This window comes from Chelonoidis abingdonii, chromosome 7 (assembly GCF_003597395.2).
Source record: "Chelonoidis abingdonii isolate Lonesome George chromosome 7, CheloAbing_2.0, whole genome shotgun sequence".
NCBI lineage: Eukaryota > Metazoa > Chordata > Testudines > Testudinidae > Chelonoidis > Chelonoidis abingdonii.
The window spans coordinates 25,181,442-25,325,620 of record NC_133775.1 but is presented as its reverse complement, the minus strand read 5'-3'; the positions used below and the strand labels follow the sequence as shown (position 1 = coordinate 25,325,620).

Here is a 144,179-nt window from a genome sequence, read left to right as displayed (position 1 = left end):
GGCCATTAATCTGTTTTAACATTCTCTCCTTTTCTGTTAATACATTAAAATTAGGGAGTAAGGTCAGGAATAGTGTTGGGATGTAGGTAAATGATAAAATAGTAAGTTTTGTAGGAGGGATTTGAAGGAGGGGAGAGTACTGTCACATGGGACATGCTGAGAAAGACGTTCCAGGCATCCCAGGTGGCAAGAGAAAAGTTGATCAACACTTCAACCTCCGTGGCCACACTTTAGCAGACCTTAAGGTGGCCATCCTGCAGCAAAAAAACTTCAGGACCAGACTTCAAAGAGAAACTGCTGAGCTTCAGTTCATCTGCAAATTTGACACCATCAGCTCAGGATTTAACATAGACTGTGAATGGCTTGCCAACTACAAAACCAGTTTTTCCTCCCTTGGTTTTCACACCTCAACTGCTAGAACAGGGCCTCATCCTCCCTGATTGAACTAACCTCGATATCTCTAGCTTGCTTGCATATATATACCTGCCCCTGGAAATTTCCACTACATGCATCTGACGAAGTGGGTATTCACCCACAAAAGCTCATGCTCCAAAACGTCTGTTAGTCTATAAGGTGCCGCAGGATTCTTTGCTCCTTGAGGTTGAAAACCAGAACAGAAGGAAGAGGAGTTGCTGAGTGTATGTTGCAAGCAAGCAGTTGGGGCTTTATAGACAAAAATAAAATGCCAGCCTTTAAAATAGTTTATATTTTTCTAAGCAGTTTTACTGTCAGTTAGTTCCACTGGTTTCTCACATGATTGTTTGAAAATTTTGTGTTCAATATGTTTTAAATATAAGCATTCACTTTGGAAGGAGAGAACTTGGACTAGTAGAGACATCCCCATTTGATGTGATTAACACATGGAAGATGATGTTTTAAATGAAAAAATACTGTGATGACTGCAATGCCATGCAATTTCATAAATGTTTTTATGGTGCTGCTACTGTAAGTGATCAGTTTATATAGCGTCATTGTTTTATAAGCAAGCACTAAATATGCTGATTATCATTGCATAATGTTATTCATCGAGGAGCTCCTAGTGCAGAGGTTTCAAAACTTCCCTTATTGCGTACACCTTCCAGATCTGTTGGTTGCTCGTACAAATTTTAATATATATTAACACATAATATATAAGACTATAATGATCATACATATCATTTACGGTTTTAGTTTTAATGTATGCTTACATTTGATCAACTTAAACAATGGTTTAATAGTACTACTCACCATTAATGTAATGGAGGAGGTGGTTCGAGCACAGGCGCATAATGTTTGGAGTGATAGTTTGAGTTGTAAGTTGTTTTCAACACAAAGACACTGTCGATACTGTGATTTCATTCTAGTGAGTGATGAAGATCCACTTTCAAACAGGTAAGTTATAATAAATGGCATCAAAACCTTGACAGCCCTGTCTGACAATTCAGGAAACTCTGCTCACATTTCCAAAACTCAGCAAATGGCTTTTGTTGGAACTCAGCCTTGATGTCCAGGAGATTCTCTTGTTCTTTTATTGACAAGTCTTGTGGCATGGGCAATGCAGAAAAATTTGTGAAAGGGTAGTGGACCCATCTGTTTGCATTGAGGGAAGGTACTCATGTAATTGTCTCACCAATTCAGTGAGATGTTGCTTGATGTCACTTTTAACACTGTCCTGCAACTGTAGTTCCTTCGTTGTCAGGAATTCATGCAATTCATGCATGTTTGGGAAAATTTCAGTGTTCTTTTCCTCCACAGAGTGAATCCTTTTTATCACTGACTCAGTTTTGTCCTGGACATTGAAGATGGTTGTATTCAGCCCATGAAGTTCTATACTTAGCTCATTCAGGCGAGAGAATATATTTGACAAGTAGCTCAGATTGTGTCCTGCAGACAGTGAGAGAGTGGGGATGGGTAGTCTGTAAAGAATACCTTGACTTTGGAGTGAAGTTCAAAGAAACGTGCCAAGAGCTAGCCCCTTGATAGCCATTGAACATCTGTGTGGAGCAATAGATTGACATGCTCGTTTCCCATCTCATTACATAGAGCGGAAAAGATTCTGGGATTCAAGGGTCGAGCTTTTATAAAGTCCAGCACCTTCTTCAAGGTGCTAGGCATAATTTTGGCAACAAATACTTCCCTATGTGTACTGCAGTGCCCCCACATCGCATTGGGAGTGACCTCTGTGATACGTGTCACTACTCCACTGTGCCTGCCAGTCACTGGCTTTGCTCCACTGGTGCAGATACCAATACATTGTGACCAGATGATATCATATTGGTTTTATGAAGCTGTCAAGCAACCAGAAAATCTCCTTAGCTGCTGTTCTGGTAGGCAGTGACTGGCAAAACAAAATGTCCTCCTGTTTTATACCTTTGTAAATGTACTGCACAGACACCAGAAGGTGAGCTAAGCCTGCCATGTGTGTGGATTCGTCCAGTTACAGAGCAAAGTACTGGCTGCTAGTGACATGGTTCACTAATTGAGTTAGGATATCATTGGCCATATCATCTATTCAATGTGACACTGTTGTTTGACAATGGCACTAACTGAATTAATTTTGGGGCCTTCTCTCCAAGCATACCATGTCTGCAGCCACAGGTAATATTAGTTATACTCTGCTGTGGTGTGAGGTTTTCCTGACTTCAGAATTCTGTAACTCATTAAGTATGATGCTTCAAGAGCCTTAATATTTTCATCGGCGGCAGCAGCAGAGTACAAAACTTCCTTGCTTGCCATTAGCTCTGCCCACATCCAATATAAAATTCTGATGATTTGTCCTAGTTCGTGTTTTGTTTCCAACTGTCTGCGTAGAGGAGATCGTTTTAGGCTATTATTTGATAAGACTTCACCACATAACACACACTGCAGCTGAGGGTATTCACTGACTGTAGTCCAAGTAAATCCCATGTTGATGTACTTTTCCTCATATTTATGTCTCTTTGATACAGATCCTGTTTCGTCCCTTGTGTCAGTGTTTCTCTTCACAGGCTCAGATCCATATGTTGAGTCATCCCCCCAGCAGTTTCAGCATGCTTCTCATCACTGATACTTTGGGTGTTCTGCTTTAGCCGTGTCTTTAGCCACCTTTCCATATTTCACTCCCACGTACAGATATAGTGCGACATATATGATCGGAACCTTCCCCTCCCCCCGCTCAGTTAGACTGAACAGTTGCTGAACCTGCACTGTACAGCGTCTCTTTGTATCTGTGTTCTCATTGTATATCTTGAAGTAAATTAACTATCATATTTTATATAACAAATTCCCCTAGAGTTTTAAAGCTTGGTCTGAGTAGCCTGTTATGAAAATGCAAAAAATTAAATAAACAAAATCCTCCATTACATAATTCCTCTCAGGTACCTCCCAGAGATGTCTAGCATGCTCCCGGGTACACACATCACAGTTTGGGAACCCCTGTTCTAGGAGATTGTGCTCCATTCCTTTCCCAGGTTCTAGGCTGTGATGTTACAGTGCACAGATTTCTGTATGTTGTGTTCTGAAGGGTCTATGCCAAGGGACCAGTCTTTGTTGTAATCTCATTGTTACAAATTCCAATTTGATATTCTCAAGGGTTTTAACCAAACACAGTCCCTATTGTGCTCTATAAGGGTCTTCAAATGCTGGTGATATATGAAGCGTTGCAGTGTCTGGACCGAGTGATATGCCGTTAATGCTGCTATGGCTGTCTGAATTCCTTTGCCTCTATCAACTGATGTCAGAAGAACCTTTTCTCTACTTAGAGTTGCAAACAAGGGCAGGTTGTGTCTAATACTGTGTTCCTTCAGCGGTGCAGTTGAGCATCTTCTTTGCCCTCATCCTGACAGCAGCACATTTGACTGAGGCTTGAGACTTTTTGGTGCAATAACTCACAGATTTCTTTCTTCTCTGTGCGATAGCCCTTTTCCATTAAGCATATAATTTATTATTTTCATTATTCTTTGCTCCTGTGGGATTCATTATGCTACATTTGTCTGCATTCATCTGCTTTTGTCATTTATTAGCCCAGGTTCTTATTTAAATGTTCTAAATCTTTGTTCCTATTTCTGCCTCGTTCTTCGTTTGTTTGCTGTTCCTTCAAATTTTGAGTCAGAAGAGTGAATACTATTTAGGTCATTCCTAGTGACTTGTCTGCTGTGGGAATAACTGAATAGGTTTCCAGTGCATAATGATATGCAAATAATGTATTTCTGTCTTGCATGGGAATAGACTAAATATATATGCAAGCTCTGTATGACTTTAATAGGGTTGGCAGCATCATAATATACCATGTGCTGTTGTTGTATAGTATCTGATATGTGTACACGTGTGTGTGTGCATGTGTGCTCACTGTAGCTGAGGGCACAGGAATCTATTTTAAATATTTCTCTGTGAGAATTTAATATGTGAGCAACATACTGTACTCTGTAAGGGAAGTGTTAAAGCCAGTGGTAGATCTGATTTACTTTGCTTGCATAAGCTACAGGAATTACTTTAAGCACCAAAAATAAAACTGAAGATTCCTATCAGGTTATCACTCTGGTTGATATCACTAGTAGAGCTTCTCCATGTGTGGAGAAGAAAAATAAACTGAAAAAAAGATGTAAGTTCAGAAGCTTCTTTTTAAAATTACTCGTTCCACTAGATCTTGCCAGCAGTGTGTGTGTGGTAGGGGGCGGGGAGTAAGGCTTGTGAAGAAAAGTACTTTTTAAAATCAAACTCCTTTTTAGCTACCTTTATACTAGTTTCTAGAGCATTTCACAAAACAGATGCTTTCTTTAAAAAGCCTTGTTTAGTGAGCCTTTCTGTGTGAGATAGTACGTTCTTCCTAAAACTTCATTTCACTGAAATTAACTGATATTTCCATTGAGAATGGCTTACATAAGCACAAAGGGAGGTTTAGTGGTTTAGACGTCCATCAAATAAACTGCATAACTAAAAAGAGAGGATGCCAAGCCTCCCGCTCTTGTACTTGAAAGTATTGTGTTCCCTCTCATGGGAACTCAAGATTTAGAGAAATTATAAAGGCTTTGCACAAAAACAGAGAGTTAGAATTAATTTTTGCCTAAGCAGGGAAGTGTCAAAAGCCTATTATGGTAATTTTTCAATTTTGTCTTAACTATTCACACATTTTAAAATAGTTGTACAATTGAGAACAGGCATAATTGATGTGGGTTTTCTTTTTCCAGTCCAGCATAAAATGTAGTTTAGATGCACTTGGGGGTTTCAGGCAAAGTAGGTGTGCTAATTAAGTTGTTGACATTTTTCATATCATAGTGAGAAAATTTGCTTAATGGGTTGAAAATCATATTCCATAGAACAGTTTTCCCTATTGTTAATTACATCTTATGTACAGACATGACTCTGAAGTGGAGACAAATTAAATGCCAAAACACTAGTCAAAACAAAAGTGTATTTCACAGTGCTGGAATTTTCAGCTGAAGAACCTGAGTTATCGTCGTTCTCTCTTAACTAAACAGTGTTGAAAGTCAACATGGAAACAAAACTTTTTTTATCTAGCAATTTTTCTGCTGGAAAATGTTGACTTTTAGAAGCTGAAAACATCAAGGAGTGAAGAGGTTCTAACAGATTTTCTAATAAATTATTTTAGCCATTAATGGCCTAATACAATTAAAATGTTTAAAAGTGTGTCTACATCTCAGCAACACAATGCTGGGGACGAGTTAATGTAGTTAAAAAAACACAAAACTTGATCCATGCAAAAGTTGGAGGGATTTTTCTAAGTAAGGGAAAACCTTCTGATTTATCAAATCTTTTAAATTATGTAATGGAATTGGCTTTTTATTTTGGTGAACAGGGTATTTAGCAATAGAAAAGGTGAAATATACTTATTCCTTCAAAGCTGCTCTTATCATGTGATCCATTTAACTGTGCTGGATCAAACTCTTTCCCATCACTTTCAATGAGACAAACATTCGAATGCTGTTTGTAGTATTAAATACTAAAATGTACAATATTTTAAATTATTTTTGTTGGCAGACAGGATTTGGGAATTGTATATACGTTGTGACAAAGTTCCTCCTCTACCTTGGTGGGTCCTACGCTTATTGGCAGATTTGCTCACCTCAGTGATCTTCCCCACAGTCTGGATCAACTCCTCCTGTGTCTGATCAGGAGTTGGGAGGTTTGGGGGGAATCCGGGCCCACCCTCTACTCTGGGTTCCAGCCCAGGCCCTGTGGATGCAGCTGTCTATAGTGCCTCTTATAACAGCTGCATGACAGCTACAACTCCCTGGGCTACTTCCCCATGGCCTCCTCCAAACATCATCTTTATCCTCACCACAGGACCTTCCTCCTGGTGCCTGATAACGCTTGTACTCCTTAATCCTCCAGCAGCAACCCTCTCACTCTCAGCTCCGTGTGCCTCTTGCTCCAGCTCCTCACCACACACTTCTCTCCTCTGCTGCCTCCTCGCCTGACTGGAGTAAGCTCCTTTTTAACCCAGGTGCCTCGATCTCCTGCCTAATTGGCGGGTAGATGATCTAATCAGCCTGTCTGCCTGAATCAGTTCTAGCAGGTTCCTGATTACTCTAGTGCAGCCCCTGCTCTGGTCACTCAGGGAACAGAAAACTACTCATCCAGTGACCAGTATATTTGCCCTCTACCAGACTCTTGAACCCCACTGGCCTGGGTCTGTCACAACATATAAACTGCAACCTTTCCCTCCCTGGGAGCCAGAGGGCCAGATTTTAGCTGTAAGTCACTGCTTGGAGCAAGGTGAGACGTGGCCAAGTGGAAATTGCTGAAGTTCTGGCTGGCTAAGCCAGAGTTCCTCTGTGGTCTTATTTACACTTGGAAATTATATTGTTTGAAGGGCAAAGATCTGTTGCAGTGGTGTACACAAACTGTAACCTGTAGAAGTGGCAGAGCTTCCATTCCAGCATGCACTGCTGGGGCTTTTATGACATTTGAGGCAAGCCATGGCCCAGAACTGCTTTTACTCTGTCCCCATTATGCACCTGAGGAGAGCTGGCCACATTCTTGTGACTGCACCCTTTCTTTTCCCAAATAGCTGTGAATGGGAGTTGCCTGCCTATTCACCATGTGTTTTTTGGGAGGAGTGGGGCAAAGGGTCATATTTGGTCTTGACCTCTTCCCCATAGGCTTAGTTCTCTTATTAGCAGTGGTATGGGATGTCGCATTTATTTAAATGTAGCCGCAGAATTAAAAAAATGAGCAGCTTTGTGATGTACTTGCAATCTTCAGATGAAGGGTGATGTATATGCACAGAACATCAGTAGTGTTTATCACTAACTTTATTGCATAAATACCACTACTCACATGGGGCCTTAGGATCCAGTCCTGCAAGCTTCTGCACTGGCTTGCCTTCAGACATGATGGGGCCCACTGATTTCAGTGGGGACCATTTGTGTGACTAAAGTTACACACATGCAGGACTGGGACCTTTGTTAATAAAACATGATTATTCAAACGATGTGCAGAAGACTGTCCAAGAAATAAGATATAATTTCAGTTTCTGACTATAATTTAGTATTCTTGCACATTTTCATTACTTTATGTAATAAATAACTTTGGCATTTATTAAACATGCATTTGACTTTATTCTAATTGTTTCCTTCTGTATGGCAGCTTCTGTGATCGGCAATATTTACTTAAATAGGATTTCACTGAACAGTAAAATTAACAATTCTGGCTTTGTTAATTTAATGTGCTGTGCACAGCATTTCTTCTTCTGAGTACGAACAGATACAACAGAAATTGTTACCTGTAAGCCCCCATTGATAAAGTAATGCTGCTGTTACTGTTATCATGTTTTGATATAAATCTCATCAATTTAATCTTGGTATATTTAGCACTGTTGTGATGGCAATTATCTTTTTTGACACTCTCTCAGATGTAGACACTCCTAGCTCCAAGTATATTTACATATTCATCTCACTTAATTGTTGTGTAATTTTAATGAGAGTTATATTGGTGGGTTTTGTGTTAAGTTAATTATATTTTGTTTACCCTTCAGTAGCACCTTGTGAGGATTGTGGCAGTGTAATGCACAAGCCCATCTTGACAGAATTTGATGAATAGCTAGAGATAGAGGTATTGGCAGGCTGCTCACCAGTGCCATGTCTAGAATTTGTTTTCCTTATTAATTCAGAAAGGCTGGAATTCGATAAAATCATTTCCATTTTCAGAGTGAACAGAGAAAGTAAATGAATAAAGACTGCAGTAATGGAACCATTGTGTTTGTGTTGTTGAACAGGCAGGGCAGTGTCACATTTTATTGTTCCCTGTGAAAATTATTTGTGCATGTGGTTTCTTTGTGGAATCAGTTTCTGCTCTGTTGGCTAGATTTCTCTTTGCTGGGTATCACTTTTACCTAGCCCAACCCTACTGGTGGTTATGGGGTTGGCCCATTCCAGCTCAGTAATTGTAATCCACAGTTCGGTGCCCCCGGGAGCAGTTCAAGTCCATTGGCTCTACAGTGTCATTTTGTTAGTGGGGGTGCCTTTCAGGGGGTTCATGCAGAGAATGCTCCCAGTGCCAGCAGAGTGCACGCACATACAAGGATAAAAATGAGCTTGTGGATATGGGTGATATGGGAGTGTCTGGAGGAAGTGGCTGTTTATTAACGGCATGAGTTTAACATGGATATGCAAGTGGGATGGGAAGCACTGTTGTTTAAATTAATGAAAGTGAGGTTTAAAATGGTGCCTGAGGATGAGTGGAGGCTTTGGAGGAGTGAGCTTTTGTGATGGAACAGAGCAAGCTCCATTTTTTTTGTTTAATACAAATAATCTTATTTTGTAGCATTCATAAAACTAATTTTTAGTCAGTTTGCTGCTCATTTCTGTAAGGGGACTAATAGTATTGAAGCTTGGATCAGACATAGTGTAGACAGGCAATGCACACAGAGAACTAAATCCTGACCTGCTACGCTGCTGTGCTTTTCAAGCTGAGGAACTAATATAGTTGTTGCAATTCCAAACTCCTCCGTATCCCTGGGTTACAGTATCCCCAATCTAATACTGAGGGGGATGTAGTTTCACCTTCACTCTGTCCTAGTCCTTAGAGAGAGAGTGTGTGTGTGTACGTACATATGATTGGTAAAATTTAAATGAATTTATATTATAGTGTACAGTATATCCTATCAGTCTAGATGATGATGATATTATAATGAGTTTTTATGTTGGTTACTTTACAGTTAAGTATAATAAAAATAAATATAATAAACATAAATGGTTGTTTATCCCTTTGTATTTAAAAAATGGATATAGATTGTTAGTTTGTGACGTGTTTTTTCTTGTCTTTCTGTTCCTTTTAAACGGCTATAACTTGTTCCTCGATAATATTCCTTGTGCCTGTAGAATACTTACCTTGATCTAGTCAGCGATCTTTAGTGCATTTTACTCTGAAGGGCTTGGTGTTCTACTCTGAATACTTTGAAAACGAGAAATATTTCCTGCCTCTCTCTTCAAGAAATCTGGTCATGAAGGGTGGCAGTTGTTTTTTGAGAGCTGTTTTTGTGCTAGAGCTACCATTTTGGGTTGTGCCTGCTGCTCTCCTTTGGGTGAACATGTAACTTAGGCTGTTGAAGAGACAGGGACTGGCCATCACTGTAGATAGTCATAGATCAGTATATAGAGTTGTGAATGATGTGTGGAGTTTCTAAACTGAGTGATTTCAGAAAGCGGCTGGATTTTTTTTTTGCCAGACTTGCATACACTAAGTTGAGTGAGTGAATGCAAAAATCACATAGTTCGGGATTGGGTGGGATGATATTAGTCTTTTCTTCTGCATTGCTCTTACCACACCAATCTCTATATTCCTCCTATTCTTTATTTTGACAGTCCCCTGTGCTTTTTCTGCCAAATATGCCTAGTGCCTAAGGGAGTGTATGTAATTCACAAGATCCTTGGTCTGGCTGTGGCAAGCGCACAGTTCCAGACTCTTCCACCACAACTTAGTTTACTGCAGTCAGGTGAGGTGAGTAACAGGCAGGTGAAGTGCAGCCAGGTTATCATCATTAATTTAAAAGAGCTGTAGTCTGTGTTTTCTTAAAAGGCTTACTACAGTGGAGGTAAATTGGTATTTACTCAGCTTAAGAGCTCTCCTTCTACAAAGAAGTGCTCTGTATTCCTAACCAGGTAGCATAAAACACTGAATTAGATGAAAAAGTATCAGGTGTATATTCATGGCACTAGGATGCACTGATACTTTCTCAGGTCCTTCCTGACAGGAGCCTGACCTTTGGGTCTCATTGTCTTTCGATGCTGCAGGCATGGCAAACATGCCTGTCTTGGTATGTACAATACATACCTGGCTAGTTTTGCTGCAGCAGACTGAGCCCAGGTCTCATCACATATTGACAATACTTAGGTTCTGTAGGCACTAGAATACCTAGCAGCAGTCAGTTGATTTAAGAATAGTTTGATCTTTTTTGTTGTTGTTTCTTTACACACACGATCTGTTGCTAGCATTCTGCTCTGTCTGTATAAACTTTGTAAAAATCCTGGCTGACCTGTTAGTGGAAAGCAGCTGAATACAATAGCAGGGTGGGGTTTTGAGAAGAAACTAACCAGTCTTTTAAAAAAGAGAAACTACAGTTTTGTCAGTTCTAAGTTGCCTGTCCTGCTTTTTCACTGAGAAACATATGCTTTGCGAGAGGAGAATGGCCATACTTTAACATGCTCACATAAATGAGGCAGATCCTTCTTACCTGCTTTCCTCTCCCCTCTGAGGTGTGTGCTCACTTCTCTCCTCAGCGTAATGCAGTTTGAGAAATGCAAACTAATCCTGATGCTGGAACAGTGAACTCATCTGTTTACATGCATAATATAATGCACAAGACAGGGCAGAGGAGGACTTCTCTAATTCTATGTGTAGAGATTCTGGGGCCATTTTAAAAAACATCTCATACTAGCAATGAAGTTTCCAAGAAGAGGTAATATTTATTTGGATTCTAATGCCTTAAAACGTAGCCATTGAGATGTTTGATTAGATCTTGTACTCAGTATAGCATGTTGAGTAGAAGATCTAATGTTGTCTAACATCTGTTGTTAATACAGCCTGTCACCTGGAAATAAATGGATACTCATGGGATATCCAGGGGAAAATAACTGGGTAGAAACGTCCCTAATCATTTATGAATATCACTGTTTCTCCATGTAAATAAACAAATCTTTATTTGTTTTTGAGTGAATAAATTTACATTTGGTAGTGGATGTTTTGGGACATACAATTAGTTTTTATAAGATTAAAGAAAAAGCATGCATTAAAGATTCTCAGTTTAAAAATAACTGCATGGACTGGCCAAGTGATTCAAAGTGGCTCTATATTGTACTGCTATATATGGTGGATCAGAGGTGGGCTTCTGAGCAGGAAGAAGGGTTCTTCTTCTTAAAATGATAACATGTGGCTGGTAGCTGGTGTAGCCATGACAAGCTAATACGGAAGATGTAATATACTAGCCAAGTGTGTGTGGTCATGGCTGTCTGTAATTGCTGTCACCCACAGAAGGTAACATACTACTAATATAGTTACTCCTTCAGCTCATGTGGCCTGAACAATTTGTTTCTGGAGTCTATCCCCACTGGCAACCAGTTGTTATAAAGCGGTGGCCTTTATAAGAGCAAGCTCCTCTGTATGTCAGACCATTGGGATGAGCTTTCCCAGATGGGGTGTGGCTAACATGGTGTTACACACTGTGTGTAGGTGGTGAGATATAGAGGTCAGAGCAGAGCCAGAGGTCACGGGGTTTAGGAAAAGGTAGAGAATAGAGCTGGAATGGGAGCAGGTGCAGATTGGAGCAAGGGCTTGTACAGGAGGCGGGTCTGGTGAAGCTGTAGACATAGAACTCATTGAGCAGCTGCTGTTGCTACAAGGCTTAAAGGATGATCTGCTAGCTCCTCTGTATAAGAACGCCATACTGGCTCAGACCAATGGTATGTCTAGCCTGGTATCCTATCTTCCAACAGTGCCCAATGACCAGAACAGGGCAACCATCAAGTGATTCATCCCCTGTCATGCCATCCCAGCATCTGACAGTCAGAGGGCTAGGACATCCAAGTATGGGGTTGCATCCCTGACCATCATGGCTAATAGCCATCAATTGACCTATTCCCCATGAATTTATCTAGTTCCAGTTATAGTTTGGGCCTTCACAACATCCCTTGGCAGAGAGTTCCGCAGGTTGGCTGTGGGTTGTGTGAAGTAGTACTTTTTTTGTTTGTTTTAAAGCGGCTGCCTATTAATTTCAGACTCCAGTTCCTTGTGTTATGCGAAGGAGTAAATAACACTTCCCTTTTCACTTTCTCATTGATGATTTTATAGGCCTCTATCATATCCCCCCCTTAGTCCTCTCTTTTCCAAAATGAATAGTCCCAGTCTTTTTAATCTCTCTTCGTATGGAAGCTGTTCCTTACCCTTAATGATTTTTGTTGCCTTACTTTTTTCAATTCTAATATATGTGTTTTTTGAGATGGGGTGACCAGAACTGCACACAGTATTCGAGGAATGAGCATACTGTGGATTTAAACAATGGCATTGTGATTTTTCAGTCTTATTATCTATCCCGATCCTAATGGTTCCTAACATTCTGTTAGCTTTTTTGACTGCTGCTGCACACTGAGTGGATGTTTTCGGAGAACTATCCACAGTGACTCCAAGATCTCTCTCTTGAGTGGTAGACTCCATGATTTTGAATATATAGTTGTGATTGTATTTTTCAATGTGCATTACTTTGCATTTATCAACACTGAATTTCATCTGCCATTTTGTTGTCCAGTCATTCAGTTTTGTGAGATCACTTTGTAAATATCTTGAGTAATTTTGTATGATCTGTAAACTTTGCCACCCCTCTGTTCACCCCCTTTTCTACATCATTTATGACTATGTTTAACAGCATTGGTCCCAGAACAGATCCCTCTCTGTTTACCTCTCTCCATGCTGAAAACTAAGCATGTATTCCTACCCTTTGTTTTGTATCTGTTAACCAGTTACTGATCCATGAGAGGATCTTCCCTCTTATTCCATGGCTGCTTAGTTTGCTTAAGAGCTTTAGTGAATGGACCTTATTAAAGGCTTTCTGAAAGTCCAAGTACACTATATCTATTGGATCACCCTTGTCCACGTTTGTTTGACATCCTCACAGAATTATAATAGATTGGGAAGGCATGATTTGACTTTACAAAAGCCATGTTGACTCTTCCACAACAAATTGTGTTAATCTATGTATCTGATAATTCTGTTCTTTATTATAGTTTCAACCAATTTTTCTGGTACTGAAGTTAACCTTATTGGCCTGTAATTGCCAGAATCACCTCTGGAGCCATTTTAAAAAAAATTGTCATCACATTAGCTATCCTGCAGTCATCTGGTACAGAAGTTGATTTAAGTGAGAGGTTACAAACGACATTGGTACAGCTGTGCCACGGTAAGCTCGCTAGTGTAGACGTAGCCTTAGTCCTTTAGCTCAAGTGACAGAGGCCTGTGCTCTTGCTGCCTAAAGTCCTTGGTTTTATCCCTGGTGTGGATTCTCTTTTGATTCATTAGAATTACAGTGGGAAGAAAATGTTAAGATTTGTCTCAAGGAAAATAACTGTGAGCAAGATGTCCAAATATAAGCATTTTAAATCCCCCATTTAACTGGACACTTAGACTATATATATATATGCATGTAAGTGAGATTCATGTATCTGAATATGGGCATTTTTCAATCACCCATGTCTGAAAACTGTGACCATGGTGTGATGAAAAACATGGTGTATTTGATTAAAATACCGAAAATTAGCTCTGTGGGTCTTGAATAAATTGGGGGAATTTATTGAATAATAAGTGCATTCTACAGAAAACTTCCATTCTTTTGTCTCCTAAACATACACACAATTGTTTAGCATCACTTCCCTTTATCACGGGTGTGAAGATTAATGCTTAATTGTAAAGCACTTTAAAATCCTTACAAGATACCATAGAATTTTGGAGAAATACCTGATTAATAACTTGGGTAAAAGTAAGGAATGAAATTGTCAACAGTGTATTGAACAATCTTTTTGGAACAGAAATTAATTTCATAAAATGGCTTATTGAATGAAAAATTTAGACACGGGAAATGACAAGCAAAGCCATCATGGCATAATTATCATATTTCTATAGTGATCTTTCAAATCTGAAAGCAAATATGTTTGTTTAAGATGCAGTTGTTGGCGTTAACATATTTGTTAAGTGTAGCTAGCATTCCCTCCAGTATGTTGTCTGGGTTTTTGTTGTTCTTTCATAATTATTTTACTCAAAATGTGGACCGTCAGTAATCATTACATTATTGTTAATAAGGAAAAACTGAGGGATAAGATGAAAATGCACTAAATTGTTTTACAGATTAACAGGAATCCTTTATGTTGGAATTCCGTTATGACTTTAATCTTACTGTGGGCACCAAAGAGGATTAAGTTATTACTAGATGGCTGGAATTATTATTTTCCTTAGTCCACAAAATCAAGAATATAACTGACAAATGAGAAGTTCATACTTTCATTAGATGCACTGGGCATGTATATTTTCATTTTGAGAGTGAATTCTGTGCTTTCTTTTCAGAATTATAATGATTACCTGATTTGCAATGTAAAATTGCAACTAAATCTGAATTGCTATTAGAATGTCCTTAAAAATATGTAATATGCATGCTGCTTACAGGGAGTTCTGTGTAGTAAATTCTGATTGGCCTTTCCAATGCGAGTGTTTAATTTCTTGTTCCTCCTGTTGGATGGCGTCTTTTTTTTCTCAGAGCATGGGGCACTTCGTTTTCACTTTCTGATCTGAGGAAGCCTTGCATTTTAAAGATCTCTTTTGAAACGTGGACCTGTTTTGTTTCTGACTTGAGAATGAAATTTGAAATGTCAGCTCTTTAGTGCAGATTACAAAATGTAAGAATGGCAAAGAAGAAAAGGAGCCTTTCGTCCATCAGTGGAGGAGAGGAGAAGATGACAAAGAGGAAAATTTCAGAAAGGAAAATTACTGGGAAGAAAATAAATAAATGCACCCAAAATATTACATAAAGCCCATCCTAATGCTGCCGTAACACAGTTCTACAGTACCGAACAGGAAGCTTGCTTCAATTCTCTCATCTGATTGCTGACCCCCTAAGCTATCAGAGGCTGGGAATTCCACTGAGGCGGCAAGTCCATCATGTAATGGACCCCTTGGAACACAATGCTATTTTGTTTCTGTAACAGTAGATATGGATATTCAGCCCTTAGGTTTTGTGACATAAGGAAATACCATAGGCTGGATTCACAAAGGGACTTAAGCACCTAGCTGCCACTTCAGATGACAGGTTCAACACTGAGGCACCATTGCTCAGTTCCCACTTAACCCTATAGAGGCCTAAATTTTGGCAACTGGGCATGCACACAGTCTCCTTAGTCCAGATACCACCCAGGAGTTCAGTGGCTGAATCATGCCTGTGCTCCAGGAGAATTTTCAAACTAGACATTCCCCTACCTATCTTACCTCTGGAGCCTGATCTGGTAGGTGGGAGGGTGCGAAGTGGTGGTGCCCCCCCTCCCCTTAACCCAGTGGTAGGGCACACAGCTGGGATGTGGGAGTCCCAGATGCCATTTCCCGCCCCCCAGAGATTTGAAGTTGGGTCTTTCACCTCCCAGGAGTGAGCTGTGGGGTATTCTGGGGCAGGTCTCCCTCAGTCTCTGCTGTTGAAGCTACCTGCTTTTGAAGGGTGGGTTACAGGCCATGATTCTCTCCTCAGCATTTCCTACTTCCTAACTTAGGCAGCTCTCTGGGTGGCTTTTGTGAATCTTATTCTAAGGCATCTAACTCTCTCCATGCATTAGGCAGCCTGCAAGCCTAATTCAGGGTTATGAATTCCTCTAGGTGGTAGGGAACTGCCTTTGTGAATTTAGTCCATCTGGCTAGGACTGGGAAGAAACTTTCTCTGTAAGCATGTTATTGCATAAGTGCAGGGGTGAAAGTAACTTACAGGACTTACTGTACTGCTGGAGTCCTGAGGGGGCATGGCCTCAACCGGAAGAGGCGTGGCCTCAAGATTTAAAGGCCCTGGGGCACTGGCTGTGGCTGGGAGTCCCAGGGCCTTTAAATCAACCTGGGGCTCCCAGCTGCAGAGGTGGCTGGGAGCCCCCTGGGCTCAGGGACAAATTAAAGGGCTCGGGGCTTCGGGAACCCCAAGCCTTGCTGGGCTGGGGCTGGGATTTAAAGGGCCCGGAGCTCCTGCCGCTGCAGGGAGCTCTGAGCCCTTTAAATCCCGGCCCCAGCCTGGCCACGGGAGCCGCGGGCCGGATTTAAAGGGCTCTGGGCTGCCTGCAGCCGTGGGAGCTCTGAGCCCTTTAAACCCATCCCCAGCCCAGCCACCGGAGCCGCGGGCGGGATTGAAAGGGCTCTGGGCTCCCCGCAGCCGCGGGAGCTCTGAGCCCTTTAAATCCGTCCTCAGCTCCGTTGCTGGAGCCGTGGGCGGGATTCAAAGGGCTCTGGGCTCCCTGCAGTGGCGGGGAGCTCTGAGCCCTTTAAATCTCGGCCCCAACCCGGCCGCCGGAGCCGCGGGCGGAATTTAAAGGGCCCTGGGCTGCCAGCAGCGGTGGGGAGCTCTGAGCCCTTTAAATCCCGGCCTCAGCCCGGCCGCTGGAGCCACAAGCCCAATTTAAAGGGCTCTGGGCTGCCTGCTGTGGTGGGGAGCCCAGAGCCCTTTAAATCCCAGCAGCAGAAGCCGGTGCGGTCCGGCACGGCGTACTGGCTCTTGCCGGTATGCCGTACCATACTGGCTTACTTTCATCTCTGCATAAGTGAGGTCACATTTGAGGTTTGCTCCTTTTCTTTGACATGTATGCCGCAAGTCACTGTTGAGAATAGGCTACTGTTCTGATCCAGTATGGGAATTCTTGAGTTCCTGACCAAATACTGCTGTAGTTACATTCTGTGAATTGCAGTGCCTACAGTCACCATCAAAATATGGACACACAAGTTTAAGGTAGTCTTCTGGCCAAATAGTTATTCTTTTTCATGCAACGTCCACATTGAAATCAGTGGGAAGTTTTGGCTGGGTAAAGACTAAAAGATTGAGACCTTAATGACACTTTAAAATAATTTTTTCTTTGCATGTGAAATATAGATGCACACTTTTAAATTTGAACTTTTATTCTGAAACCATTTTCTAACCTAATTGCTTCTGTAGCCTTAGTCCATTTTCTTTATCATTCTTTTCCATAAAATGCATTTTAACGGCAATAACATGTACTGTATGTTTTATGAAAAGTCCTCATTGAAAACCTTGGATGCTTTCCATTAGGATCCCTACAGACCCATCCAATTTGAAAATACACTGTTTTATTCTCTCCTTAATTACAATATTTGGAGCAGCTCTCTGTTAACTGTTTTGAAGTTCCATAGAAAAATGATTCTATCAGAACTATCAAGAGGATGACAGAAAATATTCACAGTAGGAAGTTCACTGTTGCTTAGCTACCTACGTTTTTAATTCGGACTCTCTAGCAATTTGATAATGACTAGCCCTTAAGCTACTAAATGTATTTGTTCATGACACATTGTGACATTAGATGTGTGCATTTCACGTTTGTGTTACAGCCATTATTGTAGGAATAAAGAGGGCATTCATAATGGAGTTATAAGTAGTGTAAATCAAAAATCTTAAATACATCAATTATACCAGCCACTCTTAGTAAAGTTCTCATCTGGGTACTACTCAGGTGAAATTGCTAGATAGAGAAACAGTCTGAAATAAAAGAATTATGGGCCTGATCCTCCAAATATTTACCATTACTGTGAATAGTCTCACTGAAAGCAATAAAACTACCCTTATTAGTAAGTATTACACCCAGGATAAATATATGCAGGGTCAGGCTCCAAATCTTTAAGTGCATGCACACGCGCACACACGTACACACACACCTGTCTACATCATATATAATGGTATTTAATTAATTGCAAGTGAAGAGATCACAGCACCCTAATATTTTGTCCATCCAGACTTTTACAAGGAGTGTGACGTGGTTGGGTTTAGAAGAAGCTTTGTTTGAATAAGGACTGCAAGTTAGGATCCATGTCAGTTGGTGTACAACTTGAATGAATGCAAAATACTGGATTTTTAAAGATATCAGGAGGCAAGATTTGTGTGTTGGCAATTACTTTCTAATCCGCCCTCTTACTAATATCTATTCAGGGCCAGATTTGTCAGAGAGATCTCTTAACTTGTATGCACTTGTGTACTCAAAAAAGGTACATTTGCACATAAGTACTGGTATTGCACAAACACATGCTCCCATTATGTGGGTACAAATAGGTATATGAAACTTTTGCTCATGAAGCAGTCCCTTTGATCTAATATATTCTTAAGGCCAGAAAGGACCATTACAATATTCTAGCCTAACCATAGAATTTTACCCAGTAATCCTTGCAGCAAGCTCAGAATTACTGGTTGAGCTAGAATGTAAATCCAGTTATGATTTAAAGATTTAAAATTTGGCCCTTAGCTGTGGGGCACTTTATAATTGCCCCCTTCTCTGTGTGCACCTATTTGCATTCTGAAAACATCTTCTAACACCTTCCTACTTCATTGAAAAAACAGCAGCGTTTGTGACTGAAAAGAAACAGAAATGCTTAGACCAGAATGTTAGTTACTGTAAAATTGAAATAATTATTCTAATCACTGACATATCAAAATTGTTTTGCTTACCTACATCTCTGAAATTCTTGATGTTTTGAGTTTTAAAAAAACAAACCAACCCTCTTCTCTATAAGCTATATCCTGTTAAGTCTCTGTCTTAGTACTTTCAGTACATATGAAGATTACTTATAAGATTGTTTAGGCAATTTTTAGCCATCTTATTGTGTGTTTTTACACAGACTGGGAAATATGGCTCCATGTAAATACATCAAGTTGAGGAGCATGCTCACTTTCTCTGAATAATAATGTGTTTTGTTTCATGAGTAAGCATTAGTGAATAAAGCGAGTGCTTATAACAGAATTTGATTTGACTAATATTTGCCTATGTGGGTTTTTTTCATTGTTTCTATTTGAAATTTGTGTGTGTTGTGGCGGTGGGGTTGTTGTTTTTTTTTCCTTGTGGTTACCTTTTTAACTTTTAAAACTTTAGTGCAAAGAAAATAATGTTAAAGTCAAAGTGATTTAAAACACACACCTGATAATGTTTGGGCAGTTGAAGTCTAGCAATAAAAGAGGTTTTAAATAAATCATTTTTACTGTATTTAAAATGCTAAAACATCATCTAAGTACCTGATTACATTAAACTAAAATTTAAATTATTTAAAAATTCATCCCAGTATTGTTTCCTTGTACTCCTCCGTCTGTCTGCCTGTATCCATCTGTTGTCTCTTGTCTTACACTTAGATTGTAAGCTCCTTGTGGCAGAGACTGTCTTTTTGTTCTGTTTGTACAGCACCTAGCACGATGGGATCCTGCTCCATGATTGACTTTCTTAGGTGCTCGGGCAACTCGAATAGTTAATAATAATAAACCTCATTCCTTCTCTTATGTCTCCGGTATTTGTTATCTCACTCTCTGACATAGAAAGGAAGGGTGAACTCCTGACCGGGTTGAAATTAATGGCACAGCTCCCCTTGACTTCAGTACCGGCTGTAATTCATTATTTCTCAGGATCTTAGGCAGGTAAATGTGTTAAAGTAGAGCACTAATTATATTGTTTTAAGACCATCATAAACTTTTTTTGGAATCTTACATACAAGTTTTGAGAGTTTCAGAAAACTGTTTCAGGTCATCTCACTCATTTATTTCTGTGCTCTCATTTTATGTGTTCAGTAGTTGTGGGATGTCTATGTGACACCATAGTTGAAAATGTTGGTGCATTTAAATATATTATGTACTCAGCAGCATTATTTACAGTTTTAGGCGTGCAACAGAGGCACCTCTTGGACTTGAACAAAGCAGTGGTTTAATATTCACACATAGTTTTAGTCTCTAAATCTGTAATCCTATTTCTCAAGATATATTTATGTTTAAGATAACTGAGCATGCAGCTTCACTACTCCCAAATATTTTCCTTTATGTTGCTTTAGTCTTTGTATCAGTAATATATCCAGTACATTTCAAAGTTGTGCTCCATGGCTTTAAACAGATTATTTTGTGTCCTTGAATTCAAATATAAAAGCATTACTGTACCAGACTCCATTTTCTCTTGGAATTTCATGGGGAAAGCTTCAGTACATGGCATGACAAAACGTAAAACCATACTCCTAGGTCACCTTATAAATATTTATTCATATAAATTCTTTAAAGAAATTAAATTATGTGTTCTGTACAAAATAGAAGAGAGGCTTTTAGTGTCACTGACTGCAAATTGAAGTCATTTGTCTAGAAGGATCAGGGGCCACTTTGTGGTAAGGATTTGTCTCAACTCCAAGAAGAGAAAGATTGATAGTACAAAGAGATTGATGAAATGAGTAATGCAATATGCATACGAAGTTGTGGGTTAATTAGAAGAATTTAAACAAGAAAGTTCCTTTGTGTGGAGAAGTGTTTGGGAGCTGTTACTCTCGGAACTGAGGTGCATTGGCAGCTTGCACATTTAGAGTTGATTTTCCTGAGAAATTTACATGGAGCTGTGTGGTTGTGAATACCAGTGAAGGGGTATCAAGTAGATATGTTTTATAGTTAACGATAGTTTTTAGCAAATGTAAGGATGTATATATTTACTTTCTTTTAAATCTTCTGCTTTGTTGTTGTTAATGTAAATTATAATCTGAGTTTCTTGGTTCTTTCAGCAGGGAAAATAAATTTGATAACATTACATGGGCCTGTTTTTCTGGGTTGTGTCTCAGGCCCTCCTGTTTCCATTTGTTTTGTTTATGCATAACAAATATTATACGTAAAGAGAAATTTTCTGATTAAAAAAAAAAAAACTATACAGATCTATCCAGCTTTAGAAAATGGAGGCAGAGACATCCAAAGGCTTTTGTTGTTGTTGTTGATTGAAAAGCTGTTTTGAAAGAACAGACGCTGCAAACTGCACCTATGGCTTTAAAGTTCCCAGCCACCTGGTGCATTTAGTGGGAAACAGCAAGCTTCTTATAACCAGTTTCATGCAGAAATTGGAACTGTGGAGTATTTTCCATTTGTAATAATTTACCTGAGTGAAATATGACTGTTTTAATGTGACTTCATGCTACAAAAGCAGAACAGCTTTGAACGCTCATGGTATAGAAGGAGAATATGGTTCAAGGTTTAGGTAGAAAATGTATATATTTTATGCATGACAGATGGCTTTTCTAATAACAAGAAGCCAAATCACTCCTCAGAAAATGAACAAAAACTAAGCAAGAACTTCATTACAATATTTGTGCTATTTAGACATGGCCTATTTCTTTAGCAATTCTGTTTTAGCAGCATGTGTTTATTTTTCTTTTAGCAACTCCACCCCCTGCATATGCCTAAGATTGTGCATTACTGTTTATCGTGTTAGATGTCTACTGTGTGCAGGAGGTGTTGAGTTATGCTTCTCATAAGAATTGCAACTCTGATATCTCTGATTTCAGCATGTTTAAATTCTCAGCCAAAATGTTGCATGTATGTAGCATGAATTACACAGATCTTAGATAGATTTTGGGCAGTCTCGGTCTCTGTCTGGCAGAGTTCATTTCCCACCACAGACCATACACGATCTGAAATTTTCATGGTGCTGAGAAGAGAGCAGAAGTGATACGAATCTTACCATTCAGTTTGTATCAGAAGGGGCGCAGCTGTCCTGGATATAGTTCACTTCTCTGCAGATAAAGAGGATTGTTCAAAGGAAGAATACTGGTTGAGGACCAGGCAAGCACAGGCTTTTGGGCTTCCTGAGGTGCAAAGCCTTGGGGAAACTACTGCGTTCAAATCAATCATACTGTGTATTATAGTCATTTAACTATTTATAATTATTGATATATTTAAATAACTCAGCACAGAAGGAACATCTGACCATTTCTTAGATGATGAAAAACCACACTTTCACACTTAAGAATGTATATTTTTAATACCCAACAATGTTTTACCAAATTCTCCCATAAAATTTCACAGTTTGCTTGAGCCCAAGCATGAGAGATTTCACTCCAAACAAATGTGTGAGGGATTTTTCTTCTGGAAAGTTATGTGCACCTGCAAACAGTGTACAACGAAAGTGGTGTCTGACTCATAGCTATAGTGTCACTCCCAGGATACAGATATAACAGGCTGTCAACTCACTTCACGCCAGTTACTTTTAACTTCATTAAAAGGACAGATGTTTGGCACTGGATATCAGCTTTGTAAAGGATGTGCATATTGTCAATATTTTGCTCAAGTGCAAAGATTTTTTTTTCCAGTTGATAAATCCAATAATTATTTAGCATGAAGAACTAACAGTGATACCATTTTTATTTTACAGAAACCAAAACAGAAAGACTGGCATCCTCCAGGAGGTTTTATTCTAGGACTCTGGGCATTGATTATCATGGTTTTCTTTAAAACATATGGAATCAAGCACATGAAATACATCTTCTAGGTTTTCTGAGCAACCAAGATGATTGCACTGACTGCAACATGGGATAAAAATTGGTGTTATCAAAGGTTCTTTATTTGTGTATTATGTCTGTTTGTAGTGACAAATAATGCTGAAACATCACATCTAGATGCTTTTTTGATGTTGTGTCATCTGTCCTCCTTTCTGTAAAAAGCCTAACTAATGGTTATACTATTAGATAAAATGTATTTAAATGAGAAAGTATAAAATTAATGCTGTTTCTGAGCAATTTTTTATCCTGTGTTTTCAGAGAAAGCAGGAAAACTGAAGATCTCAGCTGAATCTTTATAATGTTAAGGCTGTTTATGAATTGTAAAAGGGAGAATTCTTTCCCTTCCACCTCTAAATAAATCTTTTTAAAAGTTATCCCATCACTGGAACAAAGGTCTAGACAGTATGCAGAACCTTATTTAAGTAAGATGTCATTTTATCAATAAAAACTTTGTCACTCTACAGACTTCAGGCATGAAATATTGAAAATCTGCTCAACAGAAACAAAAATATTGATTTTTTTTGTGTTAAATACAATCTGTTAGATCAGTACTTTTATCTAGGGCAATTTTGGGTTTAGGATTCTATGAGCCATTAGAACTGAAAACAAAAATATGGCCAAACAATGACCTAATTGAATCTAGTTGAATAAAAAGCTGCCAAAATGTGTGAAAATGTTATTTCATCTTGTCCATTAGAAATCGGTAAATATCTAATAAGAACGAACCAGTAGATATGTAAAAACAGAATTTACAAGACTTAAAACAATGCAGCTCAGAAACTCTTGAGTATAATAGTACAATTTACAACTATTTTAAATCCCTGATACCAGAGTCAATTTTCCTCTCTGCAAAGAAGATCCAGTGTATTTAAAGCACTGGAAACCCTCTAATCCAGACTGCATAGCCTTAAAAAGACAGTGTTGCAAGGTCTATGAATGGTTCTATGAATGAATGGTTAATGTATGCTTAATTGGGCTTTGTTCTTAGATTTTACCAATATTAGGTGACAGGAGGACCAAATCTGTTCATATACAGGAACAACAAATGCCAGAAGAGAGTTTTCTGAAAATGTTTTTCCTGAATGCCTAAGGGTTCTGCTCTGTATGCCAGATATAAAGATTAGTTATACAGGAAGAGAATAGTCTATCCAGCATAAATCTCTAAAAATCATTAGGTACTGTTTGTATTTGTATTACTAATGTATAGATGCCTGGATCATTTTGTTGGAGAGAATACAGCATTAAACATTGCCACATTGCATAGAAAATTACATAGAACATGTACATTAGATGTTTTTATCATTGTGGTTTTTTTAGGCTTGATCGTAGCATCTTGCTACAGCCTCACGTTAGGTGTGGTGTTGAGGTGCACTTTCCTACAGGCACAATCCTACCCCCAGCTTTGGTGAGCGCATACTTAGTGCTGCTTCAGGAAAGGGTCTGGTGTCTGACCAGGTACTTCTAATGCAGGGATGGGGAAGCTTTTTTCTATCAAGGGCCATTGACCCACAGAAAAATCAGTCGAGGGCCACACACAAGTAAAAAGCAATGGTCTGATCCAAAGCCCATGCTGTTGACTACCGCGTCTTTGGATCAGATGCTGTGATGAGGTTCTCGCTGTAAATCAGGCCTGCCATCCCCTGGTGGTGTTGTGTGGGCAATGATGTGGGAGGGTGGGAGCAGGTGAAATCAGGGCCATCTTCCACCCCTCCCACTGGCCTTGGGGGGTGATGGACACTCTAGCCAGGGGTTGCCTGGGGCTCCAGGCTCGCATCCAGCTCCGAGAGGAGACGCTGCTCTCCAGCAGCAACGGCTCCCGTCCCACCTCCACACATTGGGCCTGGCTCCCGAAGCAGCAGGCCTTTCTTTTTTGAGTATTCCTCTGCCACCACTGGGCTGCCCACTCACTCGCCTGCCACCCTCCTCCCAGTGCTGGATCAGCCACTGGGCCAAGGGGGCATGTCCAGGAGCCCCAGCCCATTGGGGGGCCCCAGAAAAATGGAAACCCACCCACTCTGACCCAGCGCTCTTGCCAGGGAACATGGTCGGGGCGCGGGAGCTTTCCCTGCTCTGCCCACCTGGCGCTCCAGCCGGGGAGCAGGGTCTGGGCATAGGGGGTTGCTGGAGTGCCAGGCGGAGCAGGGTGAGCCCCGGACCCCGCTCCCTGGCTGGAGCGTTGGGTGGACAGGTGGAATGGGGTGAGCCCTCGACCCCACTCTGTGGCCTGGATGAAATTAAGCAATGGGCCGGGCAGTAGGTTCCCCACCTCTGTTCCACTGGCTGGTGCTAGAGACTAGCAGCATCTGCACTAGTCCCACAAAGTCATCCTACTCCATAAGCACAATGTTGTGCTCAGCGCCTGTGACGGGCATAATGTGGGGGGAGGGAGCTGTAGACTTTTTCTTGCGTATTTGCACATGCATCTCCCCTATCTTGGCACTGCCATGAATGAGAGAAATGGGCAAATAGAGGCAGACTGTACCTTTGTATTCCTTTAAAAGAGGAATGTGGTAAGTGAATGGCCTGAGGGGTTTGTACTGGGATATAGAATCTTTCACCTCTAGAACCCTAGGTCAAATCTAGCTGCGGGTCATAGCACTTGGAACTTTCTTTTTCTGAGCACCAGCCATGTGGTTTGATGTTAAATTGGAAACAAAGAGATTCCCTGCACGAAGCACCTTACTGGCTAACAACAGGGTAGACTGTGAGAAATAAGATTAAGATTGGAACTTGCTCTCATTACATTATCCAGATGCCCCCCCCCCCCCAAAACACATGCCACCGAGTGGATGAAATGCCAGTGAATGATTGAGCTTGGAAAACACTGTCCTCTCTTTGCTGGAGGAGGCCTCTTCAAGTCAGAGTGGGACACAGTGGCAGGACAGCAGTAAGAAGCTAGCACTCCATGCTGTACCTGTTCTGTGGCCCAAGAGAAGGTGCATTTCTCCCTGGCGTTCAGTCCAGCACCTTTCACACGCAGTAGATTCACTCACAATAATTATAACACTTGTAAGGAATAGGATTTTTTTGTTCTAAAAATGAAGTGGCATGAGACTGACAAGAATTTAAAATGAAAAGTGCAATCTATCTCTGCTATTTCTAATGCACCTATCAATATAGTATCTATTGTAGACACCCATTAGAAAATTGAGTCAATTAAATTTGTCCTTAAAGGACCTCTGTCAACTTATTGTTCCTCAATTCAGCTGCTGATACATTTTTTTTTCTTTTTTCTCTCAAATAATTATTTTTATCCAGTGATAAATCGGCTTTGGAGGCTGATTTGGTCACATTTTGAAAGACAGCTAAAATGACATTAATAAAGCTTTCAGACCCTGTTTCAACTGCAATTAAATTTTCTTATTCAGATTCCTTAGGCCTTATTCATTTCCCCCCACCCTTTTACTGTCTTCATCTGAGTGAAATGAGAGGCAGGAGAATCAACAGAGCTGGGCTGAATTTTGAGGGTCAGGGAAGAAATCAGTGATGCTGTACTTTTGAAAAGAGAATCTGCTTGGGGAAAAGGCGGCAGTTAGGTGGGTTATTAAAACGAAATTTACGGAAGGGAAAACTCAGTAAGTAAACCCACACAGCTGATTAAAATGAAGTAAGAAAAACAATTAGAATGGAATGCAACAATCGATGCTTATTGCATTTATGGTTGAGATATTTAAAATCAGAGAATAAGAATGTAAGGCTACAAGGGGCCTTGAGAGGTCATCAAGTTCAACCCTCTCTGCTGAGGCAGGACTCAAGTAAACCTAAACTAGGGGTTCTCAACTTTTTCTTTCTGAGCCCCTCTCCCTTTCCCCAAAAATGCTATAAAAACTCCAAGGCCCACCTGTGTCACAATGACTGGTTTTCTGCATATAAAAGCCAGGGCCGGCATTAGGGGGTAGCAAGCGGGCAATTGCCTGGGACCCCACAAAGCTACATTATTCAGGCTTTCGCTTCAGCATTGGGTGGCAGAGCTCAGGGCCCCGGCTTCAACCCCACGCAGCAGGGCTTCGTCTTTCTGCCCTAGGCCTCAGGGATTCTAACGCTGGCCCTGCTTGGCGACCCCCTGAAACTTGCTCGCAGCTCCCCAGGGAGCCTCAGACCCCTGGTTGAGAACCACTGAGCTAGACGGTCCCTGGCTCCTGACAGGTGTTTGTCCAACATGTTCTTAACTTCCAATGATGGGAATTCCACAACTTCCCTTGGAAGCCAATTCCAGAGCTTAACAACCCTGATAGTTATCAAGTTTTTCCTAATATCTAACCTAAATCTCCCTTGCTGCAGATTAAGCCCATTATTTCTTGATCTACCTTCTGTGGACATAGAGAACAACTGATCGCCATCATCGTTATAACAGCCCTTAATGTCTTTGAAGACTGTTACTAGGTCCCCCCTGAATCCCCCCTTATCTCAAGATTAACCATACCCAGTTTTTTTAACCTTTCCTCATAGATCAGGTTTTCTAAACCTTTTATCATTTTCGTTGCTCTGCTCCAGACTCTCTCCACATCTTTCTTAAAGCGTGCTGCCCAGAACTGAACACACTACTCCATCTGAGGCCTCACCAGTCACAAGTAGACTCAGAGACTTTAAGGCCAAAAAAGACCATCATAATAATCTAGTCTGACCTGCACACCACAGGCCACAGAACCTCACCCACCCGCTCCTGTAATAGACTCCTAACCTTTGGTTGAGTTACTGAAATCCTTAAATCATGATTTAAAGACTTCAAGTTACAGAGAATCCACTCTTTACACTAGTTTAAACTGCAATTAACCTGTGTCCCATGTTGCAGAGGAAGGCAAAAAGCCCCAGGGTCTCTGCCAATCTGACTTGGGGTGAAATTCCATGCTGACCCCAAATATGGTGATCAGTTGGACCCTGAGCATTTCGGCAAGACCCACCAGCCAGACCGCTGGAAAAGAATTCTCTCTAATAACTCAGAGCCCTCCCCATCTAGTGTCCTATCACTGACCATTGGGGATATTTGCTACTAGCAGTCACAGATGGGCTACGTGCCATTGTAGGCAGTTTCATCATTATCCCCTCCCTAAACTTATCATTTTCAGTCTTTAATCCAGTTAGGTTTTTTTTACCCCAACTGCTCCCTTTGGAAGGCTATTCCAGACCTTTATCCTCTAATAGTTAGAAACCTTTGTCTAATTTCAAGCCTAAACTAGAGTAAACTAGTCCTAAAGTAGAGCAAGACCATTACCTCCAGTGTCTTACGTATAAAATTCCTGTTAATGCATCCCAGAATGATACTAGTGTGTTTTTGCAGCTGCATCACATTGTTGACTCATATTCAATTTGTGATCCACAATAATCCCAGATCCTTTTCAGCTGTACTACTGCCTAGTCAGTTATTCCCATTTTGTCGTTGAGCATTTGATTCTCCCCTCCAAATATAATACTTTGTACTTGTCTTTATTGAATTTCATCTTCTTGATTTCAGACCATTTCTTCAATTTGTCAAAGTCATTTTGAGTTCTAATCCTGCTCTCTAAACTGCTTGCAACCCCTCCCAGTCTGGTGTCATCTGCAAATTTGACAAGTATATTCTATATCATCCCAAGTCATTAATAGAGAATATTGAAGAGTATTGGACAGGACCCCACTAGATACATCCTCTCAGTTTGACAGCAGAACTGTGGTCTTTCAACAAGTTGTGCACCCACCTTATGGTAACTTTATCTAGACCATATTTCCTTAGTTGGCTTATGAGAAGGTCATGTGGGATGGTGTCAAAAGCCTTACTAAAATTAAGATGTATCATGTCTACAGCTTCCCCCTCCATCCACTAGGCCAAACTTGTTCTGCCGCTTGTACAGGGAAAGCCCCTGGCAGGCCAGGCTGGTTTGTGTACCTGCCACATCGGCAGGTTCGGCCGATGGCAGCTCCCAGGGGCCGCCGTTTGTTGCTCCGGGCCAATGGGAGCTGCTGGAAGTACGTCCCTAGGCTCGTGCCACTTCCAGCAGCTCCCATTGGCCAGAGCAGCGAACCGTGGCCAATGGGAGCCACGATCGGCCGAATCTGTGGACGTGGCAGGTACACAAACCGGCCCGCCAAGGGCTTTCCCTGAACAAGCAGCGGAACAAGTTTAGGAACCGCTGGACTAGGCCAATAAACCTGTCAAAGAAGAAAATTAGGTTGGTTTGGCATGATTTGTTCATGACAAATCCATGCTAGCTATATCTTATCTTGTCATCTAGGTGTCACGATTTGATTAATAATTTGTTTCAGCATCTTTCCAGGTATTTAAGTTCGGCTGATCGGTCTATAATTTCCTGGCTCCTCTTTCTTCCACTTTTTAAAGATAGGTACTATGTTTACCCTTCTCCAGTCCTCTGGGATCTCACCTGTCCCCCATGAGTTCTCGGAGATAATTGCTAATGTTTCTGAGATTGCTTCAGTTAGCTCCTTAAGTACTCTAGGATGAATTTCAACAGGTCCTGGCAACTTGAATACATCCAACTCATCTTTAACCTGTTCTTGCCCTGTTTTGGCTTGTGTTCCTTCTCTCTTGTTAATGTTAATAGAGTTGAGTATCTGTTCAGTGTTAATGTTTTTAGTGAAGACTGAAGTAACACACGCGTTAAACACCGCAGCCTTCTTGATGTAAATTATTAGCTCTCCTTCCCCACTAAGCAGAGGACCTACACTTTTCTTCATCTTTCTTTGCTCCTAATGTATTTATGGACCCTCTTGCTTTTTACATCCCTTGCTAGGTGTAACTCATTTTATGCCTTAGCCTTTCTGATTTTGTCCTTACATTCTTGTACTATACTTTTGTATTCCTCCTTAGCAATTTGTCCATGTTTCCACTTTTTGTAGAATTCCTTTTTAATTTTCAGGTAATTAAAGATCTCTTGATAGAGCCAAATTGGCCTGTTACTAGTCCTATGTTTCTTTCACATCAGGATAATTTGCTGTTGTGCCTTTAATGTTGTCTCTTTGAGAAACTGCCAGCTGTCCTGAACAAATTTATCCCTTACATTTTCTTCCCATGGGACCTTACTTACCAGTGCTCTGACATTATTAAAGTCTGCTTTTTTCAAAGTCCATTCTTATTTTGCTGCTCTTTCTCCTTCCTTTCCTTAGAATCTATCATGTCATGATCATTTTTACCCAAATTGCCTTTAACCTTGAAATTTACAACCAATTCCTCCCTGTTAGTCAGAATCAAGTTTAAAATGGCTGTCTCCCTGGTTACTTCATTTCTGAAACAATGTTGTCCTCAGAACGTTCTAAGGACTTATTGGAAATTTTGTGTTTTGCCATATTATTTTTCTAATAGGTGTATGGGTAGTGAAAGTCCCCCATTACTACCAGTTCCTGTGTTTGGATTTTTTTTTAATTTGTTCTAGAAATGCGTCCACCACTTTTTAACCCTATTTTCCCCCTTTTACCTTTACCCAGAGATTTTCAACTAATCTGCCTCTCACTGCTTTCTGGAATATGTGTATGTATTCTTGATGTATAATGCAACACCTCCTCCTTTTTTCCCTGCCTGTCCTTCCTGAACAAGCTATACCCCTCTATAGCAATTTTTTAGTCATGTATTTTATCCCACCAAGTCTTTGTGATGCTAGTTAAGTCATAATTTAGCTTATCTGCTAACACTTCCAGTTCTTTTTTATTCCCCATATTCCTTCCATTTCTGTATAGATATCTAAGATTTTGAACAGATTCCCCCACTGATATCCCTCTTGATGCTCCTTGCTGACCCTATTGTAATTTTCTATTGACACTCCCCCCCTCCCATCTAGTCCTCTGTTAAGTTTGCCTTTGTTAATGTTTACCTGTGGGCTTTTGTCACCTGTCCTCTTTGAACCTAGTTTAAAGCTCTCCTCATTATGTTGTTGAATTGGTGTTCTTCCCCTTCTTGGGCAGGTGCACTCCATCTCTTCTCAACTGTTGTCCTTCCCAGAAAAACATTCCATGGTTAAGGAAGCTGAATCCCAGAACTCCCATAAGTCAGCCATCTTGCTCATAGGACAGTCTTTTCTTTCAGGTATTTGATTATAATTTTTGTCCCTAAGTACAGTATCACTCAGAAAAGTGACTCTAGAAACACGCCTAAGTAAGGTTCCGAGTAAATGTGCTGTTTACAAGTGAAATTCCCCCCGTCCTTCCCCAACTTCCAGCCATGTCAACTCAACCTGGGATCTAAGAGTCAAACTGAGTACTTTCCATCTGTCACATCATATAAGTTTTGCAGGGAAAATTATACCCTTTGTGCAATCTCAGTGCTTTCTCTGAGGTTGCATATTTTAGCCCTGCATTTGGAATTTAATAAACAATTTTAGTGATGATGCACACAGAATAGAATCCAGCTTTTTCTCCCTCTTGGGAATATAAAACAGTAAAATCTTTTTTCAGTCACTAAAGTATGCAGCTATGAATGACTATAGATAGGAGTAGAACTGTTGTATAAAAATCACTTTTTCAATAGACACTTTTCAGAGCAGAATTACACATTGTATGTACACTGTATGTGTGTACACCCATGCCCACGGTGTGGCCAAGATTTTATTGCTGACCTTCTTGTCTGTAAATCCTTGACCGTATAACTGCACTGATGTATTGTTTTACTGTATAGTACCTAGGACAAATTATGATACTATAGAAATGGTAAAAACTTTTTTAAAAAACCTGAATAATCATCACTCTAAAATCAGCATCTTTATTTCAACATTTTCACTTCTTTAGGATCACTTATTCAAGCGTATTGCCATCATTTGACTAAAGGTATGGTAGCTTTTCCATATGTACATAGCCAGATATGCATGCCTAAATGTCTGTGTACCTTGATTCATGGCTGTGGCTTTAAGGAAAAATGATATCCTGTATGTACGTGCAGTACTTGGTTTTCGCAGGCATGCCCAAATGATTACACAAATGCATGACTCCAGACTGGCAGAAGAGGCTTCAAAATAGAGAGAAACAAGCAAACCTACCTAAGCCCCAGGGCAGAAAGTCCTGGCAGCTATGAAAATAGGAGGGTTCAATTCACCATACAAGCCAATCCTTGTTTTCCTAGGTTATCTTAATGCCTACCAGGAAGCTCTGTCTTTCTGACATGATGGAGGAATATAGGTAAACCAAAGCTGCTGCTATCCCTACTATCACCAGTAATGCCACCCACTTTTGTTCAGAGAGCTGCCCCTCTGTGTAAAGATCAGCCTCCATCAGATTATGGTAACGGTGGTGTTGACACCTGTTCTGCAGGGAGGACATATGCCCCCGTCTCTAAACAGTGAAGTTGAGAGACCATTCCTACCCCTATGTAAACAGCCTTACCTGGATCTTTGCTCTTCGGGGCCAGAGACTACAGGTGGTGCTAAACTCTAAGCTTAGCTGGCATCCTCCATTTTATAACTTGCTCTTCAGCCAGGTCTGCAGCCTAAAACTAAAGATAACAGAGCTGACATCACAAAATTGCATGCAATTGGGCAAAGCAGGCCAGGACACTCGTAAGAAAAACTCTTATTCCTAATGGTCGGTGGACAGTGCAGAAAAAAAACTACTTCCATCATTGTTGACCCCTTTCCTAGCCCTGTTTGCCGTGAGGCATTTGATGGCACTCTCTTGAAACATTTAGGGTCAGCAGCTCCAACCTGGCTAATTGAGTGGCCAGGACTATTGGACTGATTTTTGTCTTGTTTCACCCACTGCAATAGCCTGATAACAGCCGAGGAACCAAATCATTTCCACAGTGCTGGATAATTGCTTCTAAGATATCGGCGTTTTCCCTCAGCTTGTGTATTTGGACTGAGCGGGTCACATCTCATGCCCTGATGCCTCTTCAAGTAAGGATCCACGGGGAATAAAACAAAGCTGAACTGGAAACAGTATTGCCTGCTTATGGGCCCGGTAGGTGATGCTAGGACTGAGGAATCAAATACTGTAAGGAAGAGTGAACTCCAGACATGGTGCTAGACCAGGGGTCGGCAGCCTTTCAGAAGTGTTCTGCCGAATTTTCATTTATTCAGTCTAATTTAAGGTTTCGCGTGCCAGTCATACATTTTAATGTTTTTAGAAGGTCTGTTTCTATGTCTAATATATAACTAAACTATTGTTGTATGTAAAGTAAATAAGGTTTTTAAAATGTTTAAAAAGCTTCATGTAAAATTAAATTAAAATGCAGAGCCCCCCGGACCAGTGGCCAGAACCTGGGCAGTGAGAGCGCCACTGAAAATCAGCCAGTAGGAACATCCCCTTTCTTCCTGCAGAAGCAGAAGAGGTTCATTCACTGAAGCTACTCTAGAGCCACAAGGTCTTCTACACTAACACCCTGTACTGCCACAGCAGCGCCATGTCCCCCTTTCTCTGCATGTTGGCTTCCAGCTGTGCCTGTGTCACACAGCTATGACTTAATAAAATCGTATCAAACTTTCCAAATGAATTCACTTTTGAGGACAAGCATGAGAAGTTTCATCCGAAAGGGTAATTGCTCCAGAAAGTTACAAGCTACAGAAAATAGGAGTGTATATGATGAAAGTGTCTCCTCAACCATAATTTTAGCACTGCTGTGCAATAAAGAGCATATTAGCTGGTTTTTTACAGTGGTGAAAGACAAAGTAAAAAAGAACGGGTAGATGTTTGTCTTAAAAGATAATATCCTCTGCTATTTGCACCTAATTAGCTCTGGTTTGCATTTGTCTGCAAACTTTTAAAAATAGCACACTGTAAGTTAGACATCTTGAAAGCCTTTGTGCTTAAATATGAAAATCTTTTATGTCCTAAATAATATGCTACCAAAATAACAGTGTTTCATAGCACCTGTTTCACTTGCAAATTCTTCAAAATTAGAGTTTGGGGTCTTTTGCTTTTGTTTTTTCCTAAAGTGGATTTCTGTCACATCTAAATGGTTAAACTGGCATGTGCCTTTCAAGTTTTGTTTTTTAACACAGGTACATGTATATATTAAATTTCTCTCCACTCCATCTCTCCCTATACTATTATATATACATCTCTACCTCGATATAACGTGACTGGTATAACACGAATTCGGATATAACTCAGTAAAGCAGTGCTCCAGGGGAGCGGGGCTGTACACTCCAGTGGATCAAAGCAAGTTTGATATAACGTGGTTTCACCTATAACATGGTAAGATTTTTTGGCGCCCAAGGACAGCATTATATTGAGGTAGAGGTGTATATTTTTAAATATTTGTATATGAGGGACACACTTGTCTATGCTAGAAAGGGTTTGTTGATATAGCCTAGTGGAGATGCAGTTTGCATCAGCAAAGAAATGTTCTTTTGCCAATATAGCTTATACCTGTTCCCTGGTCTCTAAATAACCTATGCTTCCAAAAGGATTTTTTTGGCTAGTATAACTATGTCTACAGTAGGGCTGTTTCTGGCACAGCTGGGGTGGGGATGGGGGGTGGGGGGGAAAGGGGTGATATTTTTTTCATATTCCTAACTGACTTTGCTATGCCAGCAAAACTTTTAAGGGTTGATCAGTTAACTGAGCTTTATATTCTGTTGGGAAGATACATTTTCTCTCTGACATGTCATCTTATTTCCTTTTTCTAAAACTGTATGAAAATAGCAACTGTTTCTTCTCCTATCACCAAATGGTTACTGGAATAATACTGCCATGTATTTACTGTTTGATCAGGCCCAGAGCACTGGGGGTGGGCAGGGCTATAAAGAAGATAGTTATAATATACACAGCCACCATTTCAGGATGCTTGGGAAGAAGAGTGACTCACATAGTAACATCAAACAGTTTTGTTTTTGAATTTGAAGTATTAAACCAAAGCCAGATTGCCCCCTGCTCCAGAAAGAGGCTGGTGGGAACAAGCCTTTTGCTCCATTCGTCTTTCCTGCAGAAGCAGCAGAGGTTCATTCACCTAAGCTGCATTAGAGGCACAGGTTCTTCTACCTTAACATCTTGTACTGCCACAGCAGCACCAAATTCCCAGCTACTCAGTAACCTGCCTCTGTTAGGAATCCCTTGCTCCCAGTTATCCCTTGGATTCTCCTTAAATGAGGGTTCCGGGCATGAACTTTCCTGCATGACCTACTTAGCAAGATAGGAATTTTTCTAGGCTCCTGTCTCTGAGAATGACCCCACTAATAGCTGATTCAGAGAAGGGGCTCGAAAAATAGACCCTAATTCTGCAGTGGATAGTCGTGGAATAACCATTCCCTGTGGAATGTGTTGTGCTCATGTTAATTAAGGTGAATTTCCTTTGCAGGGAGACAGGGTTACAGAGCATAGTGAGCAGAGCACTAGACTGGGACTTGAAGACCCAGTTTCTATTCCCAGCTCTGGCCTGTTGGGTGAGCTTGGGCAAATTACTTCATCTCTCTGTGTATCCCCATTTTTACAATGGGAGAAATGATACAGTCCTCCTTTGTAAAGCATTTTGAAATCTACAGCTGACAACGTGCTCTATGATTATTAATTATTCTTGTAGGAAGCATTGTTATCTGATTTAATGTAGCTGTAGGAGGGCTTATTAACCATCTTATTACTTGTTAGTTTGTACTTTTTGTGGTAAGGAGTTGCACAGGTTACAGTTGCATCATGTAATAAAGTACTTCCTTTAATGGTTTAGATTGTATTGTCTTCAGGTTCCACTGAGTATCCCCATGCTCTTGTACTGCATGGAAAGCGTAAATAGGAGCATCCAATTTACCTTTGCTATACAATTTCTTATTTTGTATTGTCACCTCCCCTCTGCCATGGGTAGCCGCGTTAGTCTGTATCCATGAAAACAACAAGGAGTCCGGTGGCACCTTAAAGACTCCTTGTTTTTGTTTTAAACTAAATAGTCCTGATCTTTGCATTCTCTCTTCATACAGAAGCCTTTCTGTGCCTGTATTTTTGTAGCCTATCTAAGTAGCCCGCCTATTTTCTGCATTATCACTGTTATGATGGAATAACTAGGAATTAGAAGATTCCAGGTGAGGGCATAGCACTGATTTACATAAAAGATGGTCATAAAGGAGATACAGTAGTGAGACTGAAAAATAAATACAGCAGTCCTCTGAATACCGGTAACCATATATACAGTTATCTCAGTAGCTACATGTAAGAAGGTGACATTTCTGTCCTGTAACATGCTATCACACACATTAGATAGGTTCCAAACCATGGGTGCAACCACTGTGGGAAAAATATTTCCCTTTGACTTTTTCTTTATTACCCCCTGTTGGGGGTTTGCCTTTATAACAACAGCAAAACCTAAAACAACTCAGCCTTCTGGTTCTCCTGCACTAGGCAGCGCCTAGTGTTTTCCCTACAGAACTTGCAGTTGTCAGCAGGATCTCAGGCTGTACTGTCCTAAGGGATATGGCGCACAGCTGCACTACAGATGTGGTCATAGGCACTGTCATCCGGAGCTTCCCCTGGAGCACTGAGACTCCACTTTACAAGCACTGCCTGGCCCTTTAGAGTCACTTATCTCTGTTACTTTACATGTGTTTAAAGCAACATTTTTAAAGAACCCTGGGATGAGAACCAATATTTTGTGCTGTAAGTGGGGCCATTTCCCAACCACATCATGTTTATATTGTTCTGCCCCAGCTCAGTGGAGATCTCCCCATCGTATTGACTTTTCCAGTTGTTCTTTTATATCTCCTACACATTTTTAAAGGATTCTGTTACTCCAGAATGTTTTCCCTGGACAGTATTACATTTGACATATATGTTAGCTGCACTGCTCTGCTCTATAACACACAGCTGTTAATTCAAAGCTATTTGAATTTCATTTTCTTTCAGTAAAGATTCAGATGCTGATTCCTGGAATATCCCATTTTTTTAGTTACAATTTGCTGATCATACAAATATGCTCTACTTCTGTTTAACTGTGTTTTTACCTGTTAGTTTCTTGTCCTTCAGCTATGATGTTTAATTGAAATAGAAATAGGACTCATTATAGCCAATTAAATATTTAATTTCCATCAGTTAGGGGTGATGATCATATTTTTTCCCTAAGTATCATTGGTGAAGGGTGCTGTATGCCATATGCAGCATTACTGAATTCAAAATGCAAGAGAGGTGTGAAATATTCACATAGTAACCCCCTATAGTACCACACGGTTGCCATTATGCCACCACTGTGTTCCACTCTTTTGGGGCCAGATTACCTTAGCTGCTCAGATTCTATGCTGATGAGTGCCATATACGTGCCTGGGCAGCTATAATCAATTTATGTCCGGGAACCAAAGAAACAGAACAAACATTATTTAGAAAACTTCCCTAACGTACTACTGTTTCCTCCAGAACTGCAGGAATAACTATCCTTAGAGTTAGGTCAGGATCTAGAGGCACAGTTCTCATTTGCTTGTTCATCTTCTGTACGTCATTCTGACATTTTCCTGGAGCTCTAAGCCTCACTGTCCTCACACTTGAGTAAAACGCTCACTGAAGCCCAAGGAAAGATTGCCCGAGAAAGTACTGCAGGGTTGGACCCAAGTTATTATTTTAATTTAATTGTTCTTAGGTGAATATTTACGTATGTAGTATATTGTGAAATGAGGGATCTTTTTTGTGGCGACTGGCGCTGTTTGTGAAGTGATGGTTCCTGACACGAATGATTAAGAGCATCAACTAGTTAACAGGAGTTGTAGTCTCAAGCATGGTGCTAAGTTGTCACATGACTTTAAGCCAGGTTATCTAGATGAAACCCATGGGAATTAGGTGCCTAAATACCTTTGAGAATCTGGACCTTAACCACTATACCTCAATTTCCACGTCTGTAACAATGGGCATAAATAGTACTTATCCAGCTTTATAAAGTGCTCTAAAAATCCCTGGATGAAAGGTTCTTTGGAGTGCACACGATTATTATTTTATATCATAATGCTTTTAGCTGGATATCTTTGTGCTAAAAAAACAGAAACCAAAAGCAGTATTTTTCTAGAGTTGCAGAGATATTTCCTTTGTCATATTCAATTCCAGTTGCACATGTCACACTAGAGTTAGTTCTTAAAGCTGAAAAACAATCACTGTAGTGAAGCTGGCCAGAGAAGAAAAGGTATGTTAGACATTTGAGTTTAAGATTAAATAGATCTTAAAATTACTGATGTCTGTAAACACTGTTTTACAATGGTTTTTTTTAATATCAGAGGTGATGCACAGTAAAGCTACTGAGTCAATACAATCATAGTGACAAGTCTAGAATGACAGTACAGAGCAGGTAAGGACAGTGGTGCCTAGTCGCACTACATCTCAAGCCTGGCAGCCTTTACCATTACCGATCCTTAGTTTAACTATACTCTAAAACCCCACGCCAGACTGGAATGTAACATACAGTTACAACTTTTCAAAATGTAGAAAAAAAGCAGTTTGGTCATTTCTAAATATAAATAGTACTAAAGTGTTTTTTAAAATTAATGAATTCACTAGGTTTTATTTTGTATTCCGGTAATTTTTGCTGTGTGGACTAGAGGGGAAAAATTAAAAACCATTTCCCTATAAATATCCAGTCCCTTCTCCTAAGGTCTTGGCCTCATCCCCATCCTGTGGCAGTGAGTTCTAATTATACACTGTCTGAAAAAGTATTTCCTTAGAAATTTTTGGCTTAAATGCTGAAGCATCCTTAAGAAACACTTCTACATTCTGCTTAATTAGATGGGGGAACTCAGACCCAGATCCTTAAAGCTGCTGATTAGCGTTCCAATACCTAAGCCTTAGTTGCCCTGCCACCTACAGGAATTTTCAACCCCAAGGTTGGCACTTAGGCTTCCCATATAATATAGGGGGAGAGTTAGGGGCTTGATCTACAAAGGTACTGTGCCATCTCAGTCCAACATTTAGGCACCATTGACAGCTCAAAACCACCACTCAGCTGCCATCTAAGTGCGGGCACCTAAATTTCACAAGTTAGGTACATGCAAAGCTGCCTAAGAGCTGATGCTGTTGCAGAGCTGCCGAGTTGCCCAGAGTCCTAGTCCACAGATACATCCTGTCCTTGGCATTTCCTATTGGCTCAGCTTGCTTCCTGCTGTAAATCCTACTTTTAAGTGCCCAACTCTCCCTATACAGTGCATAGGGAGTCTGGATGCCTAACTCAAGGCTAAGGATTTTATTAGGCAGCACTGTGACTAAAATTAGGCATGGCAGTGTTGAGCTAAAACCTCCTTTGTGGATCTAATGCCTCATAGGCACATATGTCTCTTGGTAAAATTTGAGATGCTGACATGGTGGGCATGCACACAGCTGCCTCAGTCCTGACACCACCAAGTGACTTGCTGCTTAACTCATGGGCCTCGGTGGGATTCACAGCCCAAACCAATCTCACTTGTGGGGCCCAACCCAACAGTTAGGCTGAGAGGATGCTTTTTGGAAGTGGTGTATAAACTGGTGGGGGGGGGTGCTTACGGGATGGGGAGAAACACAACAGTGTGGGATGGGAGTGGGATTAAACAAATAGGCTGCAAGCACTATAAATGCTCCCTCACCCCCACCAGCCATTAGCTGCCACTCTCCAGCACCTCCCTCTGAAGGCAGCACCACTGGAGCAGCAGTAAGTAGTGACAATGCCTCCCTTACTGCTCCTCCCAGCCCACTTGCTCCTGCACTGTTTGTTGAATTTTTAGCCCACTATTATGGCAGGGGATCCCAGTCCTGCTGCAGGGAAGAGCCTTTGCCCCCCCCCCCCCAAAAAGTTACAGATTACATTCAGATTGCCCCTTCTGCTCCCCCCCCTCCTCCCAGCCCCTAGGAGGTAGGGAAGCAGAGAATGCCCTACCTACTGGCCTATAACAATTCATTCATATTTTTTCCCTCTCTCTCTCTCTTTCTCCCCCCTGCCCCATTTCCTGACTACTTAATTATACAGTGGAAGAGCAGCAAAAGGAGAGCTCAAGACACTCCCCCCCCACCCCGCCTCCCAAGTACCCCAGTGCTTAGGGCACTCTCCTGGGGAGGGTGGCTGGTCCACAAGGAGGTGGGATTTGGCTCTCACATCCTGGGTAAATGCTCTTGCCCCTAGAATTTCAGTTAAAAGCAGACCCACCACCACCATCTCTGAGGTTTTTCTTGAGAAAGGACTGACTGGCTTAGGCACCTAACCACCAGAAGTGGGTTCATGGCTCTGAATGCCACGTGCAACAAGGCACTGATCCAGCCTGGTGCCTAACTCCCCAAACCTTGTGCTGCCAGGGGCTAGAGAGGGTGAGGCGTAATAGCTCTGGGGCCTTGGGTCCCCCTGAAAAAAAAAAATCCCCTGCCACGGCCCCAGGCCTGAAGGCATTCTTGTGCCCTGCTGCAGCCATGGCAGGGGCACAGAGCTTTTCTGGCCTCAGGAGATGGGGGAGTGGAGGGCTGGAATAGGGTGGGGGAAGGGATCCATGCTTCAGCCAGGGCCAAGCTCTCAACACCTCCCTCCCTGATAGCCCCAACCAAGCTCTCAGCCTCCCCCCTGACAGGCCCCCCGCCCCCGGCCTAGCCAGGGTCATCGGGGGTGGGGGAAGTGGAACTGCTCAGCCCTGTGGCCCTGACAAGGATCTCAGTGCTCCTCCCCTACCCAGTGGCCCTGGTTGGGCTCTCACGGGGAGCAGTGGAGAGCATAGAGTGGGGAGAGGCCCTCGGCTAGAAAAGACACACAGGGGCTAGCCTCCCCAAGGGGATGCTTCACCCGCTGCCTATGGGCAGAGCTAAGGCTACACCCCTCACCTCAGAATGTCCTACAGGCCTGGCTAGCTGGGTGGCATCTGAGAGACCCATTTTTTTAGGGTATGTCTACACTGCAATTAGCATGTGCACGATGGCACAGGGATACACACAGCTGTGCTAGTTTGTTTGGTGAAGCTTCAGCAACACAGACATCAGTGTGGGTGAGCTTGGGGGCCCGGCTGCATGTCTGCAGCCTGCGCTGCCACAGCTTCGCTGCTGTTGCACCTCAAGCCAGCTTGGGTAAAGGTGGTTCAGGTCTGGCTACATGTGCTGTGGTCAGACACCCTGATTCCATCACAGCCATTCCCTTATGCATTTAACTCTGCCCACCCCGTATCTGGAGGAGCCTGGATGCCTAACTTGGCCCTGAGGCTGCCAGTTGCACCACCTAAGTCCCTTTGTAGTGCTAGTCCCTGGCACCTAAGGGATATTGGGTTGGTTGTTTTTTTTTTTCCAGAAACCAGTAAGCTGAGTAGGAAGCCACCTCAGCGAGCTAGGAGGGACATGCCCAAGAAAGAAGCCTGTTTCTTGTCTTTGCCTCAGTACATAAGTGGCTGGCCTGGTACACTTGGCTACTGACCAGAGCCAGGCACACACTCCACTCTGGCTCTTCAGTGCTGAACCCTCTGCTGGCATGAGCTACCTAGGCCAGGCCATCTGTTTGGCTGCCCCAGTGGCCAAAACTGCATCACTTGCTCTCTCTGGATCCTGCTCATTCTTGAGCTGTGTCACATTTACCCCATTTCCCTGGCTGTCTCCTGTGTGAGTGCTGCTCCTGGGCCTACAAGTAGGGTTGCCAGGCATCCAGTTTTTGACCGAAATACCCAGTCGAAAAGGGACTCTGGCGGCTCTGGTCGGCATCGCCAATTTGGCCATTAAAAGTCTCGTCAGCAGTGCAATGAGGGCCCGGGGATAAGGCAGGCTCCCTGCCCACCTTAATGCTGTGCAGCTCCTGGAAGTTGCTGCCAAGGCCTTGCCGCCCCCTAGGCGCATGGGAAGCCAGGAAAGCCCTGTCCACTCCCCTCCCCCCCACCCTGCCCCCATGTGCTGGCTCTGCAATGCCCATTGGCCAGGGCTGCAAGGAGGCCTTCCTGGGAGGCACGGTTAGTGCCCCTGGGACCCCTGTTCCAGCTTCGAGCCCTCTCCTGGACCCTGAACCCCTCATTTCTGGCCCCACCCAGAGCCCATACCCCGCCATGCCCCAACCTTCTGCCCCGGCTGGAGCCCTCTCCCACACCCCCAGTGAAAGTGAGTGAGGGTGGGGGAGAGCAAGTGACGGAGGAAGGGGGGGAGGAAATGGAGAGAGAGAGTGGAGGGTGGGGCCTCAGAGAACGGTCAGGACAGGGGCAGGGCCATTCAGTTTTGTGCCATTAGCAACTTGATAACCCTATCTACGAGTGGCCTGTCTTCCCCCCTGCCCCCAGCTGCATGTTCAGTGTATGCCTATGGGAGCAGGCCCCACTGACAAGCTCGATGGTATCCTGCTGGGGGCGGGACGGGGGGGTACCCAGCCTAAACTGCATGTTAGCTGGGGGGGGAAGGGGAGGGGGGAGCCTGCTGACTGAGGTGGCTTTGTGAATGCTTATTGGAGGACTCATAGGCACCTAGCGGACTTAGGGTTAGAGAGCAGCGAGTGGCACTTTTGAAAAAAGTCAGTGACACCTAAATGGAAGTGTTTGGTAGCTAATGAGACAGCTAGGCACCTAAACACCTTAGAGGAATCACTGGCCATTTCATGGGTAACAGCAGCCACCAGATTATAGATTAGTTACTGGTAACACTATTAAATCTCCTGCTTCAGGGCTAAATCCAAGCTCTAACTATTAGCGATTATCCCACAACTGCCTCTTGCTGGGTTCGCGTTCCTCTCCCCTATCTCACCCCAAAGTATTAGTATTGGACATTGCTGGTGAGTGAGCTGGACTTTGCTGCTAATCCAGGCTGGCAATTCCTAGTTAATATAGAAAAGGGACCAGTACACTGTTTAACCCATATTTAACTACAATTTCTTAGGGATTTTTACTATGGGGGCATGTCACATGCAAGCCTGACAGCCACATAGTGATAGAAGACCTCAGGCTACATTGGCTCTGCAGCTTTTTCATTGCAGCACAGCTGCGGCTGGCCTGGATCCACTGACTTGGGCTCAGGCTCTGGGGCTAAAAATAGCAGTTTAGCTGATCAGCCTTGGGCTGGAGCCTGGGCGCTGAAACCCAGCGAGGGTGGAGGGGCTCACAGCCTGGGCGCCAACCCAAGCCTTAGCGTCTCTACTGCTATTTTCAGTCCGACAGCCTGAGTCACAGTCAATGGAGTGGGCTCTGAGACTGTGTGCTGCCCATTTCTTTTTGCAGTGTAGACGTACCCTAACAGTGCTATATTTTACCATGTCCCAAATCCTTTTAGCACTAAATCAATAATAAAGTAACTAGAAGACAGGTCACTGTGGCAGCCTAGGAGCCATTGTAATCTATAACAAAATCTTTTACAGTGACAGTTAACATGCTCTGTAAATCAATTTGACTAAAGTTCACCAATTTTAGCACTATGTGCTGGATATGCCACCAGTAGCCAGGGTGAAATGGTGCTTCACATAGTCATTAGTTTAAATCCATTCTTTTCTTTCTAAGGTGCCATGACATAACATGGGAGGAATAAAACACAGTCACTAAGGACATGCCTTCACGGCAGCTGGGACCATGCCTCCCTGCCCAGGTAGACAGACACAAGCTACCTCCGCTCAAGCTACTGTGTTGAAAATAGCAGTGTGGACATTATGACACAGGCTAGTCACCTGTTTAGGGATCCGGGGTGTGTGTGTCAAGAGGGCTTGTACGCAGGTGGCTATCCCATGGCACTGTTAGTGCCACAACATCCTCGGTGCTCATTGTTTGTGGGCTACCTCAACTTGAGCTAGTGTGTGTCTGTCTACCCGGGCTGGGAAGCTCACCCAAAATCCACGGTTCTCAAACTGGGAGTCAGACCCGCAAAGTGGGTCATGACCCCGTTTTAATAGGGTTATGAGGGAGCTGTCTTAGACTTGCTGGGGCCTAGGGCCAAAGCTGAAGTCTGAGCCCCACCACCCCGGGCCAAAGCTTGAGCCGCATGGCCTAGGACAGAAGCTGAAACCTGAGATTTTCAGCCGTGGGTGGCAGGGCTCAGGTTACAGCCCCTTGCCTTGGCTTTGACCCCGCCCCCCCTCCCCCCCCCGGGCGATCAAGCTTGGGCTTTGGCCCTCCACACCCGGGGCAGCAGGGCTTAAGCTTTGGTTCCCCCCTTATGGGGGTATGTAGTAATTTTTGTTGTCAGAAGAGGGTCATGGTGCAATGAAGTTTGAGAACTCCTTCCCTAAATGGTGGAAATTAAATATCAGCTGGAAATTGGCCAGCGCATGGGGTTGAATAATTGGCCAAGTAGTGTAACTTGTACTAGTTTTGCATTCAGGGGTTGCAGACAGAAGGGGTAAGTAGCAGGGGGGAAATACCAACTGAGACAAAGGAGAAGGACTGCTCTATCCTACTTGCTGCATCCCTTCCACCTCTTTGCAGTTACAGTTTAGATTCTCACAGAATCTTAAATTGGTGCAAATTATGCTATACGACCCATTACACCCATTTTCTAACCAAGTGCCACTACTGGTTATGTCCTGGCTGAGTACGTTGCAGAGACTTCCACAAGAGGTGCAGCTACTCCCATCAGGTGTGAATTTGGGCAAATTGTGTACCACTGCTGCAGTGTATTGCACCTCACTTTTGAGCTTCCTGACTTTTGACATTTTAAGATCAACCATTAACAATAGCTTTGGTTTCACTCTTTGTACAATGAAGTAGCTTTAGAGCCTGAATTATAGCATTCCTGTAATAAATAAATTACTCCCTGCAATTACTTTGAAGAAGTGATTGAGTTTTAGTAGTTGCGAGGTGAAAGCACAAAGCACCGGAAATGAAATCCATCTTTATGCATAAGCCATTATAATTGAATAAGACCCACTGTGAATTTCCATATATTGAACTATTAGTGTCCACCCCTGTAATTCACAGGAACTAGTCACATGTGCATCATGAAGAACCTGCCATGTTCTGCTACTTTTTGTCCTTAAGGGGACAGTCCCAGAACCACTGAACTCAAGCCGCTCAGGCTCCTAACCTCTCTGTGACCCAGGATCTATGAGAAGAAAGTTACTGGGGGACTGGATGGGAGAGAGTTTGGAATGGTAACATTGTATCTCATGTGACTGATGCCATATGATTTCTATTCGGCTGGTTGGTGTAGACTTAGGAACATCCCATAAGTATCTATCGTAGGGGAAGGCATCAGTTCATATACTCTTAATCCATTGCAGGCTGTCTGCAGATTGCAGCTGGAAATAGGAGGATTACAGAGTTAGTGGGAAGTATAAAAGGCCAAACAAAATAAAGGAGTTACTGAGAGTCCTCTGACCTCTTGAAGTGGCCCTTCTCATTGCTCAGTCTTAATTATATGCACAGTGCCACAGATGGTGGCGATATCCCAGAATACAATCTAGTAAACCTTGCCCTGCCTTCTACCCCGTCTCCATTAAGAAAGAGCAGCCTGACATCATAGCTGCAAGTGCACATTTACATCAAAAGGAATTTTCTTTGCCATTTTCACATTAATGTGAATGTCAGACGGTAGTATCTCACACATGATCTTCACATGGGAATTTTCTTTCTGTTAAAGACTCTACCTTGGAGTAAAGCCCAGCCATTTAAAAAGAAATACAACATTTCCAGATCAAATATTAATTACATGCTCAATAGAATCATATTTTCAAAGGGAAAACTTATAAACAAGAAGCTAGGCCTTTCTATACGACTAGCAATACATTTTGGATTTGAAGGCTTATGAAAGATAATCACATAATTGTGAATTAGAAAAATACTGGCCTAGCCTGCATAAAAACCTCCATTAAATAAGTATTTTACGTTTTCACTATGAAAATTCAGTGGCAACGTGCTTTAAAAAACTATAATGAATTAAACATCCCATTAATGATAGTCAAGTTGCTTTTTACAGATCACATACTTATACAGGAGGTGAGCTGGCTGGACAACGTTAATTATTGGATTATAATACAATTGGATACAAAATGTCCTTTTATGTATTCCTGCGCAAGAACTTCCTGAATATTGTAGCGGTTTCCACCCACAAATCCTGTTACGCTTGCTTTTTTAGATTGCCTTGCTCTTCTGTGAGGTTCAATACCCTGAAGCCTGATACAGTAGGTGATTGTGATTGCAGTCTTGTGCATTCATTCCTCAGAACACGGGTTTAATCTCCAGGTGATTTATCATAAGTGCTTCTGGTTTCCAGTCTGGTTGAAAAAAGTGAATATTGAATGTCCGTGCCCAGTTCTCAAACACTCGTTTCTCTGTAATAAAACGATGATGGCTGCCCTTTCGTCCCCGCTCGTGTGAAATGTACATTGTACATTCATCAGGTCCCAAAGGTTCATAATAATGATAAGGTACTGAAGAATGATTAGGATCCCTGTGGAAAAAAGAAAATAGATGGAAGCCCAAAATGTTCTTTGTACTGATTGAAAAAAGATGCTATCTTAAATAAGCTGGTGGGTGCAAATCATTTTTTGTCCCAGTTAAACTGAATTTCCTGCCGCTGGTATTTTTCTAGCATAGTTAAGCTGTATCTGAATGAAGCAAAGGTGGTTTTCTTTTCCCTTCCTGTTAAAAGAGTGACTCCCCTGGCTCAAAAACAAGGGAGGGCATGCGCACTGCAGTGCCACAGTGCTGCACTGAAATTTGAAGCATGGTGCTTAAAAGAGATTTATATTCAGTTTGTAACCCGAGAGGAGAGGTGCACACTGTATTGAACTGGGGGAAGGGGAGGAATTGATCCGTCACTTCATTCCCTCACACCTGCTTGTGTGAATATTCTCACTTCCCACGCATATCAGGTTGATGATGCAACCCTCTCTTGCTGATTTTTTAATCAAATGGAACCAATGCACAAATGAGTTCCTTCTATTACAGTATCAACTTTCATATACGTAGGGGGAAAAATTAAAGCCATTCACACAGGGCAGCTCTTAGACCTTGTAACCCCATCACATCAACCTGCAGGGATGCCACAGAGCACAACATTTTAAGTAGAGAGAGATTTATATGAGACATGGATCATTTTAACAATTTTCAACTCACTGATGGTACCTGCTACAGAAAAGGTGTTTGGTTTTAATTCTCACACCACACTTTGGTTGCCCTGTTTGCTTTTCTATATCAGCCAGTATGTTGTTTTGAAAAATACACATATTACCTTCCCAAATGCCTTTAATATGGGCAAGGCTAATTTGATCTCACAAGAAAACATCCAAGCCAGGGTTACTACTGGAGCTTAAATGGAGCGTATATGGCCAATCAAAAACAAATCCAGTGTAGGGCTGTTTTCTGGCTGATGCAGAGTCCCCATAATTCCTCTGTGCCTCACTCCTTCCTGCCCCCAGGATTGGCCAGAATGCACTACCCTGACTATTGTGCACTGGCATAATGGGCCACACTAGGTTGTTCCAAGTTGTTGTTGCAATTCAGAGGAGCTCTGAAGTTGCTCTAAGCTGTGCGCTGAGATGGCCCCCATATGGCACATGAAGAGACCAATGCAGAATCAGCACTGGTAGCTGTAATACCAAGCTTATTACTTTCCATTTTAAAAAAGAACTATTTAATGTTTGATCTCAATTTCAATCAAATATACAAAAAAAATCTAAAGTATTTTGGTATTGCCCATTATCTCTATTGTATAGCATCTGTCACCTGCACAATTCTATGGCTAATTTTCCTTATTTCACCATTCTCCATATTGTATGTGTAGCAGTAATGTAAAAAATTGCTGCTGCTTTCCATTTATCCCTTAGATTAACATTTTAATTCAATCAGTCTAGCTTTCTAATAACACAATACAATACTGAGATCAATCCTCCAGCACCACACTAACCATAAAATTACATTTCTAAAAATTAGATTGATTCTGTTCTTATTGTACATAGCCTCACTGAAATATGTATGAGAACAAAAAAAAAACAACAACAAAAAAACCACCACCAAGCATTAGTACATCATCTACAGACCCCGATTTTTTTTAATTTTAAAAATCTGTGTTTATACATGTATTTAATATGGATGGTTTCATCTGTCACCAAGGTAGATTTCTAGATCTCTATTTCAAATGAATGTCACACTAAGTTTATTATAAAAGGTCCAATGTATTAAAAAGAAAAATAAATCTCCTAGCTGAGTGGTTTATACTGTTGTCATAGATCGAACAGGGTATATTTTTAATGTGGTATTGAAAAAGAAAATCAGAACTACTATGTACATAGGCATGTGAATATAATTTAGATTATTGCTCCTTTACATGTAATCCCCTCTCTCTTACCTCCCCTCCCAACACACACTTTCTCTACTGTAAATCTCCCCCCCCCGCCCCCCAGTTTCTCTACTGTTTAAATCACTGGAAATATTCTGGTGTAAAATCAGTGTGTGTGAGAGATCAGAATCAGGTCCATGTTATCCATCTAGCTAATACTTTTACTGTGGTAACAAATTAACTGCTTAGGGTCCATGCCTGATAAAACTTCCAGGCTTACTGGCTCTGGCACTTCCTAGGCTTTTAAACAGCATCTTGGCGGCTGCATCATATTAAAAAGGGTAGGTATCAGCATCTTGTATTAGACAGAAATTCCTTCTTCTCATCATATAGAAAGATAAAAGCCTATTAGAAAGATACTCCCTATTTAAAGAGGTTAGTTCAAAGCTACAGTTGTAGACACAAATATAGAACTTCAGGGTCTGGAGTTGGGACCTGGATGGTCCCAAAAACTTGCAACAGAAGAGCAAATGAAGCAAATAATGTATTTGTATTATGTCTCTTCCCTCTCTCTCCTTGTGCCTGTACCTTGAATTTAACTCCCATGGATCCTATTCTTTGCTTTGTTTGACGATTTCCATAGAAGGCCAAACTTTCCTATGTGCTGGATGGGGCTCATAGTTACCTCATAACAATGTAAAAGCAGCAAAGAGTCCTGTAGCACCTTATAGACTAACAGACGTTTTGGAGCATGAGCTTTTGTGGGTGAATACCCACTTCGTCGTTCATAACAATGTGTTATTTTAGACCCAGATCCTGTGAATAACTCCACACTGGCTTCAGTGGGACTCTGTACGGGTACAAATGTCTATTCATGAGTAGTCAGTCACTTCCAGGATCGGGTTCCAGAAATTCCAGGTTATTCCATTTAATACAATGGTGACTACTAGAAATGGGTCTGAACAAAAACCAGTTATAGGAACGTACCAAACTCAGGAGAAGGGAGCATCCAGTTTTGTATCATAACAACTTTGGCCCAGATCTTCAAAGGGATCCCCAATGGGAGTTAGGTGTATAAATAAATTTGAGCACCTGGGCCTTTGTGTTTAGTCTCTTTTTCTCTCATATAAGCCAAACCTAAATCCCAGTTCCAAAGACCCCTGAACTTCAGGAGAGCTGGGTTTGGAGCTGAACTCAGTCACCCAACTTAACTGTACCATGTTCTCTTCTAACTGCAATTAACTTGTGTCACCAGCAAATGAAATGCATGAGTAATCTCTATCAGGAAATTGCTAGTCATCTCATTTATTAATATTAAAACAGATGCTATTTTACCACTGCCTGATACTGGCATTAATCAGTATTTTGTCAGTTAGTATGCATATTAATATCACAGCTGGGAGGGAACTGTTGGATGGCAGTTTGTAAAATATACTATACTTTCCCACTCATTGCATGCCAGCGCTGATACACAATAAGCACTTGTATCTGGCGTCAATCATTTACTTTTTGCCACTTCAGCGCACATTTTTCCACAGATGGTATCCACCCACACTGGTACCTCAAAATACAGCAAACACTGTTTGCATTGAAAGGAATGAAGCAGAAAAACAAGGCCATCCCATCTCCCGCTCCAGTCAATCTCTTCCTTTACAAATTAAAAGTGGCTGTAAATCAGCCTAGCAGAATTATACTTGCTCACTTGGGGTGACCACTATATATATTCTGAAGGGCGAATAAAATGTCATTATTCTCTATCATCGTCAATCACCGCGTTGAAGTATGGACAAGCAGATTTTGTGCTTCGGCTGTTAAGTTTTCTGGACAATTTTGCCTCCTCTCTCCAGTGCCCTGCCCCCTTTGGAATCTAATTTCTAGCTCATTAAAATTGTTCCAAATACCTTTATACATTTTTCTCCTGATTATATAGGACGGAATTGTGCAGCCTTTACTGAGGCAGTGCTCTCACTGAAGGCAATGAGTAAGGACTGAAGGAGATACCCCACTATGAACAGTGGCCATACAATTGGGAATAAAATGTCTATCTCCAGACAACATAACTAGGAACAACAGCTACTTGATTTAAGGCAGTTGTGGGAGGGACAGAGTAAGAAGCCAGAGTCAGAGGTGGTGGCCAAAGGAATAAATTACAGAACTTTAAACACCAATTTGCCTAAATTTCCACAAATGAGAAATGACTTGACAGCCAAACAAGAGAATTCTTGATAGGAAAATATCATTTTTTTACCTGACTAAATCATCTCTATGTATATGCCTCTGGTGTAAAAAGACTTAGTCATGTTGCGCAATTAAAACAGTGGTCAGAATAAGCTCTAGTGTGGGAAGATCTCCATAGATCCATGCTGGGGCTCTCCTCAGACAGAGCTCCTCCCCAAATGCAGAAAGCAGCAATATGTATTGTGCCAGCCTCTCTCACCCAGCAGCTGTTAAGTGCAGAAAAGGTTTGGCAGCGTTGCAAGTGGAGCAGAAGCATGGTGGCTCTCTATGGCACCATTCTGAGATTGTCTCAGATTTCCTATCAGGAGTTAATGCTGCCAGAAATAACATCAACCCTCTTGTGTCCCTCCAGCAGATGCTACTGGATAGCCAGATGCTTGGGTATACCTGTCTGCACTGCAGACTAAGACCAGGCTGAGACTCAGGTTTGAGCCCAAGCCCCCCTGTGTCCACACACAAATCAGTCTGACTTGCATCAGCAAGCACTCAGGAGCCAAGGCCTAGGACCCTGCTAGGAGGGTTCTCAGAGCCTGAATCCCACTGTGACTTGGGATAAACCCCGTCATTTTGCAGAGTGGATGCAGGTCAAACCACCGACCTGAGGTGTAAGGTCTGTATAGTGCAGAAGAGATGCATTAGCACAGCTGTGAAACCCGGATCCAGCAACTGTAAAGACAGGTTTACAATGCAGTGTGGATGCTCAAGCATGGGCTAGGAAACACTAGTCCACCTGTGAGTCCACAAGTTTGGGTCCCACAGACCCAGGCTTAGTGTGCAGTGTAGACATACCCAAGGGGATCCAGCAAATGGCAGTGCAGCTCCTGGAACTCGGTTGCAACGGGAGCCAGTAGAGACAGGAACATCCGCACAGAATGCCTCCTGTCTCTGGGGAAGAATGACACTTCCTTGTGTGCCCAGGATCACAGGAATTAGGAGATCTCACTTTCTGTGAATTCTATAGGAGCCCAAATCCCTCACTTTGGAAGGACAATTAAAGGAAGCACTGCAAAATGTGGCGTATTTCTGCTCTTCTGACTTCTTCCAAGGGCTTATCTACTAGGGTGACCAGACAGCAAATGTGAAAAATCAGGACAGAGGGTGGGGGATAATAGGACCCTATATAAGAAAAAGACCCAAAAATAGGAACTGTCCCTCTAAATTCGGGACATCTGGTCACCCTATTCTCTACAGAAGAGGGAGATCTGACCCCAAGTCCATTATGGGCTGGAATTTACTTCCTGAACACTCAAAATCAGAGTAGGTGATCTTCCTCAATTTTCTTTTGGGGCAACTTTGCTATGGGGAGTAAAGCAGGTTATCATCTTACTACTGGAATGCTCAATAACTTCAGCACGTCCCTATCCAAGCAGCACTTTGTAAGTCAGATACTCACACAGACTGGCATAAGAGCAACATCAGGGCACCTTAGGGTATGTCTACACTGCAATTAAAATCCCACAGCTGGCCCCTCTCAGCTAACTCAGGCTTGTGGCAGTTGGGTTAAGGGGGTGTTTAACTGTGATGCAGATGTTCGGGCTCAGGCTGATGCCTGGGCTCTTGGACTCCACAGGAGTGTAAGATCTCAGAGCTCGGGCTCCAGCCCAAGCATCTACATCACAGTTAAACATCCCCTTATCATGAGCCCCTTTGTCCAAGTCAGCTGACATAAGCCAGCTGCAGGTGTTTAACTGCGGTGTAGACAATTCCTTCACTGTTGATAAAATCGAGTAATAGCATGACCAAGGTGAACTATTCTATCTTACATATGGATCTATTGCATAACACCAGAAAATCACAATACTCGGGTCGACCATTCCACTTTCAATTGCAACTACCAACACATGCAAATATTAAATTTAGTAAATGTACAAAATGATTTATACACCTAAGTGGTGTTCGTGTTGACAATGAAAATCTTCTCATTCTGTAGGAAAAATTCCTTCAAAGAGAATTTGTTTCCCCCTGTCCTGATAGAAAGAAGTTTGATTAATGATCTTAAGCTAATAATTTCAACAGAATCAACTGTGTAATATTTATGATTCCTCTGAAATGTCCTTCACATTACAGATGTGATATTAATTTAGTTCCATGACAGTGATCACCCAGACTCATTACTCTGCTAATTAATACTTAAAAAAATGGGTAAGAGGAATAGTAAATTTGGTTTTATTTTAATGCTGAATATAAATATGAATATTAGACATTAAATTTTAATATATTTGTATTTGCTATTCAACTAAATAATCAGCAATATATTCAGAGGATTTTAATCTGGAAAATAATGAAAACATATTTTAATGCAAATTTTTACTGTGTTGGACCTAAAACACATTGTTCCTAATGTACCACAGGAAACACAACTCCCAAGTTCAGCCTTTTGTGCACATTTCTAGTGGTAGACAATAGTTAATGACACTATACTGTATTTTGTAACCATATATTTGAAAATAAGTATCACGCTTTATTTGCTACAATATTTTATAATTTAATGAGCAGACCAAGGACAAACCAGACAGTTCAGGTTGTATTTATAGGAGCACTGGGTTCTTCTCAAGGGCCTTTGTAGATGACCTTCCCCAAAGTTAGTCTCTACAGCACAGATGTAGCCTGTGCCCTTTAATAAGGATAGATTAAATTCTACTGCTTATTAAACTGATTTTTCCCATCTTTATGAGCAGGTAAATGAACCGCTGTACTATAATTTGTTCACTGAACTATAAATATTAGCCATGTATATAAAAGAGGCTAAAACAACATGTATACCCTAAATTTTAAAAAAAGAGTAAGAGGACCAAAAAATGGCACTGTGGCTAAACAGAGAAAAAGAGGCAGTTAGAGACAAAAAGACATTTTAAAAATTGGAAATCAAATCCTACTGTGGAAAATAGAAAAGAGCATAAACTCAGGCAAGTCAAGTGTAAAAGTATAATTCGGCAGCCAAAAAAAGGATTTGAAGAGCAATAAGCAAAAGAGACAAAAACTAAACAGCAAATGTTTTTAAAGTCCATCAGAAGCAGGAAGCCTGCCAAACTATCAGTGAGGCCACTGAGTGATCGAGGTGCTAAAGGAGCAGTCAAGGATGATAAGGCCATTGCAGAGAAACTAAATGAATTCTTTGTATTGCTCTTCACTGTAGAGGATGTGAGCAAGAGTCCCACACCTGAATCATTATTTTTAGGTGACAAAACTGAGGAACTATCCCAGATTAAGGTGTCAATAGAGGAGTTTTTGGAACAAACTGATACATTAAACATTTATAAGTCACCAGGACCAGATGGTATTCACCTCAAGAGTTCCAAAGGAACTCAAATATGCCATTGCAAAACTATTATCTTTGGTATGTAATCTGTCACTTAAATCAGACTCTGTACCAGATAACTGGCAAATAGCTAATGTAACACCAATTTTGTAAAAAAAACAAAAAACAAAACAAAACTATAGTAAAGAACAGAATTAACAGAAACATAGATGAACATGATAAATTTGGGAAGAGCCAACATGGCTTTTGTAAAGGGAAATCATGCCTCACCAATCTATTAGAATTCTTTGAGGGGGTCAACACACATGCAGACAAGGAGAACAGGAATTCCTGTGGCACTTTAGAGACTAACAAATTTATTTGAACATAAGCTTTTGTGGGCTACAGCCCACTTCACCGGATGCACAGAATGGAACATATAGTAAGGAGATATACAGAGAACATGAAAAGGTGGATGTTGCCCTGATGGCATGGCGGGCTCATTCACCTGCACATCTACCAATGTGATACATGCCATTGTGTGCCAGCAATTCCCCTCTGCCATGTACGTTGGCCAAACCAGACAGTCTATGCAAAAGAATAAATGGACACAAATCTGACACAAATCTGACACTTCAACCTCTCTGGCCATTCAGTAACAGGTTGAAGATTGCCAGGGGATGATGTGAAGTCCAAAAGTATAACTGGGTTTAAAGAAGAGTTAGATAAATTCATGGACCATAGGTCTATCAATGGCTATTAGCCATGATAGTCAGGGACATAACCCCATGCGCTTGGTGTGCCTAAACCTCTGACTGCCAGAAGTTGGGACTGGATCATTTGATGATTGCCCTGTTCTGTTTATTCCCTTTGAAGCACCTGGCACCAGCCACTGCCGGAAGACTGGACACAGGATATGGACATTCTTATGTTCTTATATAAACAGTAGAGAATCATAGAATATCAGGGTTGGAAGGGACCTCAGGAGGTCATCTAGTCCAACACCTTGCTCAAAGCAGGACCAATCCCTAACTAAATCAAATATAAATATTATAGTATCTTATAATTTAATATTTTGCCACTTTGTTACAGTACATTAATTCTTATGAACGGTCACAGTGAAGATGTTAAGCTCTCTGGACCAGGGATTGCCCTTTTTTTAAAAAAAAATCTATATGCACATACCCCAACAAAGCAGACTTAATCTCTCCGGCAAAGGGGTTGCCTTGCTTTATACTGAATTAAAGTGGTACACAGATTTAAGACTTATAAATTCATAAGGATCGCTTCACTTACTGCCAGAATGCAACCACTTCTGGGATAGGAGATGGCAGCCATTATAATGGTGCCAGGAACTTTACAGTTTTAGAGTAGGAAGTGAAGAAGGTCTTATCCAATTGAACTGGCAGGAGAGCTCAAGTAGGCAGAGTGTAATGGAAGTTGGTTATGATATCCGTAGTATCTGATCTCGTCTGATGCTTTCCTTGAAGAACTCCTTGTGAAATTTAGGAGCTCTGGTAGGGACAGCCCAAGTTACAGTCACTAATGTTCTGTTAGAAATACATAAAAGATTCTCACCATGTACAATCGGTGTTGAAATTGCCTATGGTAAAGATCCTGTCAGTAAGCTGCTACTTCTTCATGGTCAGCACAAATGCAAGGTCTTGAATGGTCATTTTTAATGCTCAAAAGAATTAACACAAAAGAAACTCCACCTCCATGATACAATGAGCCAATCCATCTCTGTAATCTTGCTTTCCTTGCCACTGAAAGTTATTTTACTGATAAACCTGACTTCAGTGAGGTCAGTGAGTTAGCAGCAGAAAATTCAGTGAAGTACCCACTAGTTCAAATGGGGAGTGAGCGATGAAAAGTTGTACTCAATCCCTTCCCCTTGTTGCATATGAGCACTGAATGTGGCCCAAGATAAACTGTAGTTGGGAAATGGCTCAATATCAATTTTTGTAGCAAGTTACCTCTCACTGAACTTATACCTGTTACCAAATTTTCTAACACTAACCAGTTTCACTGGCAAAAATCTGAGCGCTGCCTCTTTCACCTGCAAACCACATTTGCATGCACAAGATAGCTAATAGCAAGATTAATCATCCATTTTATATGCGCAAATTCAGATTTTGTGGGGGCAATGTAGGTGGCCAGTCTTTCAGATGTGTAGGGCTTACATGTCAGGGGAACCGGGATCTTAATTTTGGTTTAATAAATCTTTCAGTTTAGAAACCAGTCAAATTGTCAGAGCTTCCCTCCTTCTATAATGAAAAATCCCTTCAGAGGAGGATTGAAACTAATATTTTCCAGATTAATTTCATGCCAATTATTGCATTAGTTTTAGCTGATAAATATTCAAAGGCTAAAAGATACCAACAAGATGGATTAATTCCCCCACTGCACGAACAAAAACTTTTAATATTTTATATACCAAAATTAAATGCTGTTTGTTGTTTCTTGAACCAGATCCTGCGACATGTTAATTAATTGCTTCAAGAGGACTGTAGACATATTTCTTGGAAACAAAATGAAACATTTCAATATTTATCTCCAATGTTCAACCGGGCTAGCAAATAATGCTTCTGAAATACATCTTACCTGCAGAAATCTGGTGGCACCATGCCATAAACATTTATCCTGTCACAGAGTTCTAATGCGATAGTCATTGTGAACCATCCTGTGCTAAGCCAAGTGTTGGATATCTTCCTAAAAGTAAAAACATAATTAAGTTTCCAGGGTGACAAATCATGCTTGAAATATCTAAAGTAATTTCTGGGCAGTTTTCTCCATTCTTGTGAAAGGTTATGAAACTTGGGCAACCAACACCTCTTCTTCTGTCCTTAATTTTGGGCACAGAAACATTAATATTTTTGTGACATTTACCTTAAGCAACTGTAGCCTCCAAACCTGTGTTTATATTCTGATACCAGAAAAATACCCTGTATTGATAATTGCTTAGTGGAAGCCATCACCCAAATGCATGGTGACACAAGATGCCATTTAGAGCCTAATGCTGGTCCCACTGTGTACGTCTACACAGCCTGTGGCAGCAAGCCTCTCAGCTCAGGGCTTGCACTAGTGCTCTAAAAATAGCTGTGTAGACAGTGCTTTGAAGTTGTGGCTGTGGGACTCGAGCACGTCCCCACCCAAGCAACTTCAAAGCATTTTCTGCACAGCTATTTTTAGCACTATCCCAGATATGTTGATCCCAGAGGCTCGCTGCCGAGAGCTGTGTAGACATGCACAGAATTTCAGTGGGACCAGGATTTGGCCTTAAGAGCTCAATTCAGCCAAAATGAGCTTTTGCAAGTGTGGTCTGTGGACACGCCTCAGCCACTTTGTGTTCCATGCCTGAGAATTCTACTTGCGATTCTTAGCAGAGAATTTCCTTTCTTGAGGGACTAAAGCCATTGCCATCTGTTAGCCATAACAGGAAACCTCTTGCACAAGATCAGAGACTCTGTCTTCACCTAGCCTGAGTGTCATTAATAGCATCTAGGATCTCTGAACAACAAGGCTTCCAAAGAACCATTTATGCCATCTATTAGCCTCAACCCCTTACTATTGATGAGGAAGCCAATGGCTAGCTTAAATTAGTCTATTTGACTCACCTCAGGAATGGACCTGTCTGCTATGGGAGAACGGTAAAGACAGCAGCCCTTCCTTCCATCCATGTATGCACCCATCATCATGGTATTTGGGCAGAGAATTTCATGCCATTAAAAGGCACTCTCCCTCCAGCTAAAACTCCACAGCTATCAGGGCTCACTTTCTAGCATTCTACTGCTTCTGGCACAGGGGGAGTGTTTTAAACAACACTTAACCACCCTTGAAGTGTATGAGGTTGGGACTGCTGGAGTCCATCCGTGCCATCCCACACCTCACTCCACCAGCAGCTGATCATGAAGATTATTGCAGAAGGAGGACAGTCTTCTAGTTAAGGCACTGGCTGGAGACTCAGGAGATTGGGGTCAAATTCCTGGCTCTACCAATGACTTCTTGTGTCTCATTGAGCAAGTCATTTAAGGCAAGATTCCAAGCCCCTTATTTGTATTGGTAGGCCGATTTACATTAAAGTTTACTGGTGCAAAAATCAATGGGACTGCTCATGTGAGGAATTGTTCCTCAATCTGACCTTTAATTTCTCTGTGCCTTGGGTCCTCATCTGTAAAATGGGGATAGTCTAATACCTCCTTTCTCCTACCCTCCTACGTTCTGCCATGTCTATTTACAGTGTAAGCTCTTTGGGGCAGGGAGTGGTTTCTCACTATGTGTATAGGCAGCATCTAGCACAATGGGGCCCTAATCTCAGTTGGGGCCTGTAGGCACTACTGCAATGCAAATAATAATTTTCCAGCTCAGAGGTGGAGGGGGAAGGGATAAGGACTCAAGGACGAGAATTTGTTTGCATGGCAAAGAAGTGAGAGATTGGAGGGGAATAGATTGTTCTCAACAGACAAGATTCCCCCAATGTCTAGGGTTTGCACAGCTCAGAAAACCCAGGGCATTTGTCAAAAGGGTCTGGCCCCTTTTAAGTTAGACAATTATGATGTTAGTTACTGTAACTCTCAAGGTTTCAATAAATAGGAAAAATAAAGGAATTTAAACAAACTTTAAATAAAAGAAAATCAATGAGCATAAAGAATTTAAATATGAAAAGCTGTTTAAGTACCACTGTTAATGCTTCCATCTCTCTAAATGCCACCTCTGCAGTATTACAATATAGAAACAGGGTTACATTGTCTTGCCTTTTCATAAAAGATTTTAACAAGAGTCCAACAAAAGAATATCTACTGTTTTTACTTCTAATCAGCTGTAATGAAAGAATACAAAGAGCTGTCATGTGCTTATTAGGGGGAATTATCAGATATTCTTTTATATGATGAACTAATACACTGTGCTGATAATTCTGTAGTGCACACTAAACTACAATTAAAAAGGCCTTTCTGCTCCACCAAAATCTCATTTATAATCTCTATGGAAATACTCTTCCTGAAGTTATTTCATTTACGCTTCCTTTATCTAATTACTGTAATATTGGTTCTGAATCATATTTTCTTAACGTACCCTTATTCAATTACAAAGTTATTTTCAAGTACAGTTACTTTGTAATATCAAAATATATTGCTCTGCAGCTCTGTCATTTGCCATACTATTTCATAGTGACATTTTCTGAAGGTTCTCCTTCAGTTTTAAAGATCAGTCCTTTTTTTATAAAGCACAATACATCCAATTATCCTTTTTCTCATAATACTAAAGACAGAAATGGATGGCTTGATTATTGCTTCCTTGCAATCAGATTTCTCCCCCTTTGTTTTTTTGCAGTCAATAACTCAGTAGTACTCAATAGAAAAAAAAAAGTACACTGAGTAGAGAACATTCTGGGTTAACACAATGTTCTGTTCCTGCACCCACAGCTCTGTAATTGTCTTTTTTTTCCTACAAATTCCTTCCTGCCCATGTTTCCTTTCATCTTCCTTCCTCCTCCTTTTGTGCTGCCTTTTCATTTATTTTCATCTCTTGTTTTAATCTTCTTAGTCCTTCAAGTAGGTCAGAGGTGTCCTCTAAAGGAGCATTTCTTGTACAGTGGCGTGTGCACTTTCTTATTACCAATGGAACCTGTTTGTAACACCAAATGCTACAAGGATCCCAGTGCCCTTGGTTCCCACTGGGAGCTGAGGGTGCCCAGAACTGGGCTCACAATAAACTCAGCTATAGGGTAATTAAAGGACAAAATTCCTTGAGGAGGTTTTCACTTCTCCTACAGGACAAGACGGAGCTCTGAGCAGATGTGACTGCAGAGGCATAAAAAGCCCTCACTCTGTGCACACAAAGAGGCTGCTCAGATCCCTGCTGCGTGCAGGATATCCCCACTGCAAGTGAGGAGGCATGATTCCATCCTCCCCCATGTGTAGCCAGCAGAGCTGGCCAAACAGCAGGGCAGAAGTATCCTGCATCTTAAAAAAGGGTGCTACATCTTACTTTCTCTAGAGTAAAAGCGGGTCAGGGGAGGTATTGTGACTGGGAGGATACAGCACTGCACTGCCCAATAGGCAGAGTCTGAACCTAAATGCCCCATCTAGCCCACAGTGACCCTTCATTACACTTGCTGTTATGTTTCACTCCCTTGTACACTGGGGATGCAGCTAATTCCATACATCCTCCAAAAAAAGTGTTAAATGCACAATTCCCTGGGGATTGTCACCTTCCCCTTCTTCTCTGCTCTGGCTGAGCAAAGTAGGAGAGGGAAGAGTTTTTTCTGTGCTGGTAAAGGCCCCTCCCTCCCAGCTGCAATTTCCCACCGCAATTACAGTGAATGAAGAGAGGCCCGCCAGCACTTCTAAGGTGAACGTGAAAGGATCTTTAACAAATAGGTCTAGACATAGTTACATTATGCTTATACCAGCAATACCGGTCCACACCTCCAGAGCGACTGAGGATTCCCTGACAGTGGAGCCAGTGTAGGAGGGGCAAGATTTAGGGGGCAGTACTGCATGCCCTGTGCAGAGGTCTAGCCTATGGGGGATTCTCAGGTAGCAATGCACAAGATGGGCTGGGGCCAGAGGATACATTGCATCTTGGTTGCAGTGGTCCTTTACCTTACAATGTGGGTTTGCAAAGGGCATGGACAGCTACCTATCATTGTTATTTATCATCTGTATTGTGGTAATTCCTAGGTGCCCCAGTCATGGACCATGTCCCCATGATGCTAGGTGCTGTACAAACAGAACCAAAAGACAATAGGATGTAATAGTCTGCCATGGAGTGGCTCTGCCTCTGCCCTGAAGCCTGGAAGACAGGACACATCCCCCACATCCCTGTGGTTGCCTAGTACTAAGATCTGCTGCATGGGCTGGACTTTGCAGAAAGTTTCTAGGTGAGGAAAACTGTTCACAATGACTTACTGCACTGGATACTCACCTCTTTGTTTGTATCGAATGAGGACCTTGTACCATATTTACTGCTGTATATTTAATGTGTACAAATATAATGAGCTCATAAATATCAAAATAAAAACAAATATATTTTTCTTGAGAAAGTCCCTGGCTTAAAAGTCCATTTACCTACATTATGCATATAAATACTCCAGTCCTGCGGTGGGTCACTTTTTAAAAATTTCATTTGAAGATCAGTCTATAAATTACAGATACATCTTTATGAGACTAACTATCATAATAATTTCTTTTTTCCCAGCTGTAAATGGAAGATGAACTGTTCAGAAGCAAGTAATATATGAAAAATGTGTGTATTTGTTTTACAGGAAGCTGTACAGCAGCAAGGTTCAAGAATGCTTAAATTATATAAAAAATAATATGGAGATATACCTATCACCTAGAACTGGAAGGGACCCCAAAAGGGCATTGAGTCCAGACCCCTGCCTTAACTAGCAGGACCAAGTACTGATTTTGCCCCAGACCCCTAAGTGGCCACCTCAAGGACTGAACTCACAACCCTGGGTTTAGCAGGTCAATGCTCAAACCACTGAGCTACCCCTCCTCCCCTTCAATAAATAGCCATTATAATTCACAGAACAGTAGCATTCCTCCATAAGAAAGTAAAACCTATCAATTCTGGTTTTTCAAAACCAGTAAAAAACTACTTTCAGGTTTATTAGCCCAACGTGAGATTTAAAACACAGTGTATCTTCTGGCTGTTTCTTTCTGCAATTCCCTTGGTTGATGGTATACAACACACACTGTTTTTAGTGTTATAAGTTAATGGACAAATATTCAATATAAATGATTTTGATACACATTTTGGATTTAAGTTACAAAGGCTAAGTGTTATTTAGCATGTAAAATCATATTACAACCATATGCACATTTAACGGGCATGATGTTCCATCTGAGTTAATCTGAAGCTGATGAGTATAAATGCCATTTTTCTGCAGCTATGGAAATTTCCCCAAATGTACCCTCATAAATTTCCTCACCTGTCTTTGCCAGTTTCCCATTTGAAGAGGTCGTCAAATTGAAGCATCTTGTGCCGAGAAACCATATATACTTTTAATTGAGGTAGTATCTGATTCATCAATTGCAGATTATTATAAACCAAACCTTTTCCATCTCGTCTCATATAGCTGCTGGGACCCCAGAAGATAAACACAGTACCTTGACTCATATTTAACAGTTCATTGCGGTTTCGCAGAATTCTCTGGATACTAGAATGTGCAATGACTCGAAGGCTAGTTTTGTTTCCAACATCTTTTCCATAACCTCGAGTGGGTGCATCGTTCATTCGTATTACACATTCAGTCTGGTCGATTCTGTTGCCTTGTTTGCTTCCCAAAAGGTGTCCAGAACTGGTTACCAGTGCACAACTCTTGCAATGCATTTTCAAAGGCTGCAAAGAAATAAACACTTCAAAATTAACTGCAATCACTTTTTCATCCACTAGGCAATAAAATAATTATTACTAATTAGTTTACTCATATATTGCACCTTTTAGTACAAGGATCTCAGAGTGCTTTCCAAACACCCTCTTGGATAGGTAAATGTTTTCTGTTAACATTTTTATATGTTATAACAGATTCTGTTACTTAAAACATTGCTTTGGTGAATGGAAATAATATTTTAACCAGGTTTCTCTGGTGCCAAATGTCAGCAAATTGTCTCCCTTGGGTTGTCGTCTGCAGTATTAATGCCATACAGGTTCAGCATGTAACTACACTCATTTTAAACAAAATCACTGTCAAGGTTATCACAGTGCTTTATTAATAAATTTCTTTGTCTTTAATGCATACACATATTTTAAAATCGCACTGATAACACTGCTCTACAGCCAAAATGCTTCTGAAATAAATGTAGTCAAACTTTACTAATTCTGGGTCACTGAGAACGAAAATGATGCTTAAAATTGTTGATTGGCTCTAGTACTACTGGCGCTTCTTGGCTTGTCTCTTGTATTCATTTAATGGAGCATCTCTTTTTTTTTTTTTTATTGGCATCCCAGGGTGGGCGGCGAAGCCCGCCCACTTCTAAAGGACCTTCCCCCAGCCTAAAGGGAGGATCCACAGGGCTAGAACACCAAGTGATTCGGGGACAACGAATGAAAAAAACAGGATCAGGAGTGAGGTCAGAGGGTAAACTAAGGGCAACCGGATGGGGACACCGAGCAGAGAACCCCGGACAACGCCCACTGCTCCTCAAAGGCGTCAAGGGAGCCAGTGGCGCCGCCCAGAGAACTCCGCCCGGATGCGGTGAGCACGGCAGGAACGGAAATAGGCCCTACAGTCGCAGAAGTCCGTCGGCCAACACTCCTCTCCCTGGTGTTGTAGATGGCTAGTTTGGCCAGGGCCACGAGGAGGTGAGAGGAGATCCCGCGACTGGTGGGGCCACGGATGGGGAGTGCATAGATAAAAAGGTGAGGGGAAAAGTGCAACCAGAACGTAAAAGATAGTCAGGAGGAGCCGGAACAGGGGCTTGCAACCTGCGCACTCCAAGTAAACGTGCGCCAAGGTCTCCTTCACGCCACAGAAAGGGCAGGTGTCGGGGACGGGGTGAACCGCGCCAGTACACACCGTGCTCACGGCCCATGAAGGAGCCGCCAACTACATCCCAGCGGGCCGCGGGACCAGGGCAGAGTACAAGCTGGCCCACCCGGGGCTTCTCACCCTCGAGAGTGGCAGGAGGGTCCGCCATTTGGTATCGGGGCGGGACGCGAGGGTGAGGTAGTGAAGGTGTGGGCACCGAGCGTGTACAGATGTTTCCGTGGCGCGGTCTGGAACAGAAACCGGCTGCACATCGTGGCAGCCGGCTTGCAGAGAAAGGGTGAGGGGCCGCATTGGTCCACGGGGCAGGGGCCCTACAAAAATGTCCATGGGGCCCGGGTGAGAGGGTGGGCGGGGCTGCCCTCTCGTAGGACCGGTCGAGGTAAGCCCGAGCAGCAGGCAGCAAAGCGGCCTCACCTCCTGAAGTACACGCCTGGGAGTATGAGTCTGGAGAGCCCTCATGCGCCGGGCGAGCGTCAGGGGATCCAGCCAATCTCCCCGTCGTAGTCAGGAGGTCTCCGACCCTGGTGACTCCCGCCAAGACCGACTCCGGCGCACCGCGGGGACTCCGCCAACCTGCACACGAAGCTGGGATGTGTAGCAGGGGCTCCGCGAGGAGGTCGGCCCACGGTGGCCACCACGACCTGGTGCGGAAAGAGCTTCCAGGTCCGGAGGAGGTCTTGGTAGAAGACCGGCAGCCCGGAGAGGTCTCGCCGAAGACCTTCGGATGGAGGTAAAGAGCTGCCGTTATTCGGAGCCCTCGCGAACGGCGGGGAAGCTGCGCCAGAACGCTCCACGCCGGACTACCCGCACCATACAGGAGCCTCTGCAGGGCCTGGAGGCGGAAGACACGGACCTGAGTGCGAAGGCACTTCAGGCCCTGCCCCCCTTCTCTCCAGGGGCAGGTGGGGACCCCTGCAGAGACCCAGTGCGTCCTGGCAAAAGAACTCCAGAATCCTCGTCCGGAGGTTGTCAGGAAATCCGGGGCCGGACCAGCATCTCTTGTCACTGTCCAGCAATAGTCTGCAAGCATTGATGGGCTCCATTGCCTGATAGCGTTCTCCATTGTTGCAATGTCCTGGTGAAATCCGCTCGCCGTGCTTGTCGCTCACTGCTCCGCAGTTTTGTGGAAAAAAATCTAGATGAGTACAAAAATGTATCTTTAGTGACTGTTGCAACCAAAGGCTTTTGTTATGCCTGAGGAGGTTTTCACAACACACCTGTAGTTGTCTGCCTTGTTGTTTCCGAAGAAAATTATGCCACTAAACTGGAAGGTTTCTATGCCGTCTTTTCCTTGCCAGCTGCAATGGTCAAGATGCATCATCTCGAAGAAGTTCATGAATCTGAGGACCAAACAAAGACACCTTCCTTTATCTTAGCTTCACTTACTTGGAAATTTTTCCACGGGGTACTTGAAAGGTGCTTGTGTTTTGTCATGGCTGAACAAAGTTCTTCATCAGACCCAGCTTTGTGTAGGGTGGTAAAAATCATCCCTTGATTCAACAAGTGGTGGATGCTGAACACTTTTCACTCCCAGGCTCCAATGACTGTCGGAGTGGCCAGTCTTTTTGATAGTAGTGGGAATGTCTGCGACAGTTATCCCATTCGCAGAGAAAACAGCAGTACATTTGTGCATCCAGTCCTGCAGACCAAGCACAGAGAGCAACAACCTTCAAACAACCACACAAAGATGCCACTGATGTTGGTCATCCAGTTTATGCACCTCAAAAGTGTTTTCATGTTGTCATAGGTTTCCTTCATACGGACTGCATGACCAACTGAATTGATGGCAAACATTGCCATTATGCAGCAAACAGCTTTAAAGACTCGTCTTCGATGAATCAATGTAACCAGTCTCCACTCATCTGGATCCGTGAACGATGTTTGAGGCTGCCATCATCCATCGATGTTGTTGTCAGCTTACCAAAGATCACCTTACCATGAAGAACGAATAGGACAAGATCTTTTGACGGTGCGAGCGGAACATGGAAACCCTAAACATCACCTGCCAGGAGATCTTGCACATGCTGTATGTCTGGTGCCCAAACATGCTCTGCTTACTCGTGGTAGTTTCCGGAAAAGTCCTGACAAGGTCATTCACGCTTCACCTTGTGTTATATGAGTGTGAGTGTGATCACAGAGGATGGGGCACGGGAAACCATTGTGGTCCTGTGACATTGTATGGATTCAGTGACCGAAAAAGTTTTCATCCTCTTGCCTCTTCCTTTGTCTGACTCAGTGAGAACTGATTTCTGGTGCATACAGGATATTCTGGCGTCCTTCTCCGTGGGGTCTGGGCATATAGCCTGATGGGATATGTTTGGCGAATGACACAGTCCACTTTCTTCTTCTTTGACACACCTTCCCAAGTGGAGTAACCATGCAGAAGTAACAAGTTGCTGGTATCGATCTGTTGGCTCTCTCAAATCATTTGGCACTTGCACAAAGGCAAAGATGATTCCTTTCCCGTTTCAATACCACTGGCAAGATTTGTTGTCCTTTCAAATCATCATTTGGGGCCCTTTCCCCTATATTAGAAAAAAAGACCAATTTTTTTTAATTTTTACATTTATTAAGGCCCCCACCATCAAAAGAAAAAAACCTAACAAATGTTTTAACCCTCCTTTCCCATGGGGAAAACACCCTAGAAAAGTGGGGGGACCCAGACACCTCCATTTAGTTATCTTGTCATGGAAGTCTTTTCCCCTTGCCCATATTTTTCCCAGGTTGGAAAAAAATTTTCTCCGTCAACACAACAACGGGGAAAGGGAAAGGGGGAGGAGAAAAAAGGAGAAGAAGAAAAATCCCAACTGGAAAAAAAAAAACAATACATTGCCCAGGAAAACTCCAATGATAGAAAAAAAAAAAAAAATAAAACCTTATGGAGCTTGGGGGTTCCACTGGGGTTCCCCACTCCTAGGTGTTTTCCCAATGGGAAAAAAAAGGGGAGAAAAGGAAAAAGTTTTTTTAAAACAATTTGGTAGTTTTTCTTTTGATAGGGTTGGGGGGACGCTTTTAAATAAAAAAATTAAATAAAATGTTCTTTTTTCCCTAAAATTAAAAAGAAAGCCACTGAAATTGATGGAAGACCATGGAAAACAAAAGGTTCCCAAAAACCTCTCAGTTTTAAAACCTTAAAAACGTGTCTTTCCCCCCTTGAAAAATTTAAAAGTGGAACCTTAATATTGCCCCAGAAAATTACAGCCAAACTGCGGAAATATTGGGCCCAATGGAAAATTTACAAGAAAAAACCCCTTAAAGGAAAAAGAAAAGGGGGAAAAAAAGAAAAGACTTAAGGCCGCTTTGGGGGGTTGTGTTAGACCTAACTGGAAAGGAAAAAGGCTTGAAGGGGAAAAGAATAATTGCGCTGGCTAATAAAAATAGAAAATCAAACGAAAGGGATCAAAAAAATCAACAAGAAATTGGAGGCAATAAAGGGTTATTTAAGTTAAAGTTTTTAACAGCGGGCCCCCTTTTCTACAAAGCCAAAAATACAGCCTGAAAAATGCTTCTGAAATAAATGTAGTCATAAACTTTACTAATTTTTCTGGGCCTCACTGAAAAAGAATCCGAAAAATGATGCCTGCTTAAAAAAAAATTGCTTGAAAATTGTTTGATTGGCTCTAGTAGTCTAGCTGTTGGGCTCCAGACCTTACACAGCAGTGGAATCTCCTGGCAGGTGATGTTTAGGGTTTCCATGTTCCGTGACCATCAAAAGGATCTTGTCCCATTCTTTCTTCATGGAAGGTGATCTTGTAGCCTGCAAACAACATCGTTGTGTGATGGCAGCCCTCAACATCGTTCACGATCCAGATGAGTGGAGACTTGTTCATGGTGATTCATCGAAGACGAGTTTAAAGCTGTTTGCTGCATAATGGCAATGAGGTTTTTGCATCAATCAGTTTCCAGTTGGGTCATGCAGTTGGTCAGTCCATATGAAGGAAAACCTATGACAACATGAAACAACTTTTGAGGTGCATAAACTATGACCAACATCAGTGGCAGCCTTGTGGCGATTTGAAGGTTGTTGCCTCTCTTGCTTGGTCTGCAGACTGGAATACACAAAGTACTGCTGTTTTCTCTGGCCCAATGGGATAGTCGTGCAAGAGATTCCCACTCTCTGACTGCCACTACATCAAGAAAGATTGGCCACTCCGACAGTCATTGGAGCCTGGGAGGAAAAGTGTTTCAGCATCCACCACTTGTTGAATCAAGGAAGATTTTGTTACCACCCTTACACATCAAGCTGGGTCTGATGAAGAACTTTGTCAAGGCCATTGACAAAACACAAGCAGCTTTCAAGTACCTCCATGGAAAATTCCAAGGTTAAGTGAAGCTAAGATAAAGGAAGGTGTCTTTGTTGGTCCTCAGATTCGTGAACTTCTTCGAGATGATGCATTTGACCATGCACTGCGTGGCAAGGAAAAGACGGCATGGAAAGCCTTCCAGTTAGTGGCAATAAATTTTCTCGGAAACAACAAGGCAGACAACTACAGGTTGTTGGTGGAAAACCTCCTCAAGGCATACAAAAGCCTTGGTTGCAACATGTCACTAAAGATACATTTTTTGCACACTCTCATCTAGATTTTTTTTTTCCACCGAACTGCGGAGCAGTGAGCGACGAGCACGGGCGAGCGATTTCACCAGGACATTGCAACAATGGAGAACGAAATGCGCTATCAGGGCAAATGGAGCCCATCAATGCTTGCAGACTATTGCTGGACAGTGACAAGAGATGCTCCATTTAATGAATACAAGAGACAAGCCAAGAAAGCGCGAGTAGACACTGAATAGGACTAAACTATGTACATAATAGTTTTTTGCCTTTTGTTTCATAATAAATTTTATTTATATAACCCTTTTGCTGATTTTTAAAGTGTTACATAAACAGGACAGGTGAAATATTATCATGTAAAGCAACCATAAACACATGAAAAGACCTCGGTTTACAATTTATGATTAAAACTCTACTATCTACACAATATACATAGACATAAAATGTAAAACCTGAAATATCTTAGAAACAGTAGCCAATCAGTTGTTTTAATTGTCATATTTGAATTCAGCACATCAAACTACATAATAAATATCACATTTTATCTCTGAAGCAGACAACTTCTTAAAAATTGTAGACCAATGTAACTAGTGCTTTGCACTTTTTCTAGATTGTCTTTCAAGTCATCTTCAAAAGATACACAGTAACAGGAGATGGAGTACATCCATACAAGGTGTGTTTACGAGGCAATGGAAGAGAGAATAAAACCATAAATAAGCCAGGTTAAATAAACCAGGTTATTAAATGATGTATAAACCATCATTATCAATCTGTAAGTACATCTTATCCCATTGTTTAACAGGAGAATTAAGAAAAAGAAAGGAAAGCTAAAGATAATCAAATATGCAGTATGCAACAAGGTGCAGTGATAATATACTGGACTAAGAAGACAGGACTGTTTCATGATGCAGCCCTTAAATAGGCTCCTGTGGAATGATGATATCTTGCAGCATCATTCACAATTTGTTGAACGGGTTTAGATTGTCTCTCTTCGATTAAGGAGAATGCAGTAGCCTAGATGTCTCCTTCCATTTCCTGTGCTGTTACAAGTGCAATGACATTAGAAATGTCTCAGAAAATGAAGACATTTTGAATTATGATAGCAAAATTTCCTATAGTAAGTGGTGCCAATAAAATAACTTTGTTAACTGTAATGTTACATTTTACAGCTGTACATGAGAAGATGTACCAAGCACTTAATCATTAACAGAGTGACAGCTGTTGAATAATAGTTAAGAGAAAAACTGAGCTTCTGTTATAAACCTGATTTCAGCCCCACCTTTTATGTATATTGTTCTCAAAACATGTAAATTAGATTTTTTCTATAAAATCTGAAGCAAGTCTGACAACCTGTTCCTGAACTATGAGATCCTAAACTAGAGCTGTTAAGCACAAGTCCAGACGTATTCTAATGATATTTGTCTGTTTCCCACTTTATAGCAAAAAAGGCAAGTTAACCGACTTGCATGCATTTCCTTAGCTGAGATCTAGTGCCCCGGAGCAAAATGCAGACGATTAAATTCAAATTACCAGAGCAATTAACATTGTCTTTAGTAACACTGCTAAGGAATATCAGTTCTGGTGACCTTAGTGCACAGTTCATCACACAAATGCTTAGACCTAAGCTGGCCATGTTTAACAAACTAGTCTCTAGCCCCTTTCCTTATGCAGACAGAGCTCACACTGTGTAACTCCATGACTCGGAAGGCTTGTCAATGGAAATGAGACTTTGTCCTTACAAAAAACCTACAATGGGGCTGAGGACCTCATATAGGTTTGCGGAGGCAAGTGGGAGAACTCAAAGAACCTGGTCAGCTTCCTGAGCTGGGACTGAGGAGACTCAGTGGGGGCTTCTCCCTTCCTGCAGGTAGTGGGAAATGCCCCCACTGATCTCCTCCCCCTGCCCCTCAAGCTCCACTCCCATCCATCTCCCACCTCGTGGACCTCAAGAGGTTCTCTGATCATGCTCTGTGGTTCCTCTCTGATGAACGACAGGAGGTTCCTCAGGGAAAGGTGGCAGTAAAGATGCTAGTGCACCCCACAATGACTCCTACATGCAAGCTGCTCATGCGCACCTTCCATATCTGGACTCCTCCTTCATCGGGCAGGCTGCGCCCCAAGTCCTTTAGTTTCTAGGGGGTGGAGTGCAGGAAAGAGGACATAGGAGCATGAAGACCTAACAGGCGACAGGTCTCTGGCTGGGGCTACTGAGGGGGAGAACAGGGCCTTGGGAAGAAATGAGGATTAGGTGAGGCGTGGATATTTGGGGAAGGAGTGCTGCCACGAGCACAGGATCCAGGTGAGGAGAGGGATACTCAGGAGCAGGAGGAGAAGTCAAGCAGGAAGCATTAGAATTAGCACTTCACTGCCTTTTTCAACAAACCACCTGTGGTTCATCAGCAGGGAATCCCATTGCTGTAAACAACAGGAGATTCCTCTTTTGCATAAGCCAGAGAAGAAGGTACTTTCCCTTTCCTTTCTTCTGCAATGCTAAGCTCTCCTGCCTTGCCCTCACTGCTCCTTGCAGCCCCCTCCCTAAAAGCCATGAGCACAAATTCACTCTCCCCAGAGCTCCCTGTAGCCCTGCTCCCTGACTTACAGTCACCACATAGGTCTTAAGGCTCATGACGGACCCACAAACCTCAAGGCCTGTGAGGGAGGAAGTCTGAGGACCCTAACAATCATAAGGATTATAAATGTTTGTGAGATTCCTCACCAGACCACTTGGCTCTCCCAGCAGTTGATTCCCATACTCTTGTGCACCTTATAAGGCCTACAAGAGAGAGGCTTCCCTCCCAAGATTCACAGAAGCTGTAGATTAGTGAGTCCCTTCCTGCAGGCTTCAGGAAGCCAGGGTGACAAAGCTCCCCATGCCCTTACCTAGCCACTTCCATTCCCCAGTCCAATGACCAAACCAAGGAAATCTCCCTCAAAACCCTTATTAAGATGGAGTTACGGTTGCAAGCGCGTATCAGTGGTCTGACATAATAGTGCTTTTCAAAAATGGTAAAGTGAAAAAACAAAATAGCCCACTACCATCCGCACAAACTGCCCCAAGATTAGAATGCCAGGAACTGCAACGTCACAGTTGCACTTCTCAAGCCAGGCACCCAAACGACTTGCACCCCCAGCAGTGCCTAATAGATAACCTTAGCTATCCAGGTCTACCATAGTCAGCCAGTTACTTTTGATCACAGACCATAAAAGCTAGATTGTTTTAATTGTAACCGTACAGAGCCAGATTCTGCCACCCTTTCTCACAATGAGTAGCCTCATTGATATCAGTGGGTCTATAGTATATCCCCATTTACCTGAAATCCTATTATTTTAAACTCTGCATCATCTGAATCCCTTACTTGTCCCTCAGCATGAGACACATGCTACAGAGGGCAGCTCTCTCATGGTGGGGGACAAGAAAGGGACTCAGATAATGTGGAAACTTGGATAACAGAGCATAGATGCCCGAGGGGCATTACTAGGAGGATGACAACATCAAGCTCCCAGAGGCAGGGGAGGAAATCCTGCTGCTGAATGGCTCCCACCTCTCAATTATCCTGCCCTCTGATTATCCGAATAAAATCCATGTCCACCTCCCCCACACTATTTGGATAATCAGGAATATACTGTATTTGTGGAACAACATACTACCAATGTAAGTAAAGGTGGCTGGACTAATTTACAGCTTCCTTTATGGACTTCTACAATGTGCACAAACACACACACACAGACACTTGTATTATTATTATCAAATTCCGACATAACATGCTAAACGGCCTGAAGTAAGGGCCTGATCCTGCAAACCACTAAGGGAATTCAGGCCCAGACACTGAAAAGTGTTTAGGCAGCCAACTCGCCTAAGTACCTTTGAGGACCTAGGCCTCAGTGCCTCACAGGAGTGCTCAGTGCCCATGAAATCTGGCCCTGTGGTAGCCAATTATCCATGTCACTACACACATCTCCATACATAAATCTCATATTCCTATTAATATACATGCACAAAAAGGGCAGAAGTTAGTGTGGTGACATTAATACAGAGACATGTACATATAAAAAACATTATAAAAGCGATGTTCTGTGGTGCACATCTTTGACATGGTACATGCTAGAAAGGAAGACGGAGGCTGGCATCAATATGGAGCAGAGTTATGCCTCGTCTACACTGGCGGGGGTGATCAATCTAAGTTACACAACTTACACAATTAATAATGTAGCTGAAGTCGACGTACTTAGATCTATTTACCGTGGTGGCTTCATTGCAGTAAGTCGACTATTTACCGTGGCGGCTTCATTGCTCTCCCGTCAACTCCGCCTGTGCCTCTCGCCCTGGTGGAGTACCGGAGTGGAGGAGCACATGCTCGATGGTCGATTTATTGTGTCTAGACTAGCCACGATAAATCAACCCCCGCTGAATCGATCACTGCCCGTCAATCCAGTGGGTAATGTAGACAAGCCCTTAGGATAGTTTGGGACATCCTAGGTTTCTAACAATTGAGGGTTTATTTATTCACTTATTTCCTCGTCCATTCTTGGAAGGTAATATCCACTGAAACCACATATAACTGACTGCAATCTCAGCTTCATCTTAATGAAGATTTGTGTGCAGAAACAGCCACTGAAGAATGATTTTTTTTATTAAGATAATCTTAACAAAAAAACAAAACAATCTTTTCAATGGAATTACTAAAAAAATTAAACAATTTGTGTAATGGTATTTCCAATGGGTGTTACAGTCTCATTTTTCACATAGAGCTAAGTCCATTTTCATTCACACACATGCATTACTATAATCCTGAGGGACCTAATGATATGGGTAGAAATATTCATGCCTTTGTGAGTCAGGTTCCTAATGAGTATTTACATGCATTTTCCTTCAAGCACTCATCTGCCACTTTGATGAATTACGTACCAGAAGGAACTAAGGTGAACTAGTTGCTCCGGCGTCATGCATGGGAAAGCAAGATGAACTGCTAATGAGGTTAAAAGAAATGTAGTCAGCACCAATGTTAGCTCACACACTTTTAAATATCCACATAGCAAGGCATTTTCACCTAAAACAATTTCTGCTGGTTTCTTGCCTACTGAGCTACAACTTATTTGTTTCTTTAGAAAGCCTGCCAAAGAACCCATCAATTGCAAGGAAACAAGGACAAACATTATTGGAACCATAAAAACCTTTTTTTTAAAAACAAAAACAAAAACAAAACAGATATTCTCATGAATGTTGACATATCTGTTAACATGCCCTCTCACTCCTGCTCCCACCCAACTATTTCCTTTGTGAAACAGGTGTCAGTGATTTCTCACTTACTTCCTATGCAATACTTGGAACCTGATTTTTTGCAGCTGCTCCTTGCAAGCGACTCCCGTTGACTTTACTGGGAGTTTCATTTACTCTCAAAACTACAGCTACAGACTGGGGCCCAGAACCTCCAAGGTACTGAGGAGTTGCTCCATTCGGTGATATGATGTTTAATTCCTAGGTGGTCTCCCGCCCAGTGGAATCCTCAGAGCCCAGCAAAGTACTCGGGCTCCCCATACAATGCATGGTGAGAATTAAGTGCCTACAGAAGGGATTTTCAGAAGCCAATAAGGTGAACGGGGTGACTCCTAAGCTAACCAGCAGTCAAACACCAAGAAGAGTCACAGGGAGAGGGTTTTAGGGGCCTAAGCAGCTGACCTCGTCTCCCTCCTTCTGCCTGAGTTAACTGCCTTTCTCTAATTAGAAACCTCAGCAGTGAACACTCTCCCGTAGACAGGCACTGAAGCCAGGTCAACTGCTTAGGTAGCCTGTGCCCTAGCAGTCGAAACCATCGCTCTTTCTCTCCAGGCCCTGCTCATGTTCGACAGCTCTCTAATTATTATAGCTGCTTAGTGCTGGAGTAAACCAAACCCCTACGGTGCCAGGAGCATGCCAGCAGTACCATGACTTGGAGGCGAGCACTGAAAGCGCTTCAGCCGCTCGGCCTAGTAGGCACTAGCCCTAGTGGGCTCAAATAACCACTCAGACTCATGGCTAACTGAAAGGGTATTTTACTACGGTTGGCAAGAAAGGCAAAGGTTGCAGATACTCTAAGTACAGAAGCTTAACAGTTACAATTCAAAGTGAGCGACAGTGGTAATTGTTTGGGTTCCTGGGGTGGGACAGTTAAGAAACAAGGCTCTACGGGCCTAGTGCCTCTCCAGTCCAGTCAGTATTCCAAGCAAATTGATGCTTGCAGGCTTCCAGGCCAAGCTCAGTTAATGTCTCTCACTAGCACCCCTCTGTGCTGGTTTCCTGCCCTGACACTGCTGCTTGCGTCTCTCACACTAACCCTACGTGTCCCTATGCCCTGGCTAACTCTTGTGTGGGTGTTGTGTTGTCCATTCACCTGGCCTGCATCTGGCCCTACTGCTGCAGGATCTGACACGTATCAGTTCTTAGTCAGAACTGTCCCTGCCATGCAACACTTGGCCACTTCCCTCCCCGAATATAACCCAGCCACTGGCTGCCACCCCCCACCCCAATATAACCCAGCCACTGGCCGCCACCCCCGCCCTCCCCACATAACCCAGCCACTGGCGCCACCTCCCATCCAATATAACCCAGCCACTGGCCGCCATCCCTGCCCTCCCAATATAACCCAGCCACTGGCCACCACCCCCGCCTCCCAATATAACCCAGCCACTGGCTGCCCGCCCCTCCACTAACAAATAGCAGCCACCACTGGCCTTCCATCCCCAACCAGCTGAAAGGACCCAGGGCCGATTAATTATTACTAAACTAGGTAATTACAATTTTTTTTTCAGTAATAGAGAACCATGTTACAAAAAAACCCAACAAGATACACACACACCAGACACAACCTCTCCCACCCAACACCACAACCCACCCACAATACATGTCAAGTGTGGCCAAACTGTGGCTCATGAGCCACGTGTGGCTCTTTCAGTTAAGGTGTAGCTCCCGGAGGCCCCCACACACGCTCCCCCACCCAGTCTCCACCTACTGGGCAGGGGGGAGCTCGGGGCTTCTGCCCTGCAGCAGGGTCGTGTGATTAGGAGCTTCTACTCTTCAGGGAAGTGTGGCCTAAGGGTTTTCGCCCAGTGCGGGGAGAGGAGGGGGCATCAGGACAGAAGCCACAAACCCAGTAGGAGCTGCCCCGTGGGGCAGGTTGTGTCTCTCTTGTGGGTCTTGAATGTCTGAAGATTATTGTATGTGGCTCAGAGGTTCGGTAAGTTTAGCCACTCCTGATTATGTATTTTTAATATTATTTCATCTTTTTTTGTACCTTATCTTAAAATGACACCACCATTTGGACTACCCGGGGGTGCGAACTGCAAAGCACTCTACCATGTCCCAAGTTTGTTTTCTGTTTTGTTTTTTTAAAAGGAGCAAGGTAGTACAAAACCAGCCAGGTGGCAACCCTGTCTTAGGCGCACTCAGAGCACACCTATGGGATCAGGCCTTGCTGAAGAGGCAGATGATCCCTGTCTAGGGCTTTGTCTACACTAGCACTTTTGTCGGTAAAACTTGTTGGTCAGGGGTGTGAAAAATAAACACTCCCCTGATTGACATAAATGTCACTGGTAACAGTGCTGATGTGGACAGCACTATGTTCCTGCCAACATAGCTAAGGCCCCACCCATTGCAGTCATTTAATTATGCCAGCAGGAGAACGGCTACACTGGAGACCTTATAGAATTGAGAATTCTGCAGAGAATTCTGCTTTGAGGCCTCTGAGGCTTTGGCTTGAGCTGCTCATTAGTTGCGGAGTGGCATCAGGCTTAGGCAGCTTTGCAAATGCTGGTGGGAATTAGGCACCTACAGAATTAGGTGGCACTGGTGCCTAAATGGTGAACTCGGGTGCCTAAAGAAGCAGATAGGTGCCTAAATACCTTTGAGGAGCTGGCTCTTGGACCCTGAAGGTGTTGTCCTAGGCAAATCTACAGCCAACAGCCTCATCATTTGGGATACCAGTTGTGTAAAGTGTCTTGGTAATACTGCAGATAACTAAAGTGAGAAGAAAGAAAGTATCAGCTGTAAAATTCTCTCATTGGAAGAAATAAGGCATCAGTTGCAGCAGAACTGTCACCTACCTAAGCAATAACAGTAGAGGTGCAGGGCATTTCCATGGGATGGATGGCCAGATGGGAAAAGCTGATGGCCTGAGACATAACCAAGGGCCATTAAACCTAGGCTGTCATTAATTCCATGCAATGCTCTCTGTTAAGGTAATTATCGCTGTTATCAATGCAAGATCCTAAAAACCCAAGCAAATCCTGACATATGGATTTTTTAATTTTTTTTAGGAGGGCCATTACCCTCATCTCAAGACTCATTTTTGAGAAGCCCACAAAAAAGGACAGACAGTTGGGATAGAAGAGATATTTTTATTCATTATTGTGAAAGAATATATATAATGCATAATTAAAATGTATATATTTAATTGTATCCCTCTCCCTCAACTGTCTTCTTAGATAGCAGGCTTTTTCAGTCGTGTTTCATGGCTTCCAATGTGCATACGCAGATCCAGCACAATGTGGCTGGGGCACTTGAGCACTTCCACAACATAAATAAACATCACACAGGACATTTTTAGACTATGAATGACTCACAGATCAGTCATACCAGATAAAGAAACAGATCTAAAGATGGTTAAAGAAAACTTAGTTTGATAGCATCCTGTCTGTCCAGAAACCATTTATCAATACTTGTAGTTGTGAAATCCTCATTTCTTTATTGTTTTGTCAGTATGGTCCCCACTTTCCTATTGTTTATCTGTATGATCTCTATCTGGTTCTTTAATTGTTTCTGTCTGCTATACAATTAATTTTTCTAGGTGTAAATTAATTAAGGTGGCGGGATAGGATTGGTTAGAGAATTTTGTTACACTATGTTAGGATTGGTTAGTAAAATTTTAGAATACTGATTGGTTAAGGTATAGCTAAAAAGGACTCAAATATCACTATATAAACTGGGGTATAAAAGGAACTTCTTTGGGTACCAACTCCAAGACACAGCCCCAAAGATCAAAGCTGCCAGACCTCAACACTCTGCCAATGACACCGTGCAGAAACGGGAGGCCCCCAGATGGACCTGATCCTGACTGGCCATCAAAAAAAGTTCATCTGTCTTATGGGAAGTGGTAAACACTGTATGTGTAGCGTGTGTAGTCTGTTTTCGGTGATTGTTAATAAATAGAGGTTATGTAGCATATTCCCAGGTAAGGCTCTTTCACTGGTAAAAGACCCTGTAAACCCTCAACAGATTAAGCCCAGAGTCCACAGGGAAAGGGTGTTTGCTCTGAGTCCACAGGAAAAGGGTGTTTGGCCGGAGTCAGATCCTGGAGCCCACAGAGGCGTAAAGTTAGGTGCTTTTCGCCTGGAGCCCTAGGAACTGGGAAAGGGTGAGGGTACCTAAATTAAGAGGGTTCTGCCTTGAGCCTGGAGTCCTGGGTAGAGTTTCAAAGTTTTTGACTTTTATATGTAATTAGTTACCTTGTGATAAAAATCAAAATATCTAATAACGTTGATATCCATAAGGTCTCACATTCAACAACATAGGAGGCAAGCAAACAAACTAACATTGGAATTATACTTTGCTAGGAAATACTACAGTTATTTACTGAGCACCTAAGGTCAATAAGTAACCGTACTGAAAGGCATAGGAAGAGACATAGGTGTTTGAATCTGCTTGTTAAGCCTGGGTGCAGATCACAGTGCTACTAGCTCTGTGAACATTTTCTTCCTACAGGGAAAAATTAATTTCTGTATATTGACAATGGTGACCTGTAAAAAAAGACTGAAACATATTCTGGAGTCAAGAGTAGCTTATTACTGAGTTCACTAGAGGGAGTATGTCAGTTTAGAATCATTAGCATCCCTAATAGATATCAACTTCTGACATATTGGGGCCATTTAGCGAGGCAGAGAAGGGTTAAACAAAGTTTCCCAAACCCTTTTCGACAAATCATCTTCAGCTAAAAATCTGAGACTGTAAGGGCAAAATATCAACAGATTGCTCAAGTGACTCTGCAGTGTGATCTCTGCTAGAAGCCCATTGTCAAAGCTAGAATTCTTCACAGACAGTATTCCCTTTTGCACTGCAATATTTCCACATATGTGGTATTTCTCAGTGCTGGCAGTGTTTGTTTAAAACAAACAAACAAACAAAAAATGAGGCTCAGATCTGAACTGGAATGAAAACCATAAGAATCCTCAACCCCAAAGATTGACCTTTTTTGCTTACGAACCATACCACATCAGCTGCCTGCTCTCCAGAAGCACCCAAATCAAGGTAGAAAGTAAGAGCAATATAAAAAATAAGAGCTATTATTTAAAAGAAGCCAAAAAATGCCTACCTTTTAAATTGGGGCATAATAATTTCCCAGTCTCCCTCTGTACAGAATGTTGGAGATATCAGTATTATTTTTATGAATATCGATATTTCCATCTATTTCATAACTCTCATAATGAGAGTACTACATTGGTGCAAAGGATTAGTCCTTGGGGGTTTACATGTCTGCAGCAAGGCAGACAATGGGTGTAGATAGCCCAATCACTGATACTCAAACAAAAAATACAGGTGTCAAGAGCTTTTGTTGATTTGTCCACAGGGAGAGGATTGGCCAAAGAAAATTGACACTAATGACTCTAATCCACTGTTACAAGAACAAGGTTTGGATAATGGAAAAACCCCAATGGAGATACAGGAAGAAACATGGGTTTTAGAGTCTGCTGTTAAACAAGCTGCTAGCAAGGAAGAGCAGACCAGAACCAGAAGACAAGACTAGACAGGAGGCATGGGGAGAGGGATCAGCTAAGGAAACTGAGGCAGGGTCTTGCATGCAGATGTTTGTTATTTTTCTGCAAATCTGTACATCTCTCATGCTTTGTCTGAGTAAAGCATGATTGGTTTAGAAATTCCTTTGCAAACTGGTGTGTCCCTTGCTTTGTCATGGAGTCTCTGAAGGCTGGAACTGTAATCCAGCGTAACCATGAGGCTGGAGCTCTGGAGAGGCCGTGCATAACATACTGGGGAGATGTGGGGGGTTAGCACTGAGCATGGAGACTAGTGATGCTGAACCACAATTTTTGTAAATGTTTATACATTTTATTTTTTTTAAACAGACAACTGGGGGTTGGCTAATGTCTGCTTTCCTAGAAATTTTGAATTAGTTCATCAGAAAAAAGAAAGCACACAACTTGAAAATTGCTGGACAAAAAGCACAAAGTTTTGGGACAAGTTCTCAACCTAAAATTTTCAGCTGTTATCTGCCATATATATATATCTCTCCAGGCAAAACAGTGCTGGAAAATGCCCAGCCCTGTTGGTTTTCGGGTGAAAAAAAATAAAAAATTTTCTTCAGGGAAAAAAAGGGAACCAAAACCATTTTCTAATCTGTTCTGTTGTAGATGTACTCTCCTAAGTTCCTGCTCCTCAGGTCTCATCTCCCTTCTTAGCCATTTCAGACTATTTTAAATTCTATTTTACTGGCATGAATCTTGTTGTAGCATTCCAAAATATATCCCAGCTAGTTGCCTCTTTTCCCACTGTGAACATCCTAAGCATTACTGAATATTAGATAGTTTTCTATAACTCACTGCACATTACTTCAATGTCTACTTGTCTAATGTGCAGTATTTTTTAATCACTGCCTTTTCCACAGAACCTCATAAGCATTTCACGCTTGATGATAGTAGCTCCTAAGTTCTCTCCAAGTTCAGTGTAGTTTATTATGCCTGCTTTACTCTCAGCTGTTAGGTCTAGAATAACCTCTGTCATTATTCGTTGTTCAATGATTGTATAAGCACATAATCCCAGACTGCTCCTAAAAATATGTCTCTGATCTTCGTTTTCCTAGCTGATTAATCAATTAACTCTAGAGCCAAGTTCTGCTCTGTTACATGGATAAAACTTCCACTGAATCATGTAACAGAGCAGAATTTGACCCTCAAAGCTTTATTTTTCTAAAGTTCATTTTCTTCTGCTCTATGAGTCAATGTAGCAAGTCATGTTGTTCAACTTGTTCTACCACTCTAGAATTTATTTCCAAAATACCCAATTATGTGCCCCAAAATGCTTGCAAGAATAACCTGGAAACCCCTATTTGTTTATTTGGGTTTGCAATATAAGGATGCTGCTTCAGTCCTCTCAATAACATGGAAAGAGGGGATAGGTGGGAAAAGAGAGAGAAACTCTGCCTTAAAATTCTCAGCCTTCATGCACCTGAATATTTGTTAAAACATGCACCAGATCTAAGCAGCTCTGAGTTGTGAGAAAGTTCAGATCCTGATTTGAATTTTTTACCCAACCTTTTTTCATATAACAAGCTGCAACCCAAACTCCAGACTAGAACACTTACAAATTTCTGTGTAAGTCTAGATCCGGGTCGGGTCCAAGTTCAACCTTTTGAGGTATGTGCCCATCTCTCTCCAGTCTTAGGTATATGATGGAATTGCTTTCCAGTTGTGAGTTCTGATCTCAGCAATATGAGGTTGTTTCACACTGGTACCTGGCTTCGCTTTGACAACACAGTTGTTATGCTTTGCACAACTCTCTGCAAGGATGTTAATTCCAGGGAGGGCATATAGCTTAATTTACAGGCTGTGCACACTAACTCAGACTATCCCTTGAACTTTCATTCTATAACTACTACGCTGATAGGTATTGTGAGGTCCATTGTGTAAAAGCAGAGAAGAGCAAATATAATTTTATTTTTTGTTGAACTAGATTTTGGAACCTCAGAAAGTCTGCCATAAAAAGCTGTATTGTTTATCCAGTAAACGGTGAACAGTGACAGAGACCCAATGACAGACATTGAGCAAAGAGACAAAGGTTAGGAGATACCACTTCTCTTGATAGTGTTAATCCTTATGCACAGCCAAACAAAAAGCATTTGCAGCAAAACTTTGCAGTTCAAAAAAGGTCTGGCAGGCCTATTTTTAAAGATACATGGGTCTGTTTATAAAGTTAAAAGCTAAAACAAAGCAACTGCTTATTATTTGTCTTTGTTTCTTGTGCTGCATAGCTTAAACATGCAAATGTTAAAGAAACACAAGTATCTTCAATTTCCATTGAGAAATCTATGAGTTCATTACATAGCTGGACTCTGTCTTCATTTTTCTAATGATAAATATGACAAGCAGTGAAAATAAAAATATAGTGAATAAACTCACCCACAGCAGTCACTATTCTCTTGGGTTTTAATACTGATTTGATTTCTCAAAGTCTCTATCAGCCTAACGTCACAGTGATGGGCAGACTTGAGCTAGTTCTGAATGGTCTTCACACAAATATAGTTCAATTTCAAAACATGAGCCTACGTCAAGAGAAAATAAAACCATATGCACTCCATATAGCTTTCAATGGGACAATTTTCTTATGGAAAGTACTGTTAAGCACTTTAGTCAATGATGAGTCCTTTGCTTGTGCAAAGCGTTTTCTGCCACATTAACTTTTTTCAAGGGACTGCCTGCTAGTTAAAGCTTGCGTTAAACTAATTAAAATAGGCTCCTCTCACTGGAGAGAAAAATGCATGAGTTTGGTTCCTGGGAATTGACCAGCTATACAAAAGTGGCCCTTACTAGTCACTTAAAATATAAGCCAGCACAGCACATGATCCTGAATGAAATAGTATATGAAACAAATTTCTGTTTCATTAGGAAGTATGATTACAAGGTATGGATGCTTCCCCCTAAGCCAACTGAAGTGAATATAAGATGAACTCTTGTAAATTGTCCGCACATATAAAGCTAAGGTTTAGAGAATAGTTTCCATCCTGTATCCTATAAATGAGTCCCAGGAGGAAGATTAGCATCAATCATAGGCTTATTGGAGAGGGAGATAGGATACAATGATAACCTGAAGCTATCAACTAGAGTAATGGTCTAAAAAGAAAAAGCAATCAAAGAAGAGAAAAGGATATCCACAATGAAAGACAGAACTGGAAAATCAGGGAGAAATGTATCATGTTGATGAACATGAGCTGTTATACAAGAGAGAGAGAGAATCACATGAACAATATATAGGCTCTAAAGAAATGGTTATTGCCTAATGTTTATCTTACAAGGAGTGCAAATAGACATCCCTATTACATCAAACTGCTTTACTTTTGTTCTTTAGCTTGAACACTTGCAATGAAATGCAATAAAGCCACAAATGCAGTATCTTAACCATGCAAATTGTTATTGCTGAAGTCTCAGGAAAACAGAGGTTATTCCAAGGATTTCTAGACAAGGTGCTTAAAGAGTTTGGTATTTTTCTTCATAAAGCCATTGAAGCCAGCCAATTCCCCCTCTGTAAAAGTTGGAAATGCTTCAGGATTCTATTCTGCCCTCAAATACCCCCTGTGCAGCATGTTTGAAGGGAAGAGTGACATTACAGCTCAAGTTTTTATTTAAATAATTCCAAATTTCACTCCTAGAATTTGGTGTAAAACCTGTGAGCTAGGAGAGGACAACAGGAAGAAATCAGAATGAGTTGGAGAATTTTTCACAATGAGAAAGATGTTCTACATTACAGATGTCTGGGGGGGAGGGGAAATCTTTAACCCCTTCTTGTTTTGGTTGCCATTTAAGAGGCAGTTTGGTTTGGGTTTTTTTAAATGGGAAAAGCTGGACACCTAACTTAAATCTGTCATCAGAAAGCTTTAAATTATATAACCAGCACTTCCTCATCAGATCCCCATACAGTAGCTCTCCTTGATTCTGGCAGCTGTCCAGAACCAGTTTCACATGGTTGGACTTTTATTGAACAGTTTCTTCAGTGCAGTAGGCATACCGGAAAGTAGCTTTCCTGCATCAGGCACGTAGGTCATCTTTCCAACTTTATTGCTCCAAATAAAAGGGATGATTTAGTCATCTAAACAGTAGTTTTGACAAACCTAGACTCTAGAACCACAACTTCAAACCCAAGCAGGGCTAGTGCAGACTTTCATTCTTCTGGGACAGACAAAGTGAGATGCACAGAGCTTACTTTATGTGGATCTTTCAGCCAAGAACTTAAAAATAAGGGGCCAGTTCCTCAACTGGTATAAATTGACTTACTTCCATTGAAGAAAGATCTGACATTTGAGATCCTGTGCAGCTTTTAAAACCACTTCATCCCTCATACTGCAGGAACAGGAATGGCTCCTACTTACTACTGCACCAATTCCACTGACTACCTGGTGCTGAGAGACATCTACAGTCCTTACTGGGAGCTTGTCGTTTCCCTGTGGTCTGTTGGCTGTTTCTAAGGGATGTGCATATAGGCCATGCTTAGAAGGATGGTGCATATTTCTAGGATACTTTCCTGTTGCTAAGGAATAGCTAGGGGAAGTCTCTCCCCCCACCCCCCAATCAACACTTGAACTCCATATTCAAACATGCCTCCAGCTAAACTCTGCTCAGAGCCTAGTGTTTAATGTTAGGGATGTTATTTAGACAGAACTTGTCACTGCTGCCATATCTCTTCTGTCTCTCAGAAGATCCAGAATAAGAAAAATGTAGGTGTTCCTAGAAAAACAAGTCAGATGACTTCCTCTAGCATAATTAAAAAGCAATTAAGTTGTATTCCAGAGACTGGCATAAGTACTGTGCCAGTAGGTTTATCTTACATTTCATTTTAAATTATTACATGTCATTTTGGAACAGAAGACATATCTACCTTTTCTAAGCTACCTACACTGTACCCATGAGGGAAGGGAGAAGGAGGGAAAGAGATCGCAATGGGTACACTGTTTTCATCCAATTAAAAAACATTGAACAAGTGGCTGAAGCAGCTAATTTTAGTGCAACATGTGTTTGGTTTGCATGCAGGTTTTTTATTTTTTTTAAATGTTTGGAAATCAGGTTTGTTTAAACAGAATCCTGAATTAAGCACTGGATGTCTGGCAAAACAATAGCAGGTTGATATATTTTCAAAAGGCACTGAAATGGTAGTGTACATCATAGAAGTTTCTTAATGCAAAACCACCCAATAATGTGCATTTTAGCCACCAATGGATATTTTTGAAGTGTTCACTATTCCCAGAGCAATGGACCAAATGGCCAGTGTAATCAGAGAAACAATACCAAAACTTTTCTAAATAATAAATGACCTTTCTCACATGTCAGAAATCAATGCATCAGAGAAAGTTACTCCTCATGCATAAACAGCCATGCTTCAGGGCATAAACCAACCTGTAACTGACGGGAGTTAGGAAGTAACATTACTAAGGGTACGTCCACACTACCCGCTGGATCAGCGAGTAGCGATCCCCGAATGCTGTGCCGTCGACTCCGGAACTCCACCAGGGCAAGAGGCGGAAGTGGAGTCGACAGGAAGTCACAGCCATCGATCCCACACCGTGAGGATGGGATGTAAGTTGACCTAAGATATGCAACTTCAGCTACAAGAATAGTGTAGCTGAAGTTGACATATCTTAGATCGAGTCTCTCCCCACCCCCCAGTGTAGACCAGGCCTAGGGAGTAGATTATTCCTTAACTGCCTATTTCAGGGTTTCTTGCACCTTCCACTGCATCTGGTGCTGGTCCCTGCCATACACAGGATGCTGAACTAGACAGAGCACTGGCCTGTGTTGGCATGGTAATTCCTATGTCCCTATATTCTGGAATCATTATAGGAAACATTGTTTTAATCATTCTTTGAAAGACTGTAATAAATCTATCATGAACACCTATTAATTGCTAGTACATCAGCAAAGTTGCGAGTGTCACAAGCCTATCCAAAAGGAATCAAGGTGAAAAGCCTAACATATTAAAGATCTCTGAGGGCAAAATCCTGTCATATTCCAGATGAGCTTGTAGTCTATGTGACAGTAAACGATGCATAATGATCACCATATTTGAAATCAAGCCTCCATGTGGGGACAATCTGACAATGTTAGGCAATTTGGGGACTATGCAGCAGCAATTATGGAATGGACAGTTGTCCTCCTTCCCTTAAAAACTGCAATAATTCTGTATTGCTTCATTCACTAACATCAAAGGATACTTGCTTTCACTGATTAGTCGGGGGGGGGGGGAGTCTCAACAAAAAGAAGGGAGGTGTGTGCCCAAGAATGACTGGCAATGATCCTAATTTACCATTCCAGACACCATTTGGCCTGACAGTTGATGGGAAATGAAGTGCGATCAATTTCAGTCCATTGTACATGGTTTCCCTTTGACTGACCTGCCAAATCCTTGACTGAATAATTAGTTAAGGTATGAGTATTAGATATTTTGCACAGTGGTCTCAAGGCAAAATCCCAATGTCCATTTTTTGTCATGACAATCACCACAGAGCTGTGATTCTGATTAATTTTTCTTTCGCTTATATGACTTAATGACATAGAGGCTTAAAATATACAAAAAACAATGTAATTGTACATGAAATAAGAAAGTAAAACACCCACACATGAAAATCTAGAGGTTAATACAAGTTTAAGTAATAGAACACATGGATTTCATCTTATGGATGGATGATAACCTCATCAGAAAGAAGTAACACAGCAAGTTCCTATTCTGGGTATCAAGGATACAGTGGTATCCCAAATACTGTGTGGTAACTGACAGCAATAATGACATTTTAATAGCAGCCATTGTTTAAAACAAAAAAGCAAATCACTGGGATTCACAGAGGAAGCCACACCCTAGTGGTGTTTTGGGATGGGAAAGCTTTATGGCTCAGGTCTTCTGTTGTGAGGGTGGAAAGGCGGTTAACTAAGCTCACCAATCCCTAATCAGATATGCACCAAGTTATTCCACTGGCATATCAGAGCAGCCTGGGGACTGCTCTAAATTACACCAGAGCCAACAGTCCCTTTGATATACCAGCTAGAGATTGCTATGGAACAGGAAAACTACTTGACACCTCTACATTTTCTCAGGCCATCTGTCCTACAGTTACTGTAGGGACACTTGTGTGGGGAGAAGAGATGTAGGAGCAGCTACACCAGCTGAATACCACCACAGGATGCTCCGACACTAAGGTGATGATGGCATGGTATGTTCTGCTGGATTTGCTGAGTCAATGTGGCCCTAAAGGAGGAATATATCTGGGCCAGTCTCTCCAGAGAGAGATTGCCAATTGTAATTTTACCAGAGAAATATAATGAATGTTCACTCTTTGTTCTTCAGTCAGTACATATGATATGTACAGACCCAAAATGGAATTGTAATGATTTGTGGAATACTGACATAGCTGTGTGTGAAAACTGTGGTTTTTTTGTCCCCTCTTCTTCCCTTATCCCCAAATATTTTCAAGGTTTAACATGTGTTCATGTCTTTTTAATGTGTTTATGTACAAAAAGTAATACCTTGAAAGGCACAGTTCAGACATGATCAATGAACTACTGATTAACCAGTGCTCACAGCAATGTCATTCAACTGCCAGGCAAAGCTGTCCTAAATCTTCTCTCTGGGCCAGATTTCTAGACATGAGTCTCTATTTTCAAGGTACAAATAACTGCAAGCAGGGCCGTCCCTAGCCATTTTGGTGCCCTATGCAGGTCCCCACCATGGGGGGAGAGGGTGGCCAGGCCTCCATGGGGAGCAGTAGCAGGCTTGGGAGCAAGGGAGAAACCACCCCCCAACACGAGCTGGCGGGGCGGAGCGGGTTGGGGCTGAGTCACTCCACTTCCTGCCGCGCGGCGAGTGCAGGGCAGGCCCAACTCACACTCACAGGGCAGCGGGAAGTGGAGTGACTCGTCCCTAGCCTGCTCCACTCTGCTTCTCTGGCTCCCAGCCTTGGGACTTGGGAGAGCAGGGGGGAACTTTCCCCCAGCACTCACCTACGGTGCAGAGCAGGCTGGGGCCAGGTCACTCCACTTCCCGCCACTCAGTGAGTGCAGGGCAGGCCCAATCCCTGCTGCAGTCCTCAGGGGAGGTGGAGTGGGGACGGGGCTGGGGCCATGGGGAAGGGGTGGAGTGGGGCGGGGCTGGGGCAGAGCAGAGGTGTAAAGAGGCAGGGCTGGAGCAGACTAAGAGTAGGGGCTGGAACAGCACGCAGCTGCATAGGGCAGTTTCCTGGTGCCCAATGCAGCTGCGTTCTTTGCATATAGATAAGGATGGCCCTGACTGCAAGTAACATTTAGGTCACTTAGATATTGAGTGTCCCCTCCCCACAATCTGTGAGTGTACTCACAGACTAGGACATGGAAGTGGCTTAAATTCTAAACAGTAATTTTTTTGGTGCAAAACATGGAAGCCTGGTTAAGCTGGAGCTGAAAATTTGGCCCTTTGTGTTGCAAATAAAATTTAAATGCTGAGTCCATATGCCTGGATTTCATACGTCTTTCATTGCCAAGTACCCTGGCAGGGTGGAGGAATCTAAAAAGGCCATCTATTCTACCAGTACTCCCTCATTGTTGCCATGGAGTCCTGCCTATCGCGCCCCACCTCGACCCCTCCCTTAACAGCCAGTGAAGAGCAAACATAAAAGAGAAAAATAAGATTAAAAACTTCAGCAAGCAAATGTCCACTAATCTGCAGGAAAATGCCAATGTTTTACAGAGCAGCAATGAAGAAGCCATCTTATTCCACCTATCAGACAGGTGTGCCTCATTCCTTTACCTGTTGTATGTTGTAACAAATCTTAGCCTTTGCCAGCACAAAGAACAGTGAAGGTCTTTTAGAATTAATAAAATAAGCCCTGCTTAGTAGTAACTTCAGTATGGATGAGAACTCTAGCTTGTCAGCGAACAGCACCTGAGATAATCCAAATAAAAAAGGTTTATTTGTCTGATGTGTTAATAACAGATTAAAGTAGGTGATATAGCTTTGGACCCACAGACAGAAAGTGTCATTCTGGACAATTATACCATTCCTGCCTCAACTCATTGTTTTTAAATTGTCAGGAAATATTGTTCCATTGAGTTCCAAGCGAAAATGCTTGCTGGCTGATTGTCCTTTGATTCCTGCACTTGGCAGATGTGTGTAACAGCCACTACATGCCACAATGTATTTCCATGGTTACTGCTGTAGTTCGCATAACACTTTGAAGTGAATGTTCCTTAAGAAAGGAAATCTGTATGACAGAGGCAGAACTTGTAAACTATATGTTCAAGTTCAATGCATATTTTTTCATGTAGAATCAGCCTCCTTTTGGAACTGTGCACCAAAGGGAGATTGTTATATTCATGAACTGCAAATAAGGAATGTGAAAGAAGTTGGATGGATAGCCATCCTACACTGTTTAGGTAAAAATGCTGAATTACACGCATGAGTTATATGCACTCTAAAAAACTTGAATATGGGAATTAGATACATATTTATTATGTGCAGGTAAACATAGTCAGTAGGAATCTGGTTCTGTGTATTTTATTTTAAATACTAAAATAGCTTTTCCTTACATATTTTAAGTGGTACCCCTTTACCCTAGATGCGGATCTGGTCCTCTGATATTAATAGTTCATTACAACACTTATTGCAGCTGAGTTATATAGTACAGGACTACCAATGCTAACCCATGCCTATTTAAAATAAATACAAAAACAAAAAAATGCAGCCCTCTTTGCTAACCTTCCTCTGATTATCCGGTGCAATGTGTCTATACAGCATAATCTGTCCATCTGTCTCTAAGAGCACTAAACTCTTTGTCCATGTTGTGTTCAGGGCTGATCATACTGCTGATGTACTTATTATCATTGAATAAACTATAGTTACTGCGACGTTGTGCAGTCTATATGATTTTATAAAAATTAAAAAATAAGTTAATATAATGTAACGAATATGCTTCATGCAAAAGGTCTCTTGTAAGGTATTATAAAGCTTATAATCTACTGAGTGTATTCATTCTTTTTGTATAAATGTATCACTCTTGCATCTGAAACTAGAAATATGAAATATAATTCTGAAGGCCTATTATAATTATGTAAAATGTGGGCCATTAATCAGCAGCGTAGCCATTTTCTAAGTGCAGGGGCAGCAAACATAAAAAAGGAGCCCCCCTCCCCCCCAAGTTCCTCCTCTGGACACACTCCCCTTGGCTCCTCCTCCAGCAGCTCCATGCCCCCCACCCCAGCTCCTCTTCCACGCTGCGACCACGCTGTGCCCCCCTCCCAGACACCCCCGCTCATTGGGTCCGCACTTACCTGGCTGCCCAGGTGCCTCTGATGAGCTACCTCCTCCTCCTCCACAGCACCAGGGCCCCCAGCTCCTGCTGGTTCCCGCTGAGTCTGGCAGGACCTAGAAGCCGGCTCCCCACGGGGAATGGAGACCAAGCCCCACCCGCTTGCCAGAGGCAGAATGCAGCGCCCTGCATGCCGCCCGTTTACAAGGGCGGCAAACAACACCAAAGCGCGTCTTTACCTTGAGGTGCTCGAGCGCTGGCCGTCCAGCGCTAGCGGGAGAGCGGGAACGGGGAGGAGAGGGAGGCAGCTGCAGCTAATCCCCTGTTTGTGACCAGGTTTCCCCTGCAGCAGCTGTGCGGGGTGCGTTTGCCCCGTGTGGCAGTGCGCAACCTCCTGGCCAGGCACGGGCGTCTGCACTGGAGTCTTGCAACGTGTGGCTCTGGCGGTGCCCATGGAGAGGAGTGAGGAGGGATACTCGCCGCTTGCACACCCCCACCCGTGTGTGCACGTTAGTGCTGCTCGGGAGAGGAGAAGGAGGCTGGAGCCCCGCACTCCCTCACCCACCCACCACAGCGGTCGCTGTAGCCCTCGCTGCTGCTGGCCCCTGCACCCGCGAAGCAGCCGGTACATCCCCCTGCAGGCGGCGCTGCTCAGGGGGCACTTTGCACCCCACCATCCAGAGAGCTGGAGCAGTAGCAGCACCTGTGCCCGGGCAGTGGCAGCGCCTCCTCCTGTCCCTCACTTTCTTCTCCCGTGCTCTAAGCCAGGCACCCCGCTGCAGCCCCTCCACACCGTGAAGCAGCCGGCACTCTGTCTAGTGCTGGAATGTCTTGAGCTGCACCATAGCAGCTTCCTCACTCCCGCCACCGAGCCGCGCCGCACTGCACAGGGACCCAGAGCTCCGGCAGCTCCCAGACACCCCGCTCAGGTGCCGCTTTTGAAAAATGTGCTGAGGGGAAGCAGCTGCTTCCCCTGCACCTCGCTAGCTATGCTACTGCCATTAATGGTGGTTTGGAATCAGGAACGGCTCTAGGCACCAGCAAAGCAAGCAGCTGCTTGGGGCAGCCCATTTGCAGGGACTGCAGCTGGCAAGGATCCATCCTAGGAGCTGAGAACCAACAGGGGGCCCTAGAAGGTGTAGTTCCATGGTTAGCACCCTGCCTATAGAGCCAGCCCTGGAGCAGGGAAAGAACTACATTTCCCAGCATTCCCTTGGCTGCAATCAACAGGAAAGGGGGGCGGGGAGAGAGTATGGTAGTTACAACCTCAGGCTGCAGCTTGCTGTGAATAGAGAGCTTACTGCTAGAGCGGGGTGGCACTGTGAATGAGGAACAAGTGTGCCCAAGGAGTAGAAGGCTTTCACCCAAAAGACATCCCCAGACTGGATTAGGGATACTGGTGTGACCTCACCTTGTAGCCCCCAAAGAAGGAATTGGGTGGACTCAATGGACAGTGCCCCTCTCCATCTGAAGCCTAGCAAGGGAGGTATGTGGATCCCACTAGAATTTAAAATGAGAAGTAAGGGAGGGGAGGCACTTAGGAGGATTTCCACGTCTGAGCCATGGAAGCAGAAATTGACTTTTCCTTTCCAGATTTAGCTAATATTCAGAAAGGGAATCTAGCACCTGCCTTCCAGATTTGAAGGCAAAATTCAAAATTCAGAAGTGCTCAAGCTCAATTTGGGCAGCTGTTACTTCATTTCTCCCAAATCAAATATACTGATCCACTGTAACTTGCTGTAGAAAAAGTAGGATAAAATTGAACAAGAAATGCCTCCCAGTGGTTTTCAGGGCTGGAATTGCTATTTTCAACAGCCATTGCTGCATTTTTTTTTTATTTTTTTTTTAGTTTTATTTGTTTAAAAGGAAGACAGTGATGTTGCATTGGTAAATTCCCCATAGAAACAAAGAATGGAACAAAAGAATAATAAAGGTATCTCAACTTTTTCTCATTTATGGAGGACAGTCTTATAATATGCATCCAGATATCCTCCAATCACACAAGCTGAAAATTGTTCCATTTTACTGCAGTTCTGTAACCATATGGGAACCAATCCTGTCTGGGTTCTGTGTACATCCAAAATTCCCACTGAATGACCCGCCCTGGGAGCAAGTTACCGTGACCCTGGGCTGGGGCAGCAGGAGGGTGCGGGTAGGGGGAGACCCAGAGCTGGGGCAGCACGGGATGTATGTGGGGGAGAGCCCAAGGCTGGGGTGGCAGGGGGTGTGGGTGAGAGGGAAGAGAACCCAGGGCTGGGATGGCAGGGGGGGTGTGGGTTGGGGGGAGGCCCAGAGCTGGGGCGGCAGGGGGTGCAGGTGTGGGGAGGGAGAGCCCAGGGCTGGGACAGCAGGGAGGTGGCTGGGGGAGCCCAGGGCTGGGGTGGGGGCAGCCAAATTTTTTTTTGCTTGGGGCGGCAAAAAACCTAGAGCCGGCCCTGTTTGGAATCGTGATGACTCCCATTAACTACGCCCATTGTCTGCAAATGGCTGTGTTTACCTGTAAGCCTGCCTGTATAGTGTGTGCTGGTAAGTGGGTAATGAAGTCTTGCAGTGATATGAATCCATCTTTCCATTGAGAAGGAGGGAGTGGGAACTCAGAGAGGGACAAAAGGATTCCCACCTTATGCAAAAGATATATAATGGAGTGGAAGAGAACAAAAAGAGGAGAGGAGCCATCATGAAGAATCCCCTAATTACCACCTGAGCTTGAATAAGAGCTGTACCAGGGGAAAGAATTGTGTCCAGGCCTGGAAGGTGTCCAGTCTGAGGGAAAAACTTACTGAAGTATCTCTAAAGGTGAGATTATCTGTATTCAGTTTGATTAGACATAGATTTGTGCATTTTACTTTTATTTTGGTTGGTGACTTACTTTGTTCTGTCTGTTACTACTTGGAACCACTTAAATCCTACTTTCTGTATTTAATACAATCACTTTTTACTTGTTAATTAACTCAGAGTATATATTAATACCTGGGGGAGCAAACAACTGTGCATATCTCTCTATCAATGTTATAAAGGGCAAACAATTTGAGTTTACCCTGCATAAGCTTTATATAGGGTAAAACGGATTTATTTGGATTTAGACCCCATTGGAAGTTGGGCATCTGAGTGCTAAAGACAAGCACACTTCTGTGAGCTATTTTCAGATAAACCTGCAGCTTTGGGGCAAGTAATTCAGACGCTGGGTCTTTGCTGGAGCAGATGGGAGTGTCTGGCTCAGCAAGACAGGGTGCTGGAGTCCTGAGCTGGCAGGGAAAACAGGAGCAGAGGTAATCTTGGTACATCAGTTGGCAGCTCTGGGGGGTCGAGGGGGGTCTGTGATCCAACCCATCACAGCTACATCTTTAGAAAAATGCCTTCTTAAGGAGAGAGTTGTAACCAACTGATGGGGTTTGTAAACATTCAGCTCCTCCTGGATTAGCCCAACACAACGATTGCCACAATTCTATTTGTTGTTCTTAGCCAGATCAAATGCTACATAAGGCTCACATAAAAAAGTTCCATCTTTAGCAAAATAGGAATCAATCAACTTACCTTCTCTCAGAAGAGCTAGGCTCTCTAGAATTTTACACCGTGAAAATGGTTACTAGGCATTCAGTAATATAGACTAAATGATGAGCTGACAAGACTTCAAAACTATTTTTTTCTGACATGGTAAAATTCTGATTCTGCTCAGTAACAAATGTAAATTATTTACAACTTAAAGACATGGTAAATATTGTACAGTATAATGCATATAGGTACATAATTCTTATATACATGTACAGTAATGGTATAGTATATATGCACAGATAAAATAGAAAGTAGGCAGAATATTTCTATCTTGAATAGTTTTCCGGTAACCATTCAAAACTAATAGCATGGCTTCTCTTATTTGATGGTGTTATTAACTATTGACAGTTTTTCATTCAACTAAAGCTTCTCAAATGAAGAAAAATGATAAGTGCTTAGCAGGTCAGATAAAACGGATACAGTGGGTAAAGAAAATCCCAGTATTTCACAAGAAATCTGCAACCTCAGAAATAACATTTACTAGATAGATTTTCTCAAGCAGCAATTTCCATTTGCCGAGACGTAGGTAAGTGTAGAATTATAAAGTCCAAAGAAAGGTAGTGTATGTTCTCTGCAAAAATTAATAATACAATGGAAGAGAAGGTTCCTCTTTAACCAGCACCAACTATATTTTGCTGTCTCCTCAGCCAGGAGGAAATCAGATTTCTTCTCTATGGCCACTATTTCCCACTGTCTAACCCACTTCATCAGGCATTCAAAGCCAGGCTGACTGAACTATTCTCTCCTGTTTCTTGTCTGACAGTCTGCATTGACTTTACCCTCACCTCAGCTGGGTCCAAGTTTTATTCATTTCTCCCATGGTTGCTAACTTCCCAATGTAAGTTTCCTTTAGGGGGCAAAATCTCTCTGCCACAGATTCTGCCTCAGTAGTGATACACATAAGGATGCACATCTAGTAAATGTCAAATTCATTTAAATGTTCTTGAAAGTCATTTTGTAGGACACAAGAGAGTTAAAAATCCATGAAAATCCAGGCTCTCTCTTAAATTTCAGGATGGTAGTGAAGGCAGGCAGGCATACTGTTCACAGTGTGCAACTTATCCAGTGAACTTCAGTCTTTCTCCTGTTCCCAAATTATTAATCAACAGTTCATGACAAATGCGCTTGCTATTTGCAATGAGCTGCTAAATGCCTTATATAAACAATTTCAGCTTATGGATTGTTTGAATTGTGTTTCCCATAGATATTAACCATTTGTTAAGACAATTGCATGACGGTCACCTATCTGCTCCTTGTTTGGAGGAGTATAATAAATAACAGGAAGGCATGATCCAGCCAGGGTGCCCTGATTCTCTCAGAAAGAGGATGGAAGCAATTCCTGGAATAAGACGTCAAAATTCAGAGACTTTTTGGACCTTTTTCTTTCTGGGTATTTGCATGAGGCCTTCCTTGCCCGAGGCAGCACTGCTAGAGAATCTAGGTTACTGTAACACTGTAGTCTAGGGTTGGCTCTAAATGTTGCCAGCTCTTGTAGATTTTACCACAAGTCTCACGATATTTGATTTTTTTTTAAAATCCCCAACCCTCAGAGTTGTAGACGTATGTGAGAATCTCAGCTCTTATTAAAACAACAACAAAAAAGTACGTTTCTATCCCTTTTGCAAAGAAAAAACTGGAAAATGTGACCCCAGTGCACCCTAAACATCCAAATTATTTTTAAAATGTTAAGATTTTTAGCCAATCTCATGATTTTTGAGCACCTGTGTTGGAAATGTTGTTATCACAGTTGTAGTAAGGCATTTTGCATAATCCTAGCCGTGATACTGGAGTCACATACCCTCATGGAACTGTTTGGTGCCAGGACTTTTGTCTGGGGTTTTGGAAAAAACAATCCCTCACCACTGGCTCTCTCTCACCAATTAATTAAATCTAGGCTCTTACTCTACCCTAAATTAATAAAGTTTGGGCTCCCATCTCCCCAAACTCAATTAAGTCTGTCCCCCGGTAAATAAATGCTCCCCATATACACACCTCTTTGCAGGACTTGTCTGGAGCTGCTGGGCTCTGGGGGACACAGTAAATCCTCAGCAACTCATCTCCACGTGACCACTCTGCTTTCCTTGATTCTCCCCCCGACCCTGCACTGCTGGAACAGCTGCAAGGGCTCCAGACCCTCTCCCCCATTATAGAGAAGCAGTGCACCTGAGCCTATGTGCCTGCCTAACTCGTCCCCATCCAACATCTCTGCTGTTCTGCCTCTGCAGCTCTGCCCTGAAACAGAGCAAGGAATGCAGTGGCCTGTCTCTCTGCTTCCAGCCTTCCCCTCTTCTCCTGTTACAGAAGCAACTCTGCTCCTTTCTTCCTTCCTCCTGCCTTCCCCCTGCAGGGAAGAAGCCAGTGGCTCCCAGTCCAACTCAGCTCACTCCCTCCAGCACAATTTCTGCTCAGCGTGGGTGAGAGGATTTTTTGAGTCCTGGCCTCTGTTCAGTTCCTCGAGCTCATTTGGGGCAATCAGGTAGTGACAATTTGAAAGAGGGGATTTTTAAAAAAAAAACCTGAATGAGATTTTAAATGTCTTATTGAAATACTCCCCCTTCATGCCAAATGTCAGATATTACAAGCTGCCTTAAAAATTGATCCCAAATGAGTGAGTCACCTTCTTCTCAGTCACTGAGACTTGGCAAGACTGCACAAAACCCCACGGCCTTCTGGCATCACTCATGGCAGCCTCAGTGGTGAGGCTAAGGACTGAGTGGATAAGGATGCTAATTAAAATCTCTCATTGCTAGGATATGTCTTCAGTGCACAGTTATCCCAAGGCCTAACCCAGGTGTTGCCCAACACCCCTTGCTGTCCAAACAGAAAAAAAACTCTCACCTAGGCCTGAGGTAGCTTTAAGCCTGGGCTAGCATACACAGCTGAGATTACAACCTTGAGCCCAGGTTTTGCATCCTACTTTGCAATGAGGACACTGGTTAATCAAGCCTGTCTGCTGAGGGTCCTCCACCACCTTCCCACACCTGGGCTGTATTTTCTTGCCCTCTACCTCTCTAGCATGGGTAAGGCTTTGCAATGGGGACTCAGGATAAACCTGAGCTCATTCAGAAATTATATACTTGTACAGGAGTGAACAGAATAGAAGCCCATTGGCAGGCATGGGTGCCAGGTTTGTATAATTTTTGGTAGTGCCCAGAACGGGTCCAAGCAGAGTCGTCCCATCTCTAACGACAGCTCTGAAAATATAAGCCCAAACATTTGTGGAGCCAGGCCCACATTACTGAATATTGGTGAACCATGGGCACCACAGGCCCATGTCACTCACTGCCTATGTTGGCATGATAGTGTGGGGAAGCTTCCTTGCATCTCTCGGTGCTGTTAACGAGCAGAGAACCCCACGTCTCAGTCTCACACCCGTCAAAAGAACTAACTTCATTTTGGCATAAAAGAAAGGTTATCCTCCAGGGAGCAGCAGTTCTCAATGGGGTCACCAGGGCCAGCATTAGACTTGCTGGGACCCAGGGCTGAAGCCTGAGCTCCACCCCCATCTGGGGCAATGGGGCTTTGACTGAAGCCCCCTCTCCCCTCACCTGGGGTGGCAGGGCTTGGCCTGCAGCCCCCACCACCTCCAGGGCAGTAGGGCTCCAACTCTGGCTCCAAACCACCCTCTTCCTCCCCCGGTCATGTAGTAACTTTATTGTCAGAAGGGGAGTCGCGGTGCAATGAAGTTTGAGAACCCTTGATATAGGCCTACAGCAAGGTACACAAGTATGATTCATTTTGAAACCAATAATACTAGTGAGCTTCACCTTTTACTCTTAGTGGCTTATGAAATTCACGCAAGCTTCCAAGTGTGACAGGTGTTCAATGATATACTCTTCATGATGGGCACTCATGATATCATTTGAGTTGACCCAGCTGCGAAAGTAGCGCAGATTTTGGGCTAAAACAAAACAGACCACTAAATAAATCTGTAAGGATTACCCCTTTATTACATTAAAGTCTTTACTCACCCCTGACCAGAGAAAGAGGAAGACAGACTATTCCCATATCTTCAACCTTTGATATTCTTAGATTCCCTCCCTCCAGATAATAATGTTATTTCAGTCAGACATGTACTAAGGGAGCCTGACAATTTCCATTGCCATTTCAACAGTGCAGACTGGATCAACCACTCTGAACGGCACAAAACTTCCAGCTTCTTAAGTCTCCCTGTTCCACAAATGAGAAATCATGTCTGGTGCTGTACGATCCCTTTGATTTGCAAACGCTAGTTATAAAATAATTTTATATTGGCCAATGATATTTTTAAATTCTCTTTTAATTCTTTCTTTGTTTACACTTTATGCTGGCATAATTCTGCCTGATTAGTATTGATGCAAATTCTACCCCGTCAGTTACAGCTCTGCTCCCAAGTACTTTCTATGAGAATGAGAACTGTAATATTTCATCACACATATTGGCCCAAAAATCCATACTTGTCTGGCACATTTTCAACTTCTGAACTCCCAGGTCTCTTATCTGTCATCTCTCCCTGCCAGAGAAGATACATACAATCACAGCCCACAATAATACATAAATTAAATACAATAAGGTTTTTCAAGGATATTGCAGGAAATTGCCTTTTCTGTCACAATACATATTAAACAAAGCCAGGGAAATCAAAATCAAGAGGGAAAAAGCAGCAAGACAGGGAGGAGAAGGTACAAGGAGGGAGCATATGGATTTATCTCCTTTCAGCCAGGCCTCCTGCAAGGATCTTTAGTTGACCAGTTTTAGGAAACTGTCCCAAATTAACTCCAATTTTTCCAGGGTTAGCCATCTATTTCATGGGATCCTTTCCTTTGCAGCCATGTCTGCCATTCCATTATACCAGTCTTTGTGCACTGGAAAGGGGGTTTACTTTTTCAACTGTCTTGCACCCAGTAAAGCTTTAAGTAGTCATCTCCTTCAGTATTGCAATAGCCTACATTTGCTGGGTATATGACACAAAAGTTGAGTGAAGTCTCTAGGATCATGTTCATTCTGGTTTTAATATGATCCCAGAAGCTTGAAACAACAGGGAATTATCGAAACATATGTGCAGGCATGGCTCTTTCACCTTCACCCTTTCAGCATCGATCACGGAGTAGTTTTAATTCTGTAAAGTCTTTGTAGTGACCAGTGCAACTTAACTATCATTTTTTGTTGAAAGAGATACAATCAGAGGTCCACAGTCAATTCCTTAATTTCTCGTATTGCTCTACACCGTTGCAGGGGTGAGATATTTATTGCCAATTCTTTGTTTCATTTTTGTCATCATTACATCAGTATTATCTCTTCAGTGGGTCATTAAGAACTCATACAATGTAGCTGTCAGTCTGGGGAAACTGTAAAGCTTTCTACAAAATTCAAGCTGTTTTGGCACTTTAGACAGTGCAAGTGCTTTCACACCAAATCCTGAGTTGAGCAGGTGATAGATTTGAATAGGCTGACATATTGCATTAATTTGTGGGTTGTATTTAGAGAGAAGTAGATGTATGATCTGGTTCCCACTATCCTTAACTGGGATATATATAATATGCTATATTCCATCCAGTTTTTTCAGATTATCATTTCCCACCCAAACTTTAGCATGGGATTTCCCCAGACTGGGGCCTCTATATGGGATGACAGGTGGAATTTATGTTGGTGTGCTATACTGGCCCATCTCTGATGGTCAATATAGATGATGGGGTTTCGACCATTTTGGTATCTACAGTATCCAGAGCTTAGTATAGACCCCAGTGGCAAAGGATGGGACAGCACCTTCTTGATACTCATCCATATAGATTTTTTTTACAGCATTTCTCCATTGCATGGCCTGGTTTACTCCCCAGTGGGTCTGGGAATCCACACTGGGGACAAGATCCAGACAAGAGGAGGAGCTGAAAAGCTAAAGACAATGCTGGATCAAATACGCATCATCTCTCTAATGGACCTGCCATGGATCAGCAGGAAAACTAATAAAGGGTATGTTACTTTTGTTCTTAAATTCACCATTGTAGTTAGGAGGAAGTCCAGAGTGCAGCTGCAGCCAGAGAAAGTTCTGGAGCCACGCTGGCAGGAAGTGGGAAAGAGCACCAGAATCAGCACAAAGGTACAAGACCTCCATATGGATGACCCTTGCCTCCTGCAATCCCATAGGATATGTAGATATTTGGAGCTGTCCCTGAGTCCTTGTTAGAACTCACAGGGCTGGAACCTTGGCCCGTGGGTGTTTGAGGATGCTGATACCTTCACATAGCCATGGGAGGCTTAGGCTGGGCTCCCAGGAGGGGACCCTGTAAGGTTGGGCTCAACAGGAAGTACCGCACAGCAGGACCTGAATCGCGACCCCTCACAGCGTCTGATTGGTGAAGGATCAGTACTTAAACTGGGAGCTACAAAGGGGAATTGTCTGAGCAACAATACAGACTACTTCTCTGTCTCTGCTACAGACCCTAGACTACCTCCTGACCCTGGTTTGTCCTCAGCTTCGCTATTTGATTGCTATCTATAACTTGGTGCCCAACCTTGATCTCCTGGTAACCTGACCCTGCCTGCCTCCTGATGTCTGACTCTCAATTCATCCTCTGGCATGTCTCAGACTCTGACCTCCCAGTACTTGACTCAGCCTGACTGCCGACTCCTGCTCCGACCACTAGGTCTGACCACCTCATCTTGGTCATGACAGGCTTGTTCCACGGCAGCTTGGAGACTGAGGCATTAGCTCTCTTTCACAGCAGGGCAAGATCAGCACCACAGTTACTAACCTAATCACCAGGGTCTTACAATTTCCATAAAAGGTTCTTTCTTTACAGTTTTGCCTTTTTTCATTTTTGTAATATATATAATTATATTGTTTGTATTATAGGTTTAGAAGGATTAGATTTTTAACGGTAAATTTTGATTTCACTGTACGCACACAACCCCCCTCTTCCCCCTAACAAAAATATTCCATAGATGATGGTAGAAACTTACAGATAGGTAAACTAAGAAAAATGTTGCTTGAGAACTTATTAGAGTTTGATTTAAAGATTTTTACTTTGTATATTTTGACATGTAATGTGGACAATTTGTGTTTTAACAGTTATAAAGCTTAACTATTTGAATCCCAATATCTACTGTCATCAAATAACTGCCTGAGTCTCCATAATTTCTTGCAACTGTGAAAATCTCAGAATTGATAAAAACTGGGAAAAAAGCTTAAATCCCATAATTTTGCACAATTGTGAAAATGTAAATTGATAAAAATTGGAAAAAAATGCTTAAAGACAAACACTGATATTATAAAAACTGAATTCTGCCAAGCCTAAATATATATAAGGACAAATCTCCATGGTTTAAGCTATATTAATATATTATATTTTATATCAATGTATTATATATTGCTGAAGCCATGGCAATTTGTCATTAAATAATATTTTCAATGCCCAATCTCCATGTACTAAGCAATATTTGGCAAAATGTTTGGGACATCCAAAAATATTTTTGTCATGAAGGAGAGTAATGGAAGTGTTGTGAAAATATTTGGTTCACACATGTAGCTGAATGTATCATAAATTCTTCTTCAACAAAGAACTAACATTGTTGACTACTGTGGAGGCCTTGTGAACATCATGGGTACAGTTATAGAATATTTTGTATATATTGCTTGCATTACATCCACCTCATCCTTATTTCCATCACTAATTCTGTAATTTGAAGTAAGTCCAAGAGCCCATCTCCAGTGAAGATATGAAATTCAGTATTCCACTCACATCTACAGGGCAGCCCTGATATGTCCCTGTTTTCCTGAATCTACATTTGAATGGACTGCTCTCAGAGAAGTACCCACTGTATTGATCCAAGCAGTATCTGAAAGGCAACACTTCAGCAATAGTTTAGCTCTTAACAGGAGTCACAAACACTGACTCAGCACATTTGGAACTGAGCTCTTACCACCCTGCACACAGATACATAACTAATTTCATAATTTAAGAGCAAAATCACATCAAAGCAGTGACCTAAAATTACCTGCTATGTATGAGTCTCATATTCTTTCCTAATTACTTATAAAATGCACCCTAAACACTATTTCACAAGGAGGAAAAATCTATGCGGTAGAAAATAGGATAAATAACCTTATTGGACACATGCATTCCAAGATGTTAATTCTACTTCAATTCCTGTTTAGCTTTCTGCTAAACAGGAATTGAAGTAGAATTAACATCTTAACTTTAATTAACATTAAATTCTTCATCACGAGCCTGACCTAGGAAAGTAAATAAGTACTGTGCTATTCCCCGTCAAATCCTGAGTTGCTAAGAAGGAATTATAAATCTCCAGTCACTTTGAAAAACAACCAAATATATCACAAAGTGAAACACAACAGCAGAAGTTCTGTATCTTTCATGAAAATGAGACTGAAATGGAAGACTAAAAGCGTGATTTAGTTTTACAGACTGTGAATTAATACCATATTACTTCAGCTTTTCTAAAGTGCATACATCTCCTTTCATATGGCAAGAGAGGTGATTAGCCATGTTCAAATAACCGAGTCCAGATTAGTGCAATGTTATTCACCTTGAGAACTCCTGAAAGATAATCAAGAGGGCAAGACTATAACCTTCATGTGGTGCTCCTGTTACATGCTATTGATTAACACAACAAATGTAATCAAAAGGCTACTGGACATCGATTTGTTGATATGCCAGTATGATTAGCAACTATAAATATACACAACTGGGAATGAAAAGCAGGCAATTTCATTCACCAAGCCCAGCCTGCTGCTTCAGGTGCTCGTACATCATTTTTTTCCTAAAAATAGCTAATCACTGCACCTACAAAGCACCTTTCATACACAGATTTTCAGCACTTTATACAGATGGATAGGGAGAATTAGCCCCATTTTACAGGTGGGGAGAATGAGGAACAGAGAGAAAAAGAGAAGCATAAATGGTTAACACGTGACTTAGCAAAAGTCATACTGGAAGCCAGTGGGAGATTTGGTAAACATCCTGGCTCCCTGCCTCCTACTCTAGCAGCTAGAACATACTGACTTGATCTTGATCCAGCAAAGCATTTAAATTTAAACTTTAAGTACATGATTAATCCCATTGGAGACATTTGTTGGATCAGGGCCTTGGTTTCTATACACATAGGATGAAATGAAACCCTAGTGAAGCCAGTGATAAAACTTCCATTAACTTTAATGGGGCTAAGATTACTTCATGCTTTCTAAAGCATGCTCTGGATTTGCTAGTCTTTAATTTGATGACCTCAGTTATATCATCCAGAATACTTCAAAAATAGTAGCATGAATTGTCATTAACTACAGCGATTAATACAGTGTCTTATAATTAGATCCCCTTCAATGTCCTCTTGACTTGCAAATGTGTGTTTCTGACTTTCCTTTATGCTGCTTACCATTTGATATTAGGATTTCTCTGGTGGTCCTTCCTGGCTACAGTGTGTTTCCTGCAGGTAATATGACCAAAATTGAACACCACACTAAGCAGGCATTGTTTATAATTATGTTTGCTCTCTCTTGCTATAAAACACCTTCTTAAACACCCAAGCCCCATTTCCAAACCTTCCTACTGTAGCTTCTTCCCACTGATTTTGCAGCTGTCACTTGGAGCACTGCTTTGCAGTTCAAGTATTCTGTATATTGAGATTTCAGAATATTTATTCCATCCATGTAAACATGGCATTTGGAAGGATTTTGCCCATATTATGAATACTATTTAAATAGGTGTTTATGTTCAGGCACTCAGATACCACAGTAATGAGTATAGTATAAATGCCTAAATAGACATAGAGAATGTAGCCATTACTATCAAAATTAAGATAATTTTCAATAGATGAGATTTGTGCACAAACTCTGACCTGCAAGGACCCTGTCATTGTTAGACACAACCTCTCTCTCCTTCACTTTCCTCAGATGTAAAATGGGTACATCTACCTATGTGAAAAGCATTCTGATATCCCTGGAAGATAGAGGGAATAGTTTACAAGTGTAAGGTGGAGGGAATGGTTTAGAACCGTAAACATCCGTTATAAAGTACCAAGAATCTCTGGAACAAAAAGGTCAGACGTGGTAAGGTAAAATTCAGCCTTTTATCATTCTGAGTTTCATGTGGTTTACTACATGGGGTTCTTTCAGATGAGGTCTTAAAATCCCAGCTCCTGTCTGCTGTGGACAACAAAGGTCCCATGCTACTTTTCACAAGAGCAGGAATTTGACCTGTACCCTTGGTCAAACTCTCCACTCTCTCCACTTCTTGGTAGTGTGCTATCTGGTTGCTACCCTCCCATTACAGAGGTGGCTGTGGTGGAAGGATGTTTGTAATGCAGTTTGGGATCCTTCGAGATGAAAAGTGCTTGAAAAGTCATAACGTAACAGCCCAGTTTTAATTTTATCTGATGTACTTAAAGTGCTGATTTTTAATTTTCTATTCATCTTTAGACCTCCGACTGCACTGTTAACTGCATGGCTGGGATGCTATTACCTGTGTGAAACTGAATGAAACTGCTAAACTGAGATTGCTTTCAAGAAGGTGAGGCCTACCCTCATTAGCAATACAAAAGGGCTGGTAATTGAAATACATGCAAGAAGCTATTAATTAAACTGGTCAAGTAACCTGACAGTTGCTAAAAGCAATCTTTACCTAGACAAAGAGAGGGTTAATTAGAGATATGCAAATAATTTGATTTCTAGTGTATCAAGTCTGGAAGGTCTAAATGTTCTGTTTCAATAGGTGATCAAACCACAGTGGATGAGCCCCATGTAAAATGAGCAATAAATTATAATGGAGGATGTAAAATAATCATGTCAATACACTATGTGCCAGGGAGATGCAAATAAACCGAATCTGCAATACTTCTCATGCCGCCAGACCTCGCTTAAGGCACAAACAAGGCTCTGTCATTTCTGTCATTCCTGGGCTGCTCTGTGCATGTCTCCTATGTTAAGCCAGTAATGTGCAACAGAAGGAGTCTTCCGGTCATGTTCCTGCAGCTGCCCAATGGCACGCCTGCCCTGGCAGACTCTCGCTTCATTCTTAACACATGGAAGTTATAATATGTTATATTTGGTCCAACTCCCAAAGAAGGAATATCTTGCTCAAAAGTCAGTACATATTTTGGCACACTGGGGAAATAAACCTGTTTTGTTACTATGACACTTCCACATCAAAGTCAGAAGGCCCAGCCACTGGTGTTGGGGGTTTCCTGGGCACATACACAGCCTTTCTAAGGAGGCATGTCACATTCCTCACAGCTCTGACAGAAAAAGACAGCTATGGCTTTTGGGCTGTAGGAGAGCCAAGATTTTACTGCTATGTAGTGAACTAGCTAAAATCTACCAATTATTCTGTAAACCAGAGAGTAATCTAGCTAGTAATACTGGACATTCCATGTTTCCACTTCAGGTGGTTTAATATCACCTATTTTTTATTTGCTGTTTTCTTGCATCCTGTAAAACACTAATAAATCCGTCTTTTCTTTAATCTAAGCTTAATTAGGTTTTTGGCTGTTATCAGAGGAAATTACTTGCGGGCATTCCTGAGGGAAGCAAAATGCTGTCCTCAGGAAGGCTGAAGATAACAGTCAGTGCATTGGTTAAGGGCAGGAGAAAAGCTGTTATCTCTTTCAAAGCAGTGCCTCGGCGGGGACAATGGTATCATTATGAATACAAGGACGGCCACATGACTAGAGGATGCAGTGCACCATCAGAGACTGCTATGCATGTAACATAGTACTATTAGGGCATGGTATCATTATGCAGGAGCAGGAAAGAAATGAGATGGGTATCTTTTAAAACAATTTAAAAGCAATGTGTCGTCCTAAAATGTAGCTAAGGACTTATCTGCACACAAATGTCATAGTGCATTACCAGTACAGTTAAACTAATACCACTCTCCCAGAGTGAACGCAGTCAGTCACACCAGCATAAAGGTACTTCTACCGGGATTGCTTTTTCTCATAAGGGAAGGGTAATAAGTTCTACTGGTATAAGGCACTTTTACACCAGTTTGTCTGCACCTACACTAGGAGGTTGCACCAATTTAACTCAGAATTTAAAATCCAGAGGGATCTGGATCAATTGGAGAACTAGGCTCTAGACAACAAAATGAAATACACATGTGAGGTGCTACCCTTAGAGAAGAAAAATCAAATGCACAGCTACAGAATGGGGGAAAACTGGCATGGCAGCAGCACTTCTGAGAAGGATCTAGGAGTTGTGGTGGATCACAACCTCAACATGAGTCAGCAATGCGATGCTGTTGCAAAAAAATCAAATACATTAACAGAGGCATAGCATGGAAGTCACGGGAGGTGATAGCACTGCTCTACTCGGCGCTAGTTAGGCGTCAGCTGGAGTACTATGTCCAGTTTTGGTCACCGATGTATAGAAAGGACATAGAGAAACTGGAAAGGATCCAAAGATGAGCAACAAAGATGATCAAAGGGATGGAATGCAAGTCCCATGAGCAAAGGCTGAAGGAACTGTTAGTCTGGAAAAGAGGAGATTAAGGGGGGATACAATGGAAGTCTTTAAATACTTGAAAGGCTGCCATAAAAAAGATGAAGAAAAGTTGTTCTCTCTTGCCACAGAGGGTAGGGCATTGGGTTCAAACTACAGCATAGTAGATTTAGATTAAATCTCAGGAAAAACTTCCTAGAACAGTAGGACACTGGAACTCTGGACACTGTGGAAGCTCCTTCACTGGAGGTTTCAAAGGAGGCTGGAAAGCCATCTGTTTTAGATGGTTTAGACACAACAAATCCTGCATCTTGGCAGGAGGTTAGAATAAATGACCCTTGCAATCCCTTCTAACCTACGATTCTATGATTCTAACTATTTCAGTAAAAAAATCACATCTCTGATCAACATAGTTAAATTGGTACAGAAATTGTGTGCAGGCCAATCCTCACTGAGGAGGCATTACACCACAAGTGTATCAAGAATCAAGGTCTTAATCCAAAATAAAGACTGACACCTTTCATTTGCACATGCAGGACTAGAACAACCACTACAAACACACCGGGAACATTTCTTCTTGGTAAGGGCCTTCTGCTTCTGCACACCTATGACATTCAACTAATCGTTCTCCACATGTTATTACAGAACACCAGAGGCGGATCCGATCTGGTGAGGTGCTGAGAGTTTTCCAGGAGGTGCTGAGGACCCCCTGTTCCACCAGAGTTCAGCACCTGGCAGGTCTGAGTTTGAAATTTGTATTTTTGCCTCGTGTCACTGTGCTGTTTAGAATATTTATTCAGAATGTGTGTATTCCAAATACTTCCATTTTTAGAATACAGTTTACAGAATAGACAGAGTAGCAGCCTGTTCCCTTCCCAACAGCACTGATAAGAGCCAAAATGTTTACAATGTAAAACTATCTGAGAAGCAAAGCAGCAGATCTCTATAGGGCAGGCTTTCAGACAAGGGTATTTGGTAGTCAGTCTGAAAGAGGCTTAAACCAAGTTATCCTACATGCCCAGAAGTGCTCCTGAAACACCAGACTTATTCTGGAGTACACCAAAAAATGTAATGTTAAATGTACAAAATACTGGATGTTTCCACTCCATGGCTTCCAAACACCCCATACCAAACTCTATCAAAGTAATTTGTCCTGACACTGATGTATAGTTAAGATCTTTTCCTCCAAGATCTCCTAGCAGGAGTACATTTCCAGCCAGTGTGTGCGGCAGGGGTGGATGCAACTTACTGGATTTACCAGTACTGCCTGAGTCCTGAGGGGGGCGTGGCCTCATCCGGAAGACGCGTGGCCTCTCAAGATTTAAAGGCCCTGGGGCACCAGCTGTGGCTGGGAGACCCAAGGCCTTTAAATCAACCAGGGGCTCCCAGCTGAAGAGGTGGCTAGGAGCCTCCCGAGGCTCAGGGGCAAATTAAAGGGCCCGGGGCTCCGGCCGCCGGGGGAAACCCCGAGCTTTGCGGGGCTGGGGCAGGGATTTAAAGGGCCCAGAGCTTCTGCCACTGAGGGGAGCCCCGAGCCCGTTAAATCCTGGCCCCAGCCCGGCCGCCAGAGCCATGGCTGGGATTCAAATGGCTCTGGGCTGCCCGCAGCCATGGGGAGCTCTGAGCCCTTTAAAACTCAGCTGTGGGCGGGTTTTAAAGGGCTCTGGGCTGCCCACAACCGCGGGGAGCTCTGAGCCCTTTAAAACTCAGCTGTGGGCGGGTTTTAAAGGGCTCTGGGCTGCCCACAACCGCGGGGAGCTCTGAGCCCTTTAAAACTCAGCTGTGGGCGGGTTTTAAAGGGCTCTGGGCTGCCCACAACCGCGGGGAGCTCTGAGCCCTTTAAATTCCCGCCGTAGAAGCCGGTGCGGTCCGGCACGGCATACTGGCTCTTGCCGGTACGCCGTACCAGACCGGACCGGCTTACTTTCACCTCTGGCGTGCGTGTTAGGATCAGATCAACACACTCACTGTATAGTCTGATTGGATTTTTTTCAAAAAGAAGACAGCACAAACACTGGAAATTTACCTTTGCTTTTGTGCTGTCCCTAGCATTGAGTATTGTTATCCCTAGCTGTACCCTTAGCACTGACTCCTGCAATGCAAACCCCCGAGCCACAGTTCCTCTCTTCTGCTCTAAACCAGACAACTTGGATAAAGACTATAATAGCCATAATTCTATTACTGCTATTTTAGAAGAGGGCTCGTGGGCAAATAAACAGCCCTGAACTAAATTGTGTTCTATGAATTATTCTGATGCATAATTTGTGTTTAAAACACTTTTTGTGTGCCAAAAAAAATCAAATGTAAATAACAATGGATATATTTTGATCTTTGGATTCACTGAGTCTATCATGAAAAAACTGATTAACCATAACCCACATCCAAACAAACACTAATTTAAAGAGACAGCTCAGAACTAAAGAGGTGGTGAACAGCTCACCAATATGTTTCCTTTAGGTACAGAGGGTAAGGGTTTATGGGTGTTAATTTCCAGTATTTTTACTGAATGTAGTGGATTTTAACGTATTTTGTGCTTCTCCGAGTGGTTGCCTCCCAGCCACTATATCATGTTGTCATTCCAATTGTCAGTATTTAGATATGAAATACAGTACTTAAATTCAATTACAATATTCACTAATAGAGGTCACTAGGAAATTCCTCATAACAGAAATAATTTGGTTTAGAACTTGTTATTAAAAATGATAAACATTTCCAAAACAGTGGCATATTAATTTTTAAACAATTAATATGTACTCTTAGGGTCTGATTCTGAGCTGTTTTACATTAGTTTTATAGTGGTGTGACTCTGACCTTAGTTTTTTATTTTGCACCAGTGTAAATCAGATTAGAATTGGGCACCCAATTATCATTTTTCTTTTTCAACATTCTGATGGGTTTGATAACACACCAGAATTATAAATCTGATGTCTTGTTTGCAGATCACTGTTTTATAATAACACCAACTGAAGGAGCTTAAATTTTTCATTCTCAAGAACTTATATACGAGATATCAAGTTCAAGTGCCCAAGCTGTCATCTGGATCAATTTGAGATACCATTGATAATTCAACATATGAAGGGTTAATTCTAATTTAAGCCCTTTAACATTTTCTAAAAACAACTCATGACCTATCTTGCAAAAAAGTCATTTTGCAATTTGCGTTGAAGGATTTTTTTCCCCTTCATCTCTTTCAAATGCAGCTTTGCATTAGCATGTTCAATAAAGCAAGTAGCACTCCAGCTCTATTAGTTAGAACCAGTCTTGACCCTCATTTCGACCTAACTGGAGATAATTACTTGATACTAATGTAAAGTGTCAAAGCCATTCTTGAATTTCATTGAGTTATCATTAGACAGATTTTGGTTCAAATCACTCCAAATACTTCAGTTTACTTTTATTACTCTTTCTCTTTTGCTGACAGGTCATCATGGCCCTTCTTTGCACATTTGAGCAAAACTCCCAAAAGACTTCAGGACCAAATCCATAATCTGGTACACTCAATATACATATTGATCAGTTTGTACAAATTCTTCCAATATAAGATGTACACCCGTTAAACTGAAACATTTTAAAAACTACATTTATCATAGGTGGAATGTATGGCATATTGTGTTCTGAGTTCACTACTATATCTGACATATCTCAGCTATGTAGAAAGCAGCGACAGCTTCTTGTTTGGGTATGTCCTATGTGCTGTCAACAGGGAGCGTTGTCAAGCAGTAAGAGCAAATATCTTGAAATTCAGTTCCATCTCAGTGGATGGCTGCTTCATTTTATGGAGTCTGGGTTAGAAGTCTGAAAATTAACACGCATACATTTAAATGAATCATTTCTGTGCATTAAGTAGTCACTACATTACTAATATCTATGGTAAGAGGACGAGAGTTATTCTTTGAGGCTCTTGAAATATCAATAAAAAGAAAGGCACAAAAGTCTACCTTTCAGTGAATATCTAAGTGGCTCCACAGCCGTTAGTCCACAAAGAGTGAAAGGGATACATTCTTATCTTTTTATATGGGGGAGTCACACGGTCAACTCCCATTAGTATAAGTGGTGGTCACGGGGGTAAAGCTCCAGGAACCAAGATTAGAATGTGCACCACAATGCTAGCATTCCACATGTTCCAGAGACTGGCTAGATTTTTACTAATCAGTTTTGAGTGCGCCCAAGGCTCAATGATCTTTTCATCAACTCAGGTTTGTTCCAAGTATAGCTCATCAGATTACAACAATCTTACAGATGTTAAAGTACTTTACAGTGTTAGTTGATGAGCACAATGTCACAACAATAGAGCAAAATGGATAGACAAGCAGGATCTTTCTATTCTAAATATATACTATTAACTATCAGGATTATTCCTACGTGCTTTAAAAAAAATAATACCACCACATAGGTTTGCATTAATGTTCTGAGACAGAATCTGTATATATTGAAAGATGACAAATATGACTTTTTGTATTCTTAATATATAAGAACCAACACGAGAACTGACACTTGATCTGAGACAGAGAAAGGCACATACCTGTGAACTACCTGGGTGCTGAATAATGTACCTGAGATATGGGGCAAAATCTCCATTAAGTGCTTCCCCAGACCTCAGGTATGTATGTTACTTTGACAGTGGTGCTTCACAGAAACATTGTTCCATTCTCCTACAGCACAGTAACTTGTTGATCTCTGAAAGCATTAATATCACTTGTTTCTTAATTTTTTTATTATGCTTTTACAGCTTATAAAACATTTCATTTTCTGTCACATTTCCAAGACATACTTGACACGACGAGGACTGACACAGGAGAGCACAGACATGCACACGTAATGCACTGTTAATTAAAACCTCAGTTTTACTGGCACAGAAGTCACTCTGGGAAATTAGAGTTTACAACCACTGAAATAGCATATGGTCAGTGATTTCCTCTGCAGATGCACTTGTAAGAAGCACTGAATATTTCAGTAATTCAGTTACCTAGTCTATCCTGTGATGCTCTACCTTTCTCCTTGACTTTTTGCTGGTATATGATATAGTTAAATTATCTGCTTTTCCCATTATTTGAACATCCAAGTATCAGGTTGGAATTAATTATAACAGTCTCCTCTGCATGATGCTTCCAAAAAACTCAGCTCATTGATTGCAAGTCTCCTTTTTACCTTGTGCTCCCCCGGTCTGTTTGATCTATCCACTTGTCTCTCATATTACACTTAAGCTGCAACTCTTTGAGGCAGGGACTGCCTATAATGTTATATGTTTGTACAAGGTCTAGCAAAAGGTAAAATAAATAAATGATAACAATAGACAATACACATTTCTTATTGATTTGACTCATCTACAATGCAGCAGCTCCTTTTTGTGTTTCTGATTCTCTGGCTGGAACAATTAAAACGTTTCCTTTTCATCCATAATCAAAATACTAATTCTATTAAGGACAAAAAATAGCAGTGAGACTACATTCATGGAACTGAAATGTAATAACCAGAATTAAATTACTCTTCCAAAAATCTTTATAATCTACAGTTTACAGGATCTATATTTCACTTGGTGGACACAGATTTACTCAATAAAAGGACAGCAGACTCCCAACACCCAAGACAGTAAAGACTGTATTCCTCCTCTCTGAGCTAAAAAACATATTTTCAAACAAATGGATTCTGATCATTACTGCACAAAAAATGCAAATGTTTCTACATGCTGGAAAATTACCTTATTACTGTATGAAATGAGAAAAGCAGGGGGAAAAAGAGCTTTTTATGTCAAGGGTTTTGTCACAGGCTCAATCACTAGCTTTATGGATTTCACCATAGTGATAATAACTAATAAAGGTCCACATATGCACAAGTCTCAATAGCTGCTTATTCCCAGAGGAAACTGAATCACTTCTTGAAAGACCCATGTTCTGTTCTACAGTGGTTCAAGGTACCAGGAAGTTAAAACCATTCTGGCATTGGACTGGCACAACAAACAGCTCATCACTCATCATGTCCCCAATTCAGCAAGATTCTTAACCATGTGTCTAACTTTAAGCACATAAATATTCTCACTGAAGTCAACTGGAGTACTCACGTGCTTAAAATTAGGCATGCGCTTAAGTACCTTTATGAACTGTAGACTACAGCTGTAATTATAGGTCCACTCTTTCTGCCAGTGACTTTTTGGTGCATCTGATGGTGGTGTTGCTAGTTTCAGGTCCACAAAGTGCCTCGTCTGCTCAGGCTTTAAAGCCCAGAATGGCTATGGGAAAGGGAGAATCATCCAATAACTTATCAAAGATAGCCCTTGTGTCAGTATTCCCCAAATCAGGCAGACTCCTGCCCAGGTTTACTCAGATGAGTGGAGAAGCACTGCACACCTACTGAAGGCATCGTTTCCAAAGCACAGTAGCACACATTCCTTGGCTGAGGTGTGTATGTGCACAGTGAAGGGGACACTAGAAAACCAAACTGGGGCATTACAACTATTCTGATGAAAGCCATTTCTTCAAGTTTCCAACTGTGGAATCCGGTAAGGTTTGCTCTTCAATAAATATTTCATGATAAACACAATCTTTGGAACTTGAATACATAGTTAAGTATGGTAGTTATGAAACATATATAGAGTTTGAATAGTTCAGCATAGTTAAAAATACCAAATATTTTACATGCAGAGTAATCTCACTTTCCCTGATTACCCACTGAACCCCCTTGAATCTCTTACAGTGCTACCCAACTCCTGGATCACTAGTTATTGTTCTTAGTCTTTTGGGAAATGTATTAGTGCATTTCAGGGATAATTGCTTAAAAACAGTTTGGGGGACTAGATGGTTTCTGGAAATGATCATTATACCATCCAGATGTTGGTGACTGATGTGATTCCAGGTCTTACTGGTAGTGACCCAGAGCTGTGACCATATGCCAGCAGTTAGACAGGCAACGTCAGATCAGTGGCAGTGTAAGTTGAGTTCTCAATCTTTACACCACACATTAACTCCCCATCATAATTTTTACCAATTAGTCCTCATCTGCACTCTAAATAGAAAAGCCAGATTGGAGCTGCTCAACATTTTTTCAACAAAAAGTCTTTTAATAGAAAAATGGCCTTTTTAATAAAACATGTTTCTGTAAACATTATCAACATTATAGAAAGTTTTTATTTTTTCAAAAAAGTGTGCTCTTCCAATATTTTACAATGTTTTTATTGAAAATATTCTCAGAATGGTCATCAACACTTTTATTTATCGAAAACTGTGGTTTTGGGACATGAAAAATGTTGATAACCATTTTATGTTTTTAGTAAAAAAATTGTGAAAAAGTTTAAAAAATGAGAGAGGGATTTGTTTCCAATCCTTTGAAATGAAAATAACTTTGTAATTTTGACATTTTTCACAAAAAAGTTTTCAAACAGTTATATCAAAGGATGGAAGTATATTCACGGACACGGAAACTGATTTATGTTCTGAGCCCTTCAGGCTAGTCCCTCCCCAATCAGAATTGAAGCAGAGAGCCAGAAGAGAGAGGGAAGCTTACGCTCTCTCTACCTATGCTACAGCTCTCTTGCAGACGCACAAAGAACTTCAGCCTCCAAGGCTATCCAGACAGCATCCTGCACACATGCTCCATTTGCTTCACTTAAAACAGAAATAGATGATACACTCTTAGCATGCAAATTACTTCATATTAAATTGCTAATTAAACAATGCTGAATTTAATTTGGGGATCATTTTATTTCAGAGTGAAATAAGCAAATAGGACCCCATTTGTTTTCCTGATTATGGGCTCTTTGATCTACAAAATACAAGGAATATATTACACTTTTGAAAAACATTTTGCATATTCAACCCCATTATTTCTTACTAACAAAGTCCCTGAACCACAATCTCAATTGAGGAACATTCAGAGATTGTTCAAAAAGAGGGATTGATCCCTTTCTGGTATATTATTTATAAATCCCCATGAAAAACTGCAAAAATGCAAACTGCACATTTATCCTGTTAATAACAAAATCAATATTCCCTGACCTTCACCACTTTTCCTATCATCAGTTTTTAGAATGCAAGTCTTATTCTCCACGCAATTACCTCTATATGAAGCAGGAATCTTTCCAGCTGTCACAAAATATCTACAACTTTCTACAAACAAACATATTTATACTAGTACTTGACCCTGCCAGCAGGTAGGGGATCTTGGGGGACAACTACTGCACTGGTGGGTGCAAACTAAACTTTATCAAGAAAATGCAAAAAACAGGGAAAATTCAATTGTGAGGGGTATGGGGTTTGTTAAGGTAGACAATTGGGGAGGGGTTTCTTTTAGTAAATAGTATAGGGGGTTTCAATAGTGGGGTACAACACAGTGGGGTACAATACAGTTGGTAACCGATTAACACTGAAATATAAATGTAACAGGTAGCTAATAACAATTTCTTATGTAAAGGGTGTGTTACGCAGCATATAACCAACTAACAGTTATGGGAAATGTTGTAAATGTCCAACAACTCTAGGTAAAGTGTGTCACAGTGGTATTAAATGTAAAATGTGAGGTGGTGTGTTAGAGAGAAAAGAATAACCAATGGGGTTTTATGCTAGACTTTAGCAATACAATGAGGTTGGGGCAGTGGAGGAGCGGGTGAACACCGTGGGGGCGAAGGGATTAAAGAGAGAGAGAAAGAAAGGCAGTGGTAGGGGAATGAGGTTTGGGGGATGGGGGAAGAGGAGCACGTGAGCAGAGAGCAGAGGGAGGTTTAACTCAAGGAGACACAGAAGCAGACAGGCTGCAAGTTTTAACAGTGACTGGGAGCTCGGGGGGGGGGGCAGCGGGAAGACAGACTTAACCACAATATACAGAACACAGCAAATCTTATCTATGATCTAACTTAACCAAGACTACCAACAAATTAGCAAGTAACAGAACACAATGCAACAATTTTTTTAAACCTAACTTACAGAGCACAATACAAACAATTCTCTAAACCTAACTTAACCACAGCTATGCAAAATGAAATTACAACTTATCTAGACTAAGAACCTGATTCTAATAGGTGCACCTTAGCAGCAGTGGGGGGAGGGGCTGCAGCTGGCAGACCAGGATCCAGCTCCAAGGAAGCCAAGGGATGGTGGCTGCAGCAGTGGATACAGCTGAAAGCAGAGCCCCGAGGCAAAAGCCACAGGAGCAGAGCTTAGCAGCAGCACAAACTTATTTTTAGCGGCAAAGGGCCGCGAGTTTAGGAGAGGTTTTAAGACACAGACAAGGTTTAGCTTGAAGTCTGTGTGCTGGGCAGACAGAGCCAGCAGCTAAAATAATAAAATAGCACGACCAGTATAGAGAGTTTCACAGAGGGATGTCTTACCAGCCCCCAAGGAGCAGCGAAGCCGAAGCAGCAAGAACATCAGAAGGCTAGGTATCGGTCTCGCTAATCAGGAGATCTCTCAGGCAGCAATTCGTTCTTCGTGGAGGGAGTTTAAAAAACACGGGGTATGCTCAAAAACAAACGAGAGCGAGAGAGAGGGCCCCCCAAAGACCCCTAGCTGATCAGACCAGGTGGCAAAGAAAGGACTTCTCTGGGGTTCTGATCAGAAAATGTCTGGTTTAAAGGCAACTTTAGGCAGTTTCCACCAGTACTTTTGATTGGCTCCTCTTGATACAGGGAGAGAGAGGAGGCAGGGAAAACCTGCAGGTGAGCACAGAGACATGCCTGGGCAGAATCCTGTGCAAAGGTGACTCAAAAGGACATGAGGCCTATGACTCATGCCCAGGAATCTTAAAAACACAATAGGATCTTGCAGCTCTGGACATTGCCTACCCTACACGGAGCCCAGGTTAACAAGGTGATAACAGGACTAACCCTTTGAACAGGGCAGTGGTCCCACTACGTAGCAGCACAAGTGTCCATCCCTTTGAGAAGGGCAATGGCTCTTGGTAAACAACTTTAAGGGGCCCTCCCTTTGAAAAGGGCAGTGGCCCTGGTAAACAACTTAACAGCCAGGGAGGGGCGGCCACAGGAGGAGAACAAAATGGAGTATGGGGACAGCTGTAAGAGACAAAATGGAATAGGGGGATAGCTGTAACAGACAGTACCAATAATCCAAAACCTCACGCTTAATATCAAACAATATTTATTTCTGAACATTACTGACAAAGGCTGGGTTTGAGTGTCTGATGTCAAATATAATTCCAGTTTTATTATAGTGCAGATGTCAAAGGGATGCCATTATTAACTGGTAATTTGTTCACCATTCAAATTCAAACCATCCTTTTTTAGAATTAAAGTTTTCTAAGCCAAAAGTAATTCAATTGTAGCTGCACTTGCATTAAGAACATAGGCCTAAATGTTCAAAAGTGACTAGAGATTTTGCAAGCCTCAGTTTTTGGGTGCCCGACATGAGACATGCAGAAGGGGCCTGCTCTCTGAGAATCAGGCCCCTTTAAGGGGCTTCATGTTGGGCACCCAGAAATTGAGGCATCCCAAATGATTAGCCACTTTTGAAAATTTAGGCCATAAGCAGTATTTTAATTACGGATATGGTGTGTATTCTCTAAAGTTACTGAACGTCAAGCTCTATTTCCCAGTTGAAGATATTAGCCTAAATCTGAATCTTATCCAAATATTTGCACCCTCATTATCAGTGATGGGTAAAAGTGAATTATTACAGGCCATGAATACTAATCCTAAGCAGCACATAACCTCCAAAATCGGACTTAGGATAGAAGTAAGGATAGAGTTTAGAAAGATGAAAACATTGAGACTGGAATAATAATGTAAGATGATTATTGACAGACCGAGGAAGTAAGTAGCAAGAAAGGGCATCAGGCAAGAAAACATGGAATTTACTTAAAGCCTGGTAATTAAATTGCAACGTGACAGAATCAAATGACAAAAGACTTCAAAGTAGGCAAGTCTCTAAGAAAAATATCACAGAGGACATCAGAAAGTACAGTCTATGGAGAATGATCCAGACTAGTTTTGTCTATAAGGGGGCTCATGTGCTCCTTTCAAAACATGATTCGATGCGTGACTGGTAGAGAGGATCAGAAAAAGAGATGACACTCATTAACTTTTTTTCCTGACATAAAAAACAGGTTAAGAAACAGAGGGGATCAAAGGCACACCCCACATATCGATAGACCAGCTAAAGCAAGCAGTGAAAGATGATTATTGGAGAGAAAATGCCTGAGGAAGGGAGAATGGATCAACATTAATCCCACAAAGGATGATTCCAGAGAGTAAAACTGAAATAGTAAACTCCAAAGCTAACAACCTCCAATCTGATGAGCACAAAGCTTTTCTTAAGAGGCTGACCTGCTGCACTGGATTTCAGCCTATAGAGAGAACAAGAAAACTTTTGATTAAGATCTTCTATAACAAAAGACCATCAGGCGGTAAATGAGTTACTAGAGACGATGAATGCATGTAATCTATCATTCTACAGAGAAAGTTTTTGATTCAAGAGTACTAAGGACAGACAAAAGTTACATTTTGTTCCTGGAAAACGCACATAAAAATTAGACCTCCAAAGCATTTCTGTACAAAGAAAGTAAAAATATCAAATAACAACGAGCATGAGAAACAGAGGGCAACAACAGAAGGTCTTGCATAAACTAGGAAATTTAACAAAGACTTTTCATACACAAAAACAGATGACCCAACAACTCATGCAACTGAATGGGAGTTGCATTAACTCCACTGATAGGCAGAAAAGAAAAACCACCTGAATAAAGAACATCAGTGGGAAGACAGTATAATATAGTTGCCTGAACTGTGCTCAGATCATCTATGAACTGAAATGGTCACCATGCAATTAGGAATAGTCTACTGCAGGAGTATGTGTATGTAAATATATATGTATGTATATGTAACCTGCTGGTGAATATGTATTACAGATTCCCCTCTGTGCCTGATCTGCTGAGGATGGGAGTCTGTTACAATTCCAGCTAGAGAAATTTGGCTCAAGCTGCACAAGCATGTGCTTTTAGCACTGGAAGTCCCTGCTTCAATTCCTAGTGTTGTCCAAGATCATCACATATACATATGTTCACACACACAACTAAATAAAACACAGACACGTATGAGAATCAAGCAACATTTAGACTCGAATGGGGCTACAAATATTCAGCATATCTGTATGTGTTTGCAAGGTAGAAACCTGAATTTCTAACTCCAGAAGTTCAAGTTCGAGGGGAAGAAGGTGTATCTGCTCATTTTCAGGGGCAGGGAAGGGGCCAAACATGAGGGAATATGGAGAAACTCTGCAAGGGAAACTTACAAAATTGTCCTCACCTCTGATAACCTCCTGCCATTTTTTCTGAAAGAAAGGAGCCCTCTGCCCCTAAGTAAATATATGCAAAAATTGTTTGTAATGGAGAGAGTAAACAACTAACATATTACATATTTCAGCATTTATTATATATCCCAGACAAATCTAAACAATTATGGTGAAAACTTGGTCCTATCAAAATTAACAGGAGTTGTGTCATGGACTTCAAAAAGGTCAGGATTTCACTCTTGACATTTTACTTCCCAACACGAGTTGTCTTTGTTTAATAAATTTTGGTTGTCATGAGATGAATATGTACATTTTAATTTGTTTGATACTACGTTCTACACATTAGGCTATCTGACAATCTGCCAAAAAACAGAGCTCACCCCAAGGGAGAATTTGACATTCCAAGAGGCAATCCTGCCAAGGGAACATGTTTCCTCAGACACCACAATTTCAGCCAATAATGTTTGCAAGACACCACTGTTTTAGAAGAGCACCACAAAGGGGGCTGGATATGGCTGCATGTTTTTCTGCCATGACTGGTGAACAACTAAAGTACCAACAGTCTCTGAGAGGGTCTGAAGGTAAAGATCGTACAGAAGGGCTAGGTAAAGCAGTGGATTTAATCCCACTCCCATTGGAGTCAATGACATATTTCTTCTTGACCAAATAAGTACATTAGTAGTAATTCATCCTTATGAAAATCATAATGTGTCTAGTCAATCCTGGCTATTTAAATTCAAGTTGACTAGGCTCTAACTATAAGACTACTGATTCTCCTCACTTCTCCTCTCATCTATTAATTTGACTCCTCCACAACCTTAAATACAAAGGACAAGAGGAAGTAACCTTGCCTTAGATAAGTAAATTATGCTACTTTAGTAAGATTTCCAATGATTTCAGAGGGCTTGGGATCAGACGTATGCTGAGGGAAATACTGCATATCCATATACCTAACGCAAAACTGGCAAGGCTTTAAGGGTGACTGCTGCACATCTCAAAAATGCATATCAAGTAATCAACAAAGCCCTCACCAGCTCTAAATAGCCAAAAACGTTAAAACAAATGAACACGTTGAATAGTCATATACCCATTTCTCATTGGTTTCAATGGGACTCAATTTTTCCATACCTGATAAATTATATTATATAGCTGATGAAGCATTACATGAATACAGCATTATGTGAATAATAATGGATATTTTTGTTTATTTTTAAGTTCATAATTCCATAAATACTATTTTATATGTTGTATCGATTTTAGGATACAGAGAATACATCACATCCTATTACAATCAATGAGGGTGAACATACAATTATTGAAAATAAAATTCAGATAAAGACAAAGATGGTGACCTTTCAGTATTTCTTCACAATTTTCAATAGAAAAGGAAGACAAGGAAATTTATGAGAATATAGTTAAAGATAGGAGGAAAAAGAGATGACAAAATGTATGACATTGTCCAAAAGTACAAGATGGATTTAGAAATCTAATAGCATAAATTATTCTTGGATATTTTCAAACAAATAAAAAGATACAAGAAGGTAGCTAGCACTTATTTCTTACTGTTTACTTGATTGTGCCCTATCAAGCTTAATTTTCTATCTATAAATCAAACACTGAAATCAACACCACTCTCCATTCAAAAACTGAAATCAAGGTTCTATAAAATATGGTTAATCTTCTGGAAAACAGCATTAATACTGGCAAGCACAGTTGTATCAGAATCACAAATAAACAAATTTAATAGACTTCTGTAAGACCTGCATAGATAAACTCATCAATCAAATGTAAATGCTTGAATAAAGCAATAATGCTCATTATTAAACGTGTCTACAGAGAGCAGGTAGATACTACAGTTGCCAAAACCAGCAAAATGAAGTTGAGTATAATCGCAGTTCTCAAAAGAAAAGAGAGGCTGTGCAATACACAGAAAGGGGGAGGAAAACAATTATTATGAAGAAAATTAATATAAATGAGAAAAAGGCAGATTATAAGGAGTGAAACATATCAGTATGCTCTATTGTGAGTTACAGTATGAACGTACAGATTTGTCTTAATTTAAAAATCTGAGTTCTTCCCATGGTCTTCCACAATAGTACTATTGAGCCAACATAAATCTATTGTTGCTTCTAAAGAAACATTTTTCCTTATTAGTACCATATACTTAATCATGCTCTTCTGCTTCTGGCTTCTTTAGAGCACCTAAATGATACCGGGTGGTTCTTGCGAGTCAATGAGTTTAGAGTAGAGCTGTGTGAGTAACTGGGGTTTTTTGGGGTTCACTGTGCAGTTTAAAAATTTTTTAAAAAAAGAAAACCTGTTTGCTTTTAACCAGTTCTGAAACTGGTTGGGATTTTAAGCAAATTTTAAAGTCTATTTCAGGTCACACAAAATGGTTAGTTTTGTCTCTAGGCATTTTTAAAAGGCAACATTCACAAAACAGCCTGAGAAGGAGTTGCTGCTGCCAGCCCCCTTATAACTGTTAGCCTGGTGGTTAGGGCACTCATGTGGGATGTGCCAGCAGGGACTTTAACTCACATCTTCCTCCTTAGGGGAGTGCCCTACCCAACAGACTAGGGGTTATTCTAGAGCAGGGGTCGGCAACCTTTCAGAAGTGGGGTGCCGAGTCTTCATTTATTCACTCTAATCTAAAGTTTCACGTGCCAGTAATACATTTTAACATTTTTAGATGGTCTCTCTCTATAAGTCTATAATATATAATTAAACTAACGTTGTATGGAAAGTAAATAAGGTTTTTAAAAAGTTTAAGAAGCTTCATTTAAAATTAAATTAAAATGCAGAGCCCCCCAGACCAGTGGCCAGGACCCGGGCAGTGTGAGTGTCACTGAAAATCAGTTTGCGAGCCACCTTCGGCACCCGTGCCACAGGTTGCCTACCCTTGTTCTAGAGGTAGATCTTTCTCAGGCTCTCAAAGCTAGTCCAAAGTTCCCTAGGAAATCTAGCCTTTTTTTTTTTCAGTCTGAAACTATTGGGGCAAATTCATGACCAATTCACAAACAGTTCCATGTTGACCAAAACTGCATTTTTTGGCAAATATAACTATTCATTCACGAAATGTTGCCTTGCTCTAGTTTAAAGGCTATCATCACAATCTACAAGTTAAAGGAGGAATGTTTTGCACTGAATTTTGGAGTACAGGTTTCCAGTATCACATGGTGTAGTGCAATATTGTGTAGTCCAACTGAGCATTGCATTGAACATGCACTAAAATGAGGAAATGAGGATCTTATCACAAAAATATACATCACTCAGTAACGGTATGCTCCCATTTAAGGATGGATTGAGTTGATACATGGTGTTACAGGATATTGGCACTCATTGAGAGCATGAGTTTCTTCAGAATTTAACCTTTACTGAAAGAAGATTATGTCTCTAGCCTTTCTGACTTGAAAGACAAACTTCCAAATGAGACCCAGTGACACACTGGCCTCCTGAAACCCTAATCTCTGAGAGGTATCTATGGCCCCATTTACCTAAACAGGGTTATCTCTAAAGCCCAGCAGCTAAAGTACTGAGCAGAGCCAAAGGCAACATGCAAAGAATCATCACCACTGAATGATGTCACAGATATATGAAATAATATGCGATAGCCTGACACAGTGCAGCAATGCTTTCACTGTACCATTCATCATCCATAACTGATGAGAATGCTTTGCCCTGATTCAGCAGCCTCACAAAGTTATACAACTTCACAATGCAAATGTTGCAAAGGAGTGGTAGGATGAGAAAGAAACACTTTCCCACCTCCAGCTCATGGTGGCTGGGATGAAAGAGTTGTTTTCTTTCCCCACCCTATACTCCCCATCAGGTCTAGATAGTGGGTTTTTTTGTTGTGTCTGTTTACTTTCCTTTGCCCCCTGCTTCTATCTGTTAGACTAAAAGCGGTTTGGGGCTTCTCCAAGAAGCACACAGGGAAGGGGGGATCCAGGATTTGCCAGACTGTTGGTTTGTTTCTTTGATGCTTTCATCTCACACAAAACAAAAAGGAAAGATTTAAGGTGAATCTTGCAGAAATATGACGTCGATTTCATTCTTTTAGCTGTGATATGGGGGTAATAAAACTGAACTTCTTGTAAAAGGCTTTGAGAATCTCAGATAAAAAGTGCTGTGTAAGTGTCAAGTACTATTTTATACAAACAATTAATAGAATATGAAATAGATTCTTGAGATGTGTTCATATGTATCTCAAAGCCAACTAGTTCATTGCTAGTTCAATAGCAAAGTTTGCTAACAGGAACCTGTCTGCTTTTATGGTCCCTAAGTACAGAAGCTGGTATTTGGAAACTGCCATGCTATTTGTTTACAAACTGCCTATACATTTAAAAAAATCCTTGCCACTAAAGACAAATTAAAACAGGTCTTCTTTAAATGCTTGGTTTTAATATGCGGTAACTGGCGTTTGATGGAGATGTGTCCTGCGCTAAACATCAGTCCTACAAGTACATGTCCCCAGTGAGAGTTTAGAGAAATGCTTGAACAAATTGCTTAAGACAGGAAAATGAGTATTCGGCTCTCGGGTTATTACATTTCTGGTTAGATGTAGGTGCTGATAGTATTTGTTCTATTTCCTGACTCTTTCTCAATAGTCCCTGTAGGGATGAGAATTAAGTGCTAAAAAGTGAAGCAAAGATTAGAGGATACCACACTCATAACACCTGTTCTGGCACATACATGAAAAGGTTTCATGTGCCTATATTTTTAGAAAGTTTTCACATCTTCTTCTCCTTGGGAGCAGCTTGTAATACCTGAAGGAGTGGAACCCTACAAACTCTTACAGCTGTCTCTCTTTAAAGCAGGTGGCTATGTCTTGGAACAAATGCACTGGGTTTGAAATTTTTCTCTTTTAATATTTAAAGATAATTTCAAGCCAAAAACAGATTCAATAAACTTGGTTGTCATTTATGCTCAGGCCCTTTCACACTGCTCCAGCAGCATTAACAGCCTGAAAATGGATAGAAACTGCCTCCTGAGAAAGCTCCTGTACAGAGGACCTGGCAGTAAGAATTCTTCACAGCGACCATTCTCTCAGCTCCTAGTGCTGGGCAAGGTCGGAAAGGACAGCACAGCACGGAGGCTTTTCTCTGCTTCCCAAGGACCACAGGGGGCTACAGGAAGCAAAGTATAAATGAGAACAGCCCTGAGGCAGCTTTAACCCACATCTGGGGCCAAGCAGGGCTCTGCATGGTCCAAGAATACTTAGCTCCTTGCCAGCCTCCATCTCTGTCCCAGCCCAGGAACAGATAGAATCATTCCCAGTGTAGCCATATTTACTAGTAGGGGTTGTATTTACTGAAATATTAAAATCTCAGAAAATTAAATATGCGTAATATATGATCCCACACATTTGCATTTATAAAGGGAAGGTTTTTGTACTAATGTCTCAGGTTTCAAGGTGAGTGACACATCTTTCCACCTTATTCAACAAATGTATTCTTTTCTGTTCCGTGCACTTTTATTAATATATCCCTGAATGTGAGCACTCTTCTCCCTTCGGCGGATTTATAATAACACATTTAAAAGATGTTCAGGACTCACATTAACATCTAACTGGCAGCAAAACTGTCGCTTCCACTTCAATCCTCTTGCTCCTTGATTACAAAGTTCTATTAACTGAAAGACAGCACCAGTTCACCAAGATAATCAAGAAGAAAGGTCAGTGGCTTATGAAAGAAAGTTCTGGCCTTTCAGTGAACCTCTGGGACTTCAGCTCAGCACTAACCTGAGTATTAAAAGGCAGGGTTTCAGTGGTCCCTTAGCACTGGACTATAACCTGACACCACTCATAACATGGCACTGCTGCCACTGCTGTTAAATAAAGGCCAGAACTGAGAACTAATGATGCATCAACTGTCAACCAGGCAAACCTCACAGGTGAAGGCTGAGAAGACATTATGAGGGGCATGTGGGTTAGCCGGCAATGCAGAGCTTGTATCTTTCCTTAAATATGGAATGTTTATAAAAGCAGGCATCATATTTGAACAATCTCAGCCCCTTATCTCAGGGTCCATAAAATGCTTCAAAATTAATAACAACATAATGATTTCCTTCATTCCAACTATGCATTAGCATAGCAACCCCCATTTCTGTTACAGTATACCAGGTTTCCCCTTCTATTTTAACAATGAGACCCCTTGAAGGAAGCTGAGAGCTCTCAGCATGTCGCAGAAAGAGATCAGTATCTCACAGGACTGGACCCTATTACAGTGGTTCTCAACCTTTTCATCAAGCTATATGCATTTAGCAGAGAGAGGACCTGATCTCCTATTGATCTCAATGTAGGACGGGAAATGATCAACATGCTCATGCAGGAGTGGAGAGTGCTCAGCACTTTACAGGCAGGGTTGAATGTCTCACAGAATTGAGATCTCAGCATTGAGAATCCTTCCTAATGGCATTTAATCAAATCAGGCTGCAAACTCAGGTTGTGCTTCTGCTCCCACTGAAGTCCAGGGGAGATGTGCCACTGGCTATGGCAGAACCAGGATTGGGTCATTTGATAAGAGTGATTTTTTTTTCAGGCTATGGAGGGCTTCCACATCATCTGTGCACCTCTAGCTGTAAAAAGGTAAAAATGATATTATTCTTCCAATGCTATGCTTCTGTTCTCCTAAAATAAACAAAAAGAGAAAAGGTTATAAGAGTCTTTGCCAATATAAGACTGTTAGACGATGCACAACAAGTGATGGATCATAATATAAGAGAAAAAAACACAGCTGTGGGAGGCAGGCTCTCATGACAGAGACTCAGCATCACCTGATGGATTATTTGTCAGGGTTCACCATTTGTGAATCATGTATCTAGCTTAAGCCACAAACACTTGCAGCAGATCTAAAAGATGTGTTTTCCAGGGTGTAATCAGAATGGTCTGTTTTGCTGCAGAGGGGGAATGCACCCTTAATTCTAAAAGCTGGCCGATGCAGCAAAGCCATTGACAGTATTACAGAGTTTACAGCTTTGCTATCTGTGATAACCAGAGTTTGCTATTTCTCATTTCTTCCCTATAACTATTTGGGTTTAAATGAAACAATTTCAATTTTATCTTAGCTTCACTTCCATTCCCTGCAATGGAGAGAAGGGATGAGAAAGGTACCTGCTCCTGGTCCACAGGAAATAAAACTGAAATCAGTCCTTAAATTTCAGTTTCATCATTTACAGACTGGAAGAAGACCTTAGTTTCCTCAATGAGGATTACTGCATAAACTCTGGTTTTCCAAAAAAAGAACTGTTCCTATTGAATTCTTGCTGTGCACCACATCTGGTAGTCTTTTGGAATGAAACGCATACAGTATGTAACAACTAATTAAGCAAATTCTTACAGATGTTTATTTGCTCACTGTGTTTCCAAGTTTCAGTCAATGGAAGTTCAGGTTACACAAAAATATTAACCCATTAGTGGGGCACTGAGTGCCCTAAGAATTTTACGGACTGCAGGAGCTTGCCACCTTCCAATGCAGTCCATCTTAGTACTGACTGAAAGTTGTTAGCATGTAATGGCTGGTAAAGTATGTGAAATCAATGTGGTGGTTTAAATCCTAAAACAGCTCCCATTAAACAATGGTGGCCACAACTGAATGACAATTAAATCTTTGGGACTTTGTACTGAGATCAAGAATTGAACTGGCATGAAAAATGAGCTACCCTTTCACATTCTTTAAGGTGGTCCCTTCAGGAAAATGCTGGCACATCTTGGCAGCAAAGCTTGCACTGCCACTCCCCATGCTGTCCCTGTCCTATGGCAAGATGACGGACTTCAATCTCCACGGCTGTGAACGCCAATATCTTTCACAATCACGCATTCATATTTCTTTTGCATGCTCATTTTCAGAATTTTCCTTCTGGAGTAGTGTATAGTTTTTATTTTTAAAGATAAATTATAAAGGGGTTAGTTAAGTCCGCAAGGCAAAAGGGGAAATAATTCAATAATCTGCCATGCAAGATCATATTCTTCCTCCTTCCACATGAATCCACTTATTTGCTTCTCCAAATACATTAAAAAAAAAAAAAAGACTTCCATTACCATGTAAGGGGCTGGTGAACATCTGACAAGAATAAGTAGTTGGTCTGCAAAAGGGTGACTTGCCCCTTTAAGGGCTAGAGGCCTGGGGTCAGACAACCCTGATTACTGAAGAGGCACACCTCAGTGAGGTCAGATGATCCTGCTATAAGAGCAGTAGGATTCTGCAGAGAGGGGAGGGGGACCTCAGGAAACTACAGAGAGTAAGAACACTCTTGCAAGGAAGATCCTGACACTAAGGGAGTTTTGGCATCTGCAAACAGTAAAGGAACTATAATCCAGCTCCAGGAAGGAGGGCTACCCAAAGGAAAAGAGATACTGAGCTGGGGCGAGGACGTGGAAGGCCAGTGGGTGGCAGGATTAAATAAACTGGATCCCGGAGGGGGAGTGTTTCATTTATCTCTGGACTGTGCTCTGGAGTTTTGAGGAGTCCAAGAAGAGGAAATGGAGGGACTGCAGAGTGCCCTCTGGCCATGAGGAGGAGCCTGGGTGGTAATCACCCTGCTACATGGTCCTAATATAGTGAAGTGATCCAAAGTCCGCTCAAATCAACAGGAGTCTTCCCATTGATATTACTGGGCTTTGGATCAGGACCTATTTCCTTTTTGGTTGTCTGCGCTTGCTTACTTTAAGTCTGTGAGTACCTGTGTTCTCAAGCTTCATTTATTAGACTGCAGTAAATTATGTGGCCCATGAGTGCACACCAAAATGCCAGTGTTCAAGAGGTTAGCCTTCCCTAGGCCACTTTAGTCATTGGGAACTGCATGTGCTTAACACCTCCAAAAATCAGGCCACTTATTTAAGTGCCTGGATATGGGTTTAGAGTGGGATATTCAAAAGTGCCTGAGTGACGGAGGAGCACAAGCACCATTGCCTCTCCATGGGACCTGTGCTCCTAAATCACTTCAGCGCATCAGAAAATCCTGCGCTTAGATGCCAAACGAGGCATCCAAGTCTGAAAAATTTGGCCTGACCCTTTTTGTGCTTCAGTTTCCTACTATGTAATATGGAGATAATACCTCCCTATGTTACCAAGATGCTGTGAGGCTCAATTTTTAATATCTGTAAAACACTTTGAGATCCTCAGAAGCACAGTGATATGTAAGTGCACACTATTATTATTTAATGAGCTGTGGAGGAAGATAGATTATTTCATAGACTGTGGTGGTTGCATGCGCAACATTTCTAAAACATACATCCTTTGTTAGTCTCTAAGGTGCCACAAGCATTCCTCGTTGTTAATATACCTTTGATTATACTTGCAGAAGAGCAAAAGAGAGAATTTATGATTCTTCAGTGGCTTTCTCTGTTCCTGTTAACTCAAAAATCGTAGACTGATTGGTTTTGACATTTTAGAAAAATAATATTTTTAGACAGCTAAGCTACTGTACCTAATATCCTCTGCTTCGCACGTGCATTGCATTTTTCGTCAGTCATAAAAAGTATACATCATTAAACATTTAAATGGTATCATCACATTTGACAATTACTTCTTTCAATTCTGTGATTACATATATTTACACAAATTGCATAATTACACTAATTGTACATTAGCAGACCACAACTGATTAAAAGACACCTATGGAAGTTTCCATTAAGACAACATTAAAATCATTAAACAGACCTGTACAAGTAAGGACATTCACAGATGAGATCTAAACCTCTAATACAAGCATAACACAGCTGCCCCTTAATATTATTGTATTATGCCCTGTTGTGTCTAGAAATGGAGCTTTAATCCCTTAACTGTGGATTTGACTTTGCCTCCCAATCTCACCATTTTCTTCATGCAGTTTTGTTGTAAGAATACTTAATGTCTTGCCTTGTCTAAATATGCTGTAACTACAGTACATTCTTTCTTGGTGACTTAATGCTGTAATTTGAAAGGAAAATGTAAGGGTAATTACTGATGCAATAAAACATGAACATACTGTAGACAACTCTATGGAATTTTAATTAGGAAAAGTAGGCTGTGTTATGATTTCCCTGTCCTCCTTTCAATAAGCTGTCTCCAAGTGTAGATCTCATTTTCATGGATTTAAAATTTTGAACATTTTTGTCAACTTCAGCCTCATCTTTTAGAAGCATAAACATAAAGCAAATTATCATGTAGCTAAATATGGGCTCCGAATACAATCTTCTTATGGGGAATGTATGTATAACACAACTTCTCTTTTTATTCCATGCTCTGTGCAAATAAGCTAAAGCATAAATATAGCAAAGGTTGATTCTTTAATTTCTTTGCACACAGATTCTGCTTAAACCAAGGCCATAGCTAACCAGGCTCTGACAGTAGAAGATTAACACCCCTGCCAGACCAACACGCTTGACAAAGGAGCTTAACTTTATCCTTACGGCAGTATAAGACGTTGTATTACTATATACAAACACAACTTTAATAAACACAGAAATGTAATTTTCAGTACTCTTATTGATGACAAAATATGGGCTGTGAAATTTAAAAAGCACAGATCTCTATTTGTATAAGAGAAACAAAGAAATTACTATGTTCATGTCTTCAAAGCATTACTTTATATTTTGAAGTCCAAAGATGCAGTGCTTTGCACAGACTGCTACACAAAAAGCACTTCCGGTAACATAAAAGAAAGACACATACAATCCTTGTCATCCACACTTGACAGGATATGGAAACACAATTTAAGCTACAGTACATGACGGAAGTCTTACTTGATAATAAAGATATAACCCAGTTAGCAGTCACAAGGTTTTCATGCATTTTCTGTCATCACTACATTGAACAATTTTACAAAGTCTTTGTTGAGGGTTTGCATGAACATATTTAATGTGGCCTTGTTTAACTCTGCTACTTTCAAGTGGCATTAATCCTCTTTTCCTATCTGGGTAGACTCTCCAACATAATCATATCAACAGTTCTGAAGTTAGGATATTGTCTTTTTAAAACAATATTTTCCCTTTGTGCAATACAAATGAGATATGGCATCGTCACATACACTGAAAAAATACCCAGGAAGAGGCACAATTAAAACAAATCAGTTATGAGAAACTTTAATGAGAGCTGAGTCTCCTTATCATCCATCACTTTATTCTAGAAGTGTCTGGGAGTACCACTCGAGGTATTAGGGCTTTGTCAGTGTTCTGTCATAAATCCTATTTCTAAGATGCTTTTAAGTCAGCACTTTTACTGTACTCCACAACAGTATAAAGACAGGTTTTCAGCTCAGGTGTGAATTTTCTTTCCAGATTTTGATGTAAAGAGATATGGCCCCTTTTTTTTTCCTATTAAAAACAGATGGTGGAAGGAAAAAAAAAAACAGTATTTTAGTGGCCTGTAGTTTAATTTTTGTATAATACACAGCTTTGTCTGCATAGATTCTTTTATACAAACTGGATTTTGAAATCCTTAGGAATGTTAAGAGGTTACATTTGCTCCAAACACAATTGGTAATTCTCCAGTGGGGAAAAAAAAAGGCCAGGAGACATATGTTTTCAGGGTCGGCTCCAGGCACCAACATTCCAAGCAGGTGCTTGGGGCGGCAATCTGCAAGGGGCGGCAGTCCGTGTGTTTTTGCGGCCCCAAGCAGTGTGCCGAATTGGCGCCGTGGACGGCAGGGGGAGTCCGTGTGCCGTTAGGGCGGCACGTGCGTTTCCGCAGCGGCAGCAATTCCGCAGCAGCTTCTGTCTTCAGCTGCCCATGGCAGCAATTTGGCGTGCTGCTTGGGGCGGCAAAAACAGTAGAGCTGGCCTTGCATGTTATCATTCCACACTGAAGTCAACAGGAGCGTAGTGAGCATATTGATGGAAAGATTCAGGGCCTGCTCCTACTGAAGTACAAGGATGTTGTGCCATTGTCTTCAATGAGAACAGGAGCAGGATTCCCAGCTGTGATGAGTTTAGAGTCAGATGAGTTGGGAGTGAAAGGTGTAGAACTGATAAATGAAATTGTTTTTAATTGTTCACTTTATTAATGTAAGTTCTGTTCACCATTCACTACACTTGCCTGCATTGTAACTTCTGTTTCACTGTTTGGATTTTGTGTTTTCATATGACTTGGCATTGGTGCCTCTTCATACACTTTGTTTAGAAAATTGGTAGCAAAACTTTGTATCAAATGTTATAAGCCCTAGGATAGTATAGTTAAAGAGAAAAGTACATTCCTTTTGCTAGATAGAGAATAAATCTCCCCCCCCACACTCTGTAATCATTGCCGCATGACTGAATGAGGTTGAAATGAGAGGCTGGAAGACACCCACCTCCGACAAGCTAACGAACAGTTGAAAGGGAAATGGAAGCCCAGAGCAAACAGGACCAATACAACTTGTCAGATGGGGCCATAAAGAAAAGCCAGACATTATTGACGACTAAGGGATAGAAGCAAGCACGCTTTTTTAGAAAACGCCCCTTGAGCACACCTGGGACAACACCCAGAAAAAAAGCAGGCACAAAGACCAACGGACACAGACGCCAGATTTGAATCTGGTCTGGCTTTTGCATAAGAGTGGAAGCTGCTATATAAATACAAGGTTCTTCTGCAGAAGGACCCTGGTCTCGTCTTGTCACCATCGAATGCGGCGATCCGGATAGTGCAGAACCGCGCTCCACCCCTCCGCCCATCGTAACTCACTCTGCCAGTGCAGTTAAGGAGGAAGCAACCTATTGGTAACAACACTAAGAGCGCGAGTGTGTGTGTGTGGTGTGTGAACGCATGACCTGTAATATATCATATGCATATGATAGAGTATTAATTAATACCTGTATTACTAATAAATGTGGCGTTTTGCCTTAATCCCCCTGAAAAGATCCCGTATAGTACTTTGAGTACAACAAAGGTGCTTCTGAGGCATCTTTCCACTCCCTTGGGGCCAAAGTAGTCCCTGGCAAAATTTAGAACAAAGCTACTACAAACTGCACCAACTGCAGCAGTCCCACTGGGTCATCCACTGGCTGGGTATCAGGCACAGCAGCAGTCACTCCAGGCCCCAACCCTCTTCATCAATGCCGTGCCTACCCCCAGTGCTACAAGTTGCAGGAACCTGAGCTGCTTTGGGCTGCTGCAGAAGTGCAAAGCAGACATAGGTGAGGCCAAGAATCTGGCTCTAATTTTTTTTTTTTAAACAAACTGTGGCTATTTGGGTGTTCGTACAGATTGAAAGAAAAGAGCTATTTAAATCTAATAAGGGGTTAATTATGCATGTGAATATGTATGTTTCCTAATAGTATTTAACATATTTCTTAGCAGGCCTCAATTAGGTGGACTGAAAGGTTACTACCAAAACGTCTATTGTTTTTTGGGGGGACTTTGTGAACTAAGACTTACATGTTGTTGTCAACCTTTTAAAAGGATTTTACGTCGTAAGAACACCATAAGGTGTATCGCAAACTTTGGCAAAGGAAGTGACATGTTAATACGTAGAGTAATAACCTAGCTGTACTGACAATACTCGGCCAGAATTTCAAACTTGGGTGTTTCAAGGAAGACACCTAAAAAGCTGTTTAAGACACAAATATACAGATGTAGGTGTCTAAATCAGGATGTCACTGTCTCTAACAGTGATTTAAATGCCTAAATTCTGATCTAGATGCCTATCTCTAGGCATTCAGGTTTGAAAATGTGGCCACCGATGCCATTTGTCAGTCTCAATCCATGTCATTAGGTGTTACAGAAATGCAAAAGTTAGACAGATGGTATTTTAAGTAAGTCTATCAAACATTTGACACACTGTTCTCATTACCAAGATTTGTTTAATAAGACTACTGAGACAAGTAACATTTGAAATATGTAAAATCCTAGCTAATGGAATAAGGTATTGCTGCACGGTTTGCATGCTGCATGGAGCTAAAGCATTGCATCATGTTCTCCTACCGCTACACACATGGAACTCCCAGTGGCATGGAGGAGGAAGAGCCTTACCAACACTCTCTCAGACTGACACCGGGTCAGAGTGCAAAACCCTTACTCATATCTGGCAGTACTCTACTCCACAATCAGTCCCGTTGACTTCAATGGGACTTCGTAGTCAATGTCTACTATTCAATGTAACTAAGGTTACAACAAACTGGCCAACTATTTGTAATAGTTGCAAAGTAAACATTACAGTGCTGAAAGGCAAAACTGGACAGTGCCATTCAAAGGCAGAGCAAGTGAGGCAATATCAGAAAGAATGTGCGTGTGGATGAGGAACTAGCAGGGCAGGGAGTTATGACACGTTTTTAATTTTTAAAATGTATTTTGGATCAGTATCAATTAAAAAATGACTAACAAAGTGATCTGAACACTGGAAGAGGGATTTTTCCTAAGAAGGATCCCAACAAATAGCCGAGCACAAGCAGATGAGTTGAGAAAAGAGTGGCAGTTTTAATTCAGCATTTGAGTTTTTATTTTCCTATTTTAGAGACAACCAATATACCGATGCAGCTGGAACCAACCCTTTTACAGCAGCCTTAGGAATAAAATGGACAGCCATATTTAAAAGTACAGGTGTAATTGTTATAATGTCTGAGGGCGAGTTCAGCCAAATGTGGATGGCTCGCACAAGGACCCCTGTGCCCCTTAAACTCTGCAGTGAAGCTCAGATGAGAAATCATAGGTTCTATAGCTGCAGCTGGTGCCTATGATCCTCTGTGTTCTGTGGAATGGGGATAGGCTGGCAAGTACGGGGCTGCTGCGGGATGGGAACAGGTCGTGAGATCTGTGCTTATGTATAATAAGTGGCCCAAAGCCCTCACCTAAGGAATGTGGAGGGGCTATGGTGACTACCACAGTCCATTTTCCTGGCACTGGGCTGCAGAAGTGCATTCTGTGCCTCTATATTCCTCTTATGTTTTTGTGCAGGGTTAGAGGGCGAATTTCATCATTACTGAATAGGTGTCTGTCCATAGAGAATGTAACGCAAGGAAAAGAAAACACAAGTTCAGAAGAGTAATGAGCCTGAGTATAACCCATGTCACTATAGAGGAGGCATATCCCGGAGCCTCCAAACCAGAAGGAAAGGTTTTATCACTATGTGGGGAGAAACACATTCTTGGTGATGAACGCAGTCCCAGAAGGACCTGGTCCTTTTATTCCTGATTATTTCTCAGTGAACAGTTTTCCAAGAAGAGCAGTTTCCCTTAATCTTCCTATATGCTGTGCCTGAAGTGTATGTACATGTTTGCACAGACCTTCACTGATGAATTTTTCTTTTCTTCAGAGAAAACTACTGGGACGGATGCTCTGCTGACTATTACTATAACTGTTCTCTCTACTCCTGACCTCCCACAGCTGAGGGCAAAACATATTCTACATTAATTTTGGCTAACAATAGGAACTTTATAGAATATTTTGTTCTTGAGTATTAAAGCCATGGCAATATCTAAGGATGCTAATAATGTAATAAACTACAAACACAATATTATTTGGTATGACACTGTGAAGTGTTGGCAAAGCAAAACATTAAATATTGGAATTAAAAGGAAAGCCAATTCAGAGTTCAGAGACTACTAATGGAGAATCATTATCCTTTGAATATTCCACACTATTTCTTATCAAAGTATCTCTTCTGTGATGACTATAACTGGAATGGTATTTTAAAGGGGCACATGTAAGTATAAATCGTGGGGGTTTTTTTAGAAATTTCTAACCTGTGTTATTAACAACACTCTAGATGATTAAAACTGAAATTAACCTATGCCGCTTGTTTACCATTTATGCCATGGATTTACTCTTTACACTCCCCTTTTCTTAAACAGTGATGCTACAACTCCTGGTTCTTATGGACTAGCACAATACTGTTGTGTTTGGGTTCAAAACACACCAGTGGAATGTTTAAGTTTACTAATTATATATAATTGATTTGCAGCTCACTTATAAAATAATTTAATTGTGTCCTACATCATAACTGACTATGTTTCTTTGAGAATCCAATATTTATTAAAAAACAACAAGGAGTACTTGTGGCATCTGAGAGACTAACAAATTTATTTGTGCATACACGTACTCCTCATTGTTTTTGCTGATACAGACTAACATGGCTATCACGCTGAAACCTGTCAATATTTATGATTGTACTTAATACACACATACCTAAAACACAGAATGCACTTCTCTTATGTATTTAGGGGCCAACTCTCTCCTCCAGAGTAAACTCCAAGCAGTAGCAGGTTCTCATCCCAGCTCCACCTTCACTCGTCCCATCCCCTGTGCTAACATGTAGGTTTTCCCGAAAGAACAGAACTCCACAATGCACATATCTGCTGTGTGGCCCCTACCCCACCATTAGCACCAAGAAGCTCCACCAGTTCTGCTGCAAGAGGCTCTGACGACATGAGGCAAGGGTAAGATTGCCCTTAGGGTTTCATGGAGGTCAGGGGAGAATCTGATTCTTATCTACAATTAAATTACACAGGCATTTGGAAATTTCCAAAAGTGAGAATTTGAGAACCGTTAGTAGGAGTCTCTGAATTTAAAGTATTTGCTTTTTTACCTGACAGGAAGCTTCACTAATTAACCTCATCTTAAAGCATTTAATGTTAACTGTTAGAACAAAATAGCACTGACTAATGGAGGTACATTACTTAGGGATGAAGTGAGACACTATGATGTTTAATCTCACCTTGAAAGTGACCTTTGGGCTGCCACGTCAGTTTATATCAGCACCAAAGCTCTGCTGATTTGATCATAATTGCATTAATTAGAACTGAAATTAATACACTGAATTCCTTACTATCAATGCCACCTCTGCATCAAGAGCACAGCACACCGTGCTGTACTGAACAAGGCAGGTTGGATTAATGTAGAAGGTCAGTAACAAAAGGAAAGCTCCACCTGTAATCAGATGTTCTATAGATTTATAGACATCCCCGTAAATTCTGACGTCCAATTTCCACTTAAGTTCCAGTACAGGTTAAAAGAGAAAACTTAAAGTGCCTTATGGAAAGTCATCAAGCAGAGGTGGGCAAACATTACAGTTTTCTTCATGGCAAGTCTCCTTTGGCTCAGCCTTGCTACCACTGTAATCAACAGAAGCAGAATTGGGTCTGTTTAGAGGACAGTTTGCCTCTGTTGAAAGACATGAAATAGCCTAAAATGCCCACAAGTAAAACTCAACATGTGAGAACTGTACAACATGACAAATTTAAAAGTATATCCAATATAATAGTACAGTACAGTGCCTACTACAGGTACATATAAGAAGACTGAAACTAATGATGAAAAACAAAGCATTTTGTGAACCTTCTGAGGAAGGGTGTGTGTGATGCTGTTATTTATTAATATATGATTATCTTAATATTCACAATGGAGAGATATTTACCATAGCTTCACTGTTCACAAGTCACAGTGAGGGTCATAACTAGGATCAATGGAGAAACCACAGACAAAAAATGGATCCTGCATTTTTAGAGTCCTTCTGAGTTCTGCTATTTTCCACAAAGCCCGTAAAGAAAAAGAACTTTCTACCTTAATCTGTTGTAAAGAAGGGATCAGTGCACTATGGTACATTTCATGGCTGTCACATAATACACATGAAATGTGACATTTTGAAAGTGTGAGAAAAAGCCTAGATACTTTTACAGCGTTTCAAACCAAAAAGGACTGCAATATGCAAATTAACCACTGTTAGATGAATTAGCCTGAGTTATCTCTGTCTCAATCTGACCACTTCTCCCACTGCTCATAACTGTACTGAAATCAATCTGTAGGACTAAAAAAAAATATCTCCAAAGTAGTTTCGTGTTGTTTGGGTTTCTATGAAAGAACATTTTAAAAACACTGAACACGTGGATGAGTTCGGTGCAAACCGATAAGTTTAATAAAAACTAGTTTTAGTTGTTAAAATTCTTCAAATATTTAAAATCCATCAAGCAAAAAAAAGTGAATGAAGCTACACACACATTTCTGAGTTCTGATGACATCCAAATTACTTGAGGACAGATCCTCAGATGCTGTAAATTGTCATAGCTTCATTGACTTCACTGAAGCTGTGACAATTTTCTCCAGTTTAGGATCTGCCTTTGATATTTATGATCACAGTAACTGAGGATGTTATCAGAATCCCATTATTTGTGTGTGTGTTAATATAAGCTTTTACATGAGGAGTGGGCAAACTATGGCCGGCGGGAACAGAGAAGCACAGCCAATGGGAGCTTCAGGGGAGGTACTTGCAGCTGAGGGCAGAGCTTAGAGCCCTCTGCCCCGCCTCTCTCCCCAGGGGCCACAGGGGCATGTTGCTGGCCACTTCCGGGAGCAGCATGGGGCCAGGGCAAGCAGGGAGCCTGTCTTAGCGCCGCTGTGTGCTGCTGCCACCCCAGAACCTGCACCCTGAACTCCTCCTACACCCCACACCTCCTGCCCTGAGCCCCCTGCCACATCCCTCCTGCACTCCTACCCCCTGCCTGAGCCCACTGCTGTACCCCACACCCCTCCTGCACCGCAACCCCCTGCCCTGAGCCCCCTGCCGCACCCTACACCTGTCCTGCACCCCAACCCCCTGCCCTGAGCCCCCTGCCACACCCCACACCCTGCGCCCCTCCTGCACCCCAATCCACTGCCCTGAGCCCCCAACCCCCTGCCCCAGCCCTACATTCATGGCCCTTCATACAATTTCCCCAACCAGATGTGGCCCCCAGGCCAAGAAGTTTGCTCATCCCTGTTTTACACATTGCATGGTGTGAGTTTATGTATAACAACTTCATACCTTAGGTGCATAATGAAATAAGAGACCAGAGACCAAGTTTCTTCAGCTACGCTAGATACTCAGGCTTATCAGGTAGCTACATTTCTTTAAATGTGTTTCTGCTTTGATAAAAATGTTCTGCTAATGTATTTTATCAATCAACTAAATTCCTGGCCTTGTAATTATACTGCATATCCATAGTCAGTATCTCCATCAGCCAGATTCCACCTTAGATAACTCTTATTTTATGAAGACTTATACTTCACACAGCTTTCGGTGCTGCATTCCCCTCGCTATCTTACACTTTCTATTGTCAAATTCTGCTGTCCACACACTCAAGCAAAACTACCAATAAAGTCAATGGAAAGTTTGCTCAATTAAGGACAACACAAATCTGACCCTGTATTTTTAAGTCAAAACCGTAAATGCATAACATGCTGAGCTGTCTGATACATAATCAGCAATAGTAATGTGTACAGTACTTTGAGAGATTACAGATGGTAACAGTGCCAAGCCAGAACTGCTGGCTGTGTCCAAAGTGCCTGCTATCTGGAATACAGCAAAAGGTACCATTTTCTATCCCTGTTGCATGCTCTGTAATGCAAATTGAATGTTATCACTTACTGCACACAGAAGCTGCTAAAAACTTTAAACAAGGATAATCAAAATGCAATAAACCAGTATTATGATTTGCTAAGATGAGAAAAATAGAGATCACTGCTGGTGGCACAAAAGCAACAAAATATAAACACAAGATAGTCAGCATCCAATTAATTATAACGCTTTCAAACAGCTCCAAATGTAAGCCTGGTAAAACACATTTCTCTACTATGTGTATATATTTTTTCACCCAATTAAATCTTTTCCAAGTCTTGTTAACGTCAAACACTGTATCCGATTGTACTCTTTCTTCTCCCTCAGAGTTTGATGGAAACATTAAAGACTTTTTCCATTTTTTTAATCTATTAACTGTATTAGTGTTCAATAACTATATGTGCTATATGTATAGACTAATTCCACTATCTCAAAACACTGTAGCAGTGCTATGGAAAGAAGCCAAAACCCCTCTCTCATACCATAAATACATACTGCTGAAATTTATGTCATGACAAACTCTCCCCAACAAGGTTATTCCAGAATAAAGTCTCCCCCTGGTGGATCTGTTACATCATAATGGCTCCATCAAGATGCTTATTGCATAATATAGCCTCCATTCCTCAGTGGAACTTTTACGGGTTGAGGACTTTATTCATGTTGCTAGTATCATGCCTCGAAAGTCTCCACTACAGCTCAACTTCAATATTTGACCCCATCTCACCAGGAGCAACTCTCCTTGATCTCCTCAGGAGCAACTAACTACTCTGTTACAAAATGCTGCATGATTTTGTGATATAACAAAATGGAATAGACTGAACCCTCAGACTCATTTTCCTTACTCCTAAATTTTCCAGATAAGAATGGTTAAAGTCATGATGCTATAAGCCATTCACTTCAAACATGTCAAAGTTGTTGCCTGTTTAGGTAAAGAAGAAAGCAGAATAATTTTTTCCATGTAGGAGTAAAGTCCCAGTACTAAGGTCTGAGAGATTATGGAGTTATACAACTATTTGCAGAATGACTCTTCTTCAAACACTTGATTAACTGTACTACTCTCTGATCTGTTTACATGTGATCCATGTAAATTAGTGGGTTAGTCATCAAGTTCTCTGAGTGCTTCAACAAAGGCCTAAGAACTCATACATTTTGTTTGCAAGATTGGTCTTGTTACAGTACTTTTTGGCGGGGGAGGGGAAATGCAAAATCTTTGGTGGTCTGAAATGTTTTCCAATTACATCTGTGGCAGGACTCTCACGTGTTATTGGTAGTAACCACTGTTGCATCAATACTGGGTAAAAAGCTTTTTAACTATCCAGAGTCATGTTCTCATGTTCACTTCAGAATAATTGGATGGTTAAATACTTATTTCTTGCAAGATTTAGAATATTTCTAGCCTTTCTGTTTTCATAAATTCTGTCCTACTCACATGTAGTAATTGTTCATAAAATATTAGCATTGTCATTTATTGCTAACATTGTGATCATCATTTTGATAAACTAACAAAAAGTTACATCCCCTATCTGATGACTAGGCAAGTAGAGCCTGATCTAGTCTGATGATCTAGGCAAGTAGAGCTTCTATGGAAGTCAATATGAAAATTCCTATTGACTACAGAAGTCATGAAAGGTGCTGCTTTGATAGTCTGTGAGACCAGTGTCCTCTCTTTAGTCATGGAACAAGTACAGCACAGACAGAAGCAGTGAAAGCTTCTCCAGGCTGGCCTGCCAGTGTGCCACAGTCTTGCAGTGAAGTAAGAGCTTCTAAGAGTAGCAAGGTGGTTGCTATTTGCCTCAGTCTTTGACCTCTCAGTAGCAGCTATCAACAAACAGTGATTCTGTGCCACTCCTGGTAGTTTTAATAATGTAAACACTTGGCTACTAGGAACTAAAGGGAGATGTCCCACTCATTTCAGTCATCAGGTGGCAATGAATTTCAACCACTGTTGGCCTGAGATGCTAATGGTAAAATGCTGAGAACTAGATCCAGATCCATCCAGCCTTTTTCACTATTTTTAAGAGCTCAGTTCAACAAAAAATATGATATCGCTTCTAAAGTGCAAAAGGCTGATGAAGCTAAGAACACTGGCTGTGATGCAAAATAAAGGTAAAATGCATGAAAACAAAAACTAATAAGAAAAAAGTTTCAAATCTCACAAGGTGCTGAGAGTCTCATGCAAAGCATTCTTCAAGAGTGACTAGATATGTTAGCCCTATTCTCAGAAATTGTGTGGCCATCATGTCTGAGTGGACCTGGAACTACTATTCTGACTGTATATGAAATGAAAGAAGAATGTAGTAAGTAATCTGAGCATAGTAGGTGATAATTGAAATGTAGGGTATGTTTATGCTGGAATTGGAGGTGTGACTGAAGCTCAGATAGGCATACCTAACTAACTTTAACCTAGCTAGCACAGTTAACAAGACCAATGCAGAGATGGTGGCAGGGGTTTCAATACAGGCAAGCAATATGAGTATGTACCCAGGGTTCCAGGCAGGCATCTACATCCCATGCTGATGCTTCTACCATCACATCTTTACTGCCATTTGTAGCTGTGTTAGCTAGCTTGAAGCTACAGCAAGTATGCCTACCTAAGCTCCAACCACACCTTCGACTGCAGTGTAGACATTCCCAACATGATACTTTGCTCAACAAGGCCCAATGCCTTGATTTTCAGGCAAATAATCTCCTCAAGCATAAGGTGATTTACTTCTATAGTAAACTAGTACTGGTCCACTACTGCCAGTAGCCATACATACTGTAGCCTGTGACATTTCAGTACTGTGAATAATTGCTAAATTTTATCCCTAAAGGGAAATGCCACTACAACCACAAAATACAACCTTTATACGTGCCAATATATTTCTTTTGTATATTTCTTCTCCAGAATCTAGATACCACATAAGAAAGCCCTGATTCCACTAGAGTCCATCCACTTCCCTGCCCTCTGTGAGGGACTCCAGGATCCACCCACACCAAACAACAGGCACTAAGATCTGTCCTATGTGAGGGGCAGCCAAGATTGCATACCACTGGTGATGGATACCAGAATCTGTCCACCCTTAGGCAAAGGATACGGAAGTCTGAGATCCCAGGTGCAAGTGTTACCAGTCAGCCCACTCAGGGGTGTTGAGCATCACAGTTGGTGCAGCGTGAGGGAAAGGATACCACAGTTTACCCAGAATGGGTGAAGAGCACCAGAGTTTGTTCACCTAAGACCAAAGGGCAGCAATGTACGCAATCAGAGAGATGCACTACAGTCAGCATGCCTCCAAGATGAAGACCATGGTCGACAACTTCACTCCTCTGGCACAACGGACCTTTCTACAATAAAGGTGAAGCTCATCTATGCTTTCTTGGGGGCCAGTCCAAGGCTGTGGCATGAACTCTTACAAGAACTAAGGACCATTGCAAGCCACACCACCTTCCACTCTAAGTCAAGACCTGATTCTTTGACCTTGCCATGTTTAACATAAACATATAGCAAGCGGTATGTATAATATTTTTTAAAAATCCAAAATAAAATACTGGCTGGGGAGAGGAGAGAACAAACACATAACAGATGTGCAGCCACACTGCTTTCTGCACTACTGGAGGGTGCTCAGATACTCCAGTAATGAGTGCAGTATACAACCGTGAGCAGAGAGGAGTAGAATAGGGTCCAGAAGCAATGAAAACACTGGTGTACCACCACAAATAAATGGCTATGGCTGCCAGTCATTGCCCACCCCTCACTTACACATAGAACAAGCAGAAAACAATGACATTCCTGCCACCAGGAGTCACAGCCCCGCCTCCCATTGAGCAAAGGGTACCAGAGTCACACCAGGACAAGGGGTGCAGGAGTCACAGCTACCCCATGGACAAGGAGTACCATGGCCCAAGTCCCACTCCTCTCCAAGGGGAATGGTGCCAAATTACATGTCTGAGCCAAGCATTCAGGACCTGCCAAAGCTTCTGCTGCGTCTTTGAGAGTAGGCCCTGAGCTGGGAGGAACCATGTGGGAGGCACCCACAGATCCCCAAAGGGCATTGCACTGCCTGGGGTGCTCCACCCCCCTGCCCTTATGTCCAGGCCAGGGTCCCATCGCCTCACCTTGTGGTCCAGGACACTGATGTAGCCCTCTAGGAGCCCAGCCCCCACAGGGAGCCTCTGGCTGCTGCCCAGCTGCTTGGTCTCCGGCTTCCCACTGGCCTCCACCGCCACCTGCTGCTGCTGGCTCGGCTCTTTCTGGCCCCCGCCGCCGATGCTGCTATACATGAGCAACAAGCTGGTGCACATGGTGGTGAGCACTAAACACACCGCCAGCCCATGGCGCTGCAAAGGGACAAAGAGACACTGAGCCCCCCTGGGAACAGCAAAGAGCAGGGCCGGGGGCACAGAGCCACGGACAGGGGGATGGGGCTGATCCTAGCCGGGGAGGGCGCAGTTCCCCCTAGGCTGGGAGAAGACTGGACATCCTGGGGGCAGGCGAGCGGAGGGGTGTGGCTCAAATCCTGAGCGGGGGAGAGGGGCTGAAATCTGGGTCTCCTGCTCTGCACCTGCCACGCAGCGCGACCCCTCTCTCTTCCTGTCATCACATTACAGGGGGCTACACCTGGCCCGGGGGTCCCAGTTTGTTTCACTTTCGGGGCAGTGTCGTTGCGGGCGGGAGGGGGCAGCTGCTCGGCTTAGGTGTCTATTTTGGCAGCAATCGCTGCCCCTTTCCCTTTGCAGCTCCTGCAAGTTTGACACCAATTAAGACCAGGCAAAAGTGCGGCTAGAGAACTCCAATAATCCTCCCCCTCCTTCCCTCCGCCACCTCCCTCTCTTCTCCACCCCTTCATCTCTCATCTCTTTCTTCCTCTTCTCCTCCCGCCTCTGCCCCCACCTCTTTCCCCGTCCCCCTCTCCTTCCTTCCCTTTCCCAGGCTTTCCCTGCTCCCTCTGCACTCTTCCCCATGCATTCAGTCCCCTTTCGCCAGTCCACCCGTGCATTTTAATGACTGTTAGGAATTGTTGCACTAGCCAAGTTACAGGCAGACTCATCCTTTAAGCCGATCTATTTTCTACACGCTCTGAACAATAACCCTGCACACGGATAAAAGAAAAGCAGGTGGAAAGTTCTCCTCCTCCTCTGTTTTGTTCCCCTTAGCAAAATATAACAAAAGAGAAGATACCAGCCCTGGAAAGGCTGGAGCATATGTCTGATGCCCTGGCCAGCCCCGCTCCACTACCCTCGTCCTCTTCCCCACGCGGGCTGCTTTCGTTTGGTCCCCGGGTGACCTGGGATAATTAGGTCCAACAATTGACTTACCATCAGGGTCTTCATTTTGTGCACCTCTTTGTACCGAATCCTCAGGCTTGCGCATCTGGGGCCACTTTTCCCTCTAAGGTTTCCATTGTGAGGAAGCCAGTGACATGTTTTTGCCGGGGATCAGGCTGGTGAGAGAGAGGGAGAGGCGCCCGAGCCCGAGCTGGGGTTGTGGGGGAAAGCACTGCTGTGGCAGAGATTAGAGACGGAATTAAAACCGGACTGGACCCTCTTAGTGATCTACACAACTGCTGCCTGCCACTGTCTGCTGGGTCCTAAAGTACTCCGGGTCCTTCCTCGTCTCCACCACAGAGGCAGTTTCAGGATAAGTAGAAGTTAAAGGAAGACATAAGTTAGGTCACATTATTCCTCAGAAAGAAACCTCATCTCAGCACACACAGCAGAAACAGAACAGCAGAGAGGGATAGAAACACACTCTACAATTCTACAGTCTTCTGCACAATGGCATATTTAATCAGTGGGTGGGATTCTGATCAACATAAATGAAACGCTTTCAAAATACAACAGCATTATATCCCTGCAGGCTGACACTAGCTTTGCCTTTTTTAAAAATCCTGCTTTTAACATTAGGACACAATCTTCAATTTATGTTATTACCATTTCGCCTAGAGAAAGATTCACCACTCTCTAAGCATTAACTGGGTTTTCTGAGCCTTGTGGTTTTGAGGCAACAATTTTTCATCTAAATAATTTTCATTTTTTCTTTGCAAATATTTTAACATCCTCAATTTCTAGTATAGTATTAACTAAACTTTTAGAGTTTCCTGCTTCCTTATTATCTAACAACCCTACATAATAAATTTTAAAAAACATAAACACATGCTGGTCTCACTAATAAGTGGAGCTGTAATTTCTTGTACTCTTGCTCCTAATGCCATCTTTCTGGTTGCTGGAAATAAAAGTCATTCTATTCTCATTTTATAAGCAGTCCTCTGGTGTCCTTTACTGTTTCCTTCTTTGATTTTGCCATATTAATGATGCATAGTTCAATTGTGAAAACTTTAATAAAGCAACTTAAATTACATGAATTTCTTGCTCTAGGAATTCCATATTTATCTATGCGCCCCTTCAAAACAACCCATTTTCAGGTCGGTTTCTTCTGAAGTTATTAAAATGACAGTATAGCATTTTGAAAAAAATTACATCTTAATTATGAACATATTTCTCTTGAAATTATTCATCAAAAATAATAGTTCTAATACGATTTCACATCTAACCTATAGCAATATAACATTAAAGACTACATTAAGAAGAAAATGATCATCAGGTTAACTGAACCATGTTCACAATAATATCTTTCTCAAGGCTGGAATTGTCACTGAAATCCATTTTTCATCTTTACTAATTCATTGGTAGACTAACAGTGGAACAAATGTCATCTCTAGCTATGGCACAGCATTCAGCATTTAATGCTTTTTAAGAAAGTAGAAATTATTAGCAGAAACAAAAATGTATGCTACATCAGTGGAGATGGCAGTAAACATGCTTTGTCATTTCAAAGAAGACTGCTGGCATTGCAAGTATACTTGCTATTTATTCCATTTGCGGTCTAGGTTAGAATAGTGCCAGTTGTTAAGACAGGAGCAGCAGTATAAGAATAATCTTATCAGGTCTTGGTAATTCTTTATTATGAGGTTGCACTTGACACTCAAATTAGTGAAACAAAGGGCCAACTTGATGAATCATTGAAAGCAAATTATCTGCGGCTCTCCAAGGCTTCCTGCAAAAAACTACAAAAGGCAGCTCATGCATTTTACAGTGCTGTTTCTCAACCATCAGCAAGCAGGTTGCTGGTAACTGACAAAGCTCCTCTAATATATTTTGCCATGCCCAACTGAAGCATCTTATTTATGATGATTTAGGTTCATGGCTGTATGTTAGACATCTGTGACAGAGTATACTGACCAAATTCATTACACTTATAGTTCGGGATAGTAGCTGGGCTGGTAGCTGAATATATTGATAGAGTAGCCAAGCTAAATTTTCTAATTTAATGCTGAGTTGGCCTTGAATATTGTCCAGTTTTCTGATTTTTAGATATTTAATTAGATTGCCATCCAGGTCATAAACACTAATCTTGGCAGTCAAATGAGCAGTGACACAAATAGTGTAGTGTAAAGTAAATTCTGCAGTAGTTTTTATGTGTAAGCATGGTTTGTCCAGGGAAAATTATAAATCAACTGGAAAACTGCCCAGATACTTAATTTAATTTTAATTCCCATAAATTAATCGGTTTAGCTTTGTGGGGTTTTATATTTAAGAGCATGTATTTGTATCTACATGAATGCATAGATATATAGTTATATGCACACACACATTAAATTTAATAATTAGGCTAGCAAGAAGTAGAAGAATATGAGCTGAGTTCATAAACACTTAATCAACTTGGAATAACACATTTTAAAGTTCATCTGAGTCGTCTGATTCAATATCTAGTGAATCATCTGGTCATAATTTCTTTTTTAAATGAAAGGGATACTGAAATGGATTTCTGATTATTCTGAATTTTGCCACAGTCCCCTGTTTACACCAAGCATTACAGAAACTGTGTTTTATCAATCAACAATTTTGTTTGCTGCTTTCAGAGGGCATGTTTCACCATGGTCTGGTCAGTAATGCTCAGTCTGAAGTGCCAGACCAGTGTAACACATACCACTTGTCAGCACCCTGCACGTCTCTTTCTGTGAGTTTCTATTTCTGTACTTATATGACCCCCATCACTCTCAGATCAAGGGGTTAATGTAGATTGAAACAGAAGAGGGTGCTCTCCCCACACTACAAGAAAGAGGGAGGGTAAATGCTGCTCAGTCAGGCCTGGGAGAGGAACAGGAGCTTCTCCCACTCCCCACCGCACCACCCTCTTTACTTTAAACCTTGGTATTAACTGTGGGCTGAGTTAGAAGTTGCATGATGTCCTGACCTGCATGTAGTGGTTACAGGCCAGGCAGAAAAGGAAAATGGCACATGAAAACAGACAGAGTGAGAAACACGTGTAGGTAGCAGAGACACAGACAAGCAAACTTCTAAAAACCAGTAACAGACTTGGAAATGCCAGAGATCTCTCACTGACAGCTAAAAGAACTCTGCTCATATTGTAACCTTTACTTAGCTTTTTAGACGAATGCATTAACTATTGCCTATAAATTTGTTACACAGCAAATGCCACACTATGGCTGCCATGGGCTGGGTGTTGTCGAGGGAGAACCTCTTTTCCTTCCTCCCCCAAGAGCACCCCAGTAGGAGACATCCAAAATGCCAATGTTCACACATGCACCCTGACTGCAAGCTGGGGGTAAGACAATGGCTAGCATTGCTGCTGGTGCCCAAAAGGATGCCTCAGGGACTGAGGCCATGGCATTGCCAGTATGCACACTGCCTAGTATCTGGAGGCCAGCACTG

General features: G+C 41.8%; 2 protein-coding genes across 4 annotated transcripts in view; one reads left to right on the top strand and one right to left on the bottom strand.

Annotated features, from left to right (window-relative positions):
- PIGK (phosphatidylinositol glycan anchor biosynthesis class K) overlaps window positions 1-23,754 on the top strand; it is a 125,565-nt gene extending 101,811 nt beyond the window's left edge. For both annotated transcript variants that reach the window (XM_032802468.2, XM_032802466.2), the window contains one exon: window positions 22,350-23,754. In XM_032802468.2, the coding sequence (XP_032658359.1) occupies window positions 22,350-22,395 (46 nt within the window). In that variant the 3' untranslated portion in view covers window positions 22,396-23,754. The remainder of the gene's footprint in view (window positions 1-22,349) is intronic.
- A 4,830-nt stretch (window positions 23,755-28,584) lies between these two features.
- On the bottom strand, window positions 28,585-141,144 carry ST6GALNAC5 (ST6 N-acetylgalactosaminide alpha-2,6-sialyltransferase 5). 2 transcript variants are annotated; one of them, XM_032802470.2, is made up of 5 exons: window positions 140,763-141,144; window positions 139,563-139,784; window positions 60,870-61,279; window positions 55,535-55,642; window positions 28,585-31,885 (listed from the first exon to the last, which is right to left on the bottom strand). In XM_032802470.2, exons 1-5 carry the CDS (start codon window positions 140,775-140,777, stop codon window positions 31,849-31,851), a joined length of 792 nt encoding a protein of 263 aa, XP_032658361.1. In that variant the 5' UTR covers window positions 140,778-141,144; the 3' UTR covers window positions 28,585-31,848. The 2 variants fall into 2 exon arrangements, with proteins under 2 accessions (XP_032658361.1, XP_032658360.1); XM_032802469.2 differs by lacking the exon at window positions 28,585-31,885 and adding an exon at window positions 44,451-45,624 and having other exon boundaries at window positions 140,763-141,140.
- Window positions 141,145-144,179: the final 3,035 nt, after the last annotated feature.

Coding starts and splice junctions, on each gene's coding strand:
- ST6GALNAC5 (XM_032802469.2), bottom strand. Junction 55,643..60,869: donor TGGGAAACTGGCAAAGACAG/GTGAGGAAATTT, acceptor TTTTACTTTTAG/GAAGATATCCAACACTTGGC. Junction 45,625..55,534: donor GTGCCACCAGATTTCTGCAG/GTAAGATGTATT, acceptor TTTTTTCCACAG/GGATCCTAATCATTCTTCAG.